Source organism: Sturnira hondurensis, unplaced genomic scaffold (genome assembly GCF_014824575.4).
Source record: "Sturnira hondurensis isolate 20B ecotype Veracruz unplaced genomic scaffold, ASM1482457v3 Scaffold0013515, whole genome shotgun sequence".
NCBI classification, from domain to species: Eukaryota; Metazoa; Chordata; class Mammalia; order Chiroptera; family Phyllostomidae; genus Sturnira; species Sturnira hondurensis.
In genome coordinates this window covers 4,566,633-4,710,811 of record NW_028086146.1, presented here as the reverse complement: position 1 = coordinate 4,710,811, position 144,179 = coordinate 4,566,633, and the positions used below count along the sequence as shown (strand labels likewise).

At 44.3% G+C, this 144,179-nt stretch overlaps 2 protein-coding genes across 4 annotated transcripts; both read right to left on the bottom strand.

The window, feature by feature from the left end:
• Positions 1 to 23,736: 23,736 nt before the first annotated feature.
• DMRT3 (doublesex and mab-3 related transcription factor 3) lies at positions 23,737 to 38,317 on the bottom strand. 3 transcript variants are annotated; one of them, XM_037061725.1, is made up of 3 exons: positions 38,235 to 38,317; positions 37,258 to 38,008; positions 23,737 to 25,261 (listed from the first exon to the last, which is right to left on the bottom strand). In XM_037061725.1, exons 2-3 carry the CDS (start codon positions 37,709 to 37,711, stop codon positions 24,297 to 24,299), a joined length of 1,419 nt encoding a protein of 472 aa, XP_036917620.1. In that variant the 5' UTR covers positions 37,712 to 38,008; positions 38,235 to 38,317; the 3' UTR covers positions 23,737 to 24,296. The 3 variants fall into 3 exon arrangements, with proteins under 3 accessions (XP_036917620.1, XP_036917621.1, XP_036917622.1); XM_037061726.1 differs by having other exon boundaries at positions 38,226 to 38,307; XM_037061727.1 differs by lacking the exon at positions 38,235 to 38,317 and having other exon boundaries at positions 37,258 to 38,191.
• Positions 38,318 to 45,290: 6,973 nt separating this feature from the next.
• DMRT1 (doublesex and mab-3 related transcription factor 1) lies at positions 45,291 to 142,792 on the bottom strand. The gene is made up of 5 exons (XM_037061668.1): positions 142,457 to 142,792; positions 139,050 to 139,233; positions 105,147 to 105,430; positions 85,710 to 85,854; positions 45,291 to 46,344 (listed from the first exon to the last, which is right to left on the bottom strand). Exons 1-5 carry the CDS (start codon positions 142,790 to 142,792, stop codon positions 46,190 to 46,192), a joined length of 1,104 nt encoding a protein of 367 aa, XP_036917563.1. The 3' UTR covers positions 45,291 to 46,189.
• Between the last annotated feature and the right edge of the window lie 1,387 nt (positions 142,793 to 144,179).

The window sequence follows — 144,179 nt, the reverse complement described above, 5'->3', positions numbered from 1 at the left end:
ACGTTAGTTCATTTCTCTCTGGGCTCCGACTTCCTCTGAGAAAGGAAGGTGAGTGACATTTCAAAAGAGTGCTCTGAGATTTATGCTTTTGTATCCATGGAGGTCTTTCAAGAGCCTGGCATTTTCTCATAACCTGTGGAAGCTCCTTTTGTCTGCCTTTGAACCTATTTATTAGCTGGACAATTTTTTAAGTGAATTGAAAAAAGAAATAGTCTGCAACTAGAAATAGAGAGGGGTTAGGAAAAGTAATAAATCATTTAAGGATTTGCAATGATAGGGAATGATCTTGCTTGAAAAAATATATGTGTGTGTGTATTTTTTTCAAGAAAGATAGTTGTATATACATATATACACACACATACACAGGGCCCAGCAGAAGTAAGGTCTGCTTGAGTGTGGTTGATAGGGTAATAACATGGGTGTAATAATTTATAGTTTTAATTTGAACATTTCACCTAAAATGTCATATGGTGTGCTTGAGTGTGATATTGCTATGTTACAGAATTACATGCTTGTGATCTTGTAGTAAAAGATTTTGTAATAAAAAAGGGGTGCTGCTTGTACTGTACTCTGTACACACACACACACACACACATGCATACATATACTTGGGGGGGTGGTGTGTGTGCACATGAAGAGAAAGGCATTTATCCTTTTGGTACACTAAAATAACTTTGCTTTCCCCATACTGTGTAACAGGGAACAGAGATATTCTATTTTCATCTAGTGCAACCAAACCACACGAACCTCTAAACCTACAGTTAAATGAGTGCCTTCGTGAATCACCGTCAAACACACCCTGCCAGGTCCCTGCGATGTGCACAGCATGACGTCCACTCTGTGAAGCACATAAAGAAACATAAGACCCTGGCCTTGCCTGAAGGAGTTTACTGTCTTCATGGAGACCCTCAAACCATGAATATAAAATTTGATCACACCCTTCTCCTACTGAAAACCTTAGAATGGTTTCCCACTAAACCTGGGATAGAAAGTAAAATGTTTAGCACATTTCCCCAAAGCCTTTGAGTTTCATCTCCTTGCTCTCTGTGTGTTCACCCCAGACATACTGGTGCCTTCAATTCTTCAAACGGACCAAGTTCATTGTGACCCCAGGCCCTTAGCACCTGCTGTTTTCTCTTCCTAGAACCTTTTTCCTCCCACTGTTCCCCCTTCAAGTCTGTTGCATACTCAGAGTCCTCCAGAGAAACAAAGCCAATAATATATACATATCCATACATATATCATATATGTATATATGGCTATTCATATATAAAGAGAGAGAGATTTATTACAGAAATTGGCTCCCGCAGTTATGGTGGCTGAGCAGTACTGTAACCTGCAAGATGGCGCACCAGGCAAGCCAGTGAGACAATTCTATTCCTATTGGAAGACCTAAGAATGGAGGACTGATGGTGTAAGCCTCAGTTTGAAAGCCCAAGAGCCATGGGCACCTGGGTCAGAGGACGGGTGAAAATGGACCTCTCAGATCAAGCAGAGAGAGCATGACTTTGCCTATCCTCTGCCTTTTTGTTCTATTCGGGCCTCAAGGGACTGACTGGGTGATGCCCATCTCCCCTGAGGAAGGCCATCTGCTTTACTCAGTTCACCAGTTCAAACACTAATCTCTTCCAGAAACACCTTCACAGATACACCCAGATGCAATGCGTTACCAGCTTTCTGGGCCTCCCTTAAATTATTTAAATTTACACATAAAATTAACCATCCCACTCAGAAAATCTTTCCCCTAATTAATCAAGTTCTTTTGCTACCATATCTTATTGTATCCTCTATTTTTTCTTCCTTTTGTTATCAGCCTGTAGTTTATTTTTATCTGTATTTATATCTATTTTCAGATTTCCCCACTGGAGTATAAAAGCTCCATGGCAGCTGAACTCTTTTGTTCCTTGCTACCTCAAGTACCATGCCTGGCACGTAGTAGGTGTGCAATAAATGTTTGTGGATTAGGTCAATAACTTCACTGGCAGTTTGAGATAAGGCGAGATGATAGATACAGAATAATTCAGTGAAAGGTACATCCACATCTTCTCAACTTGTTACAAATGATTTATCTAAATCTTTTATCATTTCTCCTTTTGCATTCTTTAGAGACAGCAACATGGGATATGGCACGCCCCCTGCCTCCCACCCCCACCCACCCCCACCCTGATCAGCTTACAGCTGAGCCTTCAGGACATCAAAGACCCTTACCCAGAAAGCCCTCCCTCGGGGGGCTCCACAGTCCCTCCCAGGAAAGCTTCCTGGTGCTCCAGCCCAAGCACAGTGTAGGAGGAAGGTGGATGAGGTCCTCCCTAACCGTCAAGAGTTTTGGTGAACCTTCCAGAGGAAAAGCCAAAAGTGATTGCTGAACATGGGACCAGGAAAGAAATGGCAGGAACACAGTTCTTCAAATGCATCGGGCTATCATCCAGATAGCTCTATACACTTCATGCACAGTGTCCAGAATCAAGGATTCTACCCCAAATTTCAGGAGGGTAGTGGTCATTTTGTCTTTATGCTTAAAGACAGAGACTACAGCCCTAACTGAGTAGCTCAGTTGGTTAGAGAACTGCCCCAATATGCCAAGGTTGCAGATTAAATACCTGGTCAGGGCACATACAAGAATCAACCAACGAATGGATAAATAAGTGGGAAAACAAATCTGTTTCTCTCTCCCATCCCCACATTTAGAAATGTCTCTCTAAAATCAACAAATACTTTTTTTAAATGAATAAAGACAGAGACTGCAAATCCTCTCTTTCTAGAAGAGAAACAGATGTGGCATGTTCAGAGTTGCATGGAAAGACCTACAGATTATTGATTAAAGAGCAGGCCTCTTGGCATTGGACACCCAGGAAATCTTCAGGCATCTGGTTGCGTTCATGATGTCGCCTTTGGAGAAAGAAAAGGTCGTTTGGCTTTAACGGCCATAGGGGCAAGAGTCAGCACCCCATGAGAGAATGCACAATGAGAGAATGGGCTTGGAGCTCAGGCTCCAGTAGAAAGAGCAACACTGCAGGTGTTGGAGCAGAGCTGCCTCTGACAGCCAGACCACGTGTTTTCTCCCACCGTACAAAACTGGGGGCTGGTGGGGCAAGTCTCTTCTGCAGAGTAGTAGCCTGACCAAGATCCTCCCCCTATCCTTCCGTGAAATGACATGTATTCCACACCAAACTCTGAACAGTCCTTACTCTGTGCTAAGTCCTGAAGACAACAAGGCTACAATCCTTGTACGAATCTACTCTAGGTCCTGGGAAAGAAATGGGTAAAAACCAACTGCATTGTGAAGGAAATGTCCCAGAAATCAGCAGCCTCTGGGCAAATACAAGGCCATGTGTGATGGAGGGTCTCAGTGGAGGGTCCACTGAGGGGAACATGATGGAGGGACTATTTAAAAGATGTAGGACAAAAACACCATACACAAAAATTAACTCAAAATGGATCAGAGAGCAGAACATAGAGCTAACTATAAAAGCTCTACTATAAAAAAAGTAAAAGCTAAAACTATAAAACTTGTAGGAGGAAAATATGTAATGTTGTTTTTAGCAAAGCCTCCTAAGATATCACACCATACCCAAAGTACAAGCAACAAAAGGGAAAGTAAATAAATTGGGCTTTATCAGCATTAAAACCTTCTGTGCTGCAAACCCAAACCCTTCTCCCAAAATGGGAGAAGTTGCTCTCGAATTGTCTATCTGATAAGAAGCTGGTATCTATAATACATAAAGGACTCTTAAAACTCAGTAATAAAAAGACAACACAATTTAAAAATAGACAAAGGATCCAAATAAACATTTCTCAAAAGATACATAAATGGCTAATAAGCACAGGAAAAAATGCTCAATATCTATCATTAGCCATGAACCAAGTGAAAATCAAAATCACAATGAGATACCACGTCACAACCAGTAAGATGGGTACAATTTTGAAAATACTCACAGAAATAAGTGGAGATGTTTGTCGTCCAGAGCTCAGAGTAAAGACAGGCGGGGGGAGGGGTCTGACATGCAGCCCCACTTTCTCTACCAGGCATCTCCAATACATGACCATGAGGCTCTGAAGCTAAGCAGGGTTTTTGGAGCTGGGGAGACAAAATTGGGGTTTAGGAAAGACCTTATGAAACACCCTGGGTTTTGTTCAGACCCCTCAAAGCCTCCACTCTAGGATTAAGGATGATGGAAATAAGCCAGCTCTCATAAATACTGAAACTGAGCTTCTAATGAGCTCAGATCCAGAGTGGGTGAAGTAATTTATTCCCACCCCATCTTCCTGCCAGACTCAGATGACAGGATTGTGGAAATAAAAACAAACAAACAAACAAACAAACAAACCCAGAGGACTCAACATATAAACCATTAGAATTAATAAATAAATTTATCAAAATATCTGATTAAAAGGCCTAACTACAAAAACCAATTGTATTTCTATATATCAGTAAGAAAATATTGTTAAATGAAATATTTATAACTATATCATTCATAATAGCATTAAAAATAAAATGTCTGGGAATAAATCCATTGCATGCAAGGCCTCTATACAGAAAACTATAAACTATTACTAAACGTAATTAGAGAAGAAAAATAAATGGAAGGGTCCGGTCTAAGTTGCAAGACTCACTACTCTAATGATATCAGTTCCCCCCGACTTGATCTGTAGATTCAGCTTTATTCCCAATGAAAAGCCCAAAAGGCTTTTTTTTCCTCTGAAGAAGTTGACAATCTAAGTCTAAAATTTACAGAAAAATGCAAATGACCAAGAAGAGTCAATAAAATCTTAAAGAGCAATACTAAAGGACTTATATGACTGATTATACAGCTGTAGTAATTAGGACAATGTGATATCGGCAGAGGGGTAGACTGACCAGTGGACCTAACAAAGACCAGAAACAAACCTTCACATGCTCATTTGAACTATGACGAACCGCCGTGCAGGAAGGACGTTCTCTTCTGTAAGTGGTGCTGGGTCAACTGGAAATCCGAATGGGGGAGAAAAACGGACCTTGACCCTTACCTCATCTCAGACACAAAACACCAATTCCAAATGGGTTGCAAATCTAAACGTGAAATGGTAATAGTTGAAACATAGGAGACTATTGTCATCACCTTGGGCTTGATTAAAACGAACAACTCCTGTTATTAATACATTTAATAATAGACTTCACATAAAACGCCTACAACTCCATTAGAAAAAGACCGATAATCCAATTTTCATGGGAAAAATGTAAACAGACAATACATAAAAAGAGACTACCCAAATGGTTAATAAGCATATGAAAAAAACAGGCAACATCACTAGTTGTCAGGGAAATGCACATAAAATGACAGTGAGATAATCACTGAACTCCCACCACAATGGCTAAAATTAAAAAGACTGACAGTACCAACTGCTGGCAAGGATATGGAACATCTGCAACTTTCCCGCATCGCTGGGGGAAGTATAAACTGCTACAACCCTTTGGCAAAATATCCCGAAACTGAGCATATGTATACTTTCCCTGAGCAACTCCACGTCTACAAATATACATAATAGATAAATGTACACATGTTCACCAAAAGATGGGTAATAGTGTCACAGAAGCACCATTCATAGTAGCTGAAGGACAGAAATAGCTCAAATGTCCATTATCAGTAGAACGAATAAAACCATGATACATTCACACACAGGAAAAGTACGCAAAAAATGAAAAGAAACCACAACCACATGCAAAAATATAGGGGATGCAATGTTGAGAGAAAGGAGCCAGTCCAAAAGAGGACACACTGTAATACTCCCATATTTACAAAGTTCAAAAAAGGCAAAACGAGCCTGGTGTTAGAAATCAGATTTAGGGTCACCTTGATTGATAAGGGAGCCCCGACTGCGGTGGCCGTGAGGCACTGGCAGAGCTGTGAGGCGCCACCCGGCCTGACAGCGCGGACGTATTCACCCCGGGAGAATCCATCTGCTGCACAGAGATCTGCGCGATTTTCTGTACGTGTTCAACTCAAAATCTCTTTTTTTAATTATTGTTGCTAATCTAAGTTTTACTGGTTTTGCTTGTACTTTCTCGAATAAGAACTACAAGGATGTGAAGATAATACCCAGTCATGTTAGTACATATTTAAATGGTATTATTAAAAATAACTTTAAAAGACATTAGGGGGGATATCAATACATTAGAATCATTTCTAACATCTTGGTTGAATTTTAGATATTGCTAAATGATGCCAGGTTAAACAAATTCAGGAAATTCAATGTCTTAAACTTCCTTCCACCTCCCTTCCCCAACTTGTTTTTGTTAGTTTTATTTCACTTTGTCGTCAGCGTATTACATTTACATCCTATTCAATAATCACAACCTCATGGTTGTTTTATTCTCAGTTCTGGTTCGTATTACTCACTTCTCACCACTGATCTTTTTCTTTTACTGCAACCCTTTCATTCCTGGATTCGTCTCTGGATGAGAACACCATTCAATATCTGAACTAAAAAGACAAACCTGTGGTGATGCTTTAGTACAGTCTCTCACAGGGGAGCAGACTATTGATCTCCATGGGGTTTGGGACAAGTTCACTTACAGGCTTAAGTGGACATAGTCATCTGATGAGACTGTTGTTGATTGGTTGGCACTCAGAGGCGTGTTTATTTCAGTCCTTCCCTGATTGGCTGAGTTTCGAAGAGAGACTCTGGCACTGATTGGTTGGCTTGTGAAAGCTTGTTCTCTGCGTTCTGTTGTTGATCCTTTGACGGGGTTTAAAACTAGGGATTTGTCTTAAGTGTCTTTAAAATGTAATGGCTCCATTTTCTTTTCATTTTTGTCATCTCATTTTTGTGATCTCATTTTTGTGTTCTCCTTTCCTTTAAGTATCTTTTTCCTTCTAGACTGGGTTTAGCTTTCTAGCTTTCTCATCTAGCTTTCTCATTCCTTTTCTGTGGCATTTTATAAATTTGCCATGTCATTTATTATCTTTCTCTTCTTCCTTCCTTCCTTCCTTCTTTCCTCCCTTCCTTCCTACTTTCTTTCTTCTTTCTTTCTTTCTTTCCTTTCTTCCTTTTTTAAGACTTTATTTATTTATTTTGATAGGGGAAGAGAGGAAGAGATGGAGAGAAACACAGATCGGCTGCCTCTCGGACCCCCCAACCACGAGACCTGGCCCATGACCCAGGCATGTACCCTGCTGGGGAATCCAACTGGAGAGCCTTTTGGCTTGTAGGACCGCTCTCAATGCCCTGAGCCTCAACAGCCAGGGCTATGTCATTTATTTTCATATTCTTCATGCTCGATATGGGCAATTTCATCCAGAAGTTCTACACAAACTTGTCCCCCATGAAAACAATATGTATTGTTTGGTTCACTCATTATTTTCTGCAAAATGCCAATTTCTTACCAACAAATTTAAAGATTGGAGGTTCCACATAAAATTCAAGGTTTACAGCTTCTCTTGGGGAAAAAAAAATCAGCCCTAACTGGTGTGGCTCAGCTGGGTGGGCATCCCCCTGCAGACTGAAGGGTAGCTGATTCTATTCCAGTCAGGGCACATGCCTGGTTTGTGGGCCAGGTTCCCAGTAAGGGGCATTTGAGAGGCAACCATACATTAATGTTTCTCTCCCTCTCTTTCTCCCTCTCTTACCCTCTCTCTAAAAATAAAATTTCAACTCCTTAACAGTTAAGGAGTAGTTACATTTATACAGTCCTAAAATTACATTTGGCCCTTTGAAGGCAACTGCAAGGCTGATGTGGCCCCCAGTGAAAATGAGTTTGACACTCCTGGTCTAGGATGTTGCTCAAGTGTCTGCATTGCTAACTAGTTATCAGTGATGCGGCTGCTACTGCTTAGACCACACCTTGTAACGAGGTTCTGGAATTAACGTGGTTAACCATCTTGCCTCTTGGTCCCTCATGGCCTTGGACTGACACAGTGTCCTCATTCTATCCCCCTCTGTGCAGCAGACGCCCTGCATGAAGCAGGATACAGCCATGCACAGGGACTGTACTTTCTCCAAAGCGCCCCAGACTCATGTGGCACAGTGAGTTCTAATTAGAGAGACTGGAAATTCTCAAATTCTTAGGGTTCAAAGAAGAACATGTAAGAGATAGAAGCATTTCCTCAGATTTTACTTCAAAACAGACATAAATTGCACTTACCTGGGTACCTGGCCTTTGTCATCATTTCTCCCAAGCATTAATAGGGTCATACAAATAGAAATGGCATCAGCATGCCACAGTGAGAGCCACAAGAGTAAGGTGAAGCCGGAAGGAGAGGAACAGTGAGCCATGTTGCCATCATCTCTGCTGCTGATGAATGAATCTCAGCACCTGACTGCAGTTTCTCTATTAAGTGTGAGAGACAGGAAGACACCACCAAAACAGGAATTCTTAGGAATGCTCAGGATAAATCTGAGCAAATGCAAAACCTCCGACCGGTGCTGAACTGAATTAACATAATAACACCACAAGATGGCGCCATTGGCTTGAGGAACATGAAGTGTCCAAATCCGTGGGTGTGGATGTTTTTTCAGCCCTACTTTACCGCACAATCCTTAGACAGGTGAAAGAAAATTATGAGTGAAAAATCAGAGCTGCTAGAAGCTGCTTTTCATCAGGCCAGGAACCTTTGGCATTTAGAACAATCTAGCAATGTCTACGGGGCACTGAAAGCTGACCAGGTCACTCTTGTTTACAAGAAGGATCCTGGAGGAGTTGTGTACCTGCTGGATTAGAGAAAAAGAAATCTTTTTCTATAAACGCTAGTAGACTCCTTTTGAAAAAAATACTCTTCCATTTTTCTTTTCTAATTTTTATTTTATTTTTTTTAATTTTTTTAAGATTTTATTTATTTATCTTAGAGGGGAAGAGAAGGGGAGAGAGAGAGAGAGAGAGAAATATCAATGTATGGTTGCCTCTCGTGCGTCCCCTGCCGGGAACCAGGAACTGGCCTGCAACCCAGGCATGTGCCCTGACCGGGAATTGAACCGCGATCGTGTGTTTCGCAGGCCCGCGCTCAATCCACTGAGCCACACCAGCCAGGGCTTCTTTCCTAATTTTTTAAATCTATTGAGGTCTCATGTGAGAGGAAGAGTGTTTAGTGCTTTTTTGTTGTTGTTTGTTTAATCTCCAAAATAAACCCTCTAGCTTTACATTTTATAGGTGGGGAAACTGAGGACTGACGTGATTAAAGCAGTTTGGCCAGAGCATGAAGCCAGGACTTGAACCCAGTTCCATCTGTCCCCAAATCCTGTGAACTTAACCACTGTGCTATATTATCTCCCATTTACTATTCTTTCACAAATGCATATGTCCTTGCACTGGTCTTTCTCAGTCTAGTACTCTGAGTTGCAGCAAAATCATCTTGCATGAGACAGTGTGATCCAGGAAGAATGGGTACTCTAGGTGCCCATAACAGGGGCACCTAACACACTTGTGAGCAGCAAAAGTCTCCTGGAACATCTTTATCTCTTTTCTTCTTTCTAGTACTTCCTTATAGCATGGAATGCCCTCAGCTACCCAAAATTCAGCCTTCTCACAACCAGCTAGGCAGTACCCTGCACACAGTAACTAAATATCCTTTTTACTACTTCTTTCCCAGGCCTGTTTCTCCCCACCAACTGTCAAATATATTTTTCCTTACTAATCTGTGAAAAGGAGACCAAGCCAGTCACATTAATTCTTACTAAAGTGTGTCTGATTGATGTTCACTGCACTATATTCCCTAAACAAGGGGTGTTTGGTTTTAATCTAAAAGAATATTCAGTGGTGATATTTCAGTCTATAATATGTTGCTTATTTAAGGAGACAGACCCTGAGAAGAAGACAAAAGGTAGGGAGAAAGGAGAAGACCAGCAGTACAAAAGAATCCATTAGTAATTATGAAGTTATACACACACTTGGTGCTGAACATTCAATGATAATCAATAAAACTAAGAACAAAGCTCTCTCTTGGGCCATTTTCATGGTCTGAACATGATATGGTTCTCTTCTTAGGTTTTTTAATTTTTTCTCAACTGGAAAAGGACAGACTAGTTAAGGAGCAAAGAAACCTGAGAAAATCATTGGCCACTTTGAAAATGGCAGAAACTATTCCAGGAGACCAAATAGTTCTGCTTTTCATTATATTTTTTTAAAGATTTTATTTATTTATATATCTTCAGAGGGGAAGGGGAGAGGGAGAGAAACATCAATGTATGGTTGCCTTTTGTGTGTCCCCTGCTGGGACTTGGCCTGCAGGGAACCCGCCTGCAACCCAGGCATGTGCCCTGGCTGGGAACCGAACCACAATCCTCTGGTTCGCAGGCCCGCGTTCAATCCACTGAGCTACACCAGCCAGGGCTCTATTTTTTAAAAATCTATCAAATAAATGTTAAAGGAGTGATAAAACTCCATTTTTAACTCCTAATGAAATAACTGATTCAAGCAACATAGTTGGCTGATAAAATCACATGTGAAAGATGGAATACGAAAGACTGGAGAGGAAATGTGCAATGGAGGGGTCAAGCTGACGCCACTTGACCCCACAGATCTTGCTTCATGGGACAGAGACCTACTGTGTGCCTTCTGAATTGATACAGTATGAAATCCTCAGTATGATTCATACTAAGATTCAGTATGAGTCCATACTGAGTATGGACTCTTACCCAAATACTTGAACCCATATCAAATGAGTTTCTAGAACTAGCTTCCACTCTACAAGAAATATATGGGATATGGAAACAAATTAAATGACTCCACAAGGAAGCAAATATGCAAATTCAGAATGGATGGCAATGGATTCAGTTTCCTTGAAAAAGAGGAGGGTCTGCTGTGAGATAGAAAATACTTAAGAAACATAAGAACTGAATGCAGTGCGTGGAGCCTAAATGAAACTAACCATCAGTGGCTCAATCCACTGAGCCACATTAATACAGGGAGAGAGAGGACTTGAGACAATCGGGGAATTTTTACAAGGACTGGGTATTTGATGATACCAAGTAATTACTATTAACTTTGTCAGATGTAATAACAGCATTCTAGTTATGTATGAATGCATCCATTTTTGAGAGATGCTTACTGAATACATAAGGATAAAATAACATTATTTGCCTTAAAATCTGAGTAAAAGGAGGAAAGATATATGAATAAGATATATGAATCAAGTGTGGCATAATTTTATAGTGGCTGAATCTCAGTGATGTGTGTATTGGAGTTTGCTATATTAGTCTCTATACGTGTATTTTTCCTTTTGTGATAAAAAGGTATTTTTTTGAATAATTGAAAAACGAAAAGGCCTGCCTATTTCGTGATATTTGGTAGGGAAAAGAAAACTCAGTATGTCAGTGAGATGATCTTCAGCTTTGATGGGGCACTGCCATGACCGGCCGATGCCAGAGCTGCATCAGTGTTCAGCCGGGACCCAAAAGTCCGTCCCATTTATTAACCCTCACTGCATTCCATTTACCCATCTCAGAAGCACAGATGGTGCCATCAGCCTCACTGGGATTGGATTCAGTGCCTCCAAACACTTGCAACAGAATGCACTGCCAACACCTTGTTCCCTATGACACTGGCCTGTACATCTCAGGGGTTGGCTGCGATGGTTCTGCCAGCTGTGAGCTTGGGTCAGCGACCTGTTTCAGGCCAAGTGTTCTTTCAGACTTCCAACAAGTAAATGTGCATGGATGCAAGAGGCTGTAAAGAATATGAGAGACGCTCGCTCTCACTCACACTCAGAGAATGCAAATTAATGCTGATATTTTCAGCTTGTGGAAAAACAGAACAATTGAAAACACTAGCTGAAGATGTAGGGAATGGACATTCTCACACCTTACCAGTGGGGATGCAAACCGGAACAAAGCCTGCACGGGACACTGGCCCCATCTGGTAGGATTACAAATGCATACACGGTCTTTGGCCCAGGAATTCCTCTTGCATTAATTTATCCAACTTACACTTGCTCCCACCACAAACCACGTTTCTCCAAGGTTACTCATGGCCACATTGCTTGTAATAGAAGATGATTCGAAAACATGAACACCTATCAGAAGGGGATGATTTAAAAATGTGAAAAATACGTATCAGAAGAGGACTGCTGAATAAATTATGAACAGCACACACACCATGAAGTACTATGTAACTTTTTAGGTAAACAAACCACCCCTATAATTATACCAAATTATCTCCAAGACACATCAAGTGGGGGTGGGGGGAGCATGATGAAGTAACTGTGCGTATGGTGTAGAATCTTCGTGTAGAAAATGACGGAAACAGCGCCTCTGCTTGTGTGTGCGGGAGGCACTTCCGGAAGGACGCCCGACACGTCCTCAGTAAGGTTGGTTGCCGTTAGGTAGCTGGGAGCGGGGAGAATTTTCTCTTGCCTGTTGAACTCTGTGAATGCACGACCTGTTCAAAGACTACAGGTAAAAATCATTTCCTAAGAGCTAAAAAGAAGAAGGAGTCCGTTGAATTTCAGCTGAGCTCGAAGGGAGACAATGATTTGTTCAGGGCCGGCTGGGGCAGGAGGGCCGGACCCCGCGGAAGGAATGAAGCACAGTGCAAGCTCATTTGCAGTCAGACCAGCCACATCCCTGTTGCTGATCAAACTAACCCTAATTTCATCGTGCATTCAGGCTGCTATATCCAGACGTGATGGTCCCTGAATTCCTGGGAATGGGACTCCAGAAGCTAGCTGCACGGGGCAAAGCCCCGAAGCCTGGGGAGCCGAGCATCAGCGATGGCAAAGCCACCTGGCTGGCTCCGCATTGAGCCCTCAGGGCAGGAAAGTCCAGGCCCCGCCACAGGGCTGAGGGACCCACAGGGGGCAGCTCAGTGACTGCAGGCCTTCAGGGGACAAATGCACAAACAAAAATGAATCACTGGAACAGAATGTAGTGGAATCAAGCTCATTTTTCAAATGTCAGTTCAAATACAGACAGCGCCTGTTTCTTTTTAAAAATAATATCTATTTGGTAGGGCTGTATAAAGATATATATACAATATATGGTAAGAGTTAAAGTAAAGGTTAGTTATCATTATCAGGAACAAAAGGATGAGACTTGGGAATACCTGAAGATCAGAGTACAGGTAGCATCTGTACTGCTTGACACCTGTCAGCCCGAGGGGCCCGTGGGTCATCTCCTGTGCCAGGGGCAGTCCCTTGTAGTGCCCACTATACGCACTTCTCTGCTTCTTCCCTTAAGTGAGGCCATGAGTCTGGATCCAACCAATGAATGTGAGCAGAGGAGGAGCCACAAAAAGCAATTTCTTCTACAGCCGCAGCCCCCTGTTGAGATAGCAAAGCAAAGGGACAGAAGGAAACTGAACCTTGAGTCACTTCCTACAGATTTGCCAAACTCATTTTACATGGGCTTGAATTTTCAGGTGTTAAGACACTGAAATCTTGGACTTCATTTGTTACCGCAGCATAGCCTAGACTAGCCTGGCTAATACGGACCCTCAGCCCCTACTGACTCGAAAGGTAGCGGCAGAGGAATGTGAATGCATTTTCAGTGAGGTTACATGAGCTTAAAAAGTGCTTTTGCTTTCAGAGGGAATTTGATCAATGCAGTGTGCTGACACCGGTCAGCTTCCAGGCTGGCCAGAATTCACAGGCGGTTTGTGATAAATGTCATTTGCTCAGGTAAACAAGAGCTTTCAAAACATTGGGTTCACAGTGGCATGAGGTTGATAAAACAGAACCTTTGGTACCAAAAAGAATGTTGGAAAATATAGATTAGCTTCTCTCTCATTTTAGAGATGAAAATAGAGCCCCAGAGAAAGGGGTCAGGGACTGGTCCCATGTCACACCTAAGCCTTGTCTAAGGAACAAGGTATCGAGACCAGAGTGGAGGGTAGGAGACAAGGAACACTCACGTCTTAGAACCAGCAGATCAAGGCCAACAGTCTTCTCGGCTGTAGGGCCAGATTTAGGAAACTGAACATTCTAGATGAGTCAGCCTCCAGGTCAGCTACAGAAGCCCAGATGAGTGAGACCAGGCAGGCACCAATAAATTTGTTACCATGACATATTGCCAACGCTACAACTTTTTACAGGAAGGCTCAAGAGCCTGGTGTGTGTGTGTGTGTGGGTGTGGGTGTGTGATCTCCCGATTTTTAAAAGTCAGCATCATTTGAGAATGAAAATAAGAACTCCATACTAGTCGAAAATGGGTGACATCTGAGGGCTGAGTAAGGATATCAGCCTGACTACTTACAACCTCGGCTCTGCTGTTTCTTTGACTACAGGCATGTGCCCAGGACCATGGCCACGGCCATGGCCACAGTCAGGCCACAGAAGCACTGTTCGCCTCATAGGGTTGCCAGATTTAGCAAATGAAAACATAGAACACCCAGTTACATGGACTTTAGAGAACAATGAGCAATTTTTAGCATGAGTATGCATAGGCCATCTTTATATTATAGAATATAAGTATGTCCAGGCAATACTTACATAATATTGCTTACTATATACTTACACTCATAGAGATGATAGATAGATATAGATAGGTATACAAATATTACCTGGGACACACTCATACTAAAACCATTATTCACTGTTTATCTAAAATTCAAGTTTAGCTGGTATATTGTATCTGGCACTAACCAAGGCAGTTCATCTCTGAGTTCTTCTTTCTTTGGTCTCCATTGACCATGACATCTGGAAAACAAAGGTTTGGGGGGCCAGCTTGGCTCAGAGAAGGTCACCAAAGCCCTAGAGTGTGAAAGACTGCCTGAGTCAGTGCAGAAAGGAGCAGAGTTACTCCCACCCACAGAGAGAGGCGCTCCCAAGGGCAGGTGGGGCCCTGAACCACTGGAACCAGCTGTCTGGCGAGCTGCCCCCAGCAAGCTGGTTTCCCTCTGGGTGGTAGGCCTTCTAGCCACAGCAGGGATGCATGTTACTCTTCCCGTGCCCCTACCCTGGCTTCCACAGTACCCGTGCCATAAGGACTGCAGCAGGAGGCTCAAAATACCAGAGCACAGGTTTGCTAGCCCCCACTGCCCTCCAAAAACTCACCACACCCAGGGGTCCGGGTGGGAGCCTGCAGCGCTGTGGAGCTGCGCTGAAGATGGCTCCAGGTCTCCTCCCCACCTCCTGTGACTGGGAGGCCACCCAGAATCTGCAATTCTCCTTTTTTCACTACCTGATATTGGCTACTGTCAGGAAGCAAAAACTTTTCCTCTATACTCATATCAGAAGTGACTGGGCACCTGCAAATTAAGCTAACAAGACGGAGTAACAGGAGAAAAGACGCATGATTTTTATTACTGTGTACATGCATATGGGGTCATAGGAAAGAAGTGAAACTCAAAGAAGCGGTTGGATTCAGGGGCTTATACACCTTTTTTTAAAAAAGGAAAGAGAAGTCAGACCTTCAAAAGGCAATAAATGGGGCGGAAGGGAGTGCAACTAGAAAACACCTGGGGGAACAAACAGAAGGCGGGGGCTATCTAGCAAGGTCTGTTTGTGTGGACTCATCTTGGTCTTCACTCCCCACCTTCAATAATAAGAGTTGCTTTTCTCTCTCTGGTCCAGGGCAGGCAACTTCTTCAAAGGGAAATTTTTGCCCCGCTTGTAGGTGGCTATGGGGAGGGCAGATAACCCTTCCTACATCTGTTGACTCTCAATTGCCTTCAGCTCAAATAATCCTTATGCCAAAGTGGCATGTTTAGGGGTAGCATATTCTGAGCCCCTGCACCACCGTGCTCCCAGGTGGGGCTGCGGGGGATATTCCTACTGGTGCCCACGGTCCCTAAACTTTACACAGACATGGGCCTCCGCCAGGGGGGCAGGGCCTGCACTGCCCCCACTAAACACTGTAGAAGCCCTACTCTGCCCTCCATCTGCACTGGCTCCTCCCTCCTCTTCCTCCCACCTCACAAGGAGCCCCCTGCAAGGCAACTGGTCCCCCATCTTCATTTTAAAACCTGTACTGAAGGGTCTAACTCCGAGTTTAGGGGAAAAGGTTCTCTGTGATTAACTTTCCTCATAATTGATCAGCCAACCCATAACCAGGCAGGGAAATTACTGTGACTCACTTACTGCCATGTTACTGCTGAGCTCGTGCACTGACTCCCCTCCCTCAGGAGCCTCATTGCAGAGATTCACACTCACACGTGCCTTTCACACGGAGAGAGTCCGCTGTCTACCTGGCGGGTCACTGAAACATAAGCCATCTATTCCAAAATACTGTGACGGTGGTTCTGTCTTCTCCTCCCTCAGCCGATAGCTGGACTGGCTCTCCCTGGAAGGCTGGGCTCCAGACAGGGGTGGGTTCCTGCAGGGGAGGTGGGCGTCTGCTCCCAGAGCTTCCAGCAGAGAAGGTGTGGGGGGGGAAATCCAGGCTCCAGATTGTGACCAGGCATCTCAGGGCCCTGTAGACAACAGGGATCTGTAGACAACACTTTGAGAAACTGGATTAAATGATGACCCTGGTTCTCTATTATTTGTCTGGCAGGTTTAATACAGCTGTGACTTAAAATTACATTTCCTTCCTGGTGGTTTTAGAGAATTCGTATTTGAGTTTAATCTGGGTGCCATTTTACTGTCATTTTACTCGAATTCCTTTCTTTGGGAATCTCTGTGGTCAACAGGCACAGCCATGGGTGAAACAAATTCCCTCAGGAGGTCAAGAGGCTGAAGCTTCTCAGAAATTCCCTGCAGATCCAGCATCCAGCGACACCCTTCTCCTTTGGCCAAGGAATTAGTTATCACTGAAGAGCAGAGGGAAAATGCCGATATCTACTGTTTTACCCTCACCTACCTCCAGGGGGCAGCAGAGCCAGAAAGATCATTCAGTAATGCTTTAGAGCACAGGTCATGGTCTGTCCCTGTGCTTGATGGGTCCAGACAGAAAGGGAGGGCAGAAAGGGTTCTGGTTGCTAAAATGCCTAGCATCTGCAGCCATAGCTGCACTTCCCATCTCTGGTGGAGGGATCCCTGGACCCAGAAGAAAACCTAGGGGCTGGGCAAAGGAGGTCTAGGAGCTCTAATAGACCCTGTGAACTCTAAACCCACAGAATGGATCCAAACTGCTGGGACTGAAACCCACATCCACTTCCAAAGAGTTGTCCTGGGAAAGCTACGTCTTTGCATCCTCATCTATAATGTCAGAGGGAAAGAGTAATACTACAGACCCATGTATTTGTTGAGAGATAAATGGGTTAATAGAGGTTAATCACTGAGAACAGTGGCTAGCACAGCCTAAGAGCTTTTATAAATGATTGCTCCTGAGTCACACATAATTCCAAACCATTTTTGGAAAATGCCAGATTCTGGATAGCACTGTTTTGTTTTGTTGTTTGGGGTTGTTTTAAAAAAAATTATTTATTTATTTTTAGAGAGAGGGGAAAGGAGGCAGAAAGAGAGAGAAACATTGATGTGTGAGAGATACATTGATTGTTGCCTATCACACGCCCCCACCCAGGGACCTGGCCCATAACCCAGGCATGGACCCTGACTGGGAGTCCAACCAGCAACCTCTCAATCTACAGATGGGCAATCAATCAACTGAGCCACACCAGCCAGGGCAATACTGGTTTTTAATAAGTTAATTTGCATTTGGACTGGGTCTAGACATGTGTTTTAAAATAATAATACCTAACCAGTGCTTTGAATTGCTAATTTGAATAAATTCCTGTTGGATGAACAAGATTTTCTTCCAATGAGTATAAATATGCATATATAGACATGATTCTGACAGATACACACAGGGTACTTTGGCAAATCGAGTATTCCATTTAATAGGGAGTTACGTATGCATGGTGCCCGATTGTCAATTTTCAAAAGTCAAGATATATATTAACATGTCTTTAATACTAAACCACATTAGATATAATGTTTCCTGAAAACTCAGGCTCCACAGTGAATCATGGCTATGACTGCATTGGAGCTATGCACACAGGCTGGTTCACAGAGCTCGCTTGGCGACAGCAAACTGCACACATGTGTTTGCTGCAGGCATTTTCATTCATTTGTCAGCTTTGTTTTCCATAAACTGCTGTCTACTCAGACAGCCCCAAGTGACATCTGCCTGCCTGGTTGTTGGTGACCTGAGTTGGTTTTAGGGCAGAGACAATGTGTAGAGACAGGCTGAGGTCAGAATGGAGGCCTCAGGTAACCAATGAAGGTAGTCGGGTCTGGATAAAGTCAGGTTCTCTACCGCTCCTTCCAACACCTCCCTACATGTTTTATTTCAACTCCTGTGAGTGGGGTTTTTTTTGGAACTCTCAGTGAACTAAGAGTACAAAGGGAACCAGCTGAGGGAGATGGGATGGCAAAGATTTATTAATAGCTCTCACAGCTAATCCTTCTAACACTCAAGGTGCTCTCTCACAACTCACTCACTCTTTCCTTGCCCCTATTTTGCCTCAGGGTCCCTGTTGCACTCACTATGCCTCTTTGCAAAGCAGAAAAAGGCACCTCGCAAAGCAGCAACGTTTCTGGTCTGGCAAATTAGGAAAAAACACACTTCTGGACCTCAGCCCCTTGGCACAACACACAAAATACACCACCACCCACCGCAGCCAGTGTCACCAGTGCTCCCCAAAGACAGAAGCCATGAGGAGGGCCAGGGTCTGCATGGGAGCGAGTAGTCTTCTGGTGAGGACAGAGCCCACCTGCATCACCATAGCAACCCAGGCTGAGAAAGAGCTGGGTCCCAAGTCAAAGTCACCTGCCTTCCTCCTAGAAGCCATCCCACACCTGGTTCCACCATGTTTGAATGGAAGGCAGGGAGCCCTTCTTTCCCCCAAAGAACATTCCACAGACCTTTGGAAGCTTTCATTTAAATCCCAGTGCAAGTGTGAGGTTGTGGTTTAAACCACCAAGCTGCGACTCAAGTCTTCTGGAGAGATCATTTTTCTGGACAACTGCTGAGTTTACTTTTGGTTAAGTCCAATGGCTTTGCCCCTGGGATATATGAAACTCTTGAAAAAAGCCTACCAACTCCAGCAAACCCTCAAAATCCAATTAGTAAATAAACTCCATTGTAATTTAAGGAAAAACCAGCACCCTTGCTATTTACCTTAACACCGAAATAGTAAATGATACCGTGGGAACTTGGAAGCATATCACTGAACAGACCATGAGCAAAAGGCAAGATTGCCTCTGCTGAGACTCCTCTGCCCTCTAAGATTGGAATTTGGGGAGGATGCATTCAGAAATGATTTTTTCCCCAGTAACGACAACATTCAGTGCCACATAAGAAATAAAATTGAAGCATTGATCTTAATCTTCAAATATAGGATAGCTTTAATATTAAAATTAACATATAAATTTAGCATCCATCTTCTTTTCAACTCACTTCTGCAGAGTAAATGCACATATAAAGAATGAATCACTGAAACAGTATGCAGTGAAATCAAGTTCATTTTTCAAATATGTCAGTTCAAAAGCAGGCAGTGCCTGTTTGCTGGACACCCAACAAATGTTCCCAAGATGCACCCGTCCCTCCCACCACCTCCCACTGATCTGGCCACAGTGCCACCAGGGGACTGTGGAAGATGAGTCTGCGATGAGCAAATCCAGTGATATGTGACCGCTACACGGCCTATGCCTTCCTGTAGCACAACTTTATTTAATAAACTGTAGATGTGGTTAGGCACATAGAAGCCTGCCACTTACCTGTAACAGCCTGGACCGGAGGGCTAGAATCACTGCCCCTTTTCCGTGGTCCCTGTTGTCCCTCCGGGTTGCTCTCCTATTAATTTCCACCCACAGCCACGTACCTGCCTAACAAATGCCTTGTTTCTCAACACATCTTTAAAACCACTTTTGTTCTTTGCATCATCAAGAAGAATGACACTGCGCAATAAAGTATCACCCACACCTGTCAGAATAGCTGTTGTCAACAAATCCACAAATGACATGTGTTGGCAAGGATGTGGAGAAGAGGGAACCTTTGTGCACTATTGATTGGATTCTAAATTGGTATAGCCACTAGAGAAAACAGTATGAAGGCCCCTCAAAAAATAAAAGAGAACTGCAACATGACCCAGCGATCCCCACTTGGGGTGTATATCTGAAGAAAGTGAAATCAGTATCTCAAAGAAGTGTCTTCACTCCCGTGGTCACTGCAGCAGGATTCACACCAGCCAAGATATGGAAACAACCTAAGTGCCCATCAGTGGATGAATGAATAAAGAGATGTTATCTACTGGGTTGAAATAAGCCAGCCATGAAAAGACAACTACTGTATGATCCCACTTATCCATGGAATCTAAAATAAGCCAATCACAGACCCAGAGAGGATAGTAGTGGCCAGGGGCTGAGGGGTGGGAAAAATGGGGGGGATGTTGGGTAAAGAATCCAAACTTCCAACTATAAAATAAACAGGTGCTAGGGATCTAATGTACAGCATAGTGACTGTACTTAACAATACTGTATTGTATAATTGAAAGTTGCTGAGAACAGATCTTAAATGTTCTCACCGCAAAAGGAAAAGGTAAATTATGTGAGGTGACAGATGTGTTAATGAACCTTACTGCGGTAATCATTTTGCAATGCGTCAAATCATCACACAGCATACCTTAAACTTACAAATTGTTATACATCAATTATATCTCAATAAAGCTGGGGGAGGAAGATTGCTGACTTTTCTTAAAACTAAAAGCTCCAGGGCAAAATCTGTATTTGGGAGTCACTAGTAAAATAGGAATCACAAAATAATGAAGGGTCGACAGCACAGACAATGTGAGCAGCTTTAATCGGCACGCCCCTTAGGGGAAAGGGCAGCACCTCTATGCTAATCTCTGGCCCTTCACGAACCAGCAGCTTCCCAAACGGGCATTTCTGACCCCAAATGTGAACTCAGTCTAATCATTAACACTGACACTAAACTTATTTGAACGAGGCCCAGGGCTTGTACTAAGACTGCTTACACACTGAAGTGTATGTACTCTTGCCAGTGAAAGTAGCTGGGGCGGGAGGATGACTAGAAATCTCCAGCAAGAGTCTGTATCCCTCAGCTCGTCTATTAGGTCTAGAGCTCAGAATAAAACAAGAATGTGATGCAGAGTGAGGTGGTTCTCAAACCTTAGTGAGTTCAAGAATTAACCTGGAGAGGATGATAAAAATACAGGTGCCTTTAGCTACCAAGGAGTCTGACTCAATACGCGGGGCCCAGGAATCCAAACCAGCAGTAAAGCACTGGGGGTCCTGGGTCACACGTGGAGGTAACTGCTGTGGGACAGCACACTAACCCACAGGCACACATAGTACACGAACGAAGCATTTACTCTGACTAGTTGTTGGCAGGTCCTCGCTAGAAGGGGAAAGAGGCGCTGTGGTTTGATGTGGACTAAATTCCCCTAAGGCTGGCTGGACTCAATTGCAAGTGGACACCCAAGCACCCTGATATTCTGTCTACATGACAGATGGGAGTTAACTGGGAGTTGGTTGGTTTTTTCTCTTGTCATCCAGATGTCCAGTTTCACATGAAAGAGTAACTGGTGTCCCATGAATTCTACATGCCTTCGCAGGGATGGTCTTTGAGAATTGGGCTAGAATCAGGTTAGCCAGACAGGGCTCAGCTGTCAGGACTACAGAGAAAGCCAGACTGAATGCTCAAAGCCAGGTGTACATTTTTCATTTTTAATGCCCAGTTTCTCCCTTCTGACCCCTGACCACCCTGGGCCCACCACAGGAAACATTTCTTGCTGCAGGAGATTCCATTGAGGACTAAACATGCCTGCCCCCACCATGAGTAAACTGCCTTAAAGATGACCCCATTTCACTGGACACTGTAAAAAAGAAGTCATTGACTTGGATGATCTGTGGGCGGCGAACTCAACCCATAAGAACAAACCCACTGCATCTTAACTGAGTTTTGTTCAATCCACACCATTCAGCCTGAAAGGGTAACCGCTGAAGACTCTGCAACACCATCAGCTCATGTGGGATGTTATCACTGTTGCTTGTTAAATAAATGTAGATAAACTGTTGAGAGGAAGACACCTTTGCAAACACATCTGTCCTAGGTGGGCCCAGACACTGGCCCATGGCTACCACGTAAAATGTCCTGAACTGGCATCTTCTGAATCAGAGATCAAAGTATTCCTCTCCACTTCTTCGCTTTCTTCCTTTATGTAAACACTAGTGCCTAAGTGTAACTCTAAATCATATTTACTTTTCAACACTCTGATATGTAACTATGTCAATTAAACACACATTAGTCCAGCCCTGGCTGGTATAGCTCAGTGGATTGAGCACAGGCCTGCGAACTAAACAACCGCGGTTCAATTCCCAGTCAGGGCACGTGCCTGGGTTGCAGGCCAGTTCCCAGCAGGGGACACAGGAGAGGCAACCATACATTGATGTTTCTCTCCCTCTCTCCTTCCCTTCCCCTCTAAAGATAAATAAATAAAATCTTAAAAAATACACATTAGTCCCACTAAGAATAATGAATTCTCCCCCTCAGACATATCTCCTTCAAAAAGTGCCCAGCAGAAATAAAAATGAGATGGTCCTTCGGTTGTAAATACCTTTTTCTCCTGGGACCCAAACAAGAGTGGGAGTCAGCTCCAGCTCAGGCCCGGTCGAGGGAGCGCATGAGGCCAAGAGCACTGGCCTGCCGCTCCCCCAGGTTAACCCCATCGAGAGTTTGCCTTGCCCTGGGAGTTCTCTCTACATCTTTGTCATGGAGACGCTGTTATTGACCTATTTCCTTTCCTTTCCACCTTCATAAGTTTGTCTGACCTAAGCGGTCATCTTTCCTTTCGAGCACACGTGAAGGATGAAAACAGTATGAGAAGTGGTTGGTGTGGGCACTAAGTATCATTGTTTCAAAACTCATTTTTAAACATACCCGAGCAAGAAGTCTGACATATGTAGCACTCCCAAAATGCTTTAAAAATTGAGGAGGGCATTCAGTTGGTTGGGTGTTCTCCCACAAAGTGCAAGGTCGCCAGTTTGATTCCCGGTCAGGGCACGTGCCTGGGTTACGGTTCGGTCCCTGCTCAGGGCGTGTAGAAAATGCAACTAGTCAACATTTCTCTCTCACATCGATGTTTCTCTCTTACATCAATGTTTCTCTCCATCTCTTTCTCCCTGCCTTCCCCTCTCTCCAAAAATAAATAAATAAATAAAATATTTAAAAAATAATAAGTTAAATTAAGGGAAAAAAGCCCTGGTTTTCAAAGTTTTGTGGTGGTCATCTTCTCCAAGTGACGAGAGGGAATTCACGTCTACATCCTAAATGCAAAGCGACTGAGCTGAACTAACAGGAGTAATAGTTCTCATCCTGAGGGTTTTCTCTGCCAGCACTGCACTCACTCCCACGTGGCGGCCTGTCTTGTCTTCACTTTGTTTCTAATGGGATTCTCCATCATCGTTCCCACTTATCTTGGACTCATGGGCAGGTAACTTGGACAATCACGTATGGGGAGCATTCTGTTACACATAGTAGGCACTCAATAAGTATCTGTTGAAGAAATAAATGAATGGATAGAGGGGATGAATTAACTCTATTCTTGAACAATAACTTCTTTCTGACTGTAGCCCCAAACTCTGTCATTCTGTTTCTCAAGGAGTGTCTCACTGAACTGACACCTTGATTGGGGATCTGTGCACTAGTAAGTAGCGTTTGCAGCAGGTTTCTATTTTTAGAGGTCCTCTTTCCACAGCAGAAATGACATAAACCAAAATCATCTCCTTAGTTTATTTCTTCTAGAGTCCTTAAGCATGCTACATTACCCTGACAAAGCTTAATCTGTGTTCATTTCACAATACATTTCATGCAGTTCACAGCTGTGATTGGTTTTACACTGACATTACACACGTTTCGATTCAGCCATGTGAAAAGAATAATTCTTAATGGAGTTTGTCTCTGAAAACTGTCCAGGTTTAAATAAGCATGTGAGCAGTTCACTGTATTCTTACATGCAGTCTCTCTTTAAAATGCAAGAAGGATTTTTAGCATAAGAATATAATGTCTTTGTTTATAGTCCATTTCCAATGAACTGCTTCCTTTAGGTTTCACATATCCTGAGGAATCCTCTTTTACAAAACTGCATTCAAGTACACTATTTTACTGAACATTCTGACCTTCAGCATTACATCCCCAAGTAAATCTTCCGTGGGCCCAGCTTTCCCAAGACTATTCTTAGCATTAGACTTTCTTTTACAATGAACATTTAGCACTAAAGCCACAGAGCAGAGCTATTTGGCATTTTCCAGTGAAGTGCAAGAAATTAAATAAGTTATGTTTTTATTGCGAAGTACAGAATCAAGCACAGTCACTCTGTCAAACAGAATGAAAAGGTGTACACAGGATGTGGCCTCTCCTCAGGGTCCCCCTGCCAGGCTTCAAATGCCCAGAACATGTCACCTGGTCCCCTCCCATCTGGTGCCACTTTAAGATGATGTGTTGAGTATTCTGGAGTCTGAAGAGTCGGACCTCTCGTCATAGTCATCCTCGGTGTAAATGGACTGCTTTGACACAATCGGACAGCCATCATCAGGGATGGAGATCCGAGGGTCTTCTGGGGTGCGGGTGGGGAGGACAGGCGAGCTTCTGAAGACGCTGGTAGAGTTACTGGGGAACGGGCTGACGTACTGGGACCTCAGCTGGTACTGCTGCTGCAGCGTCATGGTGTTCCACAGAGTGACATCGTTGGGCAAAAAGGCGCTCGACTGGTTTCTCGCCAAAGTATTCCTCAGCATGAGCGGGTACCGGGGTGGCTGGGGGAAAGGGTGCTGCAGGGGGACGGCCAAGGGGTTGGGGACAACGTTACTCGAGTCAGCAGAAAACCTCAAGGTGTCTGGGACTCTGAAGGCTGATCCCACGGACCATTTGGAGGAGGAGATGGGGTAGGAGCTCAAGGTGTGTTCGAAGATGTGCCCATTGGAGGGCAGCACAAGGCTCTCGGGCTCTGCTGAAGTTCGGTCGGCCCCCGAGACCGAGGACCGGCTGGAGAGCAAGACCTCCACGGCGCTCACCAGGTCCCCCCCACAGCCCTTCAGGATCAGCTCAAGCACCGTGGGCTTCTGGTTGGGGAATATTTTCTTTAACACTTCCAGTGGGGGTCTGTTGGCTTTCAAGCTGAAGGGCAGAGACACGGTCCCCGAAGGGCCCTCGATCAGGAGGTGATTCTGTTCCCCATGGTACTTGGGACTGTCAGAGCGGCTCTCAGAGTTGCCGCCATTTTTCTGGACTGCATACCCACCTTCATCCACGGACACTATCTCAGGGCTCTCTGGGGTGAAGCAGCCCTTACTTTTTGCAACATCTGGGGAGCTCCTCTGGTCAGTGTCTTTGTCACTGAAGGTCTCTGTGTTGTCTGCCATGCTGCTGTCCCCAAGTCGCTCTTCAGTCAAATCTGAAAAGCAGGGAACAGCTGTGTTAATCCTTTCCTGGTGTGCATAAAGAGGAACAGATGTGCTCAGGAGAGAGCCCTGCACAGGCTTTCTGCAAGGGGAAAGGCATCCCAGTGGGTTGCAACATACCTCAAGCCTTGGGGAAAAAAAGGAAAGAAGAAAGAAATTCAAACTATGTCATTGGCAAATGGTAAAAAGTAAAATAAAAACAAAACCCAAATATAAAGATCCAGAAACCAGAGTGACTTCTCAGAATGGTGTGTGCTGGGAAGCTTGCCTTAAACACAAAGGGAAGCATGACAGCCAGACCCACGCAAGACATGGCTGTGTCGCACTACAACCCAAACAGGCACATCCTGCCGGCTGGGCATAAACACAGCCCAGGAAGATCAGGAAGATGAGCGCAGGCTTTTCTTCCAGCTCCTCTTCTGCAAATGGGGTGGCAGGTGTAATCTAAGGAATCATTGGCTGGCGCCCATACACCACAGAAAATTTTAATATTTAAGTCCATTTTCCCAAATGCAGATTTCATACTACACGCCTTGTGAACCAGGCATTAATGTTTCAACAGGACACTGCGCAATCACTAGTTGATATAATTGCCAGAGTGAAAGAAGGCAGCCTCCAGACCCCGAAATCTTTCTTCAAAGCCACCTGAGGGACTGGCAGACTTGGTTGTCTATAACTTGCATTAGCAGGCAAGCCAAACTAGCTGCGCATTCTGGACGATGGGACAGGCTGTGGGAAAGGAAGGAAGTGGCCTGGGAGGGCTGTACAAGGAGCACGACCCATCTGTGAGGCAACGCGTCCATAACTCCAGGACCTGCGGTACAACAGGGAGACAGGTTCTCCTGTCCTGTTTTAGTTTTATTAGTAAGGCTCATGGAAAAAACATAAGAAGCCTTCTTGAATTATTTTAAAAGGAGAGGAAACAAGCTTCCCAAATAAGCAGAGATTTGCTGTGAAATAAACTAGTTATAAATTTACATTTTGACCCAAGACATTACCCAGAGGGCTAGCATTACAGTGCTAACCAGGCAGAAAAGAGAGATAAGACTGGTTTCCTTACAGAAATTCTAACAGACCTCTATAATGAAGAAACATATTCTTTATTAATAAGCTACACACCAAGTGGATTTTTATCCTTCTGAAAATATGAACTGGCCACATCTGCTCAAAACCAATGTAACTGATCTAAAGGTGGGAATTATTAATGACTCACTTGTGGAGCTGTACACAATCGGTTGGCCTGTGTTTTCCACTTCCCTGCCTGAATAGCCTCATTGTCACTGCCTCTGGGCGCGCACCTGACGAGTGTACGTAGCCAGTTGGTGAAATTCTATCAAAGTAGCTTCTAAAATCCATCTCTTGTTTGTTGTTGTTTATTTTAAAAGCCTTTAACAAAGGTCCATTTATGAACATTCTTCTAACATGGGCTGTATCTTAAGTGTAACTGAAAAACAAATCTTCAGTTCTTCACAAAGCAATACATTATGCGCCAGGAATAAATACTTAAAAATATATTCTTAAATTAGATCAGTGCAGTTTTCAGTCATAAATATATGAATTCATATTTATCCCAAGTTTACATTTTAAGTAAACTCCTTCCTTTTCTATATGAAATATAAGATTTCTATATGGGGTTCACTTGCAGCCCACACAAATAAGCCATCTCTGCTTTCTCTAACAACTCTGGGATGCAGAAAAAACCCACCTTTGAAAGAGAAATCTGACATATTTTCTCTTCTAACTTCCTAGGACTGGAGACCCAGATTTCATCTCCTGAGTTAATGTGGTACTTGTACTTACTCCAAGAGAAAAACAGCACCAAAAAAAAAAAAAACTTCTATAAATTCACATTCACATTCTAGCCCTGGCTGGGTGGTTCATTTGGTTGGAGCATCATCCCATACACCAAAGGTTGCCGTGTTGATTCCCAGTCAGGGCACGTACCTAGGTTGTGTGTTCAATCCCCAATCAGGGCAGGTATGGAAGGCAACCAATCTATGTTTCTCTCTTACATTGATGTTTCTCTCCCTCCTTTCCTCTCTCTCTAAAATCAATAAAAACATGTCCTCAGTGGAGAATTTTTTTCAATAGAAAATCATATTCTAATCAGCTGGACCTATCCACATTTTCCTGACCCCTGACCTCACGCATGCCTCTTGGCCATTCCTCTGTGAGACACCTGGAAATGAGCGGACAGGGACAGCACGTTAACTGAGCACCAACTGAACGCACGACTGCATTTTGGCCCCTGCTCAGAAGAACAAGACTGATAATATTTTCCCATCATCAAATACTCTCGCTGAACAAATATGGACATAAAATAATGTTTTAAATATTATGTACTTCTAGACAGCTCTGTTATTTTTTTAACTTTAGTTTTCATTATCTGTTATTATCAGTATCAAGTATTTGTATCCCTCTAATGCACAAGAAACTGAAGACACAGCATGGATGGCAGAAAATACCTGAAAAGGTGAGGCTTGCCCTCAACTTGTGGAACTTATTAAGTTGGGGTGGTAAGACACATGTACAGGGCAGAAAGCACACACACCCAGGCAGACTTGCTAAGCATCACATGTAACACACCCACACAGATGTTCATAGCACCATCATGCACAAGAGCCAAAAGGTGGATGCAACTCAAGTGCCCACAGATGGATAAATACATAAATTAAATGTGGTCTATGCATGCAATGGGGTATTATTCAGCCTCAAAAATGAATGGAATTCTGACACATGCTACAATATGGATAAACCTTGAAAACATGCTAATGAAATAAGCCAGTCATGAAAGGACAGATATTCTATGATTCAACTTCTATGAGGTACCCAGAATAGGCATATTCATAGAATGGTGGTTACCAGGGGCTGGGAGAAAAAGAGAACAGGTCTTATTGTTTAAGAGGTATATGGTTTGTGTTTGGGATGATGAGAAAGTTGCCACAATGGACAGTGGATTGATGACTGCACAACATTGTGAGTGTACTAATGCTACCGCATTACGCCCTAAAAATGGTTAAAACACTGAATTTTGTTACGTGTATTTTGGCATGATAAAAAAAGAAATATGACACACAGCATCGTAGCGATATAGCAGGTAGTGAGATTTTTTAAAGAGAAACAACTGGTTCTTCTAGACAATAAAGGACGTGTAAGTATAGCTAAAAAGCTTAAAACTGGATGGGAGTAATAGACAGAAAACTGTACTTGAAAAATAATTAAATAAAAAAATTTAAAAAAAAAAAAGCTTAAAACTTAACTATTTTTTAAAAGTTGCTTAAGTATTTTTATTTCATTTTTCACATATTTATTGTATTTTCCCATCATCATTTACCCACCTTCCACCCCCTCCCCACCCCCTCCTGCAGTCACACTGCTGTTGTCCATGTCCATGAGTTCTCAGAGGGATGGAGCAAAAAAGGAAAAACTTAGCTATTTTAAAAAGACACGTGTGAACCTGAGGACCTCTTCTTACTTCGAAAGGTCAATTTTCCCTACCCTGGATGACTTTCAGACACTGACGACATTGGAGGAAAAGCTTCTGAGGTCCATTAACCAAATTCACTCTTCCACAGAACGCTCCCGGCTCCAGAAAAATGTGATTCAAAGGGGAGTTTAGCCAAAGGGAAACTAGGGAATGACGTTCTGGCTAAACTAATGTATCTACCATACTAACAATGAAGTCGTTTTTTCAAGATGGCAAAGGATACACCATCCCAATCAATGGGCTACGGGAGGGCAGGGGTATAAGCCTATGACAATACAAAATTCCACTGGCGAACCTATTTTCCTGTTCTGCAGAACAGGCCACAGGGGAATCGTGTATGCGTGCCTCCTTGTTCACCATTGTGACCCACCCCCCAAGACTGCAAAAGCCTGTTTCTTATTTTCTCACAGCACCCTTTGCCCCTGCTACTGTGCCATGCCCAGTGCAGCCCGGACTTCCGGTTATTTCTCAGGGAGCAGCGGGGGATTGTGCTGATTCATCCACTCTCCCCCAGGTCTCTGGGCTGACCTGCCTTTCTAACCAGGAATCCGCTATGGTAAAAAAGTCAGAAAAGCTAAGATGTCACAGGACTCAAATTTACAAACTCAGAACATTCCAACCAACCAAGCTCAGCACTGTTGATGCTGTTTTCAAAGGGAAGACAAAGGAGGTTGAAAGGAGCAAGGGGTGGGATGCACCTGTGGCACCCACACACCTGAGCCACACAGAAGGGCCTGCAGGGGGGGTTGCCGGGTGAGCAGGACCCCAGTCAACAGCCAAGGCTATTGGGGCTTCAAAACAGGGTGAACCCCTCACTTGCACCAAGAGTAGGTCCTTCGCCCAAGAATAATATCTGAAAGCCAAATACACAGTCGCTGCAATTTTGTGGCACTGTGGTGTCTAGTGTTGGCTGTTATCGTTGTACTTGAACTAGATGTTGTAAATTATTCTACTATGAACACAGACTTCCACAAGTAATTATAGAGGGTGAGTTGTGAACCCAGTGATAAAGTGTAATTTAATAACAGGTGTTTCTTTACATCTCTAGATTTTTTCCTAAATAAACTTTATAAACTGTTCGCATTGGTGTAAAACACAAGGCCTTTCTTGATATAGAAATGTCAAACTGCCAACGAACAAAACAAAAAGGAAACTGCTCCCCAGTGCTTCACCCTGTTTCTCCTTGAAACTGACACCGATATTCCTAGAACATAGAGTAAGAGCATATTTCAACTGATAATATTTTTAGTCCTAATGTATGGCTATAAAAAGCTAGAACTACTAGGCAAAAACTAAGAAGAAATTAATTTCATCTGATACTATACACCATCTATTAAAAGTGGTACATCTGCTGCTTCTAATGTTTAAACAGCTACATATTTTAAAAATATTCCTAAATGTTCGGTCTTCAGTTTCATATTTTTTGTGTATATATATATGAATATACATATATATGAATGTCATAAGATAGCCACAAGAATTTAAGAAGAGAAAATAAACACACACAAAAATAATTTCCAGTGTAAAATTATAGTTTGCAAAATCTTTCTTTAGAAGATCTTTTCATATGAAAACACAATAAAGTAAAAAAATTCTAGGTATTCATTTCAAATGCTTTGAGAAAGCATACTCTATATGGAAATTAACATTTTGCTCAAAACACATAAACATGAAAAATCTTTCTTACTTAAATGTGGTGGGTTTGATACATTTTATCCAATTACATTTGCAAAAACAAAATATATCTTAGATCCAAAATGCAAACACAAAAACAAGAGAAATGTTTCCTAGCTAAGTCACTGGACTTTTTTTTTCCCTTTTGAAATCACGTCGGACATTTTGAAAAACGGATTGTTGTGTCCCCACCTGTTCGCTTGGGCACTGGGGACACACTTCTAAATAACTGCTCCCCAGTGGTCATTTAGAAAGCACACACATCTTATAGCAATGGCGGGGAAGGGTCCCCGGGCCAGACCAGAACCGGCTTCCAGAAGAGCAAACTGCCCACTAAAAGGATTCTAATAGGAGACAGGCTTTTACCATTAGCATTTACCAAATACCATTTTTGGCATTTTTATCTCACACTATAGACAGAATCATAAAAAACGGAATGGCTGGCAACCTAAATGAATGCCAGCAGGAAATGAATGCCAGTCTAAAATCTCCTTTTCTTCCTGTGGGGGTAGGGGAGCAGGGCGGAAACTTGTGAAACTACAAACATACACTCATACTTTCCCTTTAAAAAACCACTAACAATACTGGCTTAATAATGTATGGTGGTATCAAAATGGCTCCTTAGGACCAATATTTCGGGGGGACATAAAGAGGGAGCTAAGGAAGCATGGATCTGTAACTGTGGGCTACATATGTCCTACAAAAATGTAGTTTTGGCCTTTTTCTTGACTCATAAAAGGACACTTCAAGAAGCAGGAGGGAAATTACCTTTAAAACTACATGGGTATTAGGTACTTACCAAAATGCAGCTGTCTACTCCTCCATCCATCTATTGAACAAACATGCCTGAATCCCTCACTAGGAGCCCAGGCATGGTACTAGGTGCCATTACACCTGCACAGACAGGATCAAAGCACTGCCTTTTGGCCACTGAAAGGCTTACAGTTTCCTAACTAACCTTTTGCAAAATTTGCATTGAAACACAGCAGGCAGCTCGCCTGCATGTGGGCAGACTATGGTGTAGTCATTGGAGGGAAGAGTGTGGTAAATGTTCACATATAAAACCAATGGGTGCAGCAGGTATTCACGCTGAATTAAAGTAATAATCAGTGGTGGGGGGAGTGGAACACTGACCCCAGCTTTGTAAACGCTGCCTAGTCATCAGACTCAAATGGGACTAGAGAGCTAGTAAAGAACTGAGGTTCTGCTATTTAAATTTTTCATAATATTGTCATTCAGTAGTTGATGTGGCTTATTTTTTATAACTGTTTAACTATACAATAAAATGAAAAACCCCTCTGAGATATATTTTCATTTTCTCTCAGTGCTCAGACAGGGAAATGGTTCAGTAGCTACACAGGGCCCTAGTGCAGTGACACTCAGGCATCAACCTTGGCCACGGGCAACCATGCCCACTCCAGTGGTGAACTGGGCATCACAGTCATATCGGACTAGACACCAGGGCCCAGGGAACCTGAGTGTCGAATGGCTGGGAAGCCGCAACAGGTTAAAAAGCCAATGCAGGAGGAAAGAGGGAGAAGGCAGGGAAGAAAGGGTAACGGAGGCAGGCGGGCAGGCAAACAGATTTTTCCTGGGTCCCATGCTCTGCCCTGTCAGGAAGAAGTGCAGCATTCCCAGAAAGGGGCTTCAGGTCCTCGGGGAAGTTGATTTACGAAGATGTACTCCCTTCCCCTCTGTAAGGCTGTTAGCAGAAAGTGCTGACTGGCTGCAGCAAAGAATTTCTCATCAATGCTCTTTGATTGTATTTTGCAAACAAAATGCCTGTTGCTTGGTAACATTTCACTTGAGCTTGACCTTCCGCAAAAGTTATTGCTATCAGATTCGATTTACACTGTCCTCCTGTGATTACTGTAATCTTTTAAACCCAGGAGTTCATCCATCAGGGAAAAGAAAAGTTGGTTGTGTAAGTCCAGAGCACGGCTATCGGCCAGATTTATAGCCCAGAGGAGTGTGCTGGGTGGAGGGGGCAGATTCTTTCCCGGATGGCAGGAGAACTCCGGTTTCTCCATGCGGGAACCACTCAGGTTTTTCCTGCCAGCCCTGTCCTCAGATCACAAGATGGACACCAGCGCCATTCGATGCCTGGCCATGGCAGCGTGGGCTCCAGAGACAGAAGCTGGGAGAAGCAAGAAGCACACCAGTGACCCCCACCCCAAGGGGCACACTCCTGGGTGACTGGAGCTGGGAGGGGACAGCTGAGGATGGGGGTTGCCAGATAAATTTCAACTTCAGATACATACCGAAGAATTTTTCTTTTAAGTATGCCCCTTGCAAAATTCATCATCCTGGTTTTTTATTTGAGTGGCTGTTTTTGTTTGTTTTGTTTTGTTTTGTTTTCTAAATCTGGCAACCCAGCAAGGAGGGAGGGATGCCTGAGAAGCAGGAGAGAGAAATGCACGGAAAGTGTTGCTCCTCAGGCTCCCTGTTTGCAGGCCCTTCCCAGGTCTCCGTAGATGAGCAAGGAAGGAGCTCGCTGCAGCAGGATGAAAGCAGGCTGGGTGCCCCCTTCACCCAGCCAGTGCACTGGGCCTGCCCAACTGCAGTTTCCCGGGGACTGGCTGCAAGGGGACAGTGGTGCAGTGAAGCTGGCATGTGCCTTTCCCTGGATTTTGGGTTTACCTCCTCCCCAAGAGTGCTCCCGAGGTCCCTGTCCCCTGCAACTGTTCCCACAGGCTGGGCTGCGCACCTGACCAACCACACCACAAGCAAATCGACTGGTACCCCATGGGGAAGGCCCGGAACTGTGAATACCCTTGGTGGTCTGCCCCTGGAGCCAGCCCTGGGTGCCGTTTGGTTTGGAAAAGACCAGCAGTACACTATCACTTATTCCTTCTCACTTGGGTGGGTTTTGGTTTTTACAGTGCAACTCTGAGTTGGGGCCCTCACGCCAAATCGGGCCATCTTAAAAACCAGACCCCATTATTAAGTTCACGGGCACACTTCCTGAACGACCTTGAAGTTTTTCCCATTTTTCCATTTTCTTCTAGCCCATAGTCTGGGAGGTTTCCTATCCCAGTCATTGTAGTTCAGGTATTTCTGTTTGTCTTTAATTAAAGTTAAACATTTTTTAAAAATGGAACTAGACTAGATGGGACCCAATCAAACTGGAGAGGCCAGAGCAAACACAAAGATGCTATGAGGTGCAGGGTGGCTGGAGGTAAAACAGGACAAAGGCAGTTTTCCAGAGCTCCTAACTTCTCACCCTAGAGATCTCTTGTTTGCCCCTTTTCGGGAGAAATAAACAGAAAGGGAGACCCTGCTTTCCTATTTGACCCTGCTCTCCTATTCCTAACCAAATACGATGGTTTTTTATTTTTTTACTTTAAGACGACTTTAAAGAACTTGAGTACATATTTACTTTAGTGACAAATGTAGACCCAGAAAGAATCTCTAGCTACAGGTCGCTCTCCTCACAGTCAGAGAAGACCCAGGACACTGTCCTGAAGGAAATGGTGGGGGTGGGGGAAGGGAGCCACAACCCAGGAATGTAACTTTAGCTCTCACCTTGGTCTTGACCCTTAACTCTCCTCAGCTCTTGAGCCCAGGTCCTGAAAGGCTGGCTTGGCTGGTTAAGGCTGCTGACTCAGATATACTAAGAGCTGAAAGCTGTCACACTTCCCAAGATACTTTCAAGGGAGATCATCGGAGGGCATGTGAGGAGGATGAACAAGAATTTAGGAGAGTAAGTGAATCGATGTTATGTATGTAAACAAGCTTAAATCAGAATTTTGTGCTTAATCAAATCTAGTAACTCCAGGCCAGTGGTGGATGATACAGGGGAGCAGGGGAAATGTAGACCCCAAAAGAAAAAGGAATGTTTCTATCCATAGTTAGAAATAGTAACATTACCCCATGAAAATTCTCCCTAAAACCTTCACCATGTGGGAAGGGACACTCAACACACTACACCAATGAGTAAAGCAACCCCCCATCCTTTAAAGATTCTAAAGCAGAACTTGGGAGATTTCCTCCAGCTACAAAACTGAATTTTGGTGTTCATGTGGCACTCCTTTGACAGGGTGTTTTTACTCTGGAGGAGCCCCCAAAACAGACCTTTCTCTAGGGCATATGCTTTTCACCTGCATCTGTAGCCCAGAACAGAAAAGTTCCCACAGCTGTGGACTAAAGACGCTCTTTGCAAAAGGACCAGCCACGTTTTAGACACAGAGATCTCAGTTCTCCATCATCTACCAGTAGGTATTTACAGATTCCTAAAGGTCAGTGAATTTACTGTGCACGCAGACCTACCATCTGAATGGAGCTTCATTTATTTTTCTACATGCAGTGAACTAATTGTCCAGGAGTGTCTGGAATACTTCTAAATGTGCCTAGTATGTTATACAGAAAGAGATCACAGTAAGAACAACTGCAAAAAGGTACAATACATACAGCAGCATGTAGTCTCATCCAAGCAATTTTCTCTTAAACCCCAAATGGGCTTTCTTACAAAGCAATGAATGAAAACAATCCACCTGTATGCTTGCCTTCCTAATGGAGACAATTACCTGTTCTTTTCCTGCCCACCCCCACCAATATCATTGGATTGACTGGCATTTTTTAAAATGGAATCACGGGGTCAAACCGATTGAAAGGAGAAAGTAAAGTTTATATGTGAATGTGCAAAGTATGCAACATAACTAGCTAGAAGCTGAACCCTTGGTCCCTGGGGGCCCAGTCTCCCAAAGCCGCCACTCTGACCTCTCCCTATGGTAAATCCTACTCCCTCGTGCGATTACCTGCTTTCAACCCGAAGGGCTCAGGCTATTCCTGAATACTTAGAAGAAGAGAGCACCAGGTCTGGTTTGTCCAGCTGAAGTAAGTCTCCCTCTTTCATCCTCCCAAACCTGTATCCTGCTGCTGCAGCTGTGGCTCTACCTTTCCACCCTCACTACCCGCCTCCTAAGGTTGGTTTTGGTTTTGTGACTCTAGAAACCTCACACTTTGGGTATCCCAAGGAATGATTTCAAGGGCACAGCATGTGAACAGAATCCCCTCTTGGACTAGGACCCACAAATCCAAGGCCTTACTACAGGGGTGCTCTGTACAGACGGCCACTGCAAAGTGCTATTATCTACTGACACGAACTCAGATTCCTGCTCTGGCGCTGGGGGTACTGGAGACAGGGAAACTGGAGACAGGGATGTTAAGAAAAGTTATTGGCATGGATCAACGTCCAGAACTGAGACAAAACTCTCCTAGTTATTCATTCAAATTTAAAGGACAAAAGCAAAATAAACTTCTATCTCTTTCCCTCCTATTCCTCTCTGGCAAACCTATTAGTATAAAGAGATCAGACTAAAAAAAGAAAGACAACTGGGATAGAGAGCATTATTCAACAGAAGTGCTTAGATACTACCTTGCATTAAATAGCCACAAAAACAATGTTCAGCAAACTCTCTTCTGTCTGAAAATAACCAGTTCTTCTCTTTCCATACGATGTTCTCAAAGCTTCAGGCCTGGTGAGCACAACTGAGCAACCGGGCAGCAAAACCGTGCTTGCCAGGCTGCCTACCAACTCACCCCCAACCAGTGAGTCTGCATTTCCCCAGCTCCACACAACAGTCAACTGTTCCTGAAAGTCCCTCTCTACAAGCCAGGCACTTTTGCAGACTTCATCAGACTCCTGGAGGTGTGTGCTGCTGCGCCCCCACCCCGCCCCAGCAGAAGATCTACCACTCCTACCCATGGGGCTCTGGGCCCCACAGGGCCTTCCCTCTTGAATTCCAGCACACTCCTTAACCATGTCCCTGAGAAGATGGGTTTTCCCTGGCATATTTGCCACAATGAAGAAGCGCTTGGGCCGGGCAGCACAGCAAGCTAGAGATACCCAAGGAGAAAGGAACCTCAACTAGGGATCCCAGAGACCTGTGGGAGGGGAGAGGATGGAATCAGGGAGGTGGAGGAAACCTCTAGAGCTCAGGGCAGACCCACTCTCTCTAAAGCACAGCACAAGAGGAGAGGAGGAAGGAGAAATAAGAGGAAGAGAGAGAGCCTTTGCTCCAAATCTTGGAGAGTGAAGCCCAGGCCTGCCTAGAACCGGGGAAAGGGCTCTCCAGACGTGGCCTCCCTCAAACTAGTTTAAGTTTTGTTTGTAATATTTCTTTAAGCCACAGAGATGGCAGAAGGCGACCTGAGGAACCTACTGAAGGGCACGAGCAGTTTTGCAAAGGAGCTCACTCTGAATGCACCAGATTCTGGGTCCACGCTTAACAGGTTAGAAACCTCCCTGGTTCTTTTAGCTCTTGCTCCTAAATGAGCCTTCTTTCAACAAACTGCAAGATGCTGGAGGCCACAGTTGGCTGCTAGACAGGCTTCGGGTTCGCTCCAGTTCCCTCGGGGCCAGAACTTCCAGCCCTCGGTCGGCCAAACCTTGGGCCTTGGCTCCGTCCGTGCACCTCCCCGTCCCAACCTCTCTAAAAAGTCCTAAGCCGGGAAAACCCTGCCGTACATTGGTGTGTGTAGGCTCGCGTGGATTTTAATTTGGTCCTGTCACGACCTCTTTAGTTACCCGCTAAAACGGACATGTTTCTCTATAACCTGGGGATGACACTCGGCAAGCCCGTTCGCGCGGTCCTGTTTCTAGCATAACGCGAGAAACGCGAGCGTCTGTGTTCCACCTGCCTGATCCAGAAGGAAGGTCGGCTACTGCCCCGAGAAAAAGAACCCGCTTGGCGGAGTTTGGGGGGTAGGACGGCCCAGCAGGGCCCGCTTTCCTAAATTTGCCTCTGGGCTTCCCAAGCAGAGCCGCAGCAGGAACTCCCAAAGGTTTTCGCGCGCGCGCTGGCCCCCGCCCGCAGACTCTCTCACCTGGCTTGGCCAGCTGCGCCTGCAGCGCCCCGGGCTGGGGGTCGGCGGCCCAGCGCAGCGCCGCGGCAGCAGCCAACTCGGCGGCGGGGCGCGGCGTCTGAGAAGGCTGAGAGGTCGGAGGCGGCTGCGGGGCGGCAGCCGCAGCGGTGTCCCCGGACGCCGGGGGTCCCGGCAGGGCGCGCAGAGAGTCAGGGATGAGGCTCTCGAGGCTCTCGTTGGCCTGCTGCCTGCGCAGTGCCACCTGCGCCGCCATGACCCGCTGCCGCTCGATAATGAGGATGCACTTTTCGCAGGTGCAGTCTTTGAAGCGGCAATAGCGCTTGTGACCCTTGAGCCAAGACAGCACGCCATGGTTGCGGCAGCGCGCGCACTTGGGGGTGCGCTGCAGGGGCGCCCGCGGCGGCTGCGACACCGGGCCGCCCATGTACAGATAGGGGGAGCCGTAGCCGTTCATGCCCTGGCCTCCCGGAAGAGCTGGAGGGCTGGCGGCGCGAGCGAGTCAGGGAACGCCCGACAGCAGAGCTGGGAGGCCAGCTCAGGGGCGGCCTGCGGCCGGCGCTGCCCTTGATCCCGCAGTGTCGGCGGCCGCGTGCGTTCCGGAATGGCCGGGGGTGCTGCGGGTGTCTTTACAACTCCAGCGACGCTCGCAGCCCCAGCCCGTCGCTTGTACTCCACCAATCCCACGCTGCCCGCGTCTCCGCCAGCTGTTGCTTTCGTCTGCACGTCCTCCCTTGCCGAGGAGTTTCGGCGGCTGCAAGGAGCCGGCGAGGGCTCTGGTTAAGGTCTGAGCCAGCTTGCCTGAAGCTCCCGCGCGCGCTACCCGCCTGCAGCACCTCCTCTACCGCCCCTACTCCTCCTCCCTCCCTCCCACTGCAACCCCCACCCGCCAGAGCCCCGGTCTCCTTGTACTCTCCACCCCACTGCACGCCTTCCTCTGTTCTCTCGACCCTGGAGTTCCTACACATCACCTTCCTTACCACCTGCAGCCGGGCCGCTTCTGCGGGGGCGCTCACGACCCCCTCCTCCCATCTGTCTGAGCTGCCCTAGTCCGGGAGGGAGGGACTGTAGCGCTCCGGGACGCAGCGTTACACACGGGGCGGGGAAGGGGAGGGCCTGCGTGGTGAAGGTGGGGGTGCTTGTTGGAGAGTGTGGTAGCCGCTCCCCTTCCTCCCTTCCCTCCCTTCCCTCCAGGCCTGATTTGGCGGCATCGAGCCTGAGGCCGCTTTTATACCAACACTTAGCTGCAGAAACTCAGCTCTGGAAGAACCGGAGCCTACCGTGGAATTAGTTTGTAGAATCTTGGTTCTTTTTTGATATCCCTTTGCAAGTTTTTTTAAAAATAAGTCGTACTGCTATAGAAGAAAATGAATGTTTTTGAAAACCTGCTGGCCCGAAGATGACAACCCATTTTGCTGGCATAGTACTTCCTCTGGCGATGCACTTATTTCCCTAACCTCCTCCCCTGCTTTAGCGAACAATCTCAGTCCTGAAAAGAGGGAGGGACGCTCATGTGAAGATGCCGCTCAAGTGCTGGGTCTAAACTTTCAGAATGGCGGCTCGAAAGTTACTGGATATGATCTCTCTGCCCAACTGCCACTGAACTGTCAAACGGAGACCTCGTGCTACTCAATTCAAATCCACACGGACTCGATTTAGTCATGCATACGGTTGGCGCCATTTTTCTCCCCCACCCCGTTGTCTTTGAGTGGGGGTGGAGGGGACCCTTACACATGATAGCAACATAAAACTTTGTTCAAATTGTATTTGCGTGTTTCTAATCTCCTAAAAGTGCCATTTTGGCCTAATGCGGACTATCGCCATAAACACAGGGACGACTAAACACCCTCTCCCCAAACGGAACAAAATACAGGTGGATACGCGGCGCTGGGCAGCACAACGGTTCGGTGTGAAGCCGGGGAGATGGCTGTCTTGGAGCTGGGAATGCAAGACAAGAGCCTAGACGAGTTCGCTGCAAGGGTCAATCTTTTGGCCGCGAAGCGGTCATCGTCCCCTAGGGAAGGCCGTATTTCTCCGCCCTGGAAGCAAACAAGCAATCCGAAAACGTCTCTCTGTGTTTGCTGTGAATTCAAATAAAGCACCTCCCTGAGTCATAACAGGCAACCCTCAGCGTAGAAGGGCGACTTCAGGAGGGGAGGATTAAAACGAGATCCCGGTTGTGTGCGTTTCCCTAGAAGTCCTTAGAGCCCCCCTCAGCCCAGGTTCCGGCCAGTCCGGAAGGTGGGGCTCGCTGGACGCTGACCTGGTGGGGCGTGGGCAGGAACCCTTGCGTTAGAATTCTAACCCTTGGAGGCCTACCCTAAAGCCCTCTGGGGCACGGACCCCTCGGATTTTCCCTTAAGCCCCCTCCTCCCAACACCACTTCAATCCTTCCTTTTCTCCCAATCTTCGGTGGGAAAACAAGCCCTAAAGCACCACAACCAGAAGGAACTTAATAGCTCTCTGGACTGGAGGTAGAGGTCACCCATAGCCCTGTGGGCCAGAGGCCAGAAAGTGGAGAGTTGGCAGCGGGTGGCTTTATGTGACAGATACAGAGGACCTAGAATGACACTGACTCTGGGAATGATAGTTTGCTCTAAAATCTCCAGGTCTTTTGGCTACACGGAGACCACGGATGTTTTTTCAAAGCCAAAATTCTCCCGACTTTCTCCAAATGGTCAGGGAAACTAGGACTGTATAAACCTTGGGAGTACAATATTCTTATTTATTTTTAAGGAAAGTAGCAGAGCTCTGCACCAGGTTTTGAAGGCAGGGGGACATTCCCACTAGCAAAGTGACCCCCTTTCCTCCCTCGGTCACCTAGCCACCCTATCTCTTTGCCACTCAGTCTGGCATTATTTGGTCCCGGGCCTCGTTTCACTCCAGTGCACATCGGGACCTGAGATCTAAATACTCATTTGATATAGCATAATAATCCTTTTCTCATATTTGATGGGAATGTTTTCCATATCCCAGTATTTGACAACATCTCCCTATAGGGACAGGTTTGTATTTATGTTGGTAAAATGTCCCCTGCCTCCAAGTCTATTGTAACCCAACACCTGACAACCCCGAGTCCCATTTCTGTTTGCAGAAAGGGTTTATTCAAGCACATAATGGGATCCCAGCAGAAAGCCTTTTAGAACAAGGGGCTATGGTAAACTTCACCACATGAACTCCGTTTCCAGGGCTATTAAGCTTTTAATTGGAAAATAGCAGAGGAAATTTCAAGGTGACTATAACGTGTTAGCAGTTAGTGCGGAGAAGAAAAGCCTAAGCGGGAATGAATGTAGAAAGCATATGGTCCGAATCACATTTAGGAGGAGCGGCCTGCTTCTCCACTTATGGGAAAAATAATCAAAGACATTGGAAAGGGAGAGGGGAGGATTACAAGTAAATGTAACCTCACTCGACTGGACCCATTCGCGTTCTGCTCTGGGGTGGGGTGTGTTTTCAAACCACAATTAACTCAGTAGGATTGTGACAGATATTAACAGTGAAAAGCTAAAAGATAATGTGTGGATGTGCTTCTTTCTCTTGGCGTGCACACAATCTCACGGGTGTGTGTAAAAGCTTGAGGAATGCAGGTGTCCTTACTGAGAAACTGAGGATGCTCTGACTCCAAAGCTGGGAGTCTCACCAGCTGCTCCTCACCTCAAGAAACAATCACAAGGACAGTGTCATATTGTCCTGAATAATACATCAGGACATTTTCTGCTTTGCTGGATTCTCATGGAGGGGGAGGTCAGGGTTCCTATTTTGTCGTTTTAATCGCGGCCACAGTGACGCTGGAAGCCGGGGGAGTGCAGAAAGCCCTTTGAATGCGGAGGAAAAAAAGAGCCCTCTCTTCCCGTGTATGAACTTAGCTCTCACACTGTCCGTGCCTCTAGGCATCGCTCTTTGGCCAGCCTCAAATTGAAAGGGGGGAACAAACGTCTAGTGAGGCCTCGGTGGGGTAACCAGCAATCGATTTCTTGAGGTGAGAATAATGCCCTTGTCTCCTTCAATTATTTGGGGAGCGACTGGAGGACACCCCAAGTTATCCGCGAAGCCGCCCTCTGGCGTGTGGGGCAGAGGCCGCCCCTGCCTCCCGGGGAGACTGAACCTGCAGTTGGCAGGTCTGGGGGACGCAAAGCAGCTAAGCAGAAAGTCCTGAACGGCCATGTCCTCACATGGTTTTGGCAGTGGGCTGCCGGAGGCTATCCAGGGGCCTAGGCCTTTGGGAGCAAACGAGGATGCAGAAAGGCCTGCAACCCCGCTGGTACTACGCAGCCCCCGCAGGTGCTACTGCTTGGCCCTCCCTATACTCGAATTTTCGAAGCTAGCAGCGACTCGAGCTTGGGAAGGTATGCTCCCAAGGTGCAGATTCCTCAGACCTGGCCCAGACACGGGGCGCTCCCGCCCCGACCTTTTGGGGTGAGAGTGTAGCTCCCACATTTGCTTCCTCCAAGGCGCCAATTGAGCAGCGACCTCAACTCCAGGCTTTCGAAGGAAGGGACCGGAAAAGCGCTTCCTCGGGGCGCTCCCTACTGGCCTGGGGCCAGGCCAGTTTCCCCGGTAAACCCCGGGCGCAGCCGCTCAGTCCCCTCTCTGGCCTCAGGACCCATGAGCGCCCACGGCCTCGGCCTGTCCACCGCCCTGTGGATTCCCTCAGACCTGGGAGCTGGAGGCTCTGGCCCTGAGCGCAGGAGCTCGCCCTGGGCTCCCAGGCTGAGTCGGACCCACCCCACGCAGCAAGAGGACTGGACGTGGGCTGAGGACGGCGATCAAAGTTCCACAACGTTTCGTGACAGGGTTGCAGAGGGCGGCCTGAAGACCCCGTCTGCCTTCCGTATAAAGAGTTTTTAAAAAGATGTACGCAACAAGGTAAAGTAGGAACAGCACAGGCTTATCTTACCCCTCTGACTTTAAAATACAAAAAGAAAAAAAGCCAAGGAAATCTTTTTAGGTAATTAAATCTTTTTAATTCATTGGACAAGCCAGTTCTCCCCTTGGCTCGCTGTAGTGCAGTTCTTCCAAGAACGATCCCCTTTTCCAGAACTCTCTTCCGCCTCTCCCTTCCCCCCTCCCTTGCGGTCCCGGCACAAAGCCCCACTTCAAGGAAAGTGGGAGAATGGGCGGGCTTCCAGGAAATAAGTCCCAGCTCGGGTAAAGGGCCGGGGTAATAAAGAGGCAAAGTGCCGACGCTGCTCGCATCCCGGGCGAAGTGGGTGCAAACACCAAGTACCCACGCCAGATCCGCGGGAGACTCTAACGGCGCCCCAACCCGGGGGGAATTCGAGGTGAGACTCCGCACACTTTGTCCAAGACAAAGTTCTGGGCCGCGCGACTTCCGGAGCAATCGCAGCTCCGCCCACCCAGCCAGCACCCCGCCCCTGGCCCAGCTCGCCCCGCCTACCCGAACCCGTCCCAAGCTTGCCGTCAGGGCCCCCCCTTCGAATTGTTGAAAAGTTTGCAGGTTGTTTTGCCGGGGGAGACTTAAACGTGGAACTGGTTGAGTTAAGCCCGTTCGAGTTTCTGTGAGGGGGTTGGGAGAAGAGTTGTTTTTTAAAGGCGAGTCGTTGGCAGCGCAGGTCTCCGACCTTGTGCACCTGTGGGTGTGTGGAGGGAGAACGGAGGGTTAAAGCCCCGCGCAAGTTTCCGGAGAAATCTTTCCGGAGGAGCCGCGGTGTAGGGCCTGCAGCCGCGACCCCGGCTGGCCGGGCGGACAGGGCCGGCTAGGGGGAGCCAAGGAAAATCCGCCTCTAACGACAGACTGCTCTCTCAGGGCGCGAGGGGGGCGGGTTGTGTAGTGCGAATTGCATTCTATAAAGCGCTTGTAATACTTCTTGATGCAGAGCGTCAGGTGTACGTGAGAGACCAGTTCACTTAAGTTCATGGGAAGCGGAGAGGGGGCTCGAGTTCTATGCGTGGGTGGGAGTCCTGTTTCCCCGAGGTGCTAGGGAGACGGTGGGGCCTGCTAGGCGGGTCTGGCTCACGCATCTGCCCCGAGTCTGGGGTTTCGTGCGTGGGTTTCCGAGGGCCCCACGGTGGGTATGGCAATGGTTGTGACGGGGAGGAAGCGTGTCACCAAGGGCTTTCCCTGAAGCTCTAACTCCGCGCCGCGGGATTCGGGGCACTAGTGGGTTGAGAGCCAAATGCACTGGGTGGGCTGCCGGCCCCAGGACCGCGTCTGTTGGAGGTTGGGAAGGGTCGCTTTCGCCCCCTGCCACTGCGGGAGTCGCAGGCGGCTCAGGTGGAAGACGCACGCTTCGTTTAGCCCATAGCCCCACGTCGCGTGGCGGCACCTTGTCCGGCGCTCTGAAAAGAAAGGCCGGGCGAGCCCGCTTCGGTTTCCCAGCGCGGGAGCAACAGATGCGTCTGTAAAGTAAGGGCTGTCCTGGCAGCCCGCTAGAGCTGCACACACTACTCGATACGCCCACACTTGCACACACTCGTATATCGCACACACTAGGGATACCACCGCAGGAGGATCCCGTCCTACTCATAAAACTTTCAAGGGGGCAGAGCTGTGAAAAAAATGACCGCCCCTCGATTGTGCATAAAAATGTTTAAAATTAAGTTGTCAATACTTAATCGCAATGTTTTGCCTTGTGTTCGGAATTAGGTTAAGTTCATAATGCCATCCACCTGGGGCAGGTCCTAGGCCCACCCGGCACCCGCTCCATAGCAGTCAAGGGTAAGCACCCAAGGAGCAAACGAGCGTCAGGGGGCCACTCAACCGCGTCAGGCACTGGAGGAAGGCACCAGGTCCCTCTTTGATGGGGCTATTGGAAAGAGAAGAGGCCGGATCTTCTGAGGACTCGGCCTGAGCCAGTGGTGGTCCTGGGGCCAGTCCCTCCCAATGGTGTGACCCTTCTGGAACGGGACTCCATCTCAGCGTCCCTGTGCGGGGGCGGCTGCCCGATTCAAAGTCAAACTTTGCGTCAGGCGTGGCAGGTGGACTCCCGGGCCCAAGGGGGCGCAGAGGGGCCTCTAGGAAGTACGGGCGCTGCCCAACCGGCCTAGTTGCCAGAAGCAGGCCCGGATGAACAGGCTTTCGCAACGGGAGCCTGGCCCTCTGGGCGCACTAGGGACCCAGAGAGTGCTCAATCCAGGCTCCGAGAGCGCTGGGACGCTTATCCGGGCTCCGCCTGGCTTTTCAGAAATACAGGGTCACTGAAGGGGACTGTGCTGGAGGGAGCACTCCCCACATTGGGGGGACTTGCCGAGTGGCTCCCTTCTCCCACAAAAACTGCCAGGCAATATTAATGTGTTAGGGGTTAACTATTAAACGGAAGAAATTGGAGGATTCCTGGATTCGCAGAAGCCAGAGCTGGCTATTCAAAGAAATGAGAGGCGTCTGGGCAGTGAGCAGTGAGTGCCCAGGTGATCAAAGGCCCTCCATCGCCAAGGACGACACCATTAATGCCTTGAAGGTGGCGACTCCGAGTCCGGGTCCTTCCCCGAGCGCTCCGCAGCCTCCCGGCGCAGCCGTCACAATAGCTACAGCTACAAGCGCCCAGAAGGGCACAGGCTGCAGTAGCAGCAGCCTGACAAGTGTGATAAAATGATCTCCCTTAACTAAACTCGTAAAGCACTGGGCAATAAAACTCAATCTTCTGTAAAATCCAATTAAGTCATTATCTGACTGATTGTATCTTTAATTGAAAACAGAAGTGACAGTAAATTTCTGTGATATATCAGGATCAATCGATACCACTATACGATTCAGCCCCAAGAAGTGATTTATAATGTCAAACCTATATAGGTAACTCCACATTATTCTCTCTAAAACCACTGGTGGATGAAATTAAGAGTAAGTGCATTTAATAAAAAACAAGATGGTCAGGTTATTGATTACAACAGATGGGGGTGAAATCAAATAGATGTTTTCAAAGCACAGAGCGAAGAAAATACAAGTAATTTCTTTTTTCCTGTTTAATATCGCTCACCAAATATACACACAAGAAAATTCAGTCATCAATAACATTTTTATTTCAGGTACAGCTGCAACTACAGAACAATGAATTTTTTAAGACTAGTTTCATTTCAGGATGGCTTCTGTTACATAAGGAAGTATGCCACAAGCAATTTTTAACAAAATAATGAACTCCGAAATGTCTAGTAACTTTTAAAGATGTACTTACTTTCAAATCAGATTACAACCTAAGGTTACAAAATAATCTAGATTGCATCCATTTTTTTGTTGTAGTAGAAAGAATGTATATGGCAAACTCTTATATTATTCTAGGAACAACAGCCAGGATCTCTGCCTTACTGGGGTTACTTTAAATTGTACTGTTGTCAACTTACTCTTTACAGAAAAGGCAGCAATTCCTAAGAGCAGTAACTTTTTTCTTCTAACTGTCTTTCAGTTATGTTTTGGAAAGGAAACATGTTTTGAGGATGTGGGGTGAGAACTAGGCTTTTCCAACAGCAACACAAACACAGCTCCACTTACTGACCTTCTGTAGATTTCTAAAACCACCACTAACTTTGCTCCTTTCTTCTCACCAGTCAGGCTAAATTTATGTTTTCTAAAGTTTTATGAAAATACTAAAATTCAAAAATGTCTAAAGTACCTAAGATTTCATTTTAAAACTAAAGTATCTAATAGCTATGACACATTTAGGTGCAAGCATATTCCTTACTTGAATGAATTACTGTATTTCTTGAAAACTACACGTAAATCGGTGTCATAAAAAATGAGGAGCCCTACTATTTATTGTTTTAATTCCATAAGCAAACCATTTAACTCTTGGGAATGGTAGTCACCAATCCTAAACTATTCCAAATGTATTTTAGCCTCTGGGCTAAGACCTAATGACCTAATGAGTATAAACCAAACACGTTCTCAACAGTTAAGTCAAGGCAAAATATTAACAACAAACCCTGTGTATACATGGAATAAGCCTGCTATTCCAAGTGAACCACCAAAGGCGTGGGGCATGGCTTACTCATCCTCCTCGATGACAGGAGTAACGGTGAAGCTGCTGGGCTCAGAGGCCGACTCACATTCAAGCACTCCCTTTGTGCTCTCGTTACTAATGGGAGAGCTGCTGGAGAGGGAAACCAAGCCAGAATCTTGACTGCTGGGCGGCGAGAACACTGGGAAGTGGGGAGAGACAGAGGGAGGAGAGTGTTAAAAGTGTCTAGTATTTCTACATTCAGTCTTCAGTCAGGTTTCAACAAAGAAAGAGGCACTCTGCACTTCTATTCCCAGTTGAGTGTTTTTATAGACACATTAAAGTCCTCAGTACTTCTTTAGAATATAAAAGTAGTATTTCTACACAGTATTATCTACTTAACTACAGGGAGAAGTTAGCTAGCAGAGTTCCAGTTTTATGTTCATTAAAAACAAAAAACAGTCTTCCCCTCTTTGGGGGAACTATTTCCACCCTTCACAGAAGCCCTCCTTTATATAAAGGATGCTAATAAACCTGTCTTGTTGAATAATCAATCTGACAAATTACCCCAAGCAAGACTCCACCCATGTATCTCCACCATTTGACAGGTAACCCTAGTTTTTCAATATATAGCCAATGAAGGTGATAGCTTATCAACTTTCCCGTTCTCTTGGATATAGGGGAGCAAACACTTGGTGGTGGTAGAGAGAGTCAGCAAACATAACAGACATGCCATTTTAAAAAGTAAAAAGCAGTAAATGGGAGAGAAACTTTTTAAGACCACAAAAAGTAAAGAAATTGAATTATACCACAACACTAAAATAGAACTCAGGTCAAGATTTTAAAAAGCAAACTTGTGAAATAAGACTTCTATTAAAAACTGACATTAAATATGAAGAATGCAAAAGTAATAAAGTGCTAAACAATTTTTGCAACCTTACAAGCCACAGTAGATACAAAATTAAAGCAAAAGGGTCTCTGACCTTCTTAACCTTAGCTGAGTTCAGATCCACCCCCAGAACTCCCTTCCTGCCTAGTGTGAATGTAATTAAGGGGAAGCTGCAGTGGTAATTTCTCTCCTCATTAACTTCCTGATTGGTTTCAGCCTCAGGATTTTGCCGGGCAGTAGTTTGTCACCAATTCCAAATGGCCAATCGTTAATACTAATGTTTGTGTAACTAACTGCCAGCATCTGCCACGGCTTCTTGTACAACAATAATGGTGAAAGGGTACATTAGTGCTCCTGTGTTAATTCAGCTTGTGTTCATCAATAGGGAAATCTATGATGTAATTAGCAAAATGCATTGGGAGCTGAGTGTTGAAGTCATTTGTAGAGAACTAAATCATAGTAGAAGCTGTACTGGGTCCTGATGTGTTTGCCATCAATACTTATTATGTTTGGAATTTAATAAGGTATATTACCATGCTGAAGAGACCTTTTTACAAGAGAACACCATTTACACTTGTTATGGGTTTGGAAAAGGTTTGCTGCAGCTAGTGAAACCGCACAAAAATAAAAGAACAGGGCTGGGATTTAAGAAGCAGAGCTTTAAACCACTCCGCTGGACCAAATTATTTCAGGAAGGCCCTTTCTTCTAATGTGACAGACAGATGAACAGACAAGACAGTTTTGTAGAGCTACACCCAATATCCAGTAAGGAAAGGCATGATCTGAAAACAGTACATTTGAAAAATAATTTAGGTTAATTTCCCGATAAACAATTATTTTGATATTGACAGCATATGTTTAGTTAACTTAAATAAAATGCAAGAGTAATAGTTTGTCACCTTTTTTCTAAAAGAAAGAACTATTAAATAGTGGTATTTTATAAATGCCAATAAGCATACATGGACATATATAAATATGTAATAGCAACAAAAAAAACTGGACATCTATGAATTCTGAAGCCTTCATATTATTGCAGTTCATAAAAGCTTCTAAAGTTTGAATTGTTAAATGGATTTAAAATTCCCAGCAAATCTAAGATGAATTATGAATTGTGTTAAATGCACAAGGATGTTGTATATGCAAATATATACAAATGTTTTCCAATGGTGATAGACTTTGCTCTGACATCTTATACAGCAGTCTGGAGAGCCTACCAAGAGCCAGCCAGAATCTAAGACTTCATCTGCCAAACTCCATCACCACCTCAAAGCAGGGACAGAAGTTCTGAATGAACATTTACTACTTCCTGTATGCCACATACTTTAGTGAGGTGTTTTATCCTCAAACCATTCACTGAGAGAATCATTCTCTCCATTTTACATAAGGACCCTGTGGAAGCTGCCAAGGGCAGTGTGGCACTGGTGAGCCCAACCCCTTCAGCTTGCTTTCATCCCTGCACTGTCCCACCCTTGGGTGATGAATTTAGTCACTGGCCACTGAATCTCCCTAAACTCTCTGTGGCTTTAAGGAGGCGAAACAATTGGCTTTTGTCAGGATAATACAGAGGCTATAAAGGAATAGATGAGTGTTCTCCAGACGTTCTGAGCCCAGGGCCTGCCTTTGCCTTCAGGTAGTAGCTGAACTAGGAGATGCCCTCAGACCAGTCACACACCTCCCACTCCCCACATAAAGGATTTTGTGACTACAAAAGGGAGATACAGGAATTCTGCAAAAGAAAGGAATTTGCGGCTAGACCCCTTTTACCCCCACTTGCCTTGTGGGTACTGGAAAGTATTCCTGTGACTTGGGGCTACAAAAGCATGCAAAGTATCACCCGCACAGATTAGGGAGGTTCTAAGCACACTCAGTGCATGACTATACTATAGAGAAGATGCAAATAAATGAAGTCTACCTGTTTTGAAATATGCCTGAATATTTGAAAGCATTTCTCCACACAAAATTTAAATCCATGTTATTTTACTTCTGTTCCAGGCTTAGCAGTCTTTGAATAATGGGCTCCTGAAATTAGGGACAGTAACCTACTGTTTAACTCACGCTGTGTAGCACACTTCATAAAAGTAGATCCAAGTGCACTGAAGATTTCAAAGTGTTTATCTTAGTAACTAATGTCCAAAATATCTATTTTACCATCTTTAAAGGTACCCTCCCCATTTTAATGCAGCTTCATTACACTTTGTGGAGTGGGAGGGAGGGGAAGAACAATAATTGATCAATGTAAATCATCTTATACCAATTAAAAATTCAGAAGTCAAAATTACACTTTTTGCTTTTTAAGTTGAATCTAATGAGCCCTGCGCAAGGCTATTTCACCTCGAAAGGCTTCTCAATTATTTTGCGAAAATGCTAATGCCTAGTGTCAGTGGAACTATAGGTAAAGGTCTGCTGTTGGTAGCCCTAGAAATTGGTTCAGTCCTTCTGGACAGCAATCTAGTGACATGTAATAAGAACCATAAAACTGTTCATAGCCTCTGACCTGGTAATTCCACTTTGGGGAATAAGCCCAAAGAAAGAAAGAGTAATGGGCCCAAAGATGCTCAGCACACCATCACTGCATCAGTAACGATGTTTGTGCTTCGCTCTGGTGCTGAGTTGGGGGTAGGGAGAGGGGGAGCTGCCTAGAGGTTGGGGGCAGGAAGCATTCGCAGGCAATGAACAATTCAGCATTTTGCTACCCTGTAATCACCAATAGGCTCCTGGTATTTACAGAAATGGAAGAAATAACTTCTGGAGACCAAAGTAGAGACTGAAAAGGAAGAAAAAGGAGGGGAAAATTTTTTTAAAAAGAAACCCTGCCCATCTGATCTTTTTTAGGTTACAATGAAAGGTGGGTAAACCTCTGAGGTTGACCCTTGTTTGAACCAGCAAGCCCAGTATCTGTTTTCTCTCAAGTAGCCTATTTGTCTACAGAAGCTAAAGGGTCTTTATTATTATTTAAAAACAAACAAAAAACCTTACACATAATTACTCTTATAAAAAACGAATGTTGGGGAAAAAACCTTAAGGTAAATTCAGTGATACCATCTAACGATCAGTATTCTTTTTAGAAAAAATTGTATACTGACAAAAAAACCCCACCTCTCTGAAAAACAAAACAAAAACCACTCTAACTGCTAAATCTTTTGACATTGCAAAGACCCCTGACTTTTAACTTGAATGATTTGTTGGAAGTCAATGGACTGGAACGAATAATTCTCTTCCAGTGATGTGAGAAAACAGGATATTCATGCTCGAGAAAAAAAATTTCTTCCTCTATATGTTAAATACTATTAAACTCTCACTAAGAAACCATTTAAAAATAAAAATGCAAGTGGCCTTCTTCAACTGTTAGCAACTCTTCACCTAGATGCTGACAGGAACAGGAGAACGTGCTGGCCTCTTGGGTTTCGTGGAGTTTACAGGCCTAAGAGTCTGATGAAAAGCTGATGAATATTTCTTAAACAACAGATTCTTCTGCTTCATGATAACCATAGTGTTTGGAAATAAAATCATGTCCAATCACTACCACTTAGCAGATATTTAATGTTTCACAACAGAACTCTTTTCCAGAGTGGAACTGTGGCCCTTCTCACTAACATCCAAAATAATTAGGATTATCTTAGCTGTCCAAAGCTTGGCAGGTTCAGTTTGCACTTTCAAACAGCATTAATTCTTGGCACTCAGAACAAGGGATAAAAGCTAAAGATATGAATGGAGATCTTTATTCAACCTGATCTATCATGGATTAGCTCATTCTTTTCCAGTTCATGCCTGTACTCTAGTTAAGAGGAAGGCTAAGCTGTAACTGATGTAATTAGAAACCACAAGCTGAGAAAAAAATAGCCCCTTTTAAAAATCTTTTCCCCACTTACTATATATTTACTAAAAAAAAATCTTTGAAACAATTAAATGTGTTTTTTCCACCTAAGTGTAATTAAAGAACAGTGATAAGAGAGGGGCTGTTCAGGATTATGCTTTCCTTGGAAATATATCTTAAATGTCAGTTCTACAATCTAATACAAATTGGAGAGGGGCCGGCTCTGCACTTTGCATGTTGCATAGAGAGGGGGCCAAGCCCCGGTCAAGAAGAGTTCCTGCAAACGGAGTAAGGAAGTTATCAGTGCTTCTTCCTTGACACAAATACCATAACCTTGGTAAGCACTGGGAATTACCCATTTTAAAAAGTGAAGTGAACTTGTAGCAGAAAGTACATATTTACACAGTATCAACAGTACCTCTTTCCCTTCAAATTTCTTGTGAAATTGTATACACAATTCACAAAATAATATTAAAATAACATTAAAACAAACTTTTGACTCCCTTCTCCCATTAAGAACTTTTTAAAAAATATTGTATTTATTTATTTTCAGAGAGAGGGGAAGGGAAGAAGAAAGAGAGGAGAGAAACATCAGTGTGGGGTTGCCTCTTGTGTGCCCCCTACTGGGGACCTGGCCCACATCCCAGGCATGTACCCTGACTGGGAACCAAAGCTGCGACTCCTTGGTTCACAAGCCGGCACTCAATCCACTGAGCCACACCAGGCAGGGCAAGGACTTCTTCATTCTCCAAATAAACAGAAGTCTATTAAGCACCCTTTTGTAGCACATCAGAGAATCTGAGGACCTGGGATCCCAGCCTGGCACAGCCACAGCTGCAGACCAGCTTCCCTACTGCTTAAGAAGCGAAGGGCTAATCCGCTAAAACCTACTCCCTTACCTTGCACAGTTAAACACAGACGGGAAGAATCTTTTTCTGTGTGTTTCAATGCAGTACATACAAAGGGAGAAGAGAGAAGGGACCCTGTTCAGCCTTCCACTCCACCTAGCACCCAGGCAGAATCATCTTGGGCCAGACATTCCTCCTCCACTCCTAGGCACCCCCTGCACAGCAGATCCTCCTGGCTTGCAGCTGCCAGCGCCTCAAATTCCATGTTCATTTCATGCGGGTGGGGTCACCCAAACCAAATGGACTTTCAAAGAAAGCCCACAAATAAGCAACATCTGACAGCAGCCCCACCCTGACAGGACTCACACCCTGGGTCCTCACCTCCCCAAACGCCTCTGCCCATCAGCCGTGGTGATGCCCCTGGCTGCTCCCTCACCCCCTAACTCACCGGCAGTTGCAGAGACTTCACTGACTGACTTCTTCCCAAACGCCTTCGAAAGTGGAAAAGTGTGTATGTGAGGGGTTAACTCATTATTTGTTCAACTGACTCGTCTCATCCAGGGAGGAAGCATTTGATGGTACACACAACCCAAACATTCAAAGATTCTCTAATGCACAGTTTTAATGAAAACAGACTCAGTTTTGAACCTAAACATAGTGTGGCTTCTACTTCTCTCTGCTAACAACATCTTGAGGTAACACTCCTCACTTTAACTAACTCTCCTCTTTTTTCCTCTTCAGTGGAATAGCCTCAAGACGGACGGGGAAGAAATGCCCTCTACTACGTGGGCAATGGCCTTAAGCATTCTGAGTCTCAGTTTGCCCATCTGCGAAGTGAGGCTAACAACGGGTCATGGTGATAATCACTGAGCACACACTCGTTTCCTTGCTGCTTCTGTCTACCGTCTAAGTTTCAACGTCCTAAAGTCAGGTGACTCTTGCTTTTGAAGTTGCCAGGATCCAGTCAGCACTTAGTACCAGGTCTACTCACCCCAGATCACACATACCTTTTTGAGAGCCTGGAACCAGTAACACACGCTTACTTCATTCTGAGCCTACGTAATAGTCAGTGCCATATCCGAAAGGCGAAACCACCTCTTCCTCACTTGGACAACAGGTCCCAAGTTACTTGTACTCGGCCTTTTTCATTTTTTGAGGGTGGGGTGACAAGATGTCGGGTGCCAAATCTAAATCAAACAGATTGTCTGCGGACGAGGTTTATACACCACACACAAAAAGCGTTATTATCCAGTGATCTAGCAAACCATCCCCTTTGGACAGCAGTGTTTGAAAGCAGGAAGAATCTCTCGATTTTGAGTTGAAGTTTGTCCTAGAAGTTGGGAACTCTGGGAAGTACTGGGCATGGGCTTCAATGCCCCACAGGAAGAGGCTCATGGGTCCTAACCTACAACTGGGTACGTGGAGCCCTGACTGAGCGGGGCTTGCCGGGGTAGGAGACACTCCATGAAAATGCAACAGAGCAGACAGACCATCTCTTACTACCTGAACATCTCAGATGTCCCTTAACCTCTCATGCCTTGGTTTCTTCATCTGTAAAATGGGGACGCAGTAAAGCACTCAGGATGGTTCTATGCAAAGTGTCAGGGCCCCACTAAGCCTGATACAGCTGAAAAGCCCACAGTCAGGCACAGCTTTAGCATCTGCTCACCCGGCACCTCGGCACCAGGTGTGGTATACGAATTACTGTTCTCATGTCACTTCCTGGCTTCTATCCTTCTCTCTGCAGTCCGCAACTACACCTGCTGCTCCCCTGTGTCACTGATCCCGAGCATCTGAGGGGTAGCAATCAGAAGGCAGCTGTTGCTCCTGGTTCAGCTTCTCACCTCTGAAGAGGCAGACCAGTTTCCCCATCATGTGAGTGCACCAATGAGGGCAGGTGGGCTGGGTGCGGGGCTCTGACTCCTGGCAGGCGAATCATAATCATGTATCTCACAAAGCTGAGTTTTAGGGTCAAGGAGATGATATATGACAAACCAGTTTGTAAACTTCAAGGCTGTACATACATGTCAATCATTATGTTCTTTGTCCCCTCCCCCCTGGCCCTTCTCTAGGGAAGAAGATTGAGTTAGTATCTATACTCTTCTAAGACAGGACCAAGAAATGAGAAGTATTTTTATTAAACACTGGATGGGAAGGGAAAAAAATCAGTGACAATACAGCTCAAATATCCCTCAATGTTCTCAAACAAGTTTCAGTTCTGATGTTCAGGCAAAGGTAACTTTTATCTTATTTCTTTCTTTACATACCCAGAGACTAAAAGTTAAGATGAATTCCAAACTGAAACACTAGCCTGTTATTTTACGCTTTTTACAGCATCATGCACAGGACTTCAGTTACATATAACACTTCCTGAGGCGGGGCCAGGAGGCAAGAAGAATCTGCTGTACCAGGCTGGGATGGAGAGCCAGGAGAACCTGCATGGCAGAAGGGGCTACAGCAAACATCTGGCAAACTGCAGTGGAGCTGAGAACACCTACCATGCACTGTCTAGCACAGTCCAGGGCACACAGTAGGTGTTTAATAATGGATGCTCAAGTGAGAATGACCATGGAATTTAGTCTTCACAAGGCATGTTGCAACCACAAAACAGGGCTGACCCTCACACACATTGGCAAATAGAGTCTCAAGTCCAAAACCAGATTTGAGGATTCTGAAGTGCAAAGGTTTCATTTAATTCCATCTGTATTTACTGCACAGGAACTCTAAAGCAAAGGCCAGGTGCCAGGGCAAAGAGAAAAGCAGCGTCAAACACACCCTGGGACGAGAGGTGCAACCAGGGTCTTAGTCCAGCTCTTACTGAGCACGAAGGACCATGTTCCTTGGAGACTCTGCAATGCAAATGAGGGTTCAAATCCAAGTTCAGCACCAAGACTGGGTGGTCACAGGAACAACTGCATTTGAAAACAGGGTAAAAATACCAATGTGATGATCTGAGAAACTAAGGTAGTCCAGGCAAAGAAGATGCTTTATGAGCTGATTGTGGAATAGAATCCCCCTTTCATTCTGGGAAGGCTGTTTTCTCAGATCCAGGAGGAACCAGACCCGCGGGGCAGGCCATGGCACTTGTCATCCTAGAAACTGGGTTGGCTCTGTCCAGGGAGTTTGCAACAAGGAAAAGTTTTAAGGTAGCCTTCAGGCACATCTTCTTCACATTGAGAAGAAAGAATCATACTCAGGCTGATGGGCCTCTTGTTAAGACTAAGAAAAAAATCAAATTTTTGGAGCCAGTGCCACTGCCAGGACAGCCAGTCACGAGGACAGTGAATAATGCCTCTAACCTGGGTTCCAGAATGAGCTTGGGACCCAGAATGGGTGCTGTCTAACCCGCTAGCTTTCACTTTAAAATTACATCGTCTTTGATAAAACACACTGTTTAACAAGACATGGAAGATGTGAGCTTTAGCTATATGGTTTTTAGGAAGTCCTTTATTTAAAAATATTCTGAGACTGTAATTAAATGGACATAAGAGAAAGTTCATGAGCCATTTCTTAAGTAGAACTTGTATAACATTTGCATTTAATATGAAATGATATGCTAACAGCGTGTCAGAAGATTGTGTCAGGTAAATTATTTATCCTAACTACCAGGAGACTCTGTCCTCTGCAAAAAGCAAATACAAAACTCCATCGGCATTGGCTATCATACCGTGTCAACATTTTCTTTTCTTTCTTTTAAACTAGCACTACAGGAAATTTAAGACTAGAAATTATTAATATTTTTCTCTGGTACAGAGAATGAAGCAAACACCAGACACATCTACATAAAATATATACCAGAGTAGAAAGTTCCGGGCATTCCAGGCAGGAGAATACATGCCTACTCACAGCTGCCCAAGTTACGCACACCCAAACATGACACAGCCACCGCGGGTGGACAAGGCAGTTCAGATTACAGGAGTAATACCTTCTTTTGGAACAGTTCTTATTCAGGGTGATCAGACATAAGAGAACAATAGCACAAACTATATATTTTCCCAATAAAATATTTCAACATTTTTCATAAAATCTCAATAGCTAAAAAATTAAGTGTTTTTCTCAAAACATTTCTTTTTGGTTTGAAATGCTGTCTGTTCAGTTAGCTCCCACGAAAGGATGTCTGCTCTAAGAGGTTAACCTGCAGGTGATATGAAACATTCATGGAATGTGACCATGCCTGCCCCTGTCTGGGGGTTTATATTTTTAAATTGTTTCATTAGGGAAGACCTCCCGTTTTGACAAGTATTTTAGTTTACCTTCCAAGAAGGATTTTCCTTTTCCTCCCAACCACATCCCATCTGAAGCCACACTAATTTGCAGCCTATCTCTAGGGGCTTCTGAGAACAGACACCCCGGGTGTCTCTGGGTGAGAAGCTCCGGCCGGGAGCTTCTGAACTGGACGAAGGAAACTTACATGAGACCAATTTTTATTTAATTCTTGCTCCAACTAGTGAAAAGTGGTTTCCTTTCAGAATTTAGTTTTCTGCTTTTAATTTTTTCAATTATGGTAAAATGCACATAGCATAAAGTTTATCATGATACCCATTTTTAAGGGTACAGTACATTCACGGCGTTGTACAACCACACCACCTGCCATGGCTAGAGCCGTTTCACCTTCCCAAACAGACACTCTGTACCTGCTGAACAATAATAACTGCATCCCCTGCTCCCCGGCCTCTGGTAACCACCCCTTACTTTCTCTGTGAATCTGCTCTAGGTACCTCGTATTAGTGGAGTCACATAGTATTTGTCTTTTTACGTCTGGCTTATTCCACTTAGCATACTGCCTTCAAGGTTCATCCATGCTGTAGCTGTGACAGAATTTTTCCCTTTTATAGCTGAATAACATTCTACTGTATGTACATATCATTTTATTTACTCATTCATTTATCAACAAACGTGGGTCGCGCCCACCCTTTTGGCTACTGTGAACACTGCTGGAACGCACACTGGTGTTCAAATAGTTATTTGTGTTCTTGCTTTCAATTCTTTGGGGTATATACCCAAAAAGTGGAATTGCTGGATCACATACAATTCTGTTTTTAAGTTTCTGAGGAATTGCTATACAGTTTTCTAATGCAATGACACCAGTTTACATTAGTACCAGCAAGGCACAAGGATTCTAATTTCTCCACATCCTCAGCAACACTGTTCTGTTTTGTTTCTTTAAAAAAATTACAGCCATCCTATTGGGTGTAAAATATGGAATTCAGTTTTTGATCCTTTTCTATGAATCTCCCCCTCCATTTCTTCCCATTCTTCCCCAGCCTTGACCTACTATCCTGTCTCTGTTGTATCCCTGCCCGACTGACTCAAGAGTCAGCTTCACTGCCTGTATCCTGCTGCCCCCCCCAGGCCAGCGGCCTGTCCTAGCGTTTCCTCCTTCCCGCTGGAGCACTGCATGCCTGATCACGGCCTCTTCCTTCCATCCTCCTGTTACTTCCTGGACTCTCCCTTCCTCTGGTCAGCTCTTCTCCAACCATATCCTAAGCAGACTGTCTCCAAGCTGCTCAACTTGGTCCTCTCTTGTCACAGATGCTTTAAATGTCACTTCCTTGCAAACGACTTAAAAATTTACCTCTCATCCTGAAAACCACTTCTGTATTTTAAGTATCTGCTGGACATCTCCACCTGGTTGAACCTCCTTCAATGTAACACTCACGGTGTGAAAAACTGAACCCACCATTTCCTCCTCCAACAATGAACCTGATGCTCTCTCCTCTCCTGGGTCCTGAGCATGACCACTGCCCCTGCTTGCTCAGGCTTTATCTTGGATCCTCTCACATCTGAGCAGCGTCAAGACCTGCTCTCGTGAACTGCAGAGCTCTTCCCCACATCCCTCCTCTGACCACAGTCTGAATTCCCACCATCATTATCTCATATTTAACCTGCTAGCTTGTGGCTGCCCCATCCAGTCTTCTCTCTCTCCTTCACTTTACCCATGGTGGCCTGTTACTCTCCCAGAAGTATGTCTCTAACAAGACATTTCCCTAAATAAACACCTTTGGTGGCTTCTGAAAAAGTCTAAACTCACTGACTGTCCTGGCATTTGGAGGCTACCCTGATTTCCCACTGCTCCCCTACACTTAAACCCGTTCCCAGCCCTGGCTGGTGTAGCTCAGTGGATTGAGTGCGGGCCTGCGAACCAGACAATCGAGGTTCAATTCCCAGTCAGGGCACATGCCTGGGTTGCAGGCCAGTTCCTTGCAGGCCAACTACCAGCAGGGGATGCACGAAAGGCAACCATACATTGATGTTCAAACTCACAGACTGTCCTGGCATTTGAGGGCTACCCTGATTTCCCACTTCTCCCCTACACTTAAACCCGTTCCCGACTCACTCCTGCTCTTGACTCTAGGACAGACCTGGAATCAAGGTTCTGTCCTAGGACAGGTTCCCTGCCCCGACACTGAAGCCATGTCAGTCTCACTGTCTCCCTACTCTCCACAAGTCAAAGCCCAGGTCAAAAGCCAACCCTTCCTGATGTACCAGAAACCCCACCCCGCCCTGCAATGCCCAGAGCACTTTGCCTACACCATTCTTGCAGCACGATCGTTGCCTTCCTATCCTCTTCCATTACAGAACTAACAGCTCTCCCACAGAATAGGGTAAGGTCTGCATCACATGTCTCTGAGATGCTTCGGTGGCCACCAGTTAAAAGCTTTACCCCTGGTAAGCACTCAACAAGTAGTAGTTGATGAGTGAATGAAAGAGAAGTCTTACTGGTCAAAGCCAGCGGCTCTGTTTCCTAGAGCCCAACCACTCCTGACCAGCGTGACAGATGAGTATGCAGGAGAAGAAAGGTGGAGAAACAGCTATCGTAACGAGAGAGAAATGACAGCCGCCAGCCCCACATCAAGGAAGGGGGGAGGAAAACTAAAAATAACAGATGTGACCATGAACCTGAAGCCTCAAGAAAGGTTCCGCATCCTGAAAGCAAGAAAGAAGAAAAGCTATTTGTAAACATCCTGTCATCAAAGGTTGGGAGAAGGAAACTGGCAGTTGTAGGAGAAATGATCAGTTATTTGGAAAACTCATTTTTTGTGACACGTATCATTTGTCCACGATGGCAAGTTCATGAGACAGCATGGACTCAGTCTTAAACCCAATCCTCAGACAGAAGGACCTTCACTCTGGGCACGAACAGAAACAACAGAGCGACACACTGGAGACTGACAGGTCTACAGACTTTCTCTCCGGCTCTAGAGTAAAAGAAGCTCCTTAAAACTACTGCCTTACAAAAATTAGGTAATGTGGTACTATCAGGTAAGTTCTGGATAGACTTTTTCTCATTGACTGACTGATGATTGAAAATGTGGACAACACAGTAAGTAAGCTTGATTCAACAGACATATATAGATCTCCAGCCCCAACGATGAGCAAATCCACATTCTCAAACATTAATACAAAATGACCATGCACTAGTATGCAAAGCAGGTCTCCACAAATTTCAAAAATGTGTTATCTTTCAAACCTTAGAAATCCTGGAGATTTAAGCCCATAGTCTATCATAATAATTACTAAGGAAAAACTCTCCAGCTTGAAAAACAAGATAAATAAGATTAAATAAATTTCATTGACTCTAACCAACAGGCCAGTATTTGGCCACAATATAATTTATTTCACCTTTAATGCTACTGTTGAAAGTATTTTAATGCCCAGGCACTGACTCCAACCCACACACTCCTCCCTCGATTCCACATTCCAAGTAGATCAGGTATTTTCACACTTGGTTCATCTTCAGTGAAGACTGTAATTAAATCTTTAATTTGAAAACAAGAGTGAAAGTCCAGCGGTCACTGCATTATTGGCTGCCCTCAAAACTTAGAGCAAAGAGCAATCAAATAACAAATGGTGACCTCAGCTTCTTCAGGCTTAAGTAATCTGCCTGCTTCAGAAAGGATCATCTTAAAGGTGACCAGTTCATAGCAGAAATGCTTTCCGGTCACCTGTAAGCTTCCTGGGAAAGAGATATGTTACTTCACTTGCATAAACTGTCAAGTGTATGCACTGTCTGGCCTTCTGATTACACCATAATTTTTCAAACATAAACTTCAGAGCACACTTTATAGACAAGGCATTGGAAGCAGTCTCGTAGGAAACTGAGCCCTCTCGGGAACCTGACTGCAGTTGGTCCTCTTTATTTCTTTTTTTTTTTTTAAAGATTTTATTTATTTATTTATCTTTAGAGGGGAAGGAGAGAGGGAGAGAAACATCAATGTATGGTTGCCTTTTGTGCGTCCCCTGCTGGGAGTTGGCCTGCAGGGAACTGAACTACAACCCAGGCATGTGCCCTGACTGGGAATCGAACCTCGATCCTCTGGTTCGCAGGCCCGCACTCAATCCACTGAGCTACACCAGCCAGGGGTCCTCTTTATTTCTTAATCTACCTCCAGAACTATCGAAAACTCTTCTTAAGCAAGATAGAAGGCAGTGTGGTGCTACCTGGTTACTTAATTTACGGAATATTTACTGGGTACCTGTTCTGTGTCCAACACTGCTGTAGGTAAAGGGAATATAGCTATGAGCGAAACAAGTCTCTGTTCTCAGAAGAAAAATGCCACAGACACCTGGGACCAGGTTCCAGCTGAGTCATCTACTGCTGATGTGACCGTGGGTGGGCAATAATTTAACAGCTGTGAACCTTAATTCCTCGTCTATTAATGAAACACAACATTAAAAGCCGTTGTAATAAAAAATAAAATATACCAAGCATTCCACCAACACTAGGTCCTTCCCTTGCCTGTCCCTTTCCAGAATAAGGGAGCAGAGAGCAAGTCCTTCCAAGGGACACCAGGGGCCGTCTGAAGCAGAATCAGGAGGAAGGCGACACTCCCTCTGTTATGCTTGCCTGACCCTTTACGTCCCCCTCATCTCCTGGTGCTCCTTTCTGTTCTTAGGTGCCCTGCGTCTGCGCTCCCTGGTTCTCTCCCCTGGCCTCCCCTCTGCCAAATTACACCATACCCTCCCCTCAACTCACTCCAGAAACAATTCTGTTCTTTCAGTAACTGCCTCAAGTTCTTGGTGAAATACCCAACTAACTAATGTAACTCACCCAACTAGTAAATGCAGGCTTTGTGCTCTAACCCTCTTGTTGATTTTTTTTTTAAAGGCTCCTAGACATTGCAGAGATGTTGTCATTGGAAGCAGGGCAAATTCCTAAGGTATTGCTGATACCACTCGAGATGCAGAGGGCACTGCTATTAAGGGGGTAAATCCTCGAGTTTCACTTTTATCACGTCAGTTTTTCATAGTTTACAGAGAAGGGGAGGTCTTGCTGAGTGAGGTCCTGGCCCATGCCTGGTCTGCATCCCCACCTTACAATAGGGGCACAGCCGTTCAAAGTATTGACTAGTGAGAAAGTCAAGTTGATAATCAGCTTCCCTGTTACTCTGCCTTCCAGAATCTTAATTAGACTGTAGTCCTATGCTAACCAGAAAACCAGTATGTAAAGAAGAGAAATTACAAGACAATTAATTACTTTCTACTAACAGAAACTCTAATGTTCTCTAGTGTTTCAGTGGGGCTCTAGGATTCTAATACAGTATTTGTCAGAGTGTTGAATAAAATGAACTTTTAATTATTTTTATTAGGAAATACTGCTAGTTGTAACACTAACCCCGATAACATTGAAAGAAAAAGAAAAGATACAAACATTAGCATTAGCTAACAAGCATGTTTGGTAGTTAAGAGGGGAAATTTTTTACATGCTAAACCAAGCTGATCTGTTTATTTAAAAAGTACTTAAGAGTCACTATGTCAAAACACACTCAAACAACAAAGGATTTAATTTGCTTTGATAAACATGTGTTATTTTATATTAATAGTATGTATTATTAAAGACAGAAAGTAAGGGTGAAAGGAAATCGCAGAGCAGAGGCCCCTGCTGACGCACAGCTCTCCTCTCTGGGGCCAAGGGGTCAGCTGCTTCCCAGAATGAGCGCAGGCTGGTGGGCCCCGAGGAGCTGAAACGGGAATTCTTAGGAAGAGACTACTGGCCCTGGGCAGGGGCTGGTTAAATGCTGACTTAGGTCAGCAAAGCCCATGAAGTGAGGTTCAGCCCACATTATTTATTAGTCTAATAATTAATAATAATCATTATCGTTCACTGAGCTCCCATCATGTTCCAGGACTTGCACTTACTGTGTTCACATAAACCCTCTGGGGAAATGGGTATTAATATCCTCACTTGACAGATTTTAAAAATTAAGGCATAGAGAGAGTGATCGACATCCAAGGTCACACAAGTGCTGAGCGTCAGAACAAGTACTCAGGATTCGAACCTGGGACTGTCCACCACCAGGCCACAGCACATCACGACAGGTTTGCTGGTGTGATTCCCTGCCACCTTCCGACACCACCCAGGGAGTCCTCTGCCCTGAGCTTTGCTCTTCCACACGCTCACAGACTTGCTGCCCCGGTTCCGCTCCAGAAAGCCATCCATGATTTTGCCGGAAAAGACAACCCTAAAGTCCAGGCACCTGAGTTGTAGGTTTGCCTTCTGAAAATGAATCCAGGAAAGCAGCTACCCAAGAGACCCCAATTCCCACATTTTAAGAATCTACTTTCCAAGCAGAAGAACTTTCAGAGGTCCACCATGTGATTCAGTGGAGTGAAGGGCTGGGAGTAACTTATGTTTGCTGCCTGTCGGATTCTGTGTGTTTCAGAATAAAGTGAGTCACTTGGCAGAACCCTGTATCCTCTTCCAAAGCAACCTCTTGTGCAGAGTCCCCTGAGTTTCGAAACAGCAGAGCACAGAGGAGAGAAAAGTAGGAGTGGAGTCAGAGGCTGGAAGACACACCCTCCAGCGTGCAGTCCACCTCCGCCTGACAACCAGGCTGCAATGCCTCCCAGGGCCAGCAGGGGGCTGCAGGGCCCTGGAGAGGAGGCTGACTTCTACCAAGACTCCTGAGCACCTAGCAGCAGAGTCTGAAACAGAACCATAGGGTCTGGGAATTTGGAAGCTGCCTGACACCAAGGTGTCAAAAAAAGAGTACTCAAGACATCTTATTTTTCTAAGTCCCATGTGCCTGGGGAGAAAAGAAGAAAGGGGGACCAAAGCCCCTTTGTAGTGTAAAAGCTTTGCTTTTTCCTTCATCAGATTTAAAATGATGATGTGTACTGTTCATCAAAGTACACATCTGACAGAGGAAGGAGAGAGGACAGCAGGGACAGAGCCAGCAGGGGGTGGGTGGACATCACAGTGGGACCAGCCCCCCATCAAGTTCCCCAAGAGGTACAAGAGGGCCGAATTCTGGGCAAATCCACACAGGTGAGTTTTCAGAGTAGATAAGTAATTACCCTAGTCCACCTCGTGTGACCTTCCATGAAGTCAGGATGGAGACAATGAAAAATGAACCAATTCACCCCAGCAGGCTCCAGCACCTCACGGTCATCAGTATCAAGGGATCCTGATACATTTAACAGAAATGCCATGGTGCCTGACCAGGGCCATTCAATCAATGAAGCTAACACAGAGTCCAGTGCATGCTCAAATCTAAAGCCACAGTGCCAGGAATCGGTGCTAGTACAATACTAAACTCATGGATTCATAGGGTGTTTGTCTTCAAGACTAAGATCTGTCTCTTGGACAAGCCACGTTTGGGGCCTCAGTTTCCACATCTATAATGTGAGGAGATTGAGCTCAAAGACTTCTAACTTCTCTCCCAGAAACACAATTTTTTGTTTATTTACAATTTCTCAAGTCTCCATTTCTTTTCAGTTCAAGTGCCTGCTCAAAGTCAGAGTTAATTGAGGACAAAACAGAGCTGGGTAATTTAGCATCAAGTGATTACTTCCAAAGCAGGAAATTAACCTCTTTTCTTTCCTAATAGAGACATTAATGTTTTCTGTCAATAATGGACTAAGCTCTTTCCAATAATGGATTCGGCTACACGGGAAGAGGTTCAACTCCTCTGTGTCTGTGTCACTGTGCAAAAGTGGCTTCAGGTGACATGTGACAGCCTCTTCTTCAGAATCAAATGCTGATCATGGTATGAGTACTTAGTGGAAATTATATCAAAGTGAATGTTTCACAGTGCATTTCCCAACACTAGCATTTCTCCAGCATCTTGACGGGCTCAGTCTATGAATGTGGTCCTTGGCAGGCTCAGTCACAGCTCTCTGTGTGAATCTCAACTACCATCTACTGTGATCTGCAGACCTGAACGCATACACCCCTTAGGACAGAGAGGACATGTCCTAACCTTTTCTACAAAGACAACAGCACATTTTTAGCTGCATCGAAAGCACAGTTGTCCCCACACTACGTCAAGAAGAAACCAGGTTGCCTTCTTTCTGTTTTGGAGGCTGTCTTCTATTAGCCGAGATCTTCTAGCATTGCAAAAGCAGCTGTAAGAGTTGAAAATCACTAGGGTCTTTACCAGCACCTCTGCTTCTGTGAGAGCTGGTGTTTTCGTGTGGAGATTGATTGGAATTCAGAGCAAGCTGACTGTTAGGCAGAGATGGACTATGCTAGAGGCCCTTACCCTGTGACCTGTGACCCCACTCTTGGACTTTTTTTGCAGGGAGAGAAGTAGTGGTGGACAAAATGGTCCAGTCACCTGGTGATTTAGGCACTGCCCAGATGCGGGATGAGGGCAGCTTCCACACTGACAAAGATGTAGATGTTCTGTAACACCGTGCTAGCAAAGGTTTGTGGAAAGTGGTACTTTCCCACACTGACGGTGGGAATGGGAACAGGTAAGGCTCACTCCTGGGTTAATCTGGCAGTATTCACTGTCACCCAGAGCAGATGTTCTCTGAAATCCCCCTTCTTAGTATCTCCCCAGGAAAACACCAGCATATGTACACAAGAAAACAGCAGCATTTGTTTAAAACAACATGATTTTCAATAAATAAGGAAATTAACCAATGCACTATGACCCACCTAAACTGTGGCATCCTTTGCGCCAGTTAAAAGAAATAAAGCAGACCCTCATGCACTAACGTGAAAGATCTCTAAGACCAACTGCTGGACTGAAAAAAGTGTATTTGAGCATCAATATGTTCGCCATGGTAAAAGCCAAGCAAACTACAACTAAAAAATATATATCTGCATGTGATTTCATAGCAAAAATTTAAAATGACATATAGTATGTTTTTAGCTCTTGAGGCAAACTGTTAAAATAAATAAATAGAGGGGGAAATAGTATGCACACCAAGATTAACTCAGGTTAAAAAAAAACCTTGCAAGGAATTATACAGAAAATAAGAACTGCAGTGTTTTTCTTCTGCTCATTTAAACAACAATACTTACTTTAAGTGTACACACAGAAATATGTTCTGAAAAGTCAGTTATCCAAAGTTATTTTTAACTGCTGTCTTATAAACCTCTGACTTATAAGGTACTTTCGAGATGAATAAAGTACAAAAGTTGGCTATATAGCAAGTTTCATCTTTTTAAAAAAATTTTATTTATTTATCATTAGAGAGGAAGGGAAGGGGAGAAGGAGAGAAATATCAATGTATAGTTGCCTCTCAGGAGTCCCCTGCTGGGAACTGGCCTGCAACCCAGGCATGTGCCCTGACTGGGAATCAAATCGCGATACTCTGGTTCACAGGCCCGCACTCAATCCACTGAGCTACACCAGCAAGTTTCATCTTTATGGAAGTATGAAATGGCTGATTGTAAGCTATTATGAAAGAAGTATTAATTAAAGTCTAGTTATATTGTTAATGTGAACCACTTAAAACTATTGTGAATCTCTGGAAATGGTACTTGGCGAAAGATCTAACTTGCTGATAAGTATGTATTCATTTCACCATTACTGCTAGCGGTCATAATACAGCAGGCCTTTGTCCAACAGAGAGCTCTGCACAACTCCTCAGGTTGAGTCAGTCACTGGGCGGTGTGTGGTTTGGGAAACTAGATTTATTAAATGATCTTGGTAACTTAGTAAGTAGTCATGCATCTCCCAAAGCAACTGACAACAGTAGTAAAAATACTTCGTAGTATGTATGTTTGAACATTATAGAACAGTAATATTTTATGAAACAGCCTTATATAAGTGTGTGATATTATAATAGGGATACAAATATAGTATTTGGAAGAAAACCAATTTTAAGGCACTTCAAAAACTGAGATGCTTGAGTCAAGCTCAGTTCCAGACACACAAAAGAGGTGGTTATTTATAAAAGAGTGACTTGAGATTCACAGGACAAGAAATTCTGTCCTCAAAATACGCCTACCACCCAAAGACCAAAATACCTAAAATTTCATGATTAGAGATTCATTTCTTTGGAATAAATACTGATGTCCTGTGAAAATGCAAATAATCAGCAGGCCTAAGACATAAAATCAATCTTATTTTACCATGTTATTTATCAATTTTTTTCTCAAAAGAAAGAGAAGCAAGAGGGAAGTAGGCACCCAGAAGTTCAGAGGAAGTTCTATATTTGTGCGTGCCCTGATTGTGTGAGGACAACAGAAGAGAAATGACAGAAGTTGAATGCTCCTAATTAATCACTCTGTTTCTTTCCTGGCATCAGTCCTGCCTGCAACACTTTCAACTATACTTTCTAAGAATTTTGGCAGGTACCAACTCAATCAGAAACATGCAATTAAGATCTGGGAATTCTTCAAAAACTGATAAAATGCAGTGTATTGAGCACTAACCACATGCCATATGCAGTGCTAAGCCCTTTACTCACACCACTTCACTTAATTCATGCTAAAAACCCTAATATCACCTCCAACCTACAGATGGAAAAACAAAGGTTCAGAGAAAGACCCCTGCCCAAGTCCATGTGGCACTAAGTGCCCATGCAGTTGGTGACACACCAACCTCAGTGCTCTGAACCATTACGCAATGGTGCTTCACACCACTCCCAAGATAAAACTCTAGAAATGGGGTACTTCATCAATAAATTGGAATCTGCTGGCAAATCTTCAATACATTCCTTTCAAACAATCTTCCTGGTCCTTTTCCCCTTGCCTGATAATCCCAGATAAAAAAAGAAGTCTGTTTGGCAAAGGACCACCATCCCAATGAGTTTCAGACTTGAATGAAATAAAAATAATCCACACTACCCAATATCCAGGTCCTACGTGTTAGGTGTGTGTTACCTCCATGGGAAAGAGCGTTGGGTAAATGCACTCTCAGGTATGGGTTCAGATGAAACACCTATAGACTGCACTAGATGCCTGTAGAACTGGAATCACATCCTCTTGGCAACACCTCTGTGCAAGCTTCAACTCACCTCCCTGTGACTGCATCTTGTCACATCAGGAGTGGACCGTGGGTCCTGTACTCCCTGCCCCAAGGCTTCTCTGATGCCACAGATACCAGGCTTCTTCAAGCAGGCATGCACAGCTCAGGAGGGAGGGAACTGAATGTCTGAGCCAAGGGGCAAGGGAACTCATGGATGCTTCTCCTGCTTCATCCTCAGGCAGATGATTCTGAGACGCTTTCTAGGAGCTCCTCAGAAGGTTCCAGACCTAACTCCCATTACTGTCTGTGATGACTCCAATGATACGAGCTACGCTGGCATTTCCTCCTTGGAATTACTGTCCTATGCACTGCAGCACCTACATCCTGTTGTCTTGGGTTCTGCTTTTAAGTAGAGCCCAGGCTAAGAAGCAGACGTCCTTATACCTCAGCAAGCAGCACAGTAAGAGGGGTGGGGGAGCACGAACCTTAAAGACAGACTGGAGTTTGAAACCCAGCTCTGCCATTTATTTGCCACATTTGGGGGGGAAGTAATTCCTTTGCACCAGTTGGCTTTATTACTCTAAGTACTCACTTTTTATTGATAGGAACTGAAAGAAAATAGAGAAATAAAGAATGTAAAAGTCTCTTTAAGAACAACTTAGGTTATGTCACCCAATAGCTACACCTAAACAGATAAACTCATATAATGGTGCTAGAAATGACCAATAAAACAAACCAACCTTTGGAAATAATATAACCACGAACATAAGAAAATAAGCATATAAAGAGAAAAGCATTAAACATGAGAAAGTGGGTATAACTGCAGGTACTGTTTTCAAAAATTTAAGAGATCACTACAATTGTTATCATTTAGTTTGAAAAGTATAATGGTTAGTTCTCTTCAAATAAAAACAAACTGCCAGAATCAGGTGAAGAAGATAACTCATTAAACAGGTTTCCATAGAACAAACAGAGAAATCAACTAAGGCTTATTTCCCGTCTGCAAAGGACCCTGGTGAAATTACTGTCTCACAGGTAATTTCACTTAAACACGAGGACATGGCTATTTCTACACCGTTTAAACATCTCTGAAGAAGAGGGATGGCTGCAGTCTCATCCTACGACCTGGCCACACGATACAAAGACATGGTCAGACCCAACAGCATGAGAAACAAGGCCAAACTCAGTGGCTAAAAATCCGGAAGTCCCGAATAAAGGCAGGTAAGTTGAATCTAGCAAAGTAGTAAAAGGATAATGCCTCATGACCAAGTAAAATTTATTCCAGGAATGCAAGGATGGTTCTACACGAGGAAATCCATTGATGTGACGTAACTATATTAAAATGATACAAATCACATGGTTATTCTAATGGATGCCAAAAGTGTATTTGATATAAACATAATGTCTGCTCTTGCTGGTATTAATTTATATTATTGTAACATACACTGGAGAGGTAAGGAACACAAAATGTACAATCATCTACACAAAAGAAATCATAAAACTTCACTATGAAACTTCTGGTTTAAATATATTTCTATATTGATTTTCTCCCAATGACCTTACATTGCTTTTTGTAAAAATAATGATAAAATGAGCCTTGCGTGAAGCACTGGACTAGAAGTTCCACAGAGGACAACACAAGGCCCTCTTCAGGCAGTTGTGGTCTGTACTAAGTGCCAATAAAGAAATGGTCAAGTTCAAGGAATGAAGAGAAAGCATATATAAAGAAAATAGGCTTATTTTTAGTATTTCAAGAAAGTTTCATATTTCAAAAAAGCAGGACTGGGAAAATTAATGCTCTTATTTGTAACTCATTCTGGAAAGCATCATGACGGCAGAGTTTCAGAGGCAGCTAATAAAGAAGACCTGAGGAGCAAGACAACCTGGGAGCACGGGAGTACAGGCCGTTCTCAGTATATGGTATGACCTAGACGTTCCACAGGAATGGGCAGACAGCTGAAAGCAAGTCTTTGACGGCCTGGCGAGTGCTCCCTGGGCAAAGAGTGTGCACCATGGTCACCTCAGAAAGGAAGAGGTTGAACTATCCAGAGCATGAGCAGGGGCGAGGTCAGGATCCAGCAGTCATGTAAACCAAGAGGGTTCTTAGGGAGGAGGACACATAAAAGGTGAATGGGGTGTGAAAAGGGGAGTGATGGGTACCCTGGAGGTAGCCCTAGAATGCGGTGGGGTGAGGCAACTCAACCAGTGTGTAGCGGGGAGGGCAGGTTAGAAGGCCACCCTGGGGTTGGCTACCCAGCAGCCCCACTATCTCACAGGTCAGTGGTTGCCTTACACCTTTAGAGTAACCTTAGATCATGACAAGGCATTAAGGATTTACTTAATGCCACTAAATTCTACACTTAAAAGTGGTTTAAAGTGGTAAATTTTGTTTTATATATTTAGCGTAATAAAAAAACATATGATAGAAATAAAAGATTATTAGTGTTTCACTGACAGAGACATTAACATGGCCTAGTAAGTGCTCTATGGAAAAGATAAATGGAAAAAAACAGTGGCCCAGTCCCCTTCCTACCTTAAAGAAAAGAAAGAAAATCATGAGATAGTATTGAACATGAAAGGCATGTCATAATAATAGAGCCACACAATTACATTGCAGAATCTGTGTCCCTACCATGAAGGGTCAAGCTACTGGTCACTTGAGTATGCAAAACAAATGAACACAGCTATTTCAACAGTTCTCTCAACCACCAAAAAACGTAAGTACCAGGTAGCACAAGCAATCCAGGGAAAGCAATGTGTGTTCTAAACTTCAATTTCTTTGCTCAGAAACTTCAGGGCAAGAAATCCTGTCCTCTTTTTGGAGCTTAGTGCATTATTGGCTCATACGAAGTAGGGTTGACACCGAGTTGGTATAATTACAATAACGTGTCTCCAGACTTGAAATGACTCTAGGATAATGTCACCAGTAGCAGGGGGTGGGGGCTGGGGCGTGGAGGGACACTTTCCTGTCTAATAGTACACAGAATTTCCTCTCTGGCTGGACAGTGTGGCAAAGTGTTATTTGCCGGATTTAAAAAATGAGCAAATCCTTTGCCTGTGTTTCCTGGAAATAAACATCTGGCTTGATAAGTAAATAAAAGTAATTTATACTCAGAAGACCACTTGGGTAGATGTAAACAGTTCTGATTTACTCCAGTGGCCTGAGGGGGTGTGATTTATTTCAGTCCACTTAGTGCTGTAACAACTGCTTTTCAAAACCGACATTGATTCATGAAAATGAACATATGGACTGACTCTCTTTGCAACCAAACCCCAACAGCCTCAGGCAAGTGCTGATGGAAATGTAGGACAAGGCACTGCAAGACTGGTAAGCGGAAGTGAGCAATTACTCCAGCATTTAACCCAATCTATTGCTCATCAGAAAAGCGCTTAGCACAGGAATCAGACCTGCAGGAGCTGACAAGGAGCACAGCCACTTAACTGGCCCCTCCAGCGATTACACTCTCAAACTAAGAGTGTGTCAAATTAAAACAACTACACATTGACTTTTCACTTCTGCAAACATTAAGGGGTGATTGACAACTTCAGGCCACAGCCAGCCAGCCAGCCAGCCATTATCATCCACCCCACTGTGCTTGTCTGCTCTCAGCTCCACAGTCTGTTTCCTTAGCAATATTCCTACAGGACCTGAAAGGATTTCAGGGCTTTCCACGGGGGCTCAGCTAAGGAGGTTCTGCCATGTCTTACATACAAGCAGCTTCAGATAACCCTTAAAAACTCATAATTTTGGACATTGGTCACTTTCTATTAGAAAAACTCCCCATCAGAAAAATGAAAATATCAGTAAAAATATCTTTTACATATGCTTCTATTCTCACAGCTCTATGGTGATCCTGATTTGGGAAAGATTCCCTTCCCTTATTACCCTATTCTCCTTGATTTCAGAACCGTAAGGAGTGAAAAAAGATACAGTTGAGAGACAGGAGTGAGAGACTTGGAAACTAAAGTGAAAATAACCGACAGACTCTATTCACCAAAGAGTTCCGAGTGAATCAGCCACTGGCACTTCATAGGCTTGTGCCGAGGATTCAGCACTCCACGCCTAACATTCTGCTAATCAAAGGAAAGGGACACGGGCAAGCATCAGACTTGGGCCTGTCACTCTCCCCTCTTGGGGCCAAGCCCATTCCATGACAGAAGGACGGTGTATGCAGCAACAAATGGTGCTGGGGAAACTGGGCCTCTGTGTGCAGAAAACCAAAGTGGGCCCTTTACCTTACACCATATATAAAAACCAACTCAAAGTGAAAACAAAAAAAAATAACTCAAAGTGGACCAGAGACCCAAACGGAGATCCACCCTGGGCAGATCCTACCATTCTTGGACCGAGATCAACCATGTTCTAGTTCATTCACTCACTTCCACCTGCTATTTTAAAAAAACATGCACCATAGTTACTGTCCAAGGTCAACTAACGTTTGCCCTTAGTCCACCCAAAGTAAGTCCCCTAACCAGACAAGCTTTATGAATAAGGGCCGATGTTTCCATCAAAGGAATTGCTAACACGGTGCTTTTGGAACTTGCAGTTATCGTCACTCCTCGTCTGAGGTTTACACCCTGCGATTCCCCTTCCTGTCCCCCCCCCCCCCACCGGAACCTTCACCGACTTGTCTGGACAGCGCCGCCCAGCAGCACTGCCTTCGAGGACACAATGGCCCTTCTACACTCCGTCAGGTACAGCAGTGACTAGCCCCACGTGGCTACTTCCGAGCATTCAAAATGGGGATAGTGTGACAGAAAAACTAGGTTTTTCATTTCAATTAATTTAAATTTAAATAACCACATGTAACTAGTAGTTCCTGTACTAGGTGGCAAAGGTCTAAGAGAGCAGGCTAAAGGTGGAGTCAATAGCAAAGTGACAATCTGAGGCTGGAAGGTGTCCTGGAGAGGCGTTCAGGCACTGAGCTCCACTCCCAGCTGTGTCACATTCTCTCTCTCCAGTGATTCGTTCTGCTCTAAAACGGCGCCTGGGACTTCCGCTGCACCTTTCCATGGAAAGACAGTGGCTCTGTCTCTGGTTCCTGGCACAAAGCTCCTAAAGCCCTTAGAATTTCCCAAGTAATAGGATGATAGGAACCTCTTTGGTTTTGATGAGGTGACTCTTGTCGGGCCCCTACATAGCTTTAGGGCTGAAGTGCCACAAAGACTCAGCCTTGAATACAAGCTTGGGCCATCCAGCCCTACCCACATACCAACACCCAGAGAGAGAAGAAAAGCTAGAGATTGAGTTAATCACCAATGGCCCATGATTTGATCAGTCACGTGAAGCACACAATGAAGCCTCTAGAAGCACCCCTTAATGGCAGTGTTGTTAGAAAGCTTCTGAGCTGGTGACCACGTCAAGGTCCTGAGAGGGTGGTCTGTCCACAGAGAGCACGGAAGCTCTCCACCCCTCCCCGTACCTTGCCCTGTGCATGGCCTCCATCCGTCTATTCCTGAGTTACATCCTTCACGATGCTTTCTGAAGTTCGGTGAGTCATTCCAGTGAATTATCAAACCTGAGAAGGGATGAAATTTGTGGGCTAGGCAAATGTGGGTGGGCAGGGACTGCCCTGGTGGCCAGTGTCTGAAGTGGGGGCAGTCCCATGAGACTAAGCCCTTTGCCTATGTGGTCTGGGCTAACTGTGGAAAATTCATGTCAGAACTGAATTCAATTGTAGAAAACCCAGTTCATGTCTGGATTGGTTGGTGTCAGGAGGAAAAACCTTCTTCCTACCTAACAAGATTGCTGTTAAGATTAAACAAAATGGTATATTTCAAAATGCTTTACAGAGTATTTTTCATATTTGGCTGATCTATAATAAACATCAGCTAGCTTATGTTTGCTAATCATGGTAACTTTATCCTGAGGTAACTTTTGCATTAGTATATGATGTCTCGAAGCAATGCTTTCTCATTCTTTTCCCTACGTAGGGAAGCTCTCATTCCCCAGCGCATCTGCCAAGAAAATAGGCAAAAATTCTAATATGCAGTTGAACTATTTAGGTACACTGTGCATTTCAAGGGCAAAGATGGCAAAGTAGAAAAGAGTCAGAAATTATGTTCTGAAATTCAGGGAGGAAAAACAAGAAACCAAATTCAAGGGAAAAAAAATACGGAACAGCAGCAATCTGGGGGGAAAAGTGCTCCGGGAGAGAGAGGTGTGCTTCACCATGAATTTCTCCATCTCCAAAAAACATCCCTGCTCTGGGGACCTGGCCCGTAGGTGAGGGCCTGCCATGGGCTGTGCTCAGCACGTCAGGGAGCTTGGGAAATGAATGAGTGGTCAGCAAATGCCAGCCATTAGCCCAGGAAAGATAACCCATTCATTCTACACACAATGACCCACCAAGCCTCAGTATCCTTCTATCCTTCTCCTATTTTCCAGAAATGTCATCAAAAAGAGGAGACATACAATAATGCTATGGTAAGCCCTTCAATAATGCTACAGACTGAACTGTGTCCCCCACACTTTATGGTGTTGAAGCTCCAGCCTCTGACATGGCTGTATTTAGAGTTAGGGCATTTAGGGAGGTAAATGAGGTTAAATGAGGTCTTAAGGGCAGGGGCCTTGTCTGACAGACCTAGTGATTTTATTAGGAGAGGGAAGAGAGATTAGAGTGATCTCTCTCTCTCTCTCTCTCTCTCTCACACACACACACACACACACACACACATGAAAGGTCAAAGGAGAGAGGCCTCACAAGAAACCAACCTTGATAGGAGCCTAATCTCAGACTTCTAACATGAGAACAGTGAGAACATAAACTTTCTTTTTTAAGCTACTCAGCCTATGCTATTTTGTTACAGCAGCCCTAGCAGAAAAATATAAATAGTACTAGCATAAAACAGGAAAACTGCACAATCTGGCTTGTTCGATGTCTACACTACCACATTTCTCTCCCTTCCTACAGGAGGTTCTACTCATTACGGACGTTCATGTGTTGAGGTGAAAGAGCTGGAGATTAATAAAATGAGCTAGAACACATTTTGCACTTTGAGAATCTTATGTTTTAACAGATTTTCAGGTCCTGCAATAGTTTCTGAACTAAAAATAGACCACAAGAAAACAAAGCGCTGTTACATGCTACAACTTGAATGAACCTCGAACACTTTTCGCTGAATGAAAGAAGCCAGATACACAAGGCCACACTTTATATGATTCAATTTATATGAAATGTCCAGAATAGGCAAATCCATGCAGACAAAAAGTAAAATAGTAGTTTCCAGGGCCTGGGAGGGAGACAGCAATGAAAAGTGACTGCAGTGAGGAGTCTTTGGGGCTGGTGGAAATGTCCTAGAATTAGGTAGGGGTGATGGGTGTACAACTTTGTCAATACACTTAAAACTGCTGAGCTGTGTGCTTGAACGGGGTGGATTTTATGGTATATGAATTACATATCAATAAAACTGTTGTGAACAAACAAACCAATCAATCAATCAGCCCATCCCGCTTCTATAACCATATAAGTAACAAAGGTGAATCATGTCTGGAAGGGGCTGTTTATTTGGAACATCTATCCCAATCACATTTGGTTGTGGTCCTGGTTTCTCTAACTTGAGAAGGAAACCCTCCCTTAGGTTGAAGGCGAAGACCTGGACTGAGTCTTACATCGGCGCAGGACAGCTGGCACACGGCTGCTCCCTCGCACACCCTGTGGAGGTTAGGCGGCAAGGCTGTCCTGGGTACAGGAAGGAAAGACGTCTGTCCCCAGTCTGCTGACGCTCGGGGCATGCTCCCTAAGGCCACGCTTCGCCTCCTAGGCTAACGCTGGGTCCAAGACACATAATTGGCATTCAACGAATTTATTACTTATTTACTGACTGAGCCGTCAGTATATATGCTGGGGGGGAGGAGGGCGTCAGGCCAGAGAGTGGAACCGGCCCCGTCACAGCGCTTCGAGGGTCACTGTTACGGCTGGCGAAGCTGCCAGGGGGCAACTGAACCGAGGGCACGAAAAGCTTAAGTTTCCTCTCTGATTCTGAGCAGCAGTGGAAATATTACTGGAACTAGTCTATACAACGTGAAAAAAGAAATGTGGGGACCTGTGAATTACCTGAAAAAGGAAGAAACGGTGCATTTAATACGTTCAAGGATAAGTTGTAACCCAGACACTTTTCACCGAGACACCCATGAATGGTTTCAGCCCAAACAGGAAACTGTTCCAGGCACGAGCAGCCCCGTCTCCTGTGCTATTTCTATTGACGTATAAATGAAACTCTCCACACTGCTGACTACGCCCAGCGAAAGTGTCGCTTTTCTCCCTCTGCTTTGCCTTTCTGCCTCCCCCTCCGCCCCCCATACTCTAAAATAGTGGTTGGAGAGCGTGCGGATGAAACCCAAGGATGCCAGATTTAACGAGGAAAACTACAGCATGCTTAAATTTCAGCAATAAACAATTTTTAGTATCAAGACATGCTTATACTAAAATAATTGTGGTTTATCTAAAATTTAACTTTAACTGGCTATTCTCCGTTTGATCTTGCAACCCTAATGAAGTGACTGCACTGGGCTGCTTTGTGTCCCTCCTCCCCCACAAGAGCCAGTGGAAGGCTTCGGTCCCCTGTGCCACCCCTGGAGGTCAGCACCACCTTACACTTGGGACTGTGTCTGGTGCTGCTTCAGGAAGCTCAGACGTGGCACCGCTGTGTATCAATCTCTAGTGAGAAGACACCGCAACTAAAAGGAAACAGAGCAACACTCACACACACACACACACACACACACAAAACAAAGACAAAAATGCCAGCAGAGGGCAATGGTAGGAAGGCTATTTAAAGTGTGGCGGGGGAACCTCTACCCCAGACTTGGTGTAAATGGGGGAGAAACCCTGGATTCAGTGCAGTGCCAGGTGTGTAAAGGCCACAGAATGGTTCTCCTAACAACTCTGCTACACTGAGAAGAGGATTTTAAAGTATGTGTGTTAAGATGATCATGGGACTATAGGGCCTGATGTTACCTCTGAATATAATATTTCTACAGAGCTCATTTTTAATATTGGTGCTTTGAGGGTGAATGTAAATAAACCTGACCATCCAATAAATTGTGTGCTTTTATTTTGCAGATTTAAGCTAAAACACCATACATCTTCTCTTGCAAACCGCATCTTTCTAGATAACAGAGGCAGCACTGAGATTCTGATACCCACTAAAAACCATAAGCCACAGACTTCAGAGACCTCCCCAAGGAACGTGTCCTGCAGGGTTTCTTCCCTTTGCCCTCAAATCCAAGGGATCGTTCCAGCACTACGACAGTCCCAGGAGAGAGGGATCCTTGGTTTTGTAAAGAAGAGTGGTAAACACGACCAATTTACAATAGCAAAATCAAACCCACTTCTATGATAAAATAACCACCTACTCTACTTCCCCCAAGATTCCATTTATGCCAATTTCAATGAACAACGGTTGGTAAAAGCTGGTCACCATCCTTTACAGAAGAAGCCCGGCTGGAACCTGACCTCAGCATATATTGTATACCCGTGTGTATGTGCAAGGTGGGAAGTATATGCCTATATATAAATATAAATACATATAAAGCTAACTTTCAGTGTTCAGAAAACAAAAGCTATCCCCATATAACAGCCAAATTCTGACATAACTCAATTTGGACACCTCATCTGGTGTGCGCCGCACTCATTCCCAGTGTAAACCCCACCGCGCCGGGCAATGATATACTGTAATGTCACATCGCAATCTGGATTTACTATAAAGGGCCTCTGACGAGCTTCAGAGCAGTAAACATTGCAGCGAGGTGTATTTCACACTGAGCTGGTTTTTATGAAGAACACTTCACCGCCCAGGCCCGGCACCTGGATGATGAATGGTGAAAGATGCGTGACAAGCTTCATCATTGTTTGTAAATCTTAACTGTTCCTGCTCACTAACTCTGGAGGCAATTTTCAAAGACAGCGGCCGACAGAAGGACAGCACAGCTTTCCTGAAGGTTATTCAAGTTGTAGTTGGCCTGAGCCGTGCCTCTGAGGATAGAATAAACTCCCGAGTTACTCCACACCATGCTGGAAGACATCGTTGAGGCCCAATGCATTCGAGTCAGATTCAAATGAAGAAACCCCATGTGTGATGATATTGGTTACTCCAACCAGAGTAGCTACTGTTAAATCCAAGTTAATGCCCACATGGGCACTGCATCTTCAGGATTTTTAAATACAAGTGATCACCGAGTAAGTAACAGAAACAGGTGAACCCGGTGATGTGTGGTATGTCCAAAACTGACTGAGCTCCTTGCACTGAGCGGGGAAATAAGGGACTAAATGTCATATCCAAATCCCACCAAGATAAAATAAGCACTGAAAACATGGGCAAGCAATGTTTTCTAGTCATTATGTTCAACCCGGTCATCTCAGGACATCTGTGAGTTCCTGAAAGTGTACCCTCCAGAGCTCCGGCTCTCTGTGTCCTGCTGTGGACTGCAATCCGTAGCCCAAAGGGAAACCCCTGCAAAGGTGCCCTGTATACTGGCTTTACAGTTTTTACAGCCTGAGTTTGGGATGTAAAAGAAATCTAATAAGCCACTGATAGAGTAAGTAGAGTGTGAAATACTGTCTTCTCTCAAAAATTATCTGGGAAAAATCAACAGGCTTTTTCACAATAATTTTAAAATAACAGCTTAAGTCCACAGGAAAAAAAGAGCTATAAAAGTAACTGATTACATTTCTATACACATATAATTTCAAAGCTAGTAACTAATATAATTTTTAATGTCTGCCTTCACCATATATTGATAGCGTACTTCACTCCCCCTGTTGTAAAAAGAAAATTCAAGTATAACCACAAAATTAAGTGATTTTACTGTGTTAATTAAGTAAAAGGGGGGTTTTAATGTTTATATTGTATTTAGCTTTGAGAATAGCAATGTAAATACCACCCTGATATTCTGCTTTTCATTTTGGGGTTTGTTTTGTGTGTTTGCTTATTTTGCTGGGACACCCTCAGATGGGGGTGTTGCTGCATGACGCATAGGCTGGAGGAGCAGGTTCTGAAATTCTATCATCACAGCACAAGAAGTACTATTGCACCCATATTTTTAGTCTTGGCAGGTAGTACACTTCCAAGCACACTCTCGGACTCATTATAACTATTATTTCCCTAAAAATAGTTCAAGCATGAGAATGCCCGACTTGTCCAGGGAGGCCTCAAACAAGCTAAGTCACCGGCATGCTGTTTCTCCACCTGCCACGTGAAAACGAGGACCCCTTCTCCCCCTTACTTCAAGGGCATCATCTCTTACCTCAGTGTCCTCATCTGCACAATGGGGACAAGACTACTGCTGTGAGAACTGAATGAGTGCCCATCAAGTGCACTGCCATCCTCGTACAGAGATTGTAAGAGCTACCTAAGTGTGAGAAAAGGAAAAAGGGAAGGAGGGAGGAAACCACAGGGAGTGGTTCAGAGATTTGGGTTCCCGTGCTGGCTCCTCTTCCTGAACACCAGCACCAGGGCTCAGAGACGGCGCAGCCCTTGGCCTGCAGCTCCACCCCAGTCTCTATTATAAAGTGGGAACAGTGACTAAGCCCCTCTCAACCTCTTGCACAGCTATGTTATTAATCATAAACCAAGCATGCATGAAGAATTAAGGCTTTAAAATACAAGTTTTCCAAAGGGAAGATTCTACATGATATAAATCCAAGGTACAGCTGTACCCCACGGAGTCCATGTCCAATTTCTTGGATTGCTTTACCAGAAAGCGTCACTCCAGGCATTCATTCAAGAAACCAGGAACCACCGGAGCCCTCAAAGAACATGGCATGATGCTAGGCACCGGGAGGAATACGAAGCTGAAAGGCTAGGATCCCTGCCCTCGAGTGTGAGAACACACCCTGGTGACTCCTGCCAGTGCCGCAGTGAGTGAAGTCTTTCCTCACAGGAGGGAGCGAGATGTCATTCAAGTAGGCCCCTGGGAACTGCCTGCTATTTCTAGACTGTCGGTGGCTTTGTCAAAAGCCAGAGTTTTATACAGAGGCCATGTCAGAGGCACATCGGTGCTCAATCTTTCCCACAGTTTGCCTTGTAGGGTGTTCTGTTCACGGAGGAAGAAAAAGGGGTTTAAGGAAAAGACAAAAATCTACATGTTCCCATCAAATAGCATTTTAGCTTCCCTCTATCCTGTTCTTCAGGTATAAAGGGACCTGCTGGTACCCTTACATATCCTCTTCTCTGGTTAGTTCCTTTGCTTTACTTAGGAAACATACCGTGTGTGCTATATTAAAATAGTCTTCAAACCTGCCATTTCTAAATGCTTATTCTATGTTTAAAATTGTTATATGCTTCATCTTCCTCATTCAGCAGACCATGATGTCTCGTTAATTTTGAGAATCCGAATACATATGGTTAGCTAAAACATAGGCCCTGTTTAATGACTGTAATCACCTTCATGTGCCTAGTCCACTGCTGAGCACTTGCTGAAATAGAAAGAGAAGATGGGATGGGTCTTCCTATGAGCGCGAGCTGACAGCTTCTGCCATACTTTCATGTAATTGTTTATATGATCCATATATAAAAACAAGTAAAGCTGTTATTTTTTCTCCAACCTTCCACATGCAGGCGCTGAAGCTCTGAGACATGAAGAGAGCATCTCAGGATCCCACCTGGTGCTCCGCTCCCGGGCTGGGGCCCATTCCCCTGCATGTACCGGCCGCCACGGCGGGTGTGTGTGAACGCCCCGCTTATCTAACTCTGCTCAAAGCTAAGCTGAACATAAAAAGGTCACATACACGCATCACAAAAGCGGCCCTCAGATCCCTTGGCCTGCTCTCCTCCCTGTCTGAACAAGACTCTAAAACACTTCCAGAACATCTTTCTCCCTGACAAGAACTACCTGAAACATCAACACAACCCTGGCAGAAAGGAATGGTGAAAATAAGAATAGCATCCTGCCACCTCTTGTTGCATTTTATTCTTAGAGCTTGTTTACAGAGACGCGATTTCACCCTCACAACCCCTCCGGGGGTTTGACGGGGCCCATCTCCTCACCCTCCTTTAACGGGGTAGGAAACAGGCTCTCTCAGGACAGCCTGCCACTCCCAAGGCGGCACAGCTGGTGAGCCATGGCTCCCTTCAGATGCCAAATACACGATGTTTCTACCACCCCGCCCCGGCACTGCTGGCAGAACGTCACACATAAAGGCAACAGCGGCATCCTGGATCCTGAGTGGGGTGATCTAAGGGTGCTTTCAATGGGCAGCACAGCCTCTCTCCTCACCTGCTAGACTGGGAGGTTTGGCTGCATGACCTCTTGCTAAAAGTCCAACCTAATTAAATGAATTTATTCTATGAAGTGAATGCTTAACCATTTTGCTTTTAGTCATCGCAATGGCGCAATGGTTGGGGGGGGAGGTAGCATATGCCATCAGTGCACCCAGGCACTTCTAGATCCACCGGCCTACAAATCTGCTGATGCTGAACGCTTTCAAAAGTTGTACTTGGGAACACAGCGGCCTCTGCAGGCGGCTCCGACATCACAGAAGGAGCCTGCGGCTTTCAACTCGGGCTGTTCCACTGGCCTTGGCCCTCTGACCTCTGGGTGAAATGCAAGCGCTCTGCACTCTGCCTCACAGAGCCGTGGACGTCCTCTGTTTTCAGACAAGTAGCACATGAATAGCTCATGACCCATGATAAACACCTCAAATGTTTTCTTCCTCCTGAAAGAGCAGGGGCTGAGTGTAAAGGAAGGCTGAGTGTGTACGGGGGCTTGCCACTGCATCTGAGTCAGAAGGGGCCCCAAACTAGGAGAAACAGTGTGCACTGTTTCTGAGTTTCAGACTGGGACTTCTCAAGATGTAGGGAGAGATGCCCATCCCCGAGACGTGTGTCCATGTATTAACACAAAGGTGGTGCTGTGCAGTCCGTGTCTTTACCTCTAGTTGAGGAAACATCATTTCCAGGATGCTCCTAGCAACCCCTTCCCGTACAACTTGCATCTGTTACTAGAAACTGGCCACACTCATACATACACCCAACCTCACTTGTGTACGAGGTCAGTGTTTCTCAACCTGTATGTGGGGAGGAAACTGTTTTTGCTTTGTTTCAATTTTTTTCCAGTGTCCAACTGACTGCAATAAAAATAAATGGCCAGAATTATAACTTTAAAAATGGAAAATAACAAGTGCTGACAAGAGAACGTGGAACCATCACACATTGTGGTGGAAAGGTAAAATGGGCAGCCACTACGGAAAACAGTTGGGCACTTTCTCAAAAAGCTAAGACCAAGAATTACATATGACCCAACAATCCCACTCCTAGGTATACACCCAGACGAACCGGAAACAGACACCAGAGACTTACACACGATTCTCTATAGCAGTGCCAGTCACAATCACCAAAAGGTGAACAACCCAAATGCCCATCAACTGATGAACAGAAAAACAAAATGAATTTCTATACAATATAATATTATTCAGCACAAAAAGTAATGAAGTGATAGATGCTGCAGCTTGTATGAAACTTGAAGATATTATGTGCTCAGTGAGAAAAGCCTGTCACATAAGGGCACATATTATATGATTCCATTTACACCAAACAACCAGAATAGATAAATCCATTGAGACAGAATGCAGCTTCGTGATTACCAGGGGCTGGAGGAAGGGAGGATGGGGAGGGACTGCTTCATGGACATGGGGTCTCCTTCTGGGGTGACTAAAATGCCTTAAAACTAGACAGAGGTAATGGTTGCCCAACATCATGACTCTACTAAATGCCACTGATTTTTATACTGTAAAATGTTAACTAGTTTTTTATTGAAGATTACTTCAACAAAAAAATTACTAGAAAAATAAAAGACAAAAAATACAAGCCCCAATGTTTTACTAGATTCCATAGACATAAAATGGCTCTGTCAAGCTGCTAAAGTTTTCGGTTAATTTTAATTCCTTTATTTATCTCCTTTTACACCAGAAACAAAGCTCTCCACAGACCTTTGCCAGTCTGTGGCCCCCACTCCGGGGACCACTGCCTGAGATCCCATGTTGGGACACTGCCAGTGTCCCTAACTAGTGTGCCCCCACGCAAACCTTGCACCAGCTAACCTTCCTTCTATTGTGTTACGCCCTTCAGCACACAAGCCTATTGCAGTACCTCCCTTCCTTGGACTCACGCCTCACTCTAGTCAGTGATCCTTTCCACGGCCCCCCTCACAGCAAAACTCCCTGCGACACTGTCTGTGCTCACTGCCCCAGCGCTTCTCTGCCAGGGGCGCCTGAGGGACCATCAGGCTTTGATTCTCACTTCCCCACCCAAGTGCTACTTGCATGGTCATCCATCTTCTCTACCTCGCAGCAGCCAATGGCCGCGTCCAGCCCTCATACCATTGGCTCATCAGCATTATTTGACTCTTTTCACTGAAACGCTTTCTCTAGTTGGCTTCCAAGACACAGCAGTCACTCCTAGTTTTTCTGCTGCCCCACAGGCTGCTCCTTGTTACTCTCCCCTTTGTGGGGCCTCCCCATCTACCAGAGGTCTAGACACCGGAGGACCCCAGGGCTCAACCCTTGGTGCTTCTTCTCCATCTACATTCACTTCTCCAGGGAATCGCATCATACTGACTCCAAATAACATCTATGCACTGAACTATCGAGATCTTATTTCAATCTTCATCCATACAGTTGGCATCTGACAATCTGCTTGGATGACTCACGAACATCTCATACTAAATATGTGCAAAATTAAACTCCTAACTCCCAGGAACCTGTTTTTTCCTATGATCTTCTTTACCTCAGTAAATGGAAACTCCAGTTTTCTACTTGGTCAGGTTAAAAATTAGGGAGCGATCCTTCGCTCTTTCCTTCATGGCCTATCCCAAATCCATCAGCAAGTCTTGTTGGCCCTATCTCCAAAATACATCTAGAATTCACAAACGCTTGTCAGCACACCACACTCCCTCCCTGACTAAGCCACTGGCATCCTCTGCAAGAATTACTGCTGTAGCCTTTGAGCTGGTCCCCTGCTTCCACATGGCATCCCTACAGTCTGTTCTTACACAGCAGCCAGAGTGATGTTTAAAAACCACAAGGCAGGCATGTCACCTCTCTGCTGAAAACTCTCCAGTGGCTGCCCAGTTCATCTGAAATAAAAGCCAAAGTGTTTGCAATGGTCTTCAAAGCCCTACTCAACCAGACCCCGCCATCTCTCTCATCTACCTCCTGACGTGTTCCAGGGTATGAAAGGGAGAATAACTCCTAGCATTTTTACAAAGAAAAACCCTGAATAGGCACAACGTGGCAAAAGGAAGACGTTTCCTGTAATTCTTTTCCCCCTTACATTCCATTTCCATTTGCGATATTTAGCAAAATCTTGAACTTGGACTCATTTCTTTAGATGATTAAGAGAGATTATGGTTGTCTTTAAACATACTGAAGAAAAAATGAATTTAATGGACAAATTAATACTTAAATTAAGACTTTAAAGGAAATATTAAACCTACTGAAAATACTGGTGTTGAAATTACTTAGAAGTTCTCATTTAGAATAATTGATACAGTATTTACAAATCATTAACTTATTTATTTTTATTTTTTTTAAAGATTTTATTTATTTATTTATCTTTGGAGAGGAAGGAGAGAGGGAGAGAAACATCTCATTAACTTATTTATAAACCTAACCAACCAAAGGACCACAACTCAAACTTGAGAGAATTGATACCTGTAATGGGTTATCAGCCAGCCTTTGTCACACTCTCACAAATAAGTAACTGATGTTCCCATCCCCACTTAAGGCGCCTGCCACCAGCCTCAGCCCCATGACGGGCTTTATTTGCTCCCCACACGTGTGTCAATACTGATGATAAAAGCGAGGATCCAATGCCCCGGAACAGGACACCCAAACATGGACTCCCTTTTCCTTTTCCCTCCCCACCAGCTCTATAAAAATCTCATGCAACGTACTGCCCATGACACCACATAGTTGTGGAAGTCAGAAAGCCATTATTTCTTTTAAAAATTAGCTGAGACTTGGATTCTCTATGAATTCATCCTCTCGTTTCGCACGACAATTCCAAACTAGGTCTTAATGAGATTTTATTGCAATTCTTCTAGGCCAACTCCCTCATGTCTGAAGCTAATCAGTTAGAGGGGTACCAGTAGGTTAAGCCACACTTTCAAATAAACATAGATAGAACCAGAAAAGTTTTGAGAAATTCTAGGTGTTATTCACTCAGTCTTCCCCTATGAACACTGGTATGGCCAGTCTTTTCTTTCTTGGACTGTAACCTCTTTCCTCTGAGTCTGTTTTCTGCCATAAATTCAAATGCCTACTGCTCTTCTCCAAACTCATTCTTCTCGGCTCTAATAAATTTCCTCTTATCTTTTGGTCTTATTGCCTTCCTCTGAATTTACACCTTTGTCTCAAGACTGCCAGTGCTTCTAAAAAGCATTCAATTATTCCTGGAGAAAGAAGCTCAGGCACTTTCTTCCTGAAAATAGGTTTCATTGCTAATTGTCTTAATGAAGGAATGTTTCTCTAAAGGCTTCATCCTTAAGTTGCTCATTGGTTCCATCAGACAATGAGGATTCTGACCTTTCAGGATTGTTTTCTTATAGAACAAGCTTACTTAAAAATAGTACCTAAGTCATTTGTTCATTCATTTATCACTCAACCAATAAACAAGAAATAAAAGGCATCACAGCAGACAAAAAGGTATAAGAGATGCATTCTCTATGATGCATTCTCTATCCTTAAGGAGCTTACCATCCAGATAAATATACATAATCGAAGGAAGTATGAAAGAAAGACTATATGGGCACATGTTACACAGTTTGAATATTTGTAATAGAATGTGTTTGTCCATTCCCATGAAATATGATTATTAATAAAAGTCACAGCAGGATGAACAACGTGGCCTTTAATCTCTCTTCAGTTCACACTGATCACTTCCCTCAACCTATATATTCTATGTTAATGGAACCCTTCATTTTATTTAATGTGATTTAAATAAAGTGTAACTTGCCCAGCTTTTTTAGACTTAATTGCTTTAAATTTGTAAATTAAAGTATGGTTCTGATTCTCGTTCTCTACACACTTGCTTTGCAAAGAAACAAGTTCTCTATAGAGAGTCAAGTTACTGAAAAAGCAAACTTTTAAAATTTAGTCCAAGCTAAGTTCTAGTAGTTTCTCTACCCAGTCATTCACAGTTGCCCTGATTTCTGTTACGGCCCCAACTGTGTATGCTTCTCACTTTCCTAGATCAAAAGATGATGCTTAAATAAAAAGAACTTGAGAATGGGTGCCGGAAACACAGCAGCTATAAAAGACATCTATCACCACAGTGTAAATGTTGGGGAGAAGGTTAAAATTGAAGTTGAGCAATTGTGTATTTCAAAGTGCTTTGGTTCATTAAACAGTCATTTTTTACTTTAAAGCCATTTTATCAAAGTTATTTGCATTGCTACTGCATAAACTCTGAGATCTATTGTGTTCAAAAATGTTTTATTATGTTATTTTATTTCTTCCCCCCAAAGATAAATACACCTTCAATTTTAAAGTGGAAAAGTTTTGGAAAATGAGTATTCAATATATGGAAATTCACTTCAAAAATATCAGGACTTGGCCTCACATTTAAAGTGCCTCTGTATTTCATATTGATCTTCAGAAAACACATTTTTTCCTCCTGAGGACAGTGTCTTATCTTACTCTTGTCATTCCAGGTACACAGAAAAGATAAATATAATATTAAGACTCTAGCAAAGCAAAATCATTCCATAACAAATAAATTTAAAGGTACTATATCGGAGTTGCAGAGCAATGAACTTTCCAGGGCTCCTAACTGATAAGCCTTCAGAGAGCCAGAGGCCCAGTCTAGACACTCGTCCTCCCCCCGCCACCCGCCAAGTCCAGCCTGAGTGACCAGACAGACACCTACCACTCGCTTTGGCTTCCGGGTAAGCAGGGCCATCCTCCAAAGTGAAGATCTGGGGCACGCTCTGGCCCAGGTAGGATGGAGGTGGGTAGTAAGAATGCATCCTGTACTGAGAACTCATGGCATGGCGGTTGTCCGAGGTTTTCATCTGCTTAAGAAAAAAGAAAAAATATATTGAGACTGGAGTTCCATTTACAATCATTTCGAAATTGCATAATTCTTTAAATTAAGGGAACAGCCTACTACGTTGGAGGTACCCTTAACGATGAGCATGCCCTCTGGTATACTGACCCTGAAAACACTAGAACTCTGCATTCCAAGGTGCCTTTTCTACCTGGGGTCCCTGCTAAAGCACCTTTAAAATTCCATCTCATCACACGATGCCCAATTAACAAGGAATAAAGAGAATAAGGCAGGAAAGACAGGAGAGTGTGCTTTAGGGGGCAACAGTCTGCTGTGGCACTGACTAACTGGTTTGACCGGCAGCCAGTCATTGAACCTCCTCACATTTCCTCCCATCCTCACACGTGAAACTGGTGTCTTCCCTTAGTTACCTCTCTCAGTGTTCATAAAGGGAGCATTTTTTAAAACCCGACACGACAATAGTGTGGAGGTAAGCTGCTGTCACAAGCATGACGCTGTGCTGGATATTGTCCCTCAGCACCCATCCCAGCCTCCCTCGGCCTCACTCCCAGCCTTCTCTACGCTATTCCCTGTAACGAGGAACAAAAGTTTGATGTCTGTGTCACGGACTCTCTGGTCACCAGGGTTCCGGAGGTGATTAGGATTCTGCTAACAAGACATGGAGTGAACTAGGGGAGACAGAAGGGAAGGCAGAAGGGACCACATGCTGTCCCTCCAGCAGCAGAGAGCAGCTGACACTTGGCATGTGTGCACTCTTTTCCGGCAATTCGACCTTGCCTTTGGGACCACAGGACAGCTTCCCTGGAAGGAGTTCACATAGCTTCTTGGCCTCTCATTCAAAGCTAAGGAGGCAGGACCTGCGGGTGGAGAGGCGCGCCCCCTTCCACCTTCCTGGTTCCTCCCGGCCACTTCCACGAACACCCAGAACTGTCCTGTTTTCTGCACACACCCTGGTACAGACACTAAACATCAGTGCGCGATCATATCTTCACAGCAAGAACTTCTAGACTTCAATTATTCATACTGCTTTAAAATACTAAATGTAAATGGTATCAAGTTTAACAAAAAAGAAGTCAATCTAAGGAAATGTTCAGAATAAATCAATTCTGTTCAAGAACTAAGGAATGATTTTGAAATCATGTTTTTCAATCAAGTCTCTACAAAGCTACTTGATTTTTTAAAAAGTACTAACCTGACAAAACCTGGCAGGATAAAATCAAGTACAGGGCTCCCTCAAGTTCTTCTATGGACAATTCCTCAAGTAATACAGGTTGAAGTGTACTTTGAATACTACAGTACTGCTTGGTCGAAACGCCTAAGCCCATGATTTTCCATGTGTTAGTTTAAGTAGCTCAAGGAGGTCATTTTTGCCCTTCCCAGCTGCTGCCCAGCAGAAATGTATGCTTGACGAGTGGGTCATTTCTTCTTGTAGAAGCAAAGAAGGCGCCATTCCACTTAATTACCTTTCAGGTGACGTTTATCTGGCAAGTTCCTTTTATCCTTTCTAGTTCCTTTTCCTGAAGCATATAAAATGGTATCCCTTCCAGCTCAACCATCCAATTTTCATTTTCCACCATCATACAAACCTTTACTAAATAAGCAGGCACACAAGCAATGCTTGGAAAGACCCAATGGGGGAACCCTGGGCATTCTTTCTGTGTGAGCCCAAGTCAGGAGAGCCGTTAAGGGGCTGGGCGATCATTGAGGAGGAAAGTGATGACAAACGAACATGGTGTTTCCTGCACTGACCCAATTATCAGTTAGACCCGTGCTTCCCAATGCTCTCCTGATACGTACAAAAACAGCCTGGGGATCCTGTGGAAAAGTATATTCTGACTCAGTAAGTCTGGGGTGGGGTCTCAGAGTTTCACTCACTCCCAGGAAAGGCTGATTCTGTTAGCTCAAAAACTTCATTGTGTTCTCCTGGCTGGTGTGGCTCACTGGATTGAGTGCCAGACTGTGAAACAAGTGGTCATCGGTTCGATTCCCAGTCAGGACACATGCCTAGGTTGTGGGTCAGGTTCCCAGTAAAGGGAGTGCAAGAGGTAACCACACATTGATGTTTCTTTTCCTCTCTTTTTTTTCTCCCTTCCCCTCTAAAAATAAATAAATAAAATCTTTAAAAACAAAAACAAAAACCTCATGGTGGTGACAAGGGACTAATAGGGACATCTAACCCACAGCCCGCAGGCTGCATGCAGCTTGGGATGGCTATAAACACGGCCTAACACAAAATCATCAATTTACTTCCAACAGTAGGAGATTTTTTGTGTGATTATGTATCATAATGTATTTAATGTGTGACCCAAGACAACTATTCTTCCAGTGGGGTGCAGAGATGCCAAAAGGTTGGACACCCCCGGGTGACCCTTTCTCTCATACTTAGTGCCATTAGCGGCCCACGACCATAGAATGACCTTCTAAAAACTCTTTTGACCCAATGTTCACACCCTTCTAGAAGGCAGAAATGATGTCATTCTAAATTTTTCATTCGTCTTATTTTTACACATGAGACTCCTCAGAACTCAGGCATTTTCTTACAGGGGCCTGCCACCGTCTAGAATGGCTGCAGTGGTGAAACACACTTTGCACGAAAGACACATTTCTGCCTCTGCAGGCCTTTCCTGGAGCCGATCACAGAGTCTAAGTAACGATCATTAGTTAGAAGACAACTGCCGACCGTTAATCACAAAATGTCCAAACATCAAGAGTGGTGCCTCCCATGTGGGGCTGAGCTGGTCACGTCTTCCTCTGGTGACAAGACCTTCCAGTCAGTTCTTCAAAAAAAAATGCTTTTTCAATTTTCCCCAGGTGCAAGAAAACTGGAACAATTTAAGCCTACAGACTCTGCAAAATGCTGGATTCTTTCCTCTTACTATCACTTTTGTATAAAGCCTCTTTTCAAAATATTTGAAAAACAGTCACTGAGTTTAGAGCCAGGGCTGCCAAACTTTTTGGTAAATGGTAAAAATATTAGGTTTTCCAGGCTACAGGGTCTCTAGACAATCACTAAATGAATGGCAGTGGCTATGTTATGATAAAACTTTATTTACAAAAATATGCCCTCATGCTCAACCTCCACCCTCACTGGAACAGGGAGAGAACAGAGGCCAGCACTGAGGCCCGGGCTCCATCCCCAGAGCCTCCGACTTCACTGGTCTGGGATTCCACCTGGGCCCTGGGTTATTTCAAAGCTGTGCAGGTAATTCTAGTTGGAACTAGACTGAAACAGTTAGAATTACCTATAACTAGTGTGCCTATAAATTTCCCATACCCCAAGAAGTATGAAACCCCAACGTCCCCAGTAGTACTCTAACTAAAAAAGCCAAAAGATTGATAACTCTGATACACAGACCGCCCAACTGCTGCCACGAGAGAGGCAGATTANCATCAATTTACTTCCAACAGTAGGAGATTTTTTGTGTGATTATGTATCATAATGTATTTAATGTGTGACCCAAGACAACTATTCTTCCAGTGGGGTGCAGAGATGCCAAAAGGTTGGACACCCCCGGGTGACCCTTTCTCTCATACTTAGTGCCATTAGCGGCCCACGACCATAGAATGACCTTCTAAAAACTCTTTTGACCCAATGTTCACACCCTTCTAGAAGGCAGAAATGATGTCATTCTAAATTTTTCATTCGTCTTATTTTTACACATGAGACTCCTCAGAACTCAGGCATTTTCTTACAGGGGCCTGCCACCGTCTAGAATGGCTGCAGTGGTGAAACACACTTTGCACGAAAGACACATTTCTGCCTCTGCAGGCCTTTCCTGGAGCCGATCACAGAGTCTAAGTAACGATCATTAGTTAGAAGACGACTGCCGACCGTTAATCACAAAGTGTCCAAACATCAAGAGTGGTGCCTCCCATGTGGGGCTGAGCTGGTCACGTCTTCCTCTGGTGATAAGACCTTCCAGTCAGTTCTTCAAAAAAAATGCTTTTTCAATTTTCCCCAGGTGCAAGAAAACTGGAACAATTTAAGCCTACAGACTCTGCAAAATGCTGGATTCTTTCCTCTTACTATCAGTTTTGTATAAAGCCTCTTCAAAATATTTGAAAAACAGTCACTGAGTTTAGAGCCAGGGCTGCCAAACTTTTTGGTAAATGGTAAAAATATTAGGTTTTCCAGGCCACAGGGTCTCTAGACAATCATTAAATGAATGGCAGTGGCTATGTTATGATAAAACTTTATTTACAAAAATATGCCCTCATTCTCAACTTCCACCCTCACTGGAACAGGGAGAGAACAGAGGCCAGCACTGAGGCCAGGGCTCCATCCCCAGAGCATCCGACTTCACTGGTCTGGGATTCCACCTGGGCCCTGGGTTATTTCAAAGCTGTGCAGGTAATTCTAGTTGGAACTAGACTGAATCAGTTAGAATTACCTATAACTAGTGCCACCTACAAATTTCCCATACCCCAAGAAGTATGAAACCCCAACGTCCCCAGTAGTACTATAACTAAAAAAGCCCAAAGGTTGATAACTCTGATACACAGACCGCCCAACTGCTGCCACGAGAGAGGCAGATAAACTGGAGGTTTTTTCCTTTTCCTTTAACTAAAGCTTACTGGAAAATAAACACATTATCAAATCCAGGCACAATTACTTTCCCCCTTAATACCTTTTCAGTTTTTTCAGAAAGCATGAGATAACCAGTATTCTTTGGAAATAGGAATGGAGTTACTTGAACTCAAACATTCAATTTCCCCAATGAATCCCCAAGATCACTGGGCTATAAAAAACTTTCAGAAAAAGAAGAAAAAGATACAAAGGGTCAGACTCCATCAGAGGTTGTCAAATGTGAACTTACTGAGACCATCAATCACTTCAGCTATTTCCAACGGGAAGAATAATGTACACATAACTATCCACATGACAACATGGGCATAAGAAAGAAGTACCATTCTATGTATTTCTAAGTGCATGTGTAAACCTCTGAAACATGAAGTTAAAATGGAATTGTGATTCAGCAAGAGAGCCCAGAAAAGGGCATGGCCAAATGCAATTTGAAACTCTAAATCACTTCTTGCTCCAAATCTTAAAAAAAAATACAGTCCTGTTGCTTTAGGGTTAGACAAAAGGCATAAATAAGGAAACTTTGAAATTTGTTGTTTTACTTGAAGCCGGCAGTGCTCAATGAAGGGTGATTTGTCCCTAGAGGACATGCTACTGGCATGTAGAGAATCCACACCAAAGATGCTGCTAAACACCCTACAATGCACAGGCCAGTGCCCACCACAGAGAATTACACGGCCCAACGTTTCAACAGTGCCAAGGTTGAGAAACTGGCTCCAAGCCAACCTAACCCTACCATCCCCTTGTGCTCAGCCCATCATGTCCACTAAAATAGCAAAGTTCTACTGAGGGACAGAGGTGCCCAAGTTAAAGGAACTGTTCATTTCTTCTAAAAGTACATATTTTTTTTCCCTTTATGCATTCCTGCCTTAACGTTCTCCAGATTTTTTTATTCTTTTAAATTAAACAAAATAAAACCCAAAAATCCAGAATTCCAGTGAATTATAACTACTATTATTATTAACGTGGTAGCTTGCAAGCAAGAGGCTTGTTTTATAACCTTATTAGCCACCCCGAGTCTCTGAAGCAGAGCACGACCTGCGGACGAGGGCTGGGCTGGTTGGGAACGTGCATGGCACCACTATCCACCCTGAAGGGAGAACCTAAGAGCTTTGGATTTTATTTTATTAAATTGTTGGGAGCATATGGCACAATAAGTCTGAACTATTGATTTCATTTTATATGCCTTAGTCACCCTTTTTCACAGTAACAATAAAATCCCAACAAAACATAAACGGGAGCCCTCACTTTCTTCTCTTGTTCCTCCCTCCTTCCTTGTCCCTCTGGTCCTCTGGTCCTAGTTTTTTCTCTCCTAACTTCCCTGACTTTCACTTCACTTCCCTGACTATGCTCACCTTGTTCATGTTATGAAATGCCTTCCACTCTCCTCCCTAGAGGGAGAAAGAGAGGAGACAGAAGGAGACTGGCCTTGTGAGAACTCTGGCCCCAGGAGGGGATTCTTGCAAAGCCTGGGTGGACGACTTCAAGGAGCAAAGGAGGACGGTGCTGAGCTGGAGGGTCAGCACTTACAGGCTGGAGGACAAACAGCCGTTTGTCCAGAAATGATCCGAAAGGATGCTCTTCCTCCTCAGAAAGGAGGTTGGGGGGTGGGAGGGGCGGACGCACCGGGAGAGGTAGAACGCCCCTGCCGTAGGGCAGAGAGGACAAGTCGTCTAAGAAATGATACATCTGAGATGCTTTCAGTGGTAAACCTCATGTTTCCCAAAGCGTCAGAATGTCTGACACTGCAAAAGCGAAACAACACTCACGTGGGTAGTCTTTCCAAAAAGGGTGGAAGGAAAGGAGCTCACCTCCAGGCTTGGATTAATATCGGGGTAGATTTTAAATACACAAAACAGCCATAAGATGCACCCCCCCCAAAAGTCATTTAGAAATACAGGGCCAAAAATGACCACTGGAGCATGGAATTTTGGATGGGGCATTGAACAGGGACTCATCACTGCTGTATAAACTCTGAGGTATGGAAATGCCACCTGATGTCAGGATTATACTTGTATTTATTAGTGGCCTATTCTGCTTGTTCTTATTTAAGAAACACTTTTAATCCCCCCATTTTTAACTTGTGTTGCCCAATTGTTGGTTTTCACCACCTGTGTCAGTAGCACTGATAGAATCAAGTTTACTCCCCCAGGTGGTGGTGTCCAAAATGCAGCACTGTGACCATTTCGTGGGCCCGAAAACAATTCAGAGGGTTGTAATCAGAATTAAAGGGGGAAAAAAAACTATGTCTATGAATGGAATGAAAAATAGAAATATAAGAATCCACTGTACATAGTATGGGTAAGAGCTGTTTTATGAAACTTCATTTTATGTTTATATTTATGTGCAAATACATGCTTTATCACAATAGACATCTCTTACTGTGGGTCTCCGTCTAAAATATTTGAAAGACACTGATGCATATAAATCGGGTAAGTGGAGCAAGGGTATTTAGAAAAAGGCAGATGTTAAAGATGGTTAAAAAAAAAGATGATGGTTCCTTTTCCTGGAGCCTGGGAGGGTTTTGTTCAATGCATCCACAAAAGACAGAAGGGCGGTCTGTTTAGAGACAGTTTCTGGCTGGGACACCTTCCTCATTATCACAAATCCATGCAAGATTGCTAGCACCTCAGTAAGAAACTCACATTTGTCTGAGTCACAAATCTAAGACATAAACCCAACTAAAGTCATACATTCAGAGCCAGGCAGAAATGCAGGCATCATTCCTGTGGAAGCCAACAGGAAGGAGCACTTCAGTAAGTGAGCTGGTGGGAAAAGGAATGACAAAAATTGTATTTTAAATATTTGGTTAATAATTATCAAGACACAGGATGAGTCTCCAGTATCTCTACTATGTCAAGTTTCTGAAAGTATTACAGAATACCTAAGATAGGCAGAGAGGGCTTGTAATGGGGACATCCTTCACATAATTTTGTTGAGAAGATGATTATTGTCTACAGGACTAATAAAATTTCGGAGGAAGAAATGAGCATTTATTAGAGATACTATAGAGAATTGTCATCTCATGGAGTCATAATGTAATCATCATTAACACAGAAACTCCTCAGAGATCAAATAACTTGATTTGACAGAGAAGGCAGAATTCAAAGCAATTGGACCCCGGGAGATTCTCTCTACTTCACCAAGCCACTTGTCCAACTTTAAACTAAGGTATCTGCTGTTGGTTATAAAGACCTCATCACTGACTTGGGCCTTTACCAACTCCTCACGTATTCACCACTTTGAAAGAAAGTAAGAGTTTCAGGGGGGCAGTCTGGAAATGAGAAGAAAAGATGCCTGTAATCACACATTCAGGAACTTTGATTTTAGGACCGGAAGTAACAGAGGCATCCATATCTGTTCCCATTTTGATGGACAAACTTAATTAACCTTTGCTACTCTGTTCCAACCTACTGTTTTAGACAAAACTAGTGACCCACAAACAATATGTTACCATCAAAATTTCAATGGCTGAGACACCAAGAGATATAGCCTTATCAGCAGTATCGGGAAATAAGCCACTTGGATTAGCTGCTCTAAGAAATATGGATTATATTCACGTCACACATGATCTGTCAGAAACATTAGGATACTTTTAGCATAAATCAGCAATGTGAAGGGTGTCCTATGAGTACTGAACATGATAGACTGCCTGGAGGGCAAGGTGAGCTGTCTGGGAGCACCTTCTAAGTGTAAGCATGCGCACACACTCACATGATTTTACCTGAACGGGTTACAAGTCGGAATCCAAGCTGCTGATTGCTGGTGGGCACACACAACTCACCATGGGCTAGTGGCATGGAAGGGCCCTTCCCGCTCCAAAACACGATGGAGAGAATCCACCTCTCAGCAACCAAAGTAACAGAAGCAGGACAAAAAAATGTTTTCCTAAATTACATTGTGTGTGTATGAAGAACCATGCTTAAGAGCCTTATGCTTAGCAATTTAAATTTGATGAATACTATCAAGACATAAGACCCTCCACTCTCTCGACCCACGTAAAGTCTCTGAAAACATTACATAAGGCATGATATCATAAAAGGTTACAAGAAATGTCCTAAAATATAAGATATAATACCTCCCCAGGCTTCATACAAGAAAAACAAAGAAATGGTTTTGAAGACAGAGACATCACGGGAATGAACGTGCCCTCTGCAGTCCGGCAAACCCGGGTCCGCACTCCAGCTCTCCCACCGGCCAGCCGTGTGACATTGGCAAATTAGTTCCTCTCCGTGAGCCTCAGTTTCCTCGCCCACAAAAGGCAGTAAGAATCCCTGACAGGGAGGTGGTTCCGTGTCATGTAGATATGGGGTGTCCGGCACCACGAGGCCGTTGGACAGCTGTCCTGTCCCTTCTTCCCCTTCTGGTCTCCTCAGGGACTTCCCGCCATGGCACCATCACAGGGAAGGTGTTAGTCACACTCGAGGACCCCTCTCTTGGGTTCCTACCAAACTGGGAGGTCTTTCACGGGCATGACAAAGAGAGAGGCAAGGAAACCTGACCACGGTACACTTGAAATATTTTAAGGTCCTAAACATTCTGTGTGTTATTTAAAAGAAAAAGTCATTCTCTGAAAAAATTTGTGAAATTTTAAAAAGTTGAAAAACCAACTCAAGATCCTACACTGCCACCATCAAACACAGAGACGGGAAGGGGGAACAGTCCTTCACGTGTTTTAGTTTTATACCCTTACTAGAGATATGAAATTACTATTCGTACCTTCCTTTTCCCACTACTGGCTCATAAGAACTGGGCGTTGCTAAAAAGAATGTCTGTAAGAGGAAATATGATAAAAACAGTGTGGAAAATAAAATGAGGAGATCATCTTTTTCCCCGTTTCTCAATCTTCTTATGAACCCCCTTCCCAGAGTGCATTTCCAGGGTGATGTGCACAGGGCTGCCGGGTACCAGGAGGGGGCACTGAGAGCAATGCATCCTGGGACATCTCTGTAGAGGATTTTTTAAAGTAATAAAGCTCACTGAAAGTCAATCTGACTCTAATAATCACTATGCAGTGACAATTGTCAACAAAGCAGTGACAAAATGCTCAGTCTGATGTCCCACCCACCCACCCTTTCCACAAGGCATCACAGCTTCTCCAGGAAACCTCTGCCTCTGATCACACCAGTGACCGCAGAGCTCCCAGTGTCCCTCCACTCTTTCTCATCAAGTACCCACTGTGGGCACCTGAGGGTTGGGAGAGTCTAGCTCAGAGCCGGACCAGGACCTGGCACTTGATAAATAAATGACCAATGAATACATGCAGGAGGCTTTTACATACGCTCTGTTCTATGGCGGGGATTTTTTCTAACTCTGTTCTTTTCATTTTTCCACTATCATATAAGGGAAGACTCCCAAAAACCCCAGAATTTATTTACTAAAAAACTATGTATTTAGTCTTACACATTTAAACTTCAGTCACCTTCAAAGTACTCTCTATTTGATGCAGTACAACTATAGATATTTTTTTGCTGCTCAAAACAGTTTTTGAACTTGATCATTTTGATGCCTTTTAGCACTTCTGCCATTTTTTGTTTCACCTCTTCCACATCAGCAAAACATTTCCCTTTGAGGACTTTTAGTCCAGGGGAAAAAAAAAAAGTTGCTCGGGGTGAGATCAGGTGAATAGGGAGGCTGGGGCAGGCGGGTGGTGTCATGCCAGTTTGGGTCAAACAATGCTGAACACTCAGGGCAGTGTGGGCAGGGGTGCTCATAATCACCCACCATGAAATGGGTAAATGTGTTGAAAAAGTCTTCCAAAAAAAATTCACTGAGGCTGAATGCAGCCTCTCACAACAATGCCAGCTAGTGCACTGATGCAGATGGGTTCCTAGAACACCCACCTAGTGGGGGAAGCCTGTATAAAAGGGGCCTGCCCTCCAGAAGGTAACTCTGGGGTTTTTTTTGAGGGGGTTACCCCTCATATTCCTGAAATGTTTTTTAAAAAAAGCAAATCAGCTTCTGTTAAGCACTGCCTTGATCCTGGTCCTTATTTGGTTAATGAGGGGCACTTACTGTGCTTTTTGGAGTATAGGATGCACCCCAAAAAAATTTGGGAGAAAAATTGGGATGCATCCAAATATAGCTTACCTGGCTCACTGTGGGGGGCACTGGCCTATGTTACTTATCTTATTAAATATTTTACCACATTTATTCAATTTTTTTTCCTATTTTCCTTCCCTAAAACCTGGATGTGTCTTATGGTCCAGTGTGTCTTACAGTCCAAAAAATTTGGTGATAGGCCACAGCAATATGAACTCCCAAGAAATTTGACAATCACTCATCCAAGCACTGTGCTTAAAATATTCTGATAAGCAACCAATTTTATATCATATTCACAGCTATGTTAACAAAAAGAAAAATAAGCTAAATAGGAAAACAACTAGATATTTTGGCACCAGCCCAGACAAACTGAATCTGAAAGCTCTCAAAACTGTGATTTAATTATCTAATTTGCAAGAAGATGACAGAATCCCCAAATGACTGTATTATTTACCAACCTGATGCTATTGTGTCAGAGGTAAGGGTGTGTTAAAAAAAATCTCTCAACAGACTAATGTATTTCTTTCTGCCTCCAACTGAATTGCGGAACAGTCCCTGGAGAATACCACCCCTCTCTAAGGTGTCTAGCTCAGTCCGGATCACACCGAACTCCTGTACGAATGGAAATGAACCTGCAGGACAGCCTAGGACCCACTGGCATTCCCCAGCGGTTCCTAAGAACCTGAGGTTACACTCTGTCTGGATTTCCTGGGATGCTGCTGGGCCTTGTTCGCCAGGCTGAGAAAACCTCAGCCTGGGTGTCTAGTGCACAGCCCTGCCCCTGGGTCTTCTGTCAGAACCACAGCCGCCTCCATCTTGCCCAGGTTTCTGGAGACCAATTCTACTTCCTCTTATAATCCACAGGTTTTTAACCAAATGCTCTGCAAAATGGCTCTACTGTGTGTTGCTGTAGTTGTGGAACATTCCTGTGCCCCACCTCTCAGTGCCTGAGTTCAGTTTCTAGAAGGCCCACCAGCTCCCTCAGCTTTGGCTCCAGACCAAGAGCTACCAAGGATATCATCATCCAGCCCTCACACAACTGCCCTCAACACAGCACCGACTGCACGCAAGTGATTAAACATTCTGGGAAACGGAGCAGCGATTCCTTCAGGAAAAGGTGCCCTAAAAATCAGACGGTGGCTGTCATGACCGCCTCGAACAAGACAAAAGAGCAGTTCCTTTGTGCACGTGCATGTGATCAGGGGGTAGACTGGAAACAGAAAGTCACTTCTGCACTCATCGGGGCTGCAGGGCTGTGGAGGGGCTCACGCGACGGCCAGGAACCGCTGCTGTCCTCGCGGTGCCCACTGGCAAACGGGGCTTTTCTCCCCGCGGGACTCAGCTGTGTTGTCAAGGCCCAAGAGAACTGGACTTACTCTCTCCTTAGAAGAATCTAATGAGGAATTATGTTTTCACAGAGGAAATGATGGACTTGGCTAAGACTTGACAGGCCACCTAGAGGAAAGTGCACATGGGGTGCACATGAAGGACTCCCACAAAATGCGGGGCTAGCATGAGGGCAATCACAGGACCGCTGTAAAAAAGGAAGGAAGAGACCAAAACACTCTGCCTATAAGGAGTTAAGCAGAAAGTTAACACAATTTCTTAAAAAAGCATACAGAATAATCTGCAGAACTTGGCTGTTGCCACAGTGACACAGTGACTATGCTGTCGCTTCTAGACTCTCTGGACTTGAGACAGGTAAAATGTGGAAAAGGAGGTGCAGTGGGGACACAGTAGTTCTACCGACTTTTCAAGTTGCAAACTAAGTGTCTTTATGTAAAAATCCTGCCATTTAATAGGATCATCATTTTATTTTTTAGAGTTGGAAGGGTATGGTCTCAAGAACAATTTTTGGATGTTTACAGTGGCTCTATTTATAACCACCCCAAGTGGAAGTAACCAAGGTAGCCTTTAACAGGTACATCAGATAAGCTGTGGGACATTTGTGCAATGGAATACTACTTAGCAAATTAAAAGCAAAGCCCCTGACACATGTAGCAATGTGGACAGATCACAAACTCGTTTTGCTAAGTTAAAGATGCCAACCCAAAAGTGTACATATTGTATAACATTTTGGAAAAAGCAAAACTACAGGGACAGATAATAGGTCAATGGTTGCCAAAAATTAAGGACAAGGGNGGGCAATCACAGGACCGCTGTAAAAAAGGAAGGAAGAGACCAAAACACTCTGCCTATAAGGAGTTAAGCAGAAAGTTAACACAATTTCTTAAAAAAGCATACAGAATAATCTGCAGAACTTGGCTGTTGCCACAGTGACACAGTGACTATGCTGTCGCTTCTAGACTCTCTGGACTTGAGACAGGTAAAATGTGGAAAAGGAGGTGCAGTGGGGACACAGTAGTTCTACCGACTTTTCAAGTTGCAAACTAAGTGTCTTTATGTAAAAATCCTGCCATTTAATAGGATCATCATTTTATTTTTTAGAGTTGGAAGGGTATGGTCTCAAGAACAATTTTTGGATGTTTACAGTAGCTCTATTTATAACCACCCCAACTGGAAGAAACCAAGGTGGCCTTTAACAGGTACATCAGATAAGGTGTGGGACATTTGTGCAATGGAATACTACTTAGCAAATTAAAAGCAAAGCCCCTGACACATGCAGCAATGTGGACAGATCACAAACTCGTTTTGCTAAGTTAAAGATGCCAACCCAAAAGTGTGCATATTGTATGATTCCACTCATGTAACATTTTGGAAAAAGCAAAACTACAGGGACAGATAATAGGTCAATGGTTGCCAAAAATTAAGGACAAGGGGAATAGTTAACTGCAAGAGGGACCCATGAAGAATTTTTAAAAAGAACAATTTTTTAACTGAGTAATTTAGCTTTAAGAAAAACCCACTTGTCCTCTTTTCCTCATTTCTCTGCAACATCTTGCATATGCCGCAGTGAACTGTAGACACTTTCCCAGGAAAAGGAGGAAGAGGATGACACCAGCAGCCACCACGGGTATCCGGACTGAATAATGCAGTAAGAATATAAACAAGAACTGGAGACATTTACAGGGAGAAGATAATGTATCAGTAGTTTTGTATAAGATGACTAACTAGAAACTCCAAAATAAGCAACTATAAGGTTATCAGAATTACCAGCATTCACAAAAGTGACCAGATACGAAATAAATACATATCATAGCACTAGAACTTATAACCCTTTCAGTCAATAGAAATTTATCTCTCTACTAATTCCCCTTTAAGAAATGAAATAACGGTTGTTACCCCTAATAGCCCAAGTCAAATGCCATATCTATTTTAATTACCCTTTTCTGAGGGTAGAAATTGCTTTACATGTCTTAAACCAGGTAAGTTCTTATAAACTATCCTTGTGTCTGCCTGCAAACTTTCCAGTTCTTCCTTTCGAAGGAGAGAGGGAGTCCCATCCGTCCAGTGAAACAGAGAGTGACAAGTAAAAAGGGAAGCCGGGGCTAGTTTAACTGGTCAGACACAGGCAATGCAATTGGGTGGGCAGCCTCGTGGATCACGGGATTATTTGTAGACAGAACCCTTTCCCAATGGTAGGAAGGCCCAGGTTTAGAACCTGGCTCTCCATTAACAGCTGTGTTCCTCAGGCGAGTCACTTAAACATCCTCAGTCCAGAGCTACCCAGGAGTTTGGGGTGACCAGATACACATTATCCTGGGGGCCTGACGGTACAGCACGGTGGCCTGAGACAAGCACAAGAGTTTATCTGAAGTCAATTTAAAAATCAAAGTGGATTTTGCATTCTACCTTCTTCCTGACGTATCACTTTCAAAAATCTGGGAATACTTTAAAACAATGATTGTTCATTACAATTATCTCCCTGGGAATAGGAGTCAAGTTTAAATCTTAGATTCATATCCTGCTCCCCTCTCACTGCTGGACCCTCCTGTGCAGCCACCAGGACACAGACGTGGAGGGGCTGTGGCTACTCCCACAAAGCACACGCTCAAGAAGTCACTTCTCAGCATTCTTCTGGCTCACAGGTTATTTTGACACCAAGACATGCTAATAAAAGAGGAGGCAGCAGGAAAACAAGGGTCCCTGTCAGATGGCCGGTTACAGGATTAGGAACATAGGGGCGGGTGGGCCATCCCAGGGGTACTCACTCCCAAGGGCATTTCTCTGGGCTCCCAGGCATAGGTGCCAGAAACTGATTTCCTTCCTGCCTCTACCTCAGTTTCAAACCCGGGCCACGTACACGGTCCCCAACTTCTCTTCCCGTTTTCCAGGTGATGACAGCAGCCTCCCCAAGACCCACCTTCCGCATTTTTGTCCATTTGGTTCCATGGCAGATTCCCAAGCGCACAGGAAGACCTCTATGCATGTTTATTGAAGACATGAATGCATCCCAGTGAGGTGCCTAATCATGAATGGACAAGTATATCATGGGACATTTCAGACTGAGCCCAAAACAGCCACCAGAGGAAGGAAATCACCTACGTGGCCATTTGACCACAACCTAACTGTGGTCTGAATGTGCCTCTACAATCCGGTGGCACAAGCTTCTGATAGGCAGTCTAGAAGGTGCCTGCCAGGACCAGGGACTGAAAGCAGTCCCCAGGTACAGCTCTAAGGCCTCCCGAGTTTATTTCTGCTCACTTGATATGCACCTCTCCCTTGTCAACCTGGTACAACATGTTTATTTAAGAGATAATGTTGCCGTGGAGGAGTGCACAAGGCAATAAACAGCTTTTGCAGGCAATTAAACGCAGAACTGAAATTGAGCCGCTGGTCAGTGGAAACAGCCATTCATTCCGAGTTTGTACCACTGTCACAAATGTTATTCCTGTTTCACAACAGGACAGGAATCTGTGATTGGGCCACAAATCTCCACAGGCTGGAGACCAACCTAAAGCAGCGAGCGGAAGCAGCTTTCAGTACGCAAGCACTCACAAGAAAGAGCCTTGGGATTCTGGGATGCCAACTCAGTAGACTGCTCTGTTTTTTAAATAGGTTTTGCTCTTAGTAGGTACTCAACAATTATTTGCAGCTTGCTTGATTTTACAAGAGACTTATGACATGAAGTCTCAACTCTACAGTTTCTCTGCAAAAATTCAGTAGCCTCCCAACTAATCTCTAAAACATCCAGCTTCAAAAAATTTTGATAGAGTTGCTATTTTTCCTAGGAATCAGCAAAAAGAGGCGCTCTTTGCTGAAAAACATTCATGCTGCTCCCTCAACACACACTGATACACAAAGCAGCAAGGATGAAGAGTTAGGGGGAAGTCGGGTCCCAGCAAGAGCAAAGGAAGTAGATGGAGGAAACACTGGCTAAGATTCAGGCCCTTCGATCAAGCTGGGGAATCAGACCAAGGGAGGATCCAGTCCAGAGACTAGCACAGGTGCTCTCCAGGTGCAGCTGTGAGACTCCTTCTACAAAGGAGACAGAAAAGCATGGCCACCACCAAGGGGGAGCCTTCACGTAGCCCTCTCCTAGAAGGTTCTGCCACAAGGGAGCAAAGCACTGCCCAAAGGGCAGAACCACAGCACACTCCTCAAACCGCAGAAAGAGCAAGGGCAGAGGGAGGCCTCGTCGCGGATCACTGTTCCCTACGCCTTTGCCCTAATGGCTCTGGTTAAAACAGGAGCCATCCAGTTCTACCCTGTAAGCACTGGTTGTAAGTAGTATCTTTAGGTGTTCACCATGATATTAATACTTCTTTAAAATATATACACATTAATAAACATATTTTGCACCATCATAGTCTTTGTATATCCTCCCAGTTTTGTATTTCCTACATGGATCAAATTCTTCCCTAACCCTGATAAACATTATTCCATATACATTCACACTGGGTTCACATTCATATGTCACAGTACTTTAATAACTACAATGTGCATTATGTATACCCTACCTTGTTACAGAGGGGATCCGAAGTAGCCAACTAAAAAAATACATACGAACAAGAGGATGAAAACTAAATAGATTTAAAAAGAGCATTCCAAGTGAAAATAACAATGAATGAAATAAATTCACTACCATTAATATTACCATGGCATTTCTCGGTGTGCAGAGAAAAATTTCCATGTATAGTAACCACCTCAGTTCAGCTGCTACACTGCCTTATGTACCCATCGGCCCCGGGTCTCCATGTCCTCACTTGTAAGACAGAGACAATGCCATCTGCCTCCCAGGAGTATGGGATGGGAAAGGGTCACTGCTAAACAAACAGTCACCATCACTACTGGTGTTATTACTTACTAAGAGGAATGGGCACCGATCACAGTAGCAGAAAAGGACCTATTTCTGCAAAGTAATCTGTTCTGTGAGAACATATTACCAATGGTGACTGGCTATGAAATAGAAAGGCTTAAGCCCAGCCCTCCGGGAAAAACAAACTCATATGTTAAATGACACCTCAGTATCTTTGCTGAGCCTCAGACCAGTGACGCCTCTGGTCTGAGCCTAGCAAGTGGTGATTCTGGAGAAGGTATGCATTGCACCAACACTGCGTGCCCCTCACGGGACTAAGATCTGGGCAAGGTTTTTCCTCCCACATCTGCCAGCAGGGGGATAAAAACTTGCCCTCCAGGGTACCTTTCCTTGCACAAAGTGGCTGGGGCAGTCCTCCAAGACCAGGCAACACTGCCATTCAAGAGAGCTGGTCCCCTCCTAGCTATCCCTAAGAGGATCTTAGTAAGGGACCACAGAGGAAATCCAAGATGTCTCCCATACCCCTCCCAGGCTTTTCAGGTAAAGAAAGAACAAACATTAGTTCCCTCTGCCACTGGAAAGATTTTGACAAACTAGAAGGGTAAATTTATTTAGGAGATTTCTGACTCTGCAGTAAAAATGATCATGAGCTATCTTTAAGAAAACACTTAAGATTTTTCTTTCTCATCCTTTTTCTCATGAACCAGCAGGTTCAGAGACTTTTCCCACTTTATCCTTAAGTCCTGGAAGCAGCCTGAAAGCTAGGACACTCTCCCATGGAATCTGTAGGATAAGCTGTTTTGTTTGCTTGTTTGTTTGTTTTTAAAGGAGAGGGAGAGAAACATCAGTATGTGGTTGCCCCTCGCACACCCCCACACTGGGGACCCTACCCACAACCCAGACACATTGTGTCCTGACTGGTAATCAAACCAGCGATCCTTTGGTTCACAGACTAGTGCTCAATCCAGTGAGCCACACCAGCCACGGCACGTTTGTTTTTTGTAACAAGATACTTCTTTCTCCTTTCAGAGTGGCAAGTCTTTAATAGGAATCAACCTAGAACCTGCCCTAAATCATATACTCCAACTGGCACTTTGAGAGGCCTATAGGAGTACCGCTTTGAAGGCCCATAAATTGCTGCTTTTCCTTTACACTCACATTACCCCTCAATTCTAATACCACTGTTTTCAGTTTCCTATTTAAATAATATTAGTCTAGCCCTGGCTGGTGTGGCTCAGTGGATTGAGTGCTGGCCTGCGAACCAAAGGGTCACCAGTTCAATTCTCAGTCAGGGCACATGCCTGGGTCCCAGGTCAGGTTCCCAGTAGGGGGACATGTGAGAGGCAACCACACATTGATGGTTCTCTTCCTCCTTTCCCCTCTCTCTAAAAATAAATAAATAAAATCTTGAAAAAATATATGATTGTAAAAATAAAATGTATGGCAATGTATGGCCCAGGGAGCAAAGCTGACATATTAATATGCCAAATAACTCAGGTCCCTAAGGATAGTGAGAGAATCCAAAAGTGGGGTGACTTGAATATTAACAATTTCCCAACACCTAAAAAAAGGAATAGAACTTCTCTAAAAAAATCAGTTCACATTTTTAAAAGCTGGCATAAGAATGTCAAAGATTTGCTCTAAACTCCCACGATATATAAGTTGCATTGTCTTCACATCTATGCCCAGATGAGAAAGCCTGAGTACAGTAGATGCATCAAAATGAGAACAGTTTTCACAGACTCACAAACCTGACAGCCGAAGGGGAACCTGGAGGTGTTGAGTCCAAGTACTCCTGTGTACACACTGCCCCCCACCCACAATGTGGCGGTCCTGACTGGAAGTGCGTTCCGGGCCCTGATGCACTGGCTCTGATGCACCGGCATGAAGGAAACGGCCCAAACTGAGGGGGCTCAACAGTTCTAGATGAACCTTCCTGACAACATAAAATGCTTTGTTTTACCCCTGACTGCACACTATTTTAAATACCTAAGAGTATGAAAGGCTGACCTCCACTCCCAGCTAAAAACACACTGATGTTGGCCCAGCACAATGGCAACCTGATTCCTTTCCTTCTCTTTCTCCCATAAAAACATTGAGATTAGAACACTTCTCCCTTCCAGGGTGCAAATTTATCAGGAAATGACTGCCACCCAGAAGACTGCACCCAGCATTTTCCATGCTGCTCAAAGAACATAGGGGCAAGGCGGGAGGAGGTAGGGCCCCATATGGTGAGCTACTAGGGACTCTGTGGCCAACTGGGTATTTATGCAAAATGACAGTGAAAAATAAGAAATGTAAAATTTGAAAAAGGAAACAAATATGTGAATATTTCTTTACACTCCTTGCAGACAACCTCTAGTGTTAAATGACTTTTTGGGTAGAGTGAAAATTCTTTATATATTTCATATGATGTGCATATACATATGAGCTGAGTCGGGTGTGTATATGTGTGTGTGTGTGTGTGTGTGTGGTTTCATGTACCCAGTTCACTCTCTGGGTGACATCTTACCTGCCACTGGTTTCCTGCCTGACCAGGTACATAAGGAGCTGGGAGGCTCCGAAGGCTGTTCTTCACCGGGGAACCCCCAAGGGGGTTTCCCACGTCCCCGGAAGCAGAATCAGCAGTCAAGGCCATGGAGTACTGCGGGTAGTTGTACAGATTGTTGTAGTAAGGAAACAGAGATGGCTGATAAAAGCTGCTGTAGTAGGTGGAGTCTGACACCAAGTCAGCTGTGTTCTCCACATGCCCTCTGCTGGTGACAGGAGGAACATCCTGGATGACCATGCGTCCATCTAGACAGAAAAAAAACAACACAACATGGTATCACCCTGGAGGTTCCCAACACTTCACCTCACATGACCATCCTCAAGATCTGCAGAGCTACAAAACCAGGCACCTGAACATGCTACTTCACCTGCAGCCAAAACGAAGGAGGGTTTCTAAGGCTGGCATAATTCTGGAGGTGCGATGACAAGAGTCCTGCAGATTACCTTCACTGAGGATATCAAACACATTTTAAGGGTCATTTTAATTATATGAAGTCTGACCAGTAACTGCTACCCTAATGTCAAGAAATTAGAGATCAAATCCAGTTAACCTGGCTGTCCACAACATTCTTACAGCAAAATTGTTTATAATTCATTTTAAGTAGGTAACAAAAGAAAATCCCAGATCCTAACTATGGTGGCCATATAGATATGTCAGAAAGTCAAAGCAAGAAGTTAAGAATTTAAGCAAACACTGTTTCCTTCGCTTCCTTCCATAGCTGATACCCTGTCCCTCAGAAGGGTGGACAATAATTTAGACCACAAACTCTAGCCAGTTTTTAATTATTTTAAGCTCTGTGGTCCACTCAGTTGCAGGATATACAAGTTGTTTCATGGTTATGTTCCATGCAGTAGAACTTTATTCACAGTGGGCAGAAAGGGGTCCACAGGCTATACAGATTGCAAGCCTCAGGTCTGCACTCAAAACTGTCAATTCCAACGTACAACCAAATGGACTCCTGAGTCACCCTTCCAATGGACAGGTATTAAACCATGTTCAGAGGGTTGGTCCAGGTGCCTGAAATGGGTGCCTGAAATGGCTGCAAGGTGTCAGGCTGCCTCTGCCCAATGGGAGGCCTACAGTCTAGGAGGAAAAATATGATGGGATTACAAATAACAACAAGAATTATCAATACAGAAACACCATAAACTTTCACAAAAATTCAAAGGATGGAAAGATGACTTGCAGCCTAGAAAGAAATTATAGAGACCTTCGTAGGAAACACTGCCTCTCAAGGGTACTATGCTAAGTGAAGTAAGTCCAACAGAGAAAGACAAATACCATGTGATTCCACTTACATGTGGAATACAATGAACAAAGTAAACTAACGAAAGAGAAAGAGAACCATAGATACAGCTGTCAGAGGGTAGACAGGTGGGGCCTGGGAGGAAAAGGTGAGGGGATTAAGCAGTACACAACTGCTACCGGCATTTACAGTTAGAGATGTAAATTACAGCATAGGGAAATATAGTCAATAACTGAGATAAACATATACAGGGCCAGGTGTACTTAAAGCAGCGAGAGAACTACTCTGTGAAGTACATGATTTTCTAACCACTCTGCTGTACATCCGAACCTAATACAGAATATGGGATTAAACTGTAATTGAAAAATAAGAAATTAATAAAAATAATAAAATCAAAAGTGGAAAAAACAAAAACTGCACCTGAGTTGCACCTTAAAAAAGCAGGAAATAGGTTAAAAAAAGAGAACATGAGTAATGAGAAAAGCATCCAAAGAACAAAGAAAAGCAGGAAGGTGGTAGGTAAATTTGGGTGCAAAAGGAAAAGAGAGGCCCAGTCTGACAGGAGGACTGGAGCAAGGTGAGGGAAAGCCTCAGTCCAGCTCTCGGGCCTCTTGTCAGGGAGTGGCAGGAACCACTGAGGATTTCTGAGCAAGGAGAGGAGAGGACAATAGCCATGCTGTAGGGTGATTTATCTGATGGCAAAGCGTTAGACAGGTGAGCAAAGAAAGACCAGGCATGAAGAGCCACTAGGGAGCCGCTGAGATAGTCAGGGAGAGGCCTAAAGACCCAAATATAACAGAGGGGACACGTGCTAGGAACATGATGGAGACGTAACCCAAACTAGAAGATAAATGGGACAAATGAAGATGCAGGAGTAGGCAAAGAAATGCAAAGCAGATGTCTGGGAGAACAGGAAGGCTGGATGTGGCAGAGGAGAGGGAGGTGGTAAGTATGCTTCATCAAGGTGTCCAAGGGCCATGCAAGTGGGAGAGATGAATGCAGGTGAGAGACCTGACACTTGTATTCGTGGGAGAGGCTGATGCTGGAAGCTGGGATTCAGGAGTCACCACTGGGAGATGCTGGATACCTCTGGGGAGAGCAGGAGGGGGTTGCTGCAGAAGAGCACGTTCTGAGAAGAGTCAAGATGGCTGCAGTCGGGGAGAGTTGAGGATAAAGACAACGGCACGGCACACAGGCCCAAGTTGACGTGGACTGTGCTGTCACCTGCTGCTAAGAGATCAAGCAAAACTAGTTCTGGAAAAGGCCATCAGAAGGTGAGGTTTTCAGGACCTGTGTTTCTAGCACAGAAGAAACAAGAGGGCAAGAAGCAGGTAAGCAATGAGCAACCAGAAGCGATGGTCCTTCTGTCTCACCAGATGTGATACGCAGCAAGCAGGCACCACGCCTGCTGGCTCCCCCTGCCCTGTGCCTAGCACACTGCTGGCCACGTGGTGGTAAATATTTCAGACAGGGATCAAGAAATAATAATGGTTCTTCAACTACCCCAACATCCAAATAAATGTGAAATGTTATTTCATTTTTAAAACATGGAGAAGGGCTGGGCATACGTAGGCAGGGAAAGGAAGCTAATGGAGAGAAATTCTTAAGACAATCAGTGCACAGCCTGGAGCGGGTGGTAGAAAAGTGTCCACTGGCCGGACACGTGGAGGACACTGTACAAGGGAGGGCGTGGCTAAAAGTGCACGCCTGGACAACAAAATGCACTTTTCCTGCTTCATTCTAAAGTCAGAGCTGAAGTCTCCTCTCTGAGAGGATACCAGATCCACCCACCTTAGGCTCCGGTCAAGCCCCCTTTTATTGCAGTTCTTTCCTTTCTTCTCCTTTTCCCACCAGTGAGATGAAAATTCCAGTCCCACTATTCTACACAGTGTCTGGAGAAGGCACATGTCCTCTTCAACCTCCCCGCTGTTCCTCTCTTATTTTAAAGACCAATGTGGGGACATAATAGAGGGTTTTCACTAATTCTTTTGTTTTCAATGTCTTTATCACTTACCTAGTTATAAAAGCAATACAAACCTCACCAAAATGGTAATTTATATGAATGTCTAAATCAGAAACGGAGTGAGTGACATACTCTCACCACCCAGTCATAAGCCTCAGTGGGACCTCCACATACAATCTCACAGACATTCAGGAAGGCATTTCAGACACTTGGCCCTGGGCCTGCAGTGGAAATGACTGGCTATCCCTTTGGCCCTGCCCTTCAAAAGCAAGGTTCTTAATAAAGAAAGCACAATAGTGTAGCAAATACAAGAATTAAATAGAAACTGAAGAGCAGCAATATTCTAGGATCAGGGCACAGGTTCCTGAATTTATGGACTTCTTATCAGGCCTTATTTTATCCCGCAACAAAATGTTGTCTAGTACTCTCAATATAACTATAGAATGGTTTTTAATAAGCTTCATAGTAAACCTCAAATAAAATGTTATGTCAGGTCAAAGTGAGAAGTTGTTTGGCTACAGCTGATTGTAATTAGTTTATTTCCTCCTTCAAATTGCAATGAACGTTAATAACAAGTTTTCTTTTCTTTCTTTTTTAAAAAAGACTTTATTTATTTATTTTTAAAGGGAGGAGAAGGGAAAAAGAGGGAGAGAGAAAGAAAGGAAGAGAAACCCTGATGTTCGAGAGAAACATCAGTCAGCTGCCTTTCCCATGCCCCCAGCCAGGGACCTGGCCCGCAACCCAGGCATGGATGGGCCTTGGCCAGAATAAAACTGGCGACCCTTCAGTTCACAGGCCAGTGCTCAATCCACTGAGCCACACCAGCCCGGGTTAGTAACAAATTTTCTTAAAAGAATAAATTAAGATATATGTTGGAGAAGTTTCATTTCATACCAATATTTAAATAACAAAAAGCATTTATGCTCTATAAAAATAGATGTTTAAATATTCTACATACTTAAAATATTTTAGCACTTTAAAAATTCACACTTGTCCCAGGCTGGTATGGCTCAGTGGATTGAGCGCAGGCCTGCAAACCACATGATCGCGGTTCAATTCCCAGTCAGGGCACATGCCTGGGTTGCAGGCCAGTTCCCAGCAGGGACTCACGAGAGGCAACCATACATTGATATTTCTCTCCCTCTCTCCTTCCCTTCCCCTCTAAAGATAAATAAATTTTTTAATTGGCATTTGTAAAAGTACTGACAGAACTTATTCCAAGGACACATAAAACTACTAAACTCTGGATTTTATAAATCACCAAACAGTATTTTCAAGTTGCCAATGAAAACATTTGATCAATGTTAAAAACACCTATAGGACTCCCAGCCTTTTTGTGATGCTAATACATGGAAATTTTCCGAGGCTGAAATAAACTGCATGGGCCTAATCCAGTGGTGCTCAAAGTCCTGTCACCAATTGGCAGCCGGAGCACCACCTGGGAACCTGCAGAAATGCTCGTTTGCGGATCCCACCCCAGACCCACGGAGTCTGAAGCTCTGAGGGTCTGGCCCAGCAGTCTGAGTTCTCACAAAGCCCTCCGTGGGTTCTGATGCCCTCAAAAGATTGCGGATTCTGATGCACTGGTTCACTTTCAAGGTTCAAAGCAACTGCTTCATAAATTATCCTTAAAAATATGTGACCCCTGACAGCATCCTTGTGACAGTCCTGACTATCAAATAAGAGCGTGCAGACGAATTCCACTGAATAAAGAAGATGGGCTTCTGCCTAAATTGCTGCGAACCTCGAACCACAAGCTGCGTGCTGTGAATACTCATATCTACCAACACGACCAACAGTATTCATCAGCCAAGAGGTCTGCAGGCTTGATCACCTCTTATTCCAATGCTCACATCTGTGGCTCCATACATTTACCTTCCACTGTTTAGTTCTTTGGTAAGCCTTCCCAATTTTTCTGCTACTGTTTTTTTGCACTAACATATGCAGTGTGAAATATGATTCACTCCTTCACAAGAGATCAATATACACACACATGAAAAATACCATTATTGATCTTGCAGTGTTATATGCTGGTCTGTGGGCCCGTGGCATATTAATAGCAGTTAACCAGTAATTCATTTTCAGGTATGTGAAGGCTCCCCGCCACCCGCCCCACACTCTCCTCTAATGTCAAAATTCCCAGAGTTGTTGCACTTTGAGTCCTTTATGTTCACACCTGGAGTCAAAGTAGCCTTTCAATGACAACACCAAATTCCAGTTTCCAACATGAAAGATCACATATCAAAACAGAATCTACAATTTTCAACAAGGACTACTTCTGATTTGCAATGATCTCATGTAAATGATTAATTTATGTACACCAGGTTTTATTTGTCTTCATAATCCATACTTTGCATGGTGCCTTCCCACTTAGCTTCTAGTTTTAAGAGTTACCAATCAGGAAAAATTGTTCACCACTACATCTGATACCAGAGTTGTCTGCCATGACTCACAGATGGAGGAGCTGACAGCCACTGGAGGAAGGAGGGGAGGGGGTGGAGGGACTGAGCAAAAAAGGAAAATGACTCTTGGACATGGACAGCAGGGACTCTTGGTCATTGCTGGGGGCAGGGGTAGAAGGGGACTAAACTGTAATAGAAAAAATACAATAAACATTAATTTTTTAGGACACCATTAGGAAACACTGAGAAATCCATGCAAGGCTTCAGGACTCCTCCCCTACAAGGGAAAGAGCCTGCAGGGAGAAGTCATTCTATGAGCTGACACCTCTCATACAACTCCAAGAAGAGCTTGCCATCCTAACAGAGGAAACAAGTTGGTTTTCTGAATTAAAGCAGAGCCATCCGAGAGAGGCCTGATAACCAAGGCAGCAGTGTGCCTACTGTTTGCACCAATGGTGACTGGGATAATGAGTGAGGGACATGACCACACCTGTCACCTCTCCCCGCCACAGAGACAATTCATATTCAATGTAACAAACTTACTGAGCACCTACTGTGTGCAAGACAACCTGTCCAGTAACTTAGGGCACAAAGGATGTAATCCTTGACGCTGCAGGGCTCTGCAGTGAGGGGAGATTCTGAAACACACAAGAGAGACTGGCCAAGGTTATGGGAAAATACAAAACTGTGTGGCAGAGAGGGAACGATTAGGTCCACCCTTCAAAGTACAAGTCTGCTGATGTTCACCCACTAACAGCCAGCCACTCTTATACACAGGCAGGCAATGTGTGAGAGCCTATGAAGATTTTTAATGTAATTTGGTCTTGGAGGAATCTGCCAAATTCACTTGTCTTAGGGTAAAGGCTTTTCATAAAAAAAACAACCTTGAAGTTGGTTGGCCTTTAAAGCCAGAAGCAGGCTTGGTTCAAAGGCATGGAAATGTCAATGTGGGATGCAAAGGGATCTGGGGAGAGGGAAGGGCAGGAGAGATGGAGGGAGGGAGAGAGAGGAGAGATACTGATTGATTGATTGCTGAGTGTGACTAGATCAGAGGAACCAAGCAGGAAAAATGCAGAAGCACCAAAAAAATATAAGGAGGAGAAAAGCAAATCCAAGGAAGCCAGGATTTAAAACGGGTTGCCTGCCCTGGGGCCATTGAAAAGCCCAGTAAGTAACAACCCCAGCCATTGTGTGCACCACTCCCCAAGTGCTTGGCCAAGAACAAGCAAAAACCAATCCCTGCCCTCTAGGAGCTTACCCTCTATGGATAAAGAGCGCAAGGAAGACACGAGTTTCTGGGACATCAGGAGAACAGGCTGCAGAGCGGATGGAGCACAAGGTCCTGGTAAAATGAGAATGAAGGTGCTAATTGGATCTGAAAAGACACTTGAAGTTTAATTGTCACTGTGGGGTCCCAAGAAGCAGCTATGGCAGCATGGCAACCCCTACCCCATACACATTCGCACCTATTCATTTTTAAGTATGTTTTATTGATTATGCTATTATAGTTGTCCCATTTTTCTTCCCCTTCATTCCCCTCCACCTTGCACCCCACCGCTTCCCACCAGCATTCCTACCCCTTGGTTCATGTCCATGGGTTGTACACACAAGTTCGTTGGCTTCTCCATTTCCTAAGTATTCTTAACCTCCCCCTATTTTGTACCTACCAATTATGCTTCTTTATCCCTGTACCTTTTCCCCCATCTCCCGCCTCCCTATTGATAACCCTCCATGTGATCTCCATTTATGTGATTCTGTTCCTGTTCTCGTTGTTTGCTTAATTTTTGTTTTTTTATAGGTTCAATTGTTAACAGTTTTGAGTTTGTTCTCATTCTACTGTTCACAGTTTTGATCTTTTTTCTTAGATAAGTCCCTTTAACATTTCATATAATAAGGGCTTGGTAATGCTGAACTGCTTTAACTTGACCTTATCTGAGAAGCACTTTATCTGCCCTTCCATTCTAAAGGATAGCTTTGCTGGATAGAGCAATCTGGGATGTAGGTCTTTGCCTTTCATGACTTGGAATACTTCTTTCCAGACCCTTCTTGCCTGCAAGGCTTCTTTTGAGAAATCACCTGACAGTCTGATGGGAACTCCTTTGTAGGTGACTGTGCCCTTATCTCTTGCTGCTTCTAGGATTCTCTCCTTCATTTTAATCTTGGCTAATGTAACTATGATGTGCCGTAGTGTGTTCCTCCTTGGGTCCAACTTCTTGGGGACTCTGAGACTTCTAGACTTCCTGGGAGTCTATTTCCTTTGCCTGATTAGGGAAGTTCTCCTTCATTATTTTTTCAAGTAAGTTTTCAATGTCCTGCTCTTCCTCTTCTTCTTCTGGCAACCCCGTGATTCAGATGTTGGAACGTTTAAAGTTGTCTCTCCTCACTTTTTTGAATTCTTATTTCTTCATTCTGTTCTGGTTGAATGTTTATTTCCTCCTTCTGCTCCAAACCATTGATTTGAGTCCTGGTTTCCTTCCCTTCACTGTTGGTTCCCTGAACATTTTCCTTTATTTCACTTTGCATAGCCTTCACTTTTTCCTCTATTTTGCAACCATACTCAACCATTTCTGTGAGCATCCTGATTACCAGGTGTTTTGAACTCTGCATCTGATAAGTTGGCTATCTCTTCATTGCTTAGTCCTTTTTCTGGAGTTTTGATCTGTTCTTTCATTTTGGCCACATTTGTCCTCGAGTAGCTGTTACATCATAAGGAGCAGAGCCTTAGGTATTTGCCAGGGCGGGGCTACCTTCTGGCAGTGTCTGTGGGGGAGGGGTCCAAGAGGGAACAAACAGTTGCTCAGCTCTCAGCAGGCTCTCCCTGCCACCGCCCAAAATCAAATTGGGCCCCTCTGGTGCTTGTTCCCAGGTAAATGGGTTTGTGTACATTCTAGGGCCCTGTGGCCCTCTCAAACAAACTCTCCTGTGAGGCTGGGAGTTTCTCCTGCTGTAACAACCCCCACAGATTCTTACAGCCAGACATTTGAGGCTTTCTTTTCCTGCTCTGGAACCCTGGGTTGTGCAGTCTGTCTCTCCCCAGTTGTTCCTCCGTTTATTTGCATGCAAATGTGGGACCACCCGGTCCACCAGCTGCTGCCTCACTCACCCAGTCCTCCAATTGCCGCCTTGCTGTGCGTCCTCTCTGCCCCAGCTGCCTGTCTTTACCCCTCCTACCAACCTGGATGAATGTTTCCTTCTTTAACTACTTGGTTTTGGGACTTCTATACAGTTCAATTTTCTGGCAGTTCTAGTTATTGTTTTTAAACTTGTTATCCTTTCAGTTGTGCAAGGAGACCAAGTGTACCTACCGACACCACCATCTTGGTCAGAAGCTTTTTTTAAAGCCTCATGTTCTTATTCACAGGGTTCTTCTCTCCCTTCCCTGGCCCCTGCTCTCTCTGGGTGTCTCCCCTTCTCCTCCCCTCTGCATGAGCCTCAGAATCCCCCAGGGCCACCCAGGGAAACTGTGAGCCCTAGAGAATGCCTTTTCTCTGACTTTACTAGAAAATGTCTCATGGCTATGAAGCCTGTCTCATGGCCAAAAGGGTTCCCTCTCTTCAGGCCAGTTCAGAATTTTCTATTACTGGCAAGATGACAGCAACAGTGTGGGACTCTGTCAACACCTCCCAGCAGATTGAAGAAGACAGAGCCACACAACAGGCCAGCAGGGAGGCTTGTGTTTGGGAGCGGGTACGAGAAGGGAGGGAAGGTGCCCAACACACTTCCTCTCCATCAAGTAGGAAAAGTTTAAACCAGGAGCGCACCTGACTATACAGGGGTGGCAAAAGTAGGTTTACAGGTATGAGGATGTGAAACAGAGCTTTTATTATTAATTTGCATTGTTTATTTGTATTACAACTGTAAAACTACTTTTTCTCACCCTTGTATGCTTCGGTCTCCACAGAAAAGGTACGCTCTGAACCATATTTGGACAGCTTAAAATGCAGGGGCTTAATTTATCAGGGTCTTTTTGCTCAGGCCTGAGGAGTGCTGATCACAGGAGGCATCGGAGACAGACGTCTAAGTCTGCTCATGACCAGCCACCCTTTAGAGTTGGGATTTTGATTCTTCTTTTATAACTTTCTTTTAAAAGTAATATCACAGATGTTTGTCTTTGCTCCTGCAGGTTCCAGATGACAGTCTGAAGTGGACTGCAGCCCTAACTAAATGTGAAGGGAGAGAAAACCAAACTGCATCGCATCATACTGTTTGGCATAGTTTTTGTTTAAGATTTTGCTAGTTTGATTTAATATTGCCACTTTTCAGTCAGGTATTTTGTCTTGTAAAATGCTTCAAGCCATGAACAAGAATTTACCCCCCTGTTGGTCTGGGCCTCCAGACCTGCCTGTAAACCAGCAGCCCTCACCCCTGGCTGCATGGGGTGGAGGGTGCAGCTAAAACTCCTCAGACCCAGGCCACGCCACAGACCACTTCACTACGTCAGACCTCTATTTTGTGACCAAATTCAACCAATTCTGTGAGCATCCTAATTACCAGTGCTTTGAACTGTGCATCTGATAGGCTGGCTATCTCTTCATCGCTTAGTTGTATTTTTTTTCTGGAGCTTTGGTCTATTCTTTCATTTAGGCCATAATTTCTGTCCAGTGTGCCCATTAGGTAGTAAGGGCTGGAGCCTTAGGTATTCTCCAGGGCAGAGCTACTCACCTTGCTGCATTGTGACACTGGATATGGGGTAGGGGGCCAGAGAGGGAACAGTGCCACTTGCTCAGCTCTCGGCCAGCTTTCAGTCACTTCCCCCGCTTCCCTCAAGCAAACTGAGCCCTTCTGGTACTGATTCCCAGGGTGGGTGGGTTTGTATACATTCTAGGACCCCGTGGGTCTCTCCAACAAACTCTCCTGTGAAGCTGGGAGCCTCTCCCGCTGCCTCACCCCCACGGGTTTTTTCAGTCAGAGGTTTTGAGGCTTCATTTCCCTCACACTGGGACCCTAGGTTGTGTGGTCTGTCTCGATCCTCAGTTGTTCCTCCCAGTTTATCTGTACACAAATGTGGGCCCACCTGGTCCTCCAGCTGCCACCTTGTCGTGAGTCCTCTCCACCTTGGCTGCCTGTCTCCACCCCTCCTACCAGTCTGGATGAATGTTTCTTCTTTAACTACTTGGTCGTTACCTTTCCACACAGTTTTATTTTCTGGCAGTTCTGGTTATTTTTTCCTTTTGAATTTGTTGTTGTCCTTCCTTTGGTTGTACAAGGAGGCAAAGTGTACCTACCAGTGCCTCCATCTTGGCCAGAAATCCCTGTTTTGTTTTTAAGAGTATAAAGGGTTCTCTGACTAAAAAGTTTGAGAAGCTCTGTCGTATAGGCTCTTCTCTTTCCAGGAGGGCTGATTTCCTAGCAATTGGAGTCCAGTGTCTCATCCTGACTGACCTACATCCCTGAGCTGTTAGCAATCTGCAATAAAGTCCTTTATCTCCCCTGAAGACTAAAGCACGTCAGGCAATGGACACTCAGGTTGGGAAAGCAGGCTCCCAAATCAAACCACTTGATTAGATCTGAAATCTACTGCCCCATGACCTTGGGAACAGTTACTTACCCACATTTTTCGGACCATAAGACACACCTGGGTTTTAGAGGAGGAAAATAGGGAAAAAAATTTGAAGCAAAAACTAGGAAAATAGGAAAAATATTTAATAACATAAATAACATAATATTTCACCAATGTAAATGTAAACAGAACTCAACAGCAGCAGTAACAACCATTATTCCTCCCAAATTTGAGGGGCAAGGTGCATCTTATAGTCTGAAAAATGCAGTAATTCTGTGTCCCGGCATCTATATGTAACATGGGGATAATGCTGCTTCTTACACTATAGAGAGCCAAGTAGGGCTCTGAAGCACAGTAAGTGCTCATTAAATGCTAGCTGTTATTTTTAATCAGTCACACATAATGATAACATTCTCTGCCATCAAATAAGAGAGCAACCAAATAACTGAAAAAAAAAGTTATCCTTGCTCCAAATGTGCGTCTTTCGGGTACTGCAGGAGGGCTGGGCTGCACCTGGCGTGGCTTCCCAAGTGCGAATGAACTTGGAAAAGAACAGAATCCTCCACTCCTGATCTTTTCAGAGGTCAGACAGTAGCCTTGAGTGCAGTCGGTGTGATAGCACTCCCTAAAGTCGTAATCAGGAAATGTGGAACAATCTGTTTCTCCCACAAGGCAATCATGACAGGACTATTTTAAACGTCAAGCACAACCTGACGCCAGGAAAGTACACAGCCTCTTCAATGTGTACCTGCCTTGAGTCCGGAACCATCTCTACTTAATGAGGCAAAGACAGCCAGATGGAGAGGAACTGACCACTCTTTCCCTTCCCCAAACTCTATCTCCCTCAGACCCACCTTTTCCTGTGTTCAATTTTGCTTTTGAGAACGGCAGCTTATGGTGCTTCCCTTAAGCAAACCAGGGATTTTATTTATTTGGGGAGACTTCTGCTATTCCAAGGCTGAACTTTTAGCTTGCCATAAAGTTCAATGTTCCCTGCAGGTTAGGCTGTGGGGCTGTGGATTTTCTGCCACCCCCAGAAGGCCATTATCTGTAATTGCCCATTACCACGCATAATTATTTCTCCTGGCCTAGTCTATGACCTCCAGAGTTGCATTCTGTTGCAGCTAACTGCTCCGTCTTACCAAACTAGTGAAAGGAAGCTTTTCTGCTCCTCAGTGCTGTTAATGGTATATCCCAAAGCCTGCACAAGAACCTTTTACAGGCACACTTAGGTCGCGGGTATCTCAGACCTCTTCCAGGGGGACCTTACCTACCTCCACGGAGTTCACCTCCCCTTGAATAATGAGAAATACAAGGTATAAGCAACCCTCCACTACATGGGAGCTCATAACCCAAACTGGGGACTACCTGGACCCCTTTACACTCCCTTTTCTTTGATTTGGCTGTTTAACTGTATCCTACTTTTGAAAAACTGCTTGAGAGGTATAGGTAGAGAAGGAAATAGGGAAAGGGTGAAACTTCAAATTTTAAATTCAATATATAATACATGCTCCCATATTTAATGTTTTTTGAGTGGAAGAACTATGTTCAAATTAGTGGTTAAAATGAGATCTGGGGATTCCATGTACATTTAAAATATTAACTCTAGGACGGCCATCTGGTATACACTCCAAAGTGTCACTTTCCGTTTCCCTGGCTTCACCATTAGCAGAAACAGAGAACAGGAGACAGGGAATTACTGGCCATACACAGGGATGCTGACCTGCTTAGCCACCCACTGGCATCTCTGTGTCTTCCTCACCACTGCCTCCTTCAGAAGTTCTGCTCAGTCTGAGGATGCGAGACGCACCTTAAAGCTATAAGGCTCACAAAAACATCTGGAAGAGTGTCCACAGCTAGGAATAAACCACTCAGTTTCTAAGTGGCCACGACCCACCACTGCATCTGAGACTATCCACAGAATCTCCTCAATGCGTGCACCCTCTGCATGTACCATCTTTATTTCCCTCTGCCTTTCCTTCCTTTTGAATAAAATGCCCCCTAAATTAAAAGTCAATGCTAAAAATAAAAAACATCTCTATTCTTTCAATAATCATTTTTACCAAACTCAGGTCAGGTAAACCACGGAGCAGTTGTACGGCCCTAAAGGCTCTGCCAACTTGGAATATGTATATGTAGACACACCTATAGGTGCAAACACATATACACACTCAAACATATATGCATGTATACACGCATATACATGCACACAGAGATATCTATCTCTCTACCTATCTATGCATCTATCTAGCAATACCCTAACTGAAAAGAAAGTCAAATCTGAACAGAAAGAAATGATTACCAAGAACCAAGCTGGGCCTGCCAACTAAAATGGTGTCATGTCTCTTCATGGAATCGGTAACAGTGAAGGCTTAGGAATTCACTTTATCCCTTGTTTCAATGCCTGCAGAAACTGAAGAGGTGAGTCTGCAAACACACGTGCAGTTGGCAGTGGGACCTCAGCTGAGGTCCCCATCTGAGACCTCGTATTCTGCCACCATACCGTGTCTTCAAGGGGAAAGGAAGGTGTGCAGATGTGGCCAGTCAATACCGTCAGTTAAAAAACAGTTGCAAATGCCACATGACTTCACTTACATATGGAATCCAGAGAACAACACAAACGAACAAACGAAACAGATACAGGGCACAGACTGATGGTTGCCAAAGGAATGGGGACTTGGGGCACTGGATTAAAAAGGTAAAGGGATTGAGAACTACAAATTGCAGTCACAGAATAGTCACAGTATGTAGCACAGGGAATACAGACAACAATATTGTACTAACTATGTATGGTATCAGGTGAGTACTGGAAGTACTGGGAGGAATACTTTGTAAAGTATAGATATATGATTGTCTAACCATTATGCTGTACACCTGAAACCAACACAAAATAATATTGAACATAAACTATTATTAAATGTTTTTTACTTTTAAAAATAAAAGGATTAAAAAAGTCATACTTATGACAATCCCTGCCTCCTCAATGTAGGGGCCAGAACCTGATTCCCTGACTTCAGGGCAATGGAGGTGCAGTTAGGGCCTAGGCACATGAAGCAAGCTCTGCCAGTCAGATCTGAACAGAAAGAAATGATTACCAAGAACCAAGCTGGGCCTGCCAACTAAAATGGTGTCATGTCTCTTCATGGAATCAGTAACAGTGAAGGCGTAGGAATTCACTTTATCCCTTGTTTCAATGCCTGCAGAAACTGAAGAGGTGAGTCTGCAAATACATGTGCAGTTGGCGGTGGGACCAACTTGGAATCCAATTTTATCTCTGAGTTAGAAATCAGACTTTGACCATGACAGTACCTCTTTATTGTCACTGGATCCAGAAGCTTCTGGCTTTTGATAGTGGCAGAGGCAGCAGTTGAACGACCCTGAAGACCTTGCCAACTTGGGATATGTGTTTGCAGATACACGTATATATACATACACACATATATACTCATACATATACATATATATGCATATACACATATACATGCATACACAGAGACATCTATATATATCTACATATCAACCAATGTCCCAACTGAAAAGAAAGTCAAATCATAACCAAAGAAATGATTACCAGGAACCAAGCTGGGTCTATCAACTACAATTGTCATGGCAACTAAGAAACAGCAGTACAAAAGCTATGTAACAGGCCCACCTTTACCACCACAGTCACATCCCCCCAGGGCCTTTATTTTCCTCACCTGGTGACTAGTGCTGAACAGATTTGGTCCATCTGCATCACCAGCAATCTGACACACTTCCAGAAATTCCATTTCACAGAAAGGTCACCAGTACCAAGAATGGTTTGGCAGTGTCTTCCCCCCTTATCCCTGGGGGATATGAACCAAGATGCCCAGTGACTGAACCCAAAGTATACAGAACCTGAGAACCTCTCTGAGGGGGGAACAGTCCGTGGCATGATGGGAGGGGCATGTAAACTCTAAAGCCAGGGGCCTGCGTGGAGGGAGCCCTCCCCGCAGCAGTCAGCAGGCTCTGGGGGGCACCTGGGATCGTCCGTGGCTGCGTCCATGGCCAGTCAGTCTCACCTGTGCTTCTCAAGATGCATCCCATCACAGAAACAACACCAGACTGACAAGTAAGAGAATAAAGATTTTTTTAAAAACAGCAATGGGGCAAGGGTCATTATCTGAACAATACAAAAGCACATCCTCTTACAAGCAGTTTTAAATTTAAGTTGGTTTCTTTTTAGCTGGAAAGAAAACAACAAAATAGGCAGAGCCTCGAGACTCACCTGGGTGTACTCTTTCATCCCTGGACTAGACACAGACCAGAAAAGTGACAGGAAGGCTGACCTGAGACTACAATGCCGGGGCTAACAGGATTTCAGAGCTGCGGAGCTGAGCTTGGTGAGAAGATCACGATGGATGCCGTCAGGGGAAGGGTTCACCAGAAAGGCAACCACCACAACGTGGGTCACAGAGCTGTCCTTTCACAGAGGTTGAGCAGTCACTTGCCCCAGGAAGGTCAACTTGCGAGAAAGAGCTCTCAAAAATTCAGTCAATTCACTCATTCATTCATTTATTCATTCAATACCAACTGAGTGCTCAAGGATCTATCTCCAAGGCAAAAAGACTCACTTTATCAAACATTACCATCTGCACATGCAGACGCCTTCAAGTGCTGTTGAGTCTGAAACTAGGAAGCCCACAACTGCACAGAATGTGTAGCACTTTATTCATTGTAAGCCCAAATACAGACAGTGCAGGCTTGCATTAACAACCAATATAAAACAAATGTGTACACAAGGAGAAAAGACTATTAAATGGTACGACAGAAAATATGACACCTTAAGAAAAATGAAGAAAACAATAAGCAACAGAGATTATTAAATTTGGGGGGGTTGAACTAAACTAGGGAGGAGAAACAAAGTCACTGCTGATTAAATATGGAGAGTCTTAAGCCAATTATAAAAGATCAAAGAGAACAAGAGAGGGGAGGAGTAGCTTTACAAGTAACCGAGATAGGAGACCCTGGGAGAAATATGACCAGGGAAAAATCATTACAGTTTACAGTAAAAGTAATCTAGGGATGACTTTAGTGAGAAATTCAGCAGAGACCACCACTGGAGAATGGCATGGGGGACAGAAACAGAGAAGATCTTCATTTAAAAAGGCGCACAGCTCTGGAGGGAAGGTGCTTCCTCTGTAGAACAACAGGACAGGCAAAGTGAAATGTGTCGATGAAAAATGCCAGCGTCTGAGCCACGGTTTGGGTTTCTACGCCATCGACCTCTGGCTAGGAAACTCGGCGTGGTCTCCACTACATGCCACCACAGGCAGAGTGTCTCTGGAGCTCACCTGACACTTTCTGTCCTGCCCCCAATAAAAATCTGATGTGGCCCCCTTTGAATAATGTCAACCTCTTCAAAAGTCAACCATTGCTAACTATGCCAGATTTGACGTGCTAATGCAAGTGTTGCTAACTTTTAATTTAATATTATCTTTATACATGGAATATTCTACACCTTGCCCATATTCTTTCAGATGCTACCCACAATAACGTTATGAGGATGAGAGAGCAGAAACTCCTATGCTTCCCCCAAAAGAGGAATCAGCTGTGGATTAGAAAGGCACCCTGAACCCAAGGGAATACAGTAGGAGCTGGAGTCTGGATTAAACCCAGGCCTTTGATTCCAGGTGTGGTACCTTCTTGCAATGACATGAAAAACACAAGCAACCCCACTCTTCTTGTTTGCTCTGAGGAGTTAATTCAGTGTATTTTGGATTTTTGCTTTTTAGCAATCATCAATACACAGGAGATTATAAAATAACAGTCAGAAAGCTCAGGCCAAGTACAGAATATGCCCAGGGATCCCGATTACAACTAATATATAAGATCAAGAACAATGCCTAACCTACAAAACTTCTTCTTCCTAGATGAGATTATAAAGATCACTCTACAATTACAAGGTGACTAAAAGCCTATGGTATAACTGAATTTACAGAGTGAGAAAATGTGACATAATAATAACATAGCCCTCACTGATACTAGAGAAAATACATTTCATGAAAAGGGAGCGAGAGAAGGGAGCTCTGGACATCAAGAGCTCTATTCTACATCAAGAGCATCTATGCTACTTACCCCTATACCTGAATACAAACTGTTCACCTGGCTTAGCAACCTGGCTACCTATCGGCCCCAGATGAGTATTATCATGACAAGTGACAGAGATGAACAGCACAGGGCATGAGAATGGGCCGTGACGCACAGACCTGGGTTTGAATCCAACCCTACCTTTTAATAAATGTGCAATTTTGAGCATGTTATGAAACCCCAATTTCCCTACAAATGGAAAAATAGTCCCAATAGTTCCAACTCTATTTTACAGAGTTGCTGTAGAGACTAAATGAGAATATAAATATCAAAGCAGCTAGAATAACACCCGACATAAGGCAGACACTCAGTAAACGAGAGCTACGATGGTCATTGTTGCCACCACTACTGAAAGCGTAATGCCAGGGCTGGGAACTGGACAAGCTCCACTCCAACAGTAAAGAAGATGGTATTGTCCACTCTCCGCACTTCACAACAGGGAATGAGGAAATATCACTCCCAATCCGGCAGGATCCTCAGTTTGGACAACATCACCCATTCATTCCTGATAGTCTGGCCTTGGCAACACAAACTAATGTGAGAATTACATTTCTTTGCTTAATCACCCTCATTACACTTTGTTTTCAGTTCTACCTGATTTTCCTCTGCTCCTAGATGCAAGCTCTCTGCTCCCTGTCAAACTCCTTTCCATCGCTGTAAATAATCTCTCTCCCTGTTTTATATTACCTTTCAAATATTTATAGACTCTTATTCTCCTTCTCTCCAAGACATACATCATTTTTGTTGCCCTTCCCCTGGATTCTTCTAGTTTATCTACATCTTTTGGAGAAAAACAAACCCCAGGTGCTTCATGATGAAAACAGCACACCCAAAGCTAACAAGCCAAACCAATGAGGCCCGTTACTCAAAAGCCACAAGGAACTTCTTTGATGTGCTTCTTACTCCTCTTCTCCTGTAACTCATAATTCCATCTCTCAGATAAAAACTGAGGCGGAGAGTGATAAGGGCAACGAACACCACCCTCACCACGCGATGGCCAGGGCTCTAAGAGACAGCAGCTCCCGAAGCAGGATGCCGTGGGAAGTCTCAGACGTGGCTCAAAGCAGCTACCGAGGAATTGCACGCTGTGTGTGTGGCTACTACTTGTCCATTCCTTCCCCTCCACTACTCAATGTGTGTGTATTAGAACGGCATCTTTGAGACTGCCTTGATGTGTTGTTTTGTCCACAATGAAAAATCTGACACTAATTTTCAAATGCACACTGATTTGGATGTGCTTTTAAAAACTGAAAACTGCTAAAACTAAACACAATATCACCAGGTGGAGCCCATTTCACAGTGGGCAACAAGTAAGACTCAGCTGGCTCAGCTTTCCACATTTCTTCTGAGAGGTGGTGATGGCCAAGCATCTGTCTTCTCCAAAGGGCCTCCGCTGACAACCCCTACTTCTCAATCTGACACTCATGTCCCTGAGTTTCCGAAATGCGTGCCTTCCAAACTGTGAGGAGCAGCAAAATATTTATGATGCTTTACCTATTTTGCTGAAAGAAACTCCCTCACCTCAGCACCCTGAGTATCTGCGTGGTTACACACACTCTCCACTGCCTGGAGAAAGGATGACAGAGATGGCTACGACTACAGACATGTATCAACAACATCAATCAGGCAGAAAGAGAAAAGTGAAGCCAAGACAAGAAGCTTACTCTAATTACTCCATTGGAGCGGTCAATACACTCACTCCATGTGAACACTAAGGTGTGTCTCTGAGAGTCCTGGCAGCTGGGGTGGGGGTGGTAGGAAATGTGATAAATCACATAATCCTCGCTCACAGATAGAGTTCTCATGATGTTAGCCCCTGTAGCTTCATTTTTGAAAAAAAAGACAGTTTATGGCTATTGAGTAGATCATAGGCAGAGCTCATTCGCTGCTTATTACAATCTGAAATATAAGTTCTGTGGCATGATTCTCTACTTCATCCTGGCTTACAAGGAATTGCATAAATATCTTACTGGAGCACCACAATGATCCTGCCAGACAAACTGGGCAGATGTTATTTTATCCACTTACCCTGTGAAGAAACAGACAAAGGAAATAAGTAAACTGCTCAAAATCAGAGAGGTGGTAAGTAACTGGGCTATGTTTCTGGACTCTAAATTTCAGGGCTTTTTCTGTGACATGGAGTTTCCTCCCCAGGCACAATGTTACCAAGGTAACAGCAAAACTCTTTTTCCAGGTGTCCTCAAGCTTCGAGACCTTGAGTCAACCTCCCACCCGCATACACCACTCTCTCAGCGGGGGAAGCCTGGCACTGCTGTGTGGTAACGACAGCTCATCCAGGGAGAACACACCCCTGAATGTGTCCCCCATCAATCAAAGCAAGCAGTAAAATTACACTAAATAGTTGACTGATAGCGCGTGCACTCTAAGCTCATGTAACGTTAGTAATAAGAAGGTTAATCTCTAATAACCAGAATATCTGCCTAGACAGTATACCTATTCAGTCCTGCCGTACCCGTTAATTTTATACCAAATGGTAAAACAGAAACTTCTAGGTCATAACACCGGCCATGATTGTGAAATGCTTCAATCATTGGGGCTGTCATCTTAACTTGAGATCTGCCCATGGTTAACTGAAATAAGGAGAAGTTGGAAGAATACAAAGAGATCAAGGTTTAGCTGTTCTACTGTGGCCACTCTGACTTTGGTCTAGCTAATGATCCTCTAATCAGGAACTAGAAGAATCACAGGCTTCTGCTCCTCTGCTTGACCTTCAAAACATGCAGTGACCAGGGCTCAGTCCTTGGGCTTCTCCCCCCTCTGCAGTCTGTCTCATCCAGTCGCAGGGTTTGAAATACCAAGAAGTGCGGTGGGGGTGTGGGGAGGGGTAGGGTTACAACTGATGTCACAAAGGGCCAACCTCTATAATAAATAAGGACCCCCTAGATATGAGGGGAGATTCAATAGAGAAATGAACTAAAGATGATTCACAGAAAAAAGTACAATAAATGCATGAAAAAACTGTTCAGCCTCACTAACAAAGAAAACAGGGATTATAAACTATATTAATTATATTTGTGTGCCATTGCTATATAACAAATTACCGCAAGTGTAGTGGCTTAAAACAACACACACTGTCACCTGTGCATCTGCGCATCTGTAGTGTGACCCAGGTCTCTCTAGGCTGAAAAGCAAGGCGTCCGCTGGGCTGCACGCCTTTTTGGAGGCTCTAGGGGAAGATCTGCTTCCTTCCTCACTCAGGCTGCTGACAGAATTCAGTTCCTTGCAGTTGTAGGACCAAGGTCCCGTTTCCTTGCTGGCTGTTGGCTCAGGGCTGTTCCCGGCTTCTACAGAACTCCTGATTCTTTGGCTTGGAGTCCCTTCCTCCATCTTCAGAGCCAGCTATGGTGGGTCAAGACTCTCTCACACCTCAAGACTCACCTTCTCCTGTGTTTTCTTCTGTTGTGGCATCTCTGGGGCAGCCAGGTAAGGTTCTCCACTTCTGAGGATTCATGCCATTAAAATGAGCCCACCTGGAGAATCGAGGATCATCTCCCATCTCAGGATCCTTGACTCCATCACATTTGCAAATTTCCTTTGGCCACATAAGATAACGTCCCAGGACTGAGGTGTGGCCATCCCTGGGGGCCACCACTCTAATGACCATACGATCAAACAATGCCTCACCTTCCAGACTGGCACAGCCCCACTGTCAACCCAGTACTGGCCATGCTGTGGCAATGCTGCTCTGGGGAAGACTGCCATTGATGACATCTACCAAATTACATGTAAATTTGCCTCTAAAATCGCCACTACTTCATTCCATCTTCACTACCACCACTCCAGTCCAAGTTGTCCCCTGTCCCTGGGCAACTGCACAACTTTCACTTCCATCCCTTCCACCTTCACTCCACACAGCAGGGGAGAGATATTTTTTAAAATTAGAACAGCCCTGGCTGGTGCGGCTCAGTTGGGTGGGCACTGCCCTGCAAGAGGAAGTGTCACAAGTTTGATTCCTGGTCAGGGCATACGCATGGGTCGTGAGTCCGGTCCCCAGTTGGGGTTGCACAGGAGAGGCAACTATTCGATGTTTCTCACATAGATGTTTCCTTCCTTCTCTTTCTGCCTCCCTTACCCTCTCTAAAAATAAATAGTCTTTTTTAATGTAAATCAGATCATGCCATTCACTGCTTCAACACTCCAATGACTTTGCATTGCACTCAAAATAAAATCCCAACTCCTTCCTGGCCTCCGAGGCCCTGGGAGCTGCAGCCCCGGTGGCAGCACCCCAGCATTCTGGCCAACTTCTTGTTCCAACGAGTTCGCGCCTTGCTGCACCCCCTGCCTCCCAGACCTTGAGTGTGGTGGCTCACTACCACTGGGGCTTAGCTCCAATTTAATCTCCTTAGAGAAGCCCCCTTTCCCTAACCACCCCGCCAAACAGCCACTGTTCTTCCAAACGCTTCCACTGTATCACTTTATCTTTCTTCACCGCACTTACCGCTCTCTGAATACATCTCACTTATTTACTGGTGTACTTGCTTATCAACAGTGCCACTGTTTGATATGCAAGGCCCATGAGGGACAGATGCTTCTGCACTGCTGTATATCCCATGCTTAGAAAAGGGTCTGGCCCACAGCAGTCACACAGTGAACAGTTGTTAAATGAGCAAAAAAAGGAACAGAAAAACAGAAGAAGGGAGGAAGGGGATACGCTCAGTTCAGTTTAGCACTTATTGGTGTTTGATGTTTCCCTGTATTGACACTATTCAATGTTTTAGATAAACCTCAAACCTCAGGACCACAGTTAAGGGGTAATGAAAAATAGGGAATAGTCTTATAAGTGCTGAAATCAATACCAAAAGTCATCTGTTAGCATACACTGGGCTGAACTCATATTGAATGGCAGAAGCAATACCTGAGAACTCCAATGAGAATCAGAAAATTTGCTATCATCATAATACTAGATTAATATTTTCTTTGACAAACCACGTATTCAGTTAATTTTAAGAGTTTATTCTGCATTTTTTTCTGGAAAGCATGATTAGAGTTGTTGTACTATAAAACCAGATTAGGGGTTGTACAGTCCACCGAAAGGCATAAGAGATGAGAGTGGACTGGGTCCAAATGTAAATCTGGTTCAGCAACAAGAAGCAGTATTTATGTGAATTTTCTTAGGAGAATCAAAAAGATTGCCATGTTGAATTTTTTCCTAAGGTGAAAAGACAAGACACTTTCTGACTGAGACATGTAGATCTGCACTTACATAGTTGTCTGTAACAACGGCAAAAGGAACCCTGGAAAGTCAAGAACCAATGAGACAGCAGCAGGAACCACAAGGGGACCACGGGCACACCTAGCCTGCTTCCTCTGCCTCACAGCGCAACACGGCGCGCTCCCAGGCTCTGAGTCCAGATCATCTGGCAGAGGTAGAGAATTTACAGAATGCTGCCTAAGGTGTTAGCTGACATTCCCCTGTGCACCCCTCCCTGTAAATCTCGGTCCTTTGAGAAACTTCAGAGTCCTCATTATCTCAGAAGTACAGATTAGAGCAGTGTATGAAACAAAGAGAGAAGTCAGCAATAAAGCAAAAATTTAGGGGCTGGGAGAAGAAGAAAGAGAGGAAAGAAAGGATGCTGGCAGAGATAAAAGGAATCATTTTATCTCATGTGACTCTACAGGTGATTTCAAAGGCCAAGAAGCTTTGAAGAAAGCTGACTTAGCAAAAACAACAGATGGGTCAGAAAAGTGTCCAGGAGATTCAAAGAGTAAAAAGTGGCTGAGGGGGTGGTCAATGGACAGGGTCACTGGACCATCAGATGACCATGAATCCATGGTTCAAGTCCGGGGCGATCTTGTGGAACAGGCAAGTGAAGACGATGACACAGATGAGCTTTCTGACATTCCAAACTTCCTACAGCAGCAAACGCAAGGCTGTATCATGCTATGACACCTAGTATTGCCATCTACTAAAATACTCCAATGCCATGACCAGCTGTTGGCAATAAATTCTAAGACAGTCTTTGAAAGATAACAATTATTCTTGCCAAGTTTCTAGGGCAAAAGAATTCTCTCTCCCTCGTTCTGAGGAAATGCCTGTCACCCAACATCTGAAAAGTTGCTTTAGCCCTTCAGAAACAAACCAGTATTTCTACAGGCCAATAATACAACAAAGAAAGCCCACTGCCAGGTCCCTTCATGGTTTACTTCCTTCAACACTGTTCCTTTCCCTACTCACTGTTCCTTTCCATTTTACTCATGATCACAAGTATATGTGATCATGAGTAAAATAGAAAAACTCCTGAAATACTGAATATCAACAAATTTCTAGTGATAATAAAATGTAAACCTACAAAATCTTCTATGATCTAAACTTCTCATCATCAGAGACTCTCGTCTTGTATCTACTGTTTGCTAGAACGAAGGCCTCTTATCCTTTAATTTTAAAAAACTTAAACTTGAATTTTCTGGAGCCCTCACACACTGCTGGCAGAAATGCAAAATAGTGCACCCTCTTTGGAAAACATACTGGCAGTTCTTTAAAGACAAAGGTTAAAAACAAAGTATTAACATATAACTCAGTGATTCCACTCCTCGGGAGAGACCTGAGAGAATGAAACACATATTCAGACAAAAACCAGACAAAAATTTTATAGAGGCATTACTCATAATAGGAAAAAAGTGTAAGCAATAAAAATGTACATCAGCTAATGAATAAAAAAGCAAAATATGATAGATCCATAAAATGGAATATTGTTTAGTTAAAAAATAGGAATGACAAGCACATGCTACTACATGGATGAGCCTTGAAAGAACTATGCAAGTAAAAGAAGCCAAACACACAAAAAATCACACATCATGATTCCATGTATTTAAAATGTCCAGAATCGGCAAACCTAGAGACAAAGTAGATTAGTGGTTGCCCAGGGCTGGTACGGGGAGTGACTGCTAACGGGCACAGTTTCTTTCAGGAGACAAAAATGATCCACAATTAGATAGTGGTGATCATTGCAAACTCCAGGAATTCACTAAAAAACAATGGATTGTACACTTCCAATAGAGGTATAGCATATGAATTACACCTTAAGCTGTTAAATTATGTTTTAATGTTTAGCCACTTAAAACTCCACATTTACAAAAATTACAAAACAAAATTGCATATCGAAAATCAATGATTTTACTCTGATAGCTGCAGGCTGGTTCATGATCATGAGTCTAGTATTTTAAAGCACAACCTCAAACTTAACCATTGTTATTCAGTTAGCATTTACTATAAAGCCGGGTTCTGCACTATGCACGTGAAAAAATGCAATCCCTGCTCTAAATGTTATATTTTTATAAGAGAGATATAAATGTAAACCAATCAGATATTTTCATGTCTTTTACATATGCTGGTTACGAAACTAATTTCTGACTTTAAACCCTCTATCTACCATTTTTGTGACTCTACTTTCTAAATTTTCTCTCTAGTCAAGGGTAGACCAATAGGCTTCTTTCTGTGTACTCTGTTCTTGTAACTACTTTACAGAAATACTGTTTACAGAGCGTATCAGACCAACTAATTGCTATATTTGACATGTAAGCAAGGACTGCCCTTCAAATAAATAATATTGACCAAGGCTACTTAAAACAATAGACTATTAAAATGACCAATACCATTAATGTTAAGCACCAACTGTTGCTTCAGTTTTAGGAGTTTTGTTTTGTTAGAAATCCTGGAAATTTCTTTGGCTCTGAAAAGTAAAACTGGGGAATGCTTTTATCTAGAGGCATTTTTAAACCAAGTATCTGTACTTCCTATTCTGAAATTGAGAACTCTAAAATCAAACGGAGCTCACTCATCTTAGCAGCCAGAATCATTCAAAAATAAACTCTCACACCAATGTGGGTAAAACATTTTTGTTGTTCACTTGAATGAAGAGCTTTTTTTCTATGCAGTACTGGGAAACTGCAAATACAAAAATTGAATTGTATATTATTTTACTTTAAGAACATTTTCTTGATTACGCTATTACAATTTTTCCATTTTTTTCCTTTTATCCCCCCTCAGCCCTGTACCCACCAACCCTCCAGCATTCCCCCCTTACTTTCTGTATATACAAGTTCTTTGACTTCTGTTTCCTATGCCATTCTCAATCCCTCACTGTACAGTTTGTGGCTATTGATTATGCTTTATTCCCTTTACCTTCCTCCCCCACTCTCCCCCTCCCCCTCCCCACTGAAAAGCCTCCATGTGATCTCCATCTCTCTGGTTCTGTTCCTGTTCTAGTTGTTTGTTTAGTTTTTGTTTTTTAGGTTCAGTTGTTGATAGTTGTGAGTTTGTTGTCATTTTACTGATCATAGTTTTTTATCTTCTATTTCTTAGAGAAGTCTCTTTAACATTTCATTTAATAAGGGCTTGGTGATGATGAACACCTTTTACTTGACCTTATCTGGGAAGCACTTTATCTGCCCTTCCATTTTAAATGATAGCTTTGCTGGATAGAGTCATCTCGGATGCAGGTCCTTGCCTTTCATGACTTTGAATATTTCTTTCCAGCCCCTTCTTGCCTATAAGGTTTCTTTTGAGAAATCAGCTGACAGTCTTATGAGCACTCCGTTGTAGGTAACTGTCTCCCTTCCTCTTGTAGCTTTTAAGATTCTCTCTTTATCTTTAATGTTGGGTAACTTAATGATGATGTGGTTTGGTGTGTTCTCCCTTAAGTCCAATTTCTTTTGAGACTCACTGGGCTTCCTGGACTTACTGAAAGTCTATCTCCTTCACCAGATGGGGGAAGTCTTCCTTCATTATTTGTTCAAATAAATTTTCATTTGTTCTTCCTTTTGGCACCCCTATGATTCGGATGTTGGAATGCTTAAAGTGGTCCTGGAGGTTCCTAAGCTTCTCCTCATTTTTTTGAATTCTTGTTTCCTCATTCTGTTCCAGTTGGATGTTTATTTCTTTTTGTTCCGAATCATTGATCTGAGTCCTGGTTTCCTTCTCTTCACTCTAAAGACCCTGTATATTCTGGGCCCTGGCTGGTGTAGCTCAGTGGATTGAGTGCAGGCCTGTGAACCACACGATCGCAGTTCGATTCCCAGTCAGGGCACATGCCTGGGTTGCAGGCCAGTTCCCAGCAGGGGACGCACCAGAGGCAACCATACATTGATATTTCTCTCCCTCTCTCCTTCCCTTCCCATCTAAAGATAAATAAATAAATTTTTTTTAAAAAGACCCTGTATATTTTGCTTTATTTCACTTTGGGTAGACTTCATTTCTTCCTTCATTTTGCGACTGAGCTCAACCATTTCTGTGAGCATCCTGATTAATCAGTGTTTTGAACTTTGCATCAGATAGGATGGCTATCCCCTTGTCAGTTAGCTCTTTTTCTGGTGTTTTGGTCTGTTCTTTCATTTCAGCCATATTTCTTCGTCTTGGCGCACCTGTATGTTGTAAGGGGCAGGGCCTGAGGAATCCGCCCAGGTGAGGCCACTCTCTTCGCTGCACAGTTGCCCTGCACGCAGGGAGGGTCAGAGAGGGACAGTGCAGCTCACATGCCCACTCTAGCTCTACTCCCCGACGGGCTCTCTCCTGGGAGACTGGGAGTTCCTGCCACCGTGGCAACCCCCACAGTAGTTCACAGCCAGTTTTGAACCTTTAGTTCCCCATTCAGCCAGCCCTGCCTCGCCCGTGCGGCCCGCCACTTTGCCGTGCATCCTCTCCACTCAGCTGCCTGTCTCCCATCTCCGTCCCTCCTACTGGTCTGGGTGAATGTCTCTTTCACTCTTTGATTCTTGGAGTTCCATGCGGTTTGATTTTCTGGCACTTCTGGGTGTTTATTATTTTTAGATTGGTTGTTATCCTTCTTTTGGTTGTGCAAGGAAGCAAAGCATTTCTACCTGTGTCTCCATCTTGGCTGGAACTCCAGAAGTGTATTTTAAATTTAAATAATTCCACAGAGGGTTTTGCAGGCAGTGAAATTACTCTGTGTAATACTATAATAGTGGGTACGTGTAACCATAAATTTGTCCAAACCCACAAATATACTACACAAGACTGAACCCTAAAGCTAAGTATGGACTTGGGGTGACTATGATGTGTCAGTGTAGGTCATCGATTGTAACAAACACAGCACTCTTGACGGGGTGTTGGTAATGGGGGAAGCTGTGCGTGTGGCAGGCAGGGGATACATGGGAAAACTCTATACATTCCTCTCAAGTTCACTGTCAACCTATTAACTGCTCTGAAGCAGAGCTTATTTTTGAAACAGACTCATAGAGAACAGACTGACGGCTGTCAGAAAAGAGGGGTGGGGGACTGACTGAAAAAAGGTGAGTAGATTAAGTACAAAAAAGAAAGAAAAACAACTCATGGACACAGACAACAGCATGGTGATTACCAAAGGGAAAGAGGGGCGGGGAGACCAAAGAGGGCGATGGGGGATAAACGGTGATGGAAGGGGACTTGACTTAGCGCGGTGAACACACAACATGGAGATGACGTATCACAGGATTGTCCACCTGAAACCTATATAATTTTATTTTATTAAACAGTATCACCTCAATAAATGCAATTTTTTAAAAAAAGAATAGTTTATTTTCTTAACTTAAAAACTCAGTATCTGCCCTGGCTGGTACACTCAGCTCAGTGGATTGAGCGCAGGCCTGCGAACCACACAATCGCAGTTCGATTCCCAGTCAGGGCACATGCCTGGGTTGCAGGCCAGTTCCCAGTTCCCGGCAGGGGACGCACGAGAGGCAACCACACATTGATATTTCTCTCTCTCTCTCTCCTTCCCCTCTAAGATAAATAAATAAAATCTTTAAAAAATTTTAAAAAACAACTCAGTATCTTTGTTAATTTATCAGCCACATTTCTAATTGGTAAAAAGTTCATGAGCACATTACTCCATTTTCAAGCTACTACATTTCATCTTTATAAAGCACTTACACACTTAGAACACACACACAACACAAAGTGTTCCCCTACCTTGTGTGCCTGCCTGCCTCCTCTCTGTCTTTCCCCCACCCCAGAAGTGGAATGACTGAGGAAGAGGAGAAGTGAGGAGGGGGCCCACCATTATAAGACACAGACCTGACTGGTCCTTCCAACAGGGGAAAGGTGAGTGAGAGTGGGCCACAGGCCATAGGAGGCTGGGCTGCCCAGGGAAAGCCCAAGACAGCAGGACATGGTTTGATGTGGGGGAGTGTGAATGTGGGGTGTGTGTGTGTGTGTGTGTGTGTGTGTAAGTCCACGGTGCTCCAGAAGGGAGGGCCCAGGGGTGATAACATTCAGGTCCTTACTTACAAAGGATACACATACAGAACCAAATGATCTACAAAGCAACCCTTCATCTGACAGCTCGACACAGAAAGACAAAGAACCAGGCAGACCTAGTGTAGGCACTGGGTCAGACAGCAACCTACTAGCTGCACAGGAACATGAAAGAACAGCAGAATATAAAATAAAATAAACATGCCCTGGCTTGTGTGCCTCAGTGGATTGAGCACTGGCCTGTGAACCAAAGGGTCACTGGTTCGATTCCCAGTGTAAGGTACATGCCTTAGTTGAGGGCCAGGTCCCCAGTATGGGGCGTGTAAGAGGCAAGCACACATTAATGTTTCTCTCCCTCCCTTCCCCTCTCTAGAAATAAATAAAATTTTTAAAAATAAAATAAAACAAACCAGAGCCCAAGAGGAAGAATGCTTGAGAGGTTTTTTTTTCAGGTAAGTTCATAACTTTTAAAATAAGAAATACATACATTTTATCCTAAAATTAAAAAAGTAAAACCACAGAGATAATGCTGAAGTTACTGCTAATTCATAGTCTTTTATATGCCAAAATGCTCACCGTTTTTTTCTGGGTGCCCCCAAAATGACTGGAACTATTTAGTATCTATCAATACTGCACCTGCTGACATCTGATCCTGCTAGTATAAGAAATGAACAGGGCATTTCTTCAAAAGCCTATTTCTTCCTCAGTAATACCCACAATCGTAGATAAAAATAACAAAAATCTTTTATACCCATTATTTGAGGAAGCTTCGGTCACTTTTGACTCTTTCTAGTGTACACGGCCAGTTCTCCAGTAAATGAAACAACAGTTTGGTAAGTCCCTCTGCTTCCTAGGGTCCTTACAGAATTCAGCCAATAATCTTGGCGATAATTCCTAGGAATTTCTCACTCCCATTTTTGGCACTTTCAAGAAGCCACAAGGAGAAAACTTCAAGGGCATGAAAATCTACTGAATTTCATTAGGCTACTGCCCTGTAGACACTAAACACGAAGTATGAGAAAGAAGAGGTTAGCAGCGTGCCCCCGGTGAGCCAGGAGTGCAGGTTCTGCCGCTCCGTGCATGACAGCTCCTCCTGCCGTCACTGCGTCATTCAAATCCTAGCCTCCCACATCTACGTAACTGAATAGTAGGCCATTAAAAGATCCCAAGCGGTTTTAAATGAAAAAAATTTAAAGACTTCCAGGTGCAAACAAGACACTCCCACTATGTTAAATGTATACATATACATACATGTATGAAAATGACCAATGGACACATGAGTTTGTGCACGCAGCGTACAAACCTGAAATGACAGGAGAGGCCTGCAGGTTGGAATTGGAAGAACAATGACCTTTCGCTGGACGTTTTTATACTCTACAAATAAGTAGTATTTGCCTGTGGAAAGTTACACCTTATTTTAAATAAATCCTACTCTCTGGAAATTTAATATGAGCTACATATTTGTTAGCAGCAAGCTAAGAAGTCAGGCACCATGTGCTGCGTAAAACTTAAAGAACACTCTCTCTGTCTGTCTGTTTCTCTATTTCTTTCTCTCCCAGTTCGCCACCCCCCTCTTTGTATTAATATAGTTTAATGCTATTGGCATTTGTTTTCCTCTTGCTCACAACCCAGTCCACTCCAGAAGTTGCGAATCCCGACTCAGGAGCTTTAGTGGAAGTTCAGTGAGTGATGCATCTGAGGCTCTTGCCACTCTAGGGCGAGTAGGTGAGGGAGGAGCTCATCACCTTCGGTGGGCAAAGCCTCCAGAGCGATGCCCCCCACCCACACCTGAGCACATGAGCGCAACACACCGTTGGCTTCCACATTTTCCTCCCTCTGAGTGTTGATTCAAGACTCCAAAGTGACTGCAAGGTCTACTGAGGTCAAAGAAGGGAGTCCGGTCACATCCTCCTTGACCTTGACCCTTCTATCTTGCTTTCTCACTGCTTCAATTTGTAATTGTCCCTTAATGCTACTCTGAAATACCGTGGGAGAACTGCTCTGTCAGTCAGAACTCCATCTGGCCTGAAACCCTTCTCTAAAGCTCTGCAGTACAAAGCTCCGCTGCCCTGGGGTACACAGTCAAACTCTGACACCCCTTCCTCCAAGGCGGAATGCAGGGCAGCAGGCTAGACAAGCTCACGGATGGTGCCCTACAAATGCCCAGCATTTACCCATCACTCTTCCTGCCTTTCTCCCCAGGGAAGACCAGTGGCTTCAGCCTTCTATACTATCAGACAATGGCAGAGAATTTTGCCTCTACCATTGTTCTTATTGCCCATTACTCCTAAGTCCCCTCTGAGGATTAAACCATGCCTCTACTCACAATTGCACGGCTGCCTTTCCAAAGAAACAGGGCAACTGTTCCCACAGCCTCTCTCACAGGCAGTTAACGGAAAATCCACGGGCACTGGGACTGGACAGGCCTGTACTGAATCCTAGCTCCGCCCATCTTTATTCGGAGGCAGTTTCCTTACTGTTGGTTTCCTTGTTGGTTAAATGGGAACAATTCCTACCTTCCAAGTTGTTTGTGAATATAATTCCTCTCTCTACTCCTCTGACACACCCAGTTCCCATTCAGCCCTCCAGCTAAATCCACCAGATCAACCCTGACCAGATATGTGTTATTTGGTAATTAACTTCAGACAAAGCTTAAACTCCCAAAGTGTAAAGATCATATTTGTGACATACTCCTTCGTTCCTTTGAAAAGAAAAGTTTGGAAGCTGTTGTAAGTATATGAGAAATAATACCATCCCCTCTGTTAACTACAGAACCTATCACCCCAGTAACACACCGTGAAGAGACAGACACACCTATCCGCAATGCAGAAATTACAGTTCCACCACCCACCCATTTTCTTTTTTTTTTAAGATTTTATTTATTTATCTTTAAAGGGGAAGGGAAGGAGAGAAACATCAATATATGGTTGCCTCTCGTGAGTCCCCTGCTGGGAAAGGGCCTGCAACCCAGGCGTGTACCCTGACTGGGAATCAACCGCGATCGTGTGGTTCGCAGGCCCGCGCTCAATCCACTGAGCTACACCAGCCAGGGCCCACCCGTTTTCTTTGGTGCCTGCTACCTTCTTCTTCATAGTGTCAAGACCCAGAGAATCTCCGAAACCCTTAAAGAATCCCTCTCTCCTGTTTTGAAGAGGAAGCAAGAGGCCCAGAGAACTTCAGTGATTAGTTTGAAGTTACACAGCTAGTTAACGACCGGCAGCTGAGCAACTTTAGCCCTGTGGTTAAGCGCAGCAAACTGAGTAACTCCTGGAAATATTAGTGAAGAGGTACCACGCTGTAAATGCTTTGTTTCACAGAACCTCAGCAGACTCTGTATACACGCTGTAAATCTCAGCACTTGTATTAAGTACATAATATGTGTCTTTATTGCCAGCAGGATTTCACAGATCGTTGGTGGATTTTCTTCGAGATCCTGCATTCTAAACCAGGACCATCAAATGCCCCTCTGTGAGAAAGAGAAGCGCACACTATCCAGCCTGGCACGCCTTCGCGCTCCGTGCCTACTGGGCACTTGCATGTGGCTAGTACAACTGAAGAACTGAGGGTTTTAATTGTGTTTCTATTTTATTGTGGTACAATACACATAAACTTACCATCTTAACCATTTTTAAGTGCAGAGTTCAGTGGTACTAAACACATTTATAATGTGCAATCATCACCACCATCCATCTCCACAGCTCTTTTCACCTGGTGAAACCGAAACTTCATACCAATGATTTTTCAACTGGTGTGAGCAAGGATTTTTAAAACATGTAACACCTGACTATCCAGTTGTGGGCACTGACCACTAACCTCCTTTCCCTTAGACTGTCAAATAAAACAGGACAACAGCCCACACAACAATAACTGTCCAGTGTGAATTAATTATACCTATTTTTGGTCCTATCAGCAAAAAATATATTTCTGGTGTGCTGCAGAATTTTAGTAATTAGTTCAATTGTGCCATGAGATGAAGGTTGAAAATCACTGCTCTCTACCCTCTAAACAGTAACTCTCCCCTGTCACTTCCCCTCAGTCCCTAACAACAACTCTTCTGCTTTCTGTCTATGGGATTCTGACTTCTCTAAGTAGTTAAGTGGAATCACACAGTATTTGTGTTTTTGTGGCTGGCTTATTTCACTTAGCATTATGTCCTCAAGATTCATCCATTTTGTACAGTGTGTCAGAATTTCCTTCCTTTCCAAGGCTGAATAATATTCCACTGTATGTATCTACCACATTTTGCTTATCCATTCATCCACTGATAGACACTGGGCAGCTTCAACATACAGCTATTATTAGTAATCCTGATGTGAACATGGGTGTACAAATATCTCAGGACTCTCCTTATAATTCTTTTGGGTATATAACCAGAAGAGGAATTACTAGATCATATGGTAGTTCTAGTTCCAATTCTGAGGCACCTCCATACTGTTTTCTGTACCAGCTGTACCATTTTACACTCCCACCAACAGAGCAAAATGTCTCCCATTTATCCATATCCTCACCAATGTTGTTGTTTTCTGTTTTTTAATTTTTTTAATATTAGCCATCCTAATGTGTTGGTTGGTATCTCACTGTAGTTTTGATTTGTATTTCCCTAATTATCAGCGATGTTTAGCATCTTTTCACATACTTATTGGCCATTTGTTTACCTTCTTTGGATGCATTTTTACTGTAATTAATTTATACTTAAACAGCCTTATGTGGCTAGGAGTTTCCATACTAGACAGTGCACCCTGATGCCTGAAGTGATTTGGAGGCCCAGTGTTACGTAAGCACAGTGAGCTCTGGAAGCAGATGGACCAATTCAGATACCTTCTAGTTCTGTAGATTTAACTAATCATTTAAACCTCCTACACCTCAGTTTTCATATGTGTAAAATAGGACTAACACCTCCTACTTCTGAGAATGAAATGAAGTGAATTAACGTACATGTGACCCCTGGTACAGTCTCTGTATGTGGGGGAGAGAATTTAAGCCAAAGGGAGATGCCTTCCCTCACTCCCTAGTCCCCAATGAAACTTGACCCAAATGAATTGCAGTCATTTGCCAGGAAAATGGAAGTTCAGTTCTAGAAAACAAGGATCTTTGGCTCTCACTAAAATGACCCCCAAATGCAGAGGTGGACTGAGATGAAGTCTGGAAAATCTCACTCCTCTGGTATTCTGTGATTCTGACTCTGTCCAGATTCAGTCTTGGCTAATAACCAATGGAAAAGTAAGGCTGCTGAACTTCCAATTCTAGAATAATGGCCATCTCCTTTGTGAGGCGGCCAAAAACAAACCTTCGGAGGAAGAATCCTTTAAGAAAATCCTCTAAGCTCTGAATATGATGTGTGGCTGAGGAGGCTCCTGAGACTATTTCTGTAGCCATGGCCCTCCTCCCCCCTCATGCCCAGCCACACTGTGGACCCGGCCCCCAGCTCACCTGACACTGTGGTGGTGGGAGTGCTGATCGGTGGAGGCTGCGAGGAGTTGCTGCTCTCAGTCATCAGGCACGGGTTGCTGCCATTGTTCTCTCTCTTGACAAGCAGCTCAGCCGCAGTGGGCAGCGGGATGGGGTGGCTGATCCCCAGTTCCTCCTCCTGGGCCTGCTGCCTTCTCAGGGCCACCTGGAAGCACACGACAGCAGGTCATCCTCCAGCCCACTGCAAGCATCAGGTGGGCAGCTTTGAGAAGACCACTGAAGCCCTGCCCACCCCAGACACGATTCATTAGCTCCAGCCTGAGGTCTGAGAATCTCTTTTCCAGGTAACTATGATGTGCAGCCAAAGCTGAGAAATGGTTTAGAGCCAGTGTCTGGCACACAGCAGGCACTCAAAAAAATGTTCATTAAACAAATGAGTACATAAATTAGAAGGAAATAAGGTTGGTTAGAGAGAATCAGGAAACATGGTAGAGTCAGCCAAGCAGAGGAATTCCACCTGAAAAGAAGTCAGCACAGATAAATTAGAAGGGCAGGAGAACGGGATTACTCACTCCTTCATTCTGCAAATTTGTGAAAAGTCACTGTACTGGGAACAGCAATCAGCAAGATTGGACTGGGTCCCAAGGTACTACTTTTTAAAAGGAGAAACAGGAGGTAGGCAAACCTGCAACTCAGAGCAGAATGTGGCAACCAGGACAGGAGAGGTACACATCAATTGTACAGAAGAAATTCAGAGACAGAAATAGAGATAACTTCAAGGGTACGAATCAGCCAGAGGTGGGATTGGAATAGGGCTTTGAACATTAGGTTGAGTAGGACTTGCACCAGTAAGGCTAAAGGGGCAGAACAAGGGAACAGAGCGGTTAGGAAAGGCAGCAGCTGCTTAGGACACACTGTGGAGCCATGTTCTCTGATGCGGCGGGAGCGTGTGGAGAAGTGGTGGGGAAAAGGGCTGGATGCCGGTTTTGAAGTCTATGGAGAAGTCCAGGCAGGAAAGGAGGAGATGGAAGGGACCTAATATACCTAAGAAACTTCCCATGGTCTGTCTTCAACAAATCTTTTAAATAACATTGTTAAAGGTTGGAAAAATAGGCGTAAAGAAAAGAAATTGTATTTTTGTTGACTACATTTAACCAAAAAAGGGAGACTTTTTGTTTAAACTGACTCTTGGTGAAAATGAAATGAAAAGGTACTAGTACCTTAGGAGCCCAACACAGGGCAAAAGCTGAAATCAAAAAGGTAAACCAGAAGCAAAACTACAATTTATATATGATTTTAGAGAAATTGTAGTCCCAATTTAGAAAGCTGATTAAGTTGAAAGTCATTTTATTCATTGTAAGAGTCTCCACCTTACAAAAAGAATCCTTAAATAATGAAGATAAAGTAATTCAGTTTAAATCTTGGATTTTCAATTATTAACCAATTAAGTGTAGAAACAAAATAGGAAGGATCTGATCAGACATAATTTAAACATAGCCACAAAGCTGTTAGGCATGTCAATGCCTGCCTATACCTTGATTTACACAAACCCCATTATGTGCACAAAACATATGGAATAGAATGCTTCATAAACTAGAGACACTTTTACAAAGACCTTTCAAGGGTCCTTAGTAAATGTTGTTTAAACAGGGAAGGTGAAGCAACTGATTAAAAAAGACAATTATTTTAGAGTTATATCGAAGATCAATTTCAAACGATTTTAGAAAGAGTAAAAAATGGCCATTACATGGATTTGAAAGGTTTCATCCAGCACAACAGAAGCCTTCTGGTGTGGAAAACACTTAAGTGTCACATTATTAACGTAATTCTGGGTTGTTTTTGTTTTTAACATAACAAATAGCCTTCTCCAAAGTTTGTGCCCCTACTAGTAGAGCTTATTCAAAATTAATGGTCTTACTTGGATAAATATTTTTATTACATTTTGAGGAAAATTCCCCTCCCAAACATACTTTCTACACTATTTAAACCAACAATTAAATGTTCAGAATATCTAACTATAAATACAATTTAAATGTTCATAAGTTTTCTCTAGAAAGCTCATTGTGATACATTTTAATGCTACTCATTTATTGTTTTCATCTGCTATAGATTAAGCTAAAAACTTATAAACCAAGAAAAACAACCTATATTTCCATGACTGCACACACAATCTATGAAACCAAAATATATCTACTTTAAAACACATTTTTAAAAAGGGATGCACGTAAAAGTAAAATCTTTAAGCATCTGCGCACTCCTGTTCAAGCTCTTATCGAAATCGTTTTCAGTGGAGGATATTTACACATTCCCACTTAAAAGTAGCTTCTTGGGTTGGTAAATACTCCGTTGGTAAATGCTTCTTGGGTTATCTTTTCATTTAAAATAACCTTAGAAGGATAAAACAACTTATAGCTGGAAAGAAGGTACAATATTCTCTTCCAAAAATCTTTTTAGGATACCAACAACATTAACTATTTACCCCCTTTTTTTAAATTTCCGTGGTTAAATTACTGTAGTGCTTCTGCCGCTTTAGCGGGGCGGGGGTGGGGTGGAACTCGAACAGACAAAACTTCAAACCCCAGCATTTTTTCCACTGCGCATATTGGGAAAATTTTTAAAATCTTTAAAAACCCTCTTGGCTGTGTTTTAAAAGCATGCACTAAACAATCTGCACTTGAATAACTTTAGTGGAGAGAGCAAGTTTTAAAATGCTAATAAAATTTCCGCAGTGCTCAAAATGGCTGAGGCGTTCAGCCATGACCGGCGCGGCGCGAACACGAAAAGTGCGCCAAGAGCGCAGACACGGCCATGCCATGCTGGCGTCCGTTACAGCGACTTTTCTAGAAAAACCGTTGCCCAACACATTATCCAGATAACCAGCTAAGTTTCTGTTTCGCCAAAACAGGTAGCCCAACCTGACACCCCTCGGAGTTTAAGCGCAACTCTCTTCGTTAGTGCGGAGTCAGGGATCCCTCGGAACCCCCAAAGGGGCGAACCGAGCCACTCTCTGCTGAAAGCCGGGCGAAACCCGCAACTCTACACTGAAGGTTGAGTTCCTGGATCTCGGGGACTCCAGAGCGAACCCGGCGACTTTGCTATGAAAGCAGAATCAGAGATTCTGGGAATTTGGGGGACCTCGCGAAGGGGCGAACTCTGCAACTCTTTGCTAAAGGGCTGGATCTGGATCCCAGGGCCTTCCCGAGCCCAGCGAACCCCACACCACCCTGCTCCGCGGGCGGGATCGGAGACGAGCCCCTCCGAGCGCGGCATAGACGAGTGGCTGGGAGCTCCGAGCGCGAGCGCACCGCAGCTGCCGAGCAACGCTGCCTCCCCTAGCTCCCAAACCCCGGCCCGCAGTGATGCCGGTCAAGTCGGAGCGACTTTATCCAACTATGTTCAGGGCTGAACCCTGGTCCCTGGGGGCTCACCTGAGCGGCCATCACGCGCTGTCTTTCCGCGATCAAGTTGCACTTCTTGCACTGGCAGTCCCGCCACATGCAGAAGCGCTTGTGGCCCTTGAGAGGCGACGCGTAGCCGTGGTTCCGGCATCGAGCGCACTTGGGAAGCCGCGGGGACTTCTTGCTCCCCGCGCCCAGACCGGCTGTCCCCGAGCCGCCGCCACCCCCGCCTCCAGCGCTGGAGGTTCCCAGAAGCTGCCCGCTCGCTTTAGCGAAGCCCCCGGCCTTGCCCTGAGGTGGTGCGCCGGGGGCGTGCGGGGCCTCCGACGGTGCGGAGGGCTTGCTAAATGCATCGTCATTGGGCATGGTGCGCCAAAGACAAGTGCAATTACTCTTTGGTTGCCTCTCCGGTCTGAAGACCGCTGCAGGAGAAGCGCCCAGTGGACGGCTGGTCTCAGGAGAAGGCCCGCAAGCGTGTGCGCGGCAGCCCGAGGTGCAGCTGGAGTGACGCGGTCTGGACTGGCAATGCCCAGAATAGTGGGGGGTTGTGCCCTTTTATATTTTCTTTTGGCGCGCGCGGCGCAGAACTTTTGGATACTTTTAAGAACGTTCCCGGGACTGCCTGGGCGGGAGAGGACGCGGCCACGCCCACCGTCCCCTGACTCTAACCGCAACGCTCCTGTTCTTGTAGGTTTGCACTAGCTGCATACACCGAAGGCATTGCTGCAAGGCTGCTGCACAGGGGGAGCTAGGCTCTCCAAGTTAGGAACAGAGCTTTGCATCATTGCTTGGAGGAGGTGCAGGCCACCCCCTGGGGTCTTGCAGCTCCTTTCCCCCAATGAAGCTATTCCGCAAGTTCCATAGGGCAGACGTTGCCAAAAGCCAACTCAGAAAGTGGTTTCTTTTTCCCTTAAGAGAATTAACTGAGGGTGAAGGCTTGCACAAAAAGTCTCTGCACTTACACAGGCAAATAAGACTCTTAAGTGTGTGGGGCTCATGCCCCCCGAAAATTGGGCCTTTCCCTTCTCCAGTTCCCCTTTCCTGCACCTGCGGCCATTTGCTCACAAGATTTCTATCTGTTGGCTCTAGATAACTTCCATATCTGTAGTTCCAGCCCTTATTGCTTCTCACCCTAAGATTCATATACCTTCTTCCTTTTGAGGCAGAGTCATTTAGGATCTGCAGGCATGAGAAACTTAGCCTTTAAACAAACAAACAAACAAACAAACCTACCTCAGGGTGGGGGAACAAATGCAGACGTTTATCAAAATTCATTCCATACTTAAGATTTTTACATTTTACTGTGTGTATATAATTATACCTCCAAAAAACCCTGGATCATCTTGCACCATTCGTCCCACCCTCACCCTACCCCACCCCCATTTGTCTCTTTCGCTCTGTACTTGCACAGCAAATCCATCTGTAAGGCCAGCCCTCCCCATGTCTGAATCTCTGCAGTAGCCTCTAGCTGGTCTCTTTGTAATCCAGTATATTCCCTGCACACAGCAGCTGGCCTCTGTAGTGACTTGGTTTTGTTTTCCATGTAAAAAAAACAAAAGTTAAAGACCTAAGACCTGCTCCTTGAAGGACTTAGAACGGTCTTCCTCTACATTTCTCAACCTCATATAGTTACCTACCAGCTTGGAGGAGCTCTTTGTTGGCCTTTACGTACCTCTTTGCTCAGGGCCCTTCCATACCTTGCAGTGGCCATTTTCCAGCCAGGGGGTTGTCCTTACATCTTTTCCCCCCCGTG

What these genes read in the sequence shown, in the direction of transcription:
- DMRT3 (XM_037061725.1), bottom strand. Translation starts at nt 37,711, where the DNA reads ATGAACGGCTACGGCTCCCCCTATCTGTACATGGGCGGCCCGGTGTCG. An exon ending in GGCGCAGCTGGCCAAGCCAG is followed by an intron (nt 25,262 to 37,257) that starts GTGAGAGAGTCT and finishes CCTGCTTTTCAG; the next exon opens with ATTTGACTGAAGAGCGACTT.
- DMRT1 (XM_037061668.1), bottom strand. Translation starts at nt 142,792, where the DNA reads ATGCCCAATGACGATGCATTTAGCAAGCCCTCCGCACCGTCGGAGGCC. An exon ending in AGCGCGTGATGGCCGCTCAG is followed by an intron (nt 139,234 to 142,456) that starts GTGAGCCCCCAG and finishes GTGTGCTTCCAG; the next exon opens with GTGGCCCTGAGAAGGCAGCA. An exon ending in AGGCAGGAAACCAGTGGCAG is followed by an intron (nt 85,855 to 105,146) that starts GTAAGATGTCAC and finishes TTTCTTAAGCAG; the next exon opens with ATGAAAACCTCGGACAACCG.